This window comes from Mustelus asterias, chromosome 20, assembly GCF_964213995.1.
Source record: "Mustelus asterias chromosome 20, sMusAst1.hap1.1, whole genome shotgun sequence".
NCBI classification, from domain to species: domain Eukaryota; kingdom Metazoa; phylum Chordata; class Chondrichthyes; order Carcharhiniformes; family Triakidae; genus Mustelus; species Mustelus asterias.
Genome location: NC_135820.1, coordinates 574,350 through 697,671, shown reverse-complemented (window position 1 = coordinate 697,671; position 123,322 = coordinate 574,350). Strand labels below are relative to the sequence as shown.

Genomic DNA, 123,322 nt, shown 5'->3' with positions numbered 1-123,322 from the left:
CTCACTGCTCCAGGGACCCGGGTTCAATTCCCGGCTTGGATCACTGTCTGTGTGGAGTCTACATGTTCTCCCCGTATCTGCGTGGGTTTACTCTGGGTGCTCCGGTTTCCTCCCACAGTTCAAAGGACATGCTGGTTAGATGAATTGGCCGTGCTAAGTTCTCCCTCAGTGTGCCCGAACAGGCGCCGGAGTGTGGCGACTAGGGGATTTTCACAGTAACTTCATTACAGTGTTAATGTCAGCCTACTTGCGACTAATAAATAAACTTTAAGTCAGTAACGGGCAATAAGAAAAGAACTGAAGTACTGAAAATTGGAAATTAGGAATTGTTAATTAGATATACTGAAATTGCAGAGTGATCATTCCAAGTGAATATCCAGACACTCTGATTTTAAAATGCTGGTCAATGATACTAAACATGATATACTGGTTGCAAGACAGGGAAAGGAACAGTTTGCCAAAGACCATTCAAAATCTACTGCAAACTGGACTGGGATAGTTCAGAACTTGTGCAGAAATGTTGAAGGATTAGGACGCAGTGGGGCACGGTGGCACAGTGGTTAGCACAGCTGCCTCACAGCTCCACGGACCTGGGATTGATTCTCAGCTCGGGTCACTGTCTGTGTGGAGTTTGCACTTTCTCCCCATGTCTGCGTGGGTTTCCTCCGGGTGCTCTGGTTTCCTCCCACAGTCGAAAGATGTGCGAGTTAGGTGAATTGGTCGTGCTACATTGCCCCTTAGTGTCAGGGGGACTAGCGAGGGTAATAGATGGAGTTATGAGGATAGGGTCTGGGTGGAATAATCAAGGACCCCACGCATCCCGGGCATTCTCTCTTCCATCTTCCTCCGTCGGGAAAAAGATACAAAAGTCTGAGATCACGTACCAACCGACTCAAGAACAGCTTCTTCCCTGCTGCCGTCAGACTTTTGAATGGACCTATCTTGCATTAAGTTGATCTTTGTCTGCACCCTAGCTATGACTGTAACACTACATTCTGCACTCTCACCTTTCCTTCTCTATGAACGGTATGCTTTGTCTGTATAGTGTGCAAGAAACAATACTTTTCACTGTATGCTAATACATGTAACAATAATAAATCAAACCAAATCAAAAATAGATGCAGTTAATTAATTCTGGGAGAGAGCAGTTCTAAGGAGACTGGGTGAGATGGTGAGAGATCGTAGGGACGGAGCATATTCAAGGAGATACTGAACACCAATGCAGTTTTAGGTCCCAGGCAACAGCAGGAATCGCTCCCAACAAGCAGTGTGGATGAAACAATATCTGAATATCCAACTGGCTGGGAAAGATCAGACTGCATCCCAGGAAAAAACTGAAGGCACTGTGTGTTAACAGTTACTGGACTTATATCGACTTTAAAATCTACCAGTTGTTTCTGAACAAATTGGGAGAGGTAGTTAAATTAATATTGTTTGGAACTGTTTTAAAGTTTTGGTACTCTGTGAAGCCATTGTTTTATTTAAGCGTAATTCTATTTTGTTATAGATTCAGGGAAGGTTGATTTGATTTGATTTATTATTGTCACATGTATTAACGTACAGTGAAAAGTATTGTTTCCTGCACGCTATACAGACAAAACATACTGTTCATAGAGAAGGAAAGGAGAGTGTGCAGAATGTAGTGTTACAGTCATAGCTAGGGTGTAGAGAAAGATCAACTTAATGCGAGGTAGGGCCATTCAAAAATCTGATGGCAGCAGGGAAGAAGCTGTTTTTGAGTTGGTTGGTACGTGACCTCAGACTTTTGTATCTTTTTCCCGACGGAAGAAGGTGGAAGAGAGAATGTCCAGAGTGCGTGGGGTCCTTAATTATGTTGGCTGTTTTGCCGAGGCAGCGGGAAGTGCAGACAGAGTCAATGGATGGGAGGCTGGTTTCCGTGATGGATTGGGCTACATTTACGACCTTTTGTAGTTTCTTGCAGTCTTGGGCAGAGCAGGAGCCATAGCAAGCTGTGATACAGCCAGGAAGAATGCTTTCTATGGTGCATTTGTAAAAGTTGGTGAGAATCGTAGCTGACATGCCAAATTTCCTTCTGAGAAAGTAGAGGCTTTCTTAGACTTATCTAGATAGCCACATGAACGGAGTGGGAATGGAGGGATACAAAAGAATGGTCTAGTTTGGACCAGGGAGCAGCACGGGCTTGGCGGGCCAAAGGGCCTGTTCCTGTGCTGTATTATTCTTTGTTTAACTATAGTGTCGGCATGGGGGTTCTGTTAGATAGCAATTTATCAATCTAACCCTTTTATTCAGAGAGGAAAGGAGACAGAAAACAGGAAACTACAGGCCAGTTAGTCTAACATCTGTCACAGGGAAAATGTTCGAACCCATTATTGAAGATAGCAGGGCACTTAGAAAATTTCAAGGCAATCAGACAGAGTCAACATGTTTAACCAATTCAAGTTATCTGAAGGAGTCACATGTGCTGTGGATGAAGGGGAAATAGTGGATTTATCATAGAATCATAGAAACCCTACAGTGCGGAAGGAGGCCATTCGGCCCATCGAGTCTGCACCGACCACAATCCCACCCAGGCCCTACCCTCACATATTTACCCACTAATCCCACTAACCTACGCATCTCAGGGCTCTAAGGGGCAATTTTTAACCTGGCCAATCAACCTAACCCGCACATCTTTGGACTGTGGGAGGAAACCGGAGCACCCGGAGGAAACCTACGCAGACACGAGGAGAGTGTGCAAACTCCACACAGACAGCGACCCGAGCCGGGAATCGAACCCGGGACCCTGGAGCTGTGAAGCAGCAGTGCTAACCACTGTGCTACCGTGCCGCCCTATTGTACATGGATTTCCAGCAAGCATGTGATAAGATGGACAGCCTAGGACTTTTTTCTTTGGAGCATAGGAGACAGAGGAGTGATCTTATGGAGGTGTATAAGATCATGAGAGGCATGGAAAGTGTGAATGCACTCAGTCTTTTTCCTGGGGTTGGGGAATCGAGACCTAGAGGGCATAGGTTTAAGTTAAGAGGGGAAAGAATTAATGGGAACCTGAGGAGCAACTTTTTTACACAGAGGATGGTACATATGTGTAATGAGCTGCCAGAGGGAGCGGTTGAGGCAGGGACATTGACAACATTTAAAAGGCATTTGGTCAGATACATAGATAGGAAAGATTTAGAGGGATACGGGCCAAATGCAGGAAAATGGGGCGAGCTTAGATAGGCTTTTTAGTCGGCTTGGACCAGTTTGGACCAAAGGGCCTGTCTCCGTGCCATGGATTCTATGATTCTATGAACATCAAGGGTTATTGTGGAAGACAAAAGCTCATGGTGTGGTGGATAACATATTGGCATGGTTTAAAGATTAACTCGCTCTCGGGGAATTTGGCACAAATGATACTCTCTCTGAAAACAGGATGTGATGGATGGTTTGCCATAAGGATCAGTGCTGAAGCCTCAAACATTTACAATTCATATCACTGAATTGCATGATGGAACAAAAGACATGGCTGCTAAGTTTGCTGATGACACAAAGATAGGTCGGAAAGGAAGGTTGTGAAGAGGGCATAAGGAGCCTTCAAAGGGTTAAGTGAATGGAATGAAAAGATGTAGCAAATGGAGTATGATGTGGGAAATGTGAGGTTGTCCATTTTGGCAGGGAAAATAAAACAAAAGCATATTTTCTAAATGGCGAGAGACTGCAGAGCTGTGAGATTCTTTGGGATCTGGGTGTCCTAATGCATGAATCACAGAGATTAGAATCCAGGTACCACAAGGAATTAGGAAAGCTAATAGAATGTGATTGTTTAAAGTTTATTTATTAGTGTCACAAGTAGGCTAACATTCACATTGCAATTAAGTTACTGTGAAAACCCCCTAGTCGCCACACTGCGGCACCAGTTCAGGTAACACTGAGGGAGAATTTAGCACAGGCAATGCACCCGAACCAGCACGTCTTTCAGACTGTGGGAGGAAACCGGAGCACCCAGAGGAAAGCCACGCAGACACTGGGGAGAATGTGCAGACTCCGCACAGACAGTGACCTAAGCCAGGAATCGGTCCCTGGCACTGTGAGGCAGCAGCGCTAGCCACTGTGCTACCATGCCACAAGGGGAACTGGATATAAAAGGAAGTTATGCTTCAGTTGTACAGGGCACTGGTGAGGCTGATGTACTATACACAGTGTTGGTCTCCTTATTTAAGGAAAGATGTAAAGCATTAGAAGCAGTTCAGAGAATTTTCACATGAGTAATAAAAGGATTGGGCTAAGTTGTTTTATGATGAAAGGTTACTCAGGCTGGGATTGGGTCTGCTGGAGTTCAGAAGACTGAGAGGCAATTTAGAATCATAGAATCCCTGTAGTGCAGAAAGAGGACATTCGGCCCATCGAGTCTGTCCGGCCTATACCCGTGACCCATGTATTTACCATGGCAAAGCCACCTAGCTTTGTTCTTGATTAAACCCTTTAAGATTCAGAGGGGTATTGACAGGGTGGATGTGAAGAGGATGCTTCCTCTTGTGGGAGAACAGGAGGAGGCACATTCACCACCTCCATACTGTGACTGTGGAACAGGATTTCCAGAACATTTTTTGAACACGATTTCAGCACACAATGGGTTAACAGTTTGTTCACGTGTCGGGGAAAATGTTGTTCACTCATTTTGTCCACACTTCCCATTTTAACTCCGAATGTCACAACAGACCATCCAAATTGAAAACACTGGAGCTTAAAAACCTGTCACCAACCCACCATCCCTGGAAGCCAGTCTGTAAAAAAAAACTCCCTGTGTCTGGAACATCCTCCAGCTCCTACACCCCTCCCTATCTCTGGAACCTCTTCCAACCCCTACTCCCCTCCATATCTGTAACCTCCTCCAGCCCCTACTAACCCCCTCCCTGTCTCTGTAACCTCCTCCAGCCCCCACTCCTCTCCCCATCTCTGTAACCTCCTCCAGCCCCCTACAACCCTCCCTATCTCTGTAACCTCCTGAAGCCCCTACACCCCCTCCCTATCTATGTAACCTCCTCCAGTCCCTACACCTCTCCCTATCTCTGCAACCTACTCCAACCCCTACACCCCTCCCTATCTCTGTAACCACCTCGAGCCCCCTACAACCCTCCCTATCCCTGTAACCTCCTCCAGCCCCCTACAACCCTCCCTATCCCTGTAGCCTCCAGCCCCTACATCACTCCCTATCTCTGTAACCTCCTCCAGCCCCTACACCCCTCTGCCTCTGTAACTTCCTCCAGCCCCTACTAAGCCATTCCCTGTCTCTGTAACCTCCTCCAGACTCTACACCCCTCCCTATTTCTGTAATCTCCTCCAGCCTCTACAACCCTCCCTATCTCTGTAACCTCCTCCAGCCTCTACAACCCTCCCTATCTCTGTAACCTCCTCCAGCCCCGACAACCCTCGCTATTCCCATCGCTCCATCATTGGCGGCTATGCATTCAGCTCTGGAATTCCCTCCCTGAACAATGAGGTTGGAGGAGCTCAGAGAATCTCATTCTATTCAGAAGTCACTATGATCAAAACAGAAGCAGTCAGAACAGACAGAGCGTGCAGTCCCCACACGTCCTGCCCAATTATACCACCAGAGTCACCACAATAAGGAAATGAATAGTCTCGCTGCTCAATGATGGTTATCTCAATCCGAGAGGAGATGGGGAGAATTCTCATCATGCATTGGGATTTAGACTGGAAGGGGAAACATTTGCAGGGTTATGGGGGAGGAGTGGGGGATCGAGACCAATAGTCTGGTTCCTTTATCGGGCAGACAGAGCCACAATGGGCTGAATGGCCTCCTGCAGTTCTATATTGTCCAATGACACGATAAACAAGGTTCCTTTTCAACCATACATTACTCTTAATCATTAGTAGAAGAGGAACTGGTGTTTTTCATCAGCATTTAGTGTGGGCACCAGCTCAGTTTCAGCTAAACACAATGCGACCATCTGTGAAGGTCATGAACCCAACACAGAGACACCTCCGCCACACGCAGAGCTCAGGCCGGAGGTACTTTGCCTGTGTGTTTCACAGTGTTTCACAGGGTCAGCGCTGAGCTTGGGGACAAGTCAGTCTACAATGCTGCATCAGAGTCAACAATATGGGGATTGGATCACTGAGAATCCCTTCGACAATGAGGATCCACAGAGATTCCTGAGACAATGACATCACAATTAGATTGATTCAGACCAGCCAATCAGCCGTATTCAAGATCTTATAGGAAGGTGAGGCTAATCAGTGATTCGTGATGGTTATGATGATGGGAGTTCTGACGGCTCCTAATCCATTCTCCTGCCTTGGAAATCAGCACTGAATGTATCTCCATTGGTGCGTCTTGTAGACGTTGTGTTGGGTGGAAGATTGGCTTCATTGAACAGGGTCCTGAGGACCATGAGCCAATGTAGAATGAACTCCTGTGTCCAGGATTCCCTTCCATCCAGTGTGAAATCTTGGATCATCCCTTATATATCCTGTAGATGGTCCATATTACAGGCTGTGATGGAGGGGGTGGATATCGAGTCTAGCGGATCTACAAACCATACAGTGCTAAATATTGATGTTTCTCTCCCCAGTTGGGCTGTCACAGGAGTGGAAAGTTGACACTCCACAAGAGGTGACAACACAGGAAGGATCGTGTGTACAGATTCCAGGTCATTACAGTTATCCATCACATTTGGCAAACAGCTCAAATTGCAATCGAGTTTAATCGGCAGGATAGGAAAATATGAAAACATCATCAAATAGCCTTTCACTCCAAGGACCACAATCGCGAGTTGCCACAGCTCCGCCATCGGACCCGGTTGTCTGGAGACCTGAAAGATGGCAACTATTCCCTGATTATAAACAACATCACACGGGGAGATGCAGGACTTTAGTTTCAGAATAAGACACCAAGACAGGAATAGAGACAACTCTGACTTTGTAACCCAGCTTTGGATGGTAAATGCTGTGCTACAAGTATTATAAGTGCGATAAGTATCTCAACAATCAAAGGTAAAAACAACACACTGGGATGGTTAGACATTTAAAAATAATACAGCTTCCGCTCAGCATTACTATTCTGACTCTGTTGTATCACTCCCTCAGTACTGACCCTCTGACAGTGCGGCACTCCCTCAGTACTGACCCTCTGACAGTGCGGCACTCCCTCAGTACTGACCCTCTGACAGTGCGGCACTCCCACAGTACTGACCCTCTGACAGTGCGGCACTCCCTCAGTACTGACCCTCTGACAGTGCGGCACTCCCTCAGCACTGACCCTCTGACAGTGCAGCACTCCCTCAGTACTGATCCACTGACAGTGCGGCACTCCCTCAGCGCTGACCCTCTGATAGTGCGGCACTCCCTCAGCACTGACCCTCTGACAGTGCGGCACTCCCTCAGTACTGACCCTCTGACAGTGCGGCACTCCCTCAGTACTGACCCACTGACAGTGCGGCACTCCCTCAGTACTAACCCTCTGACAGTGCGGCACTCCCTCAGCACTGACCCTCTGACAGTGCTGCACTCCCTCAGGTCTGACCCTCTGACAGTGCGGCACTCCCTCAGTACTGACTGAGAGGAGATGGGGAGAATTCTCTTCATGCATTGGGATTTAGACTGGAAGAGGAAACATTTGCAGGGTTATGGGGGAGGAGTGGGGGATTGAGACCAATAGTCCGGTACCTTTATGGGGCAGGCAGAGCTCCAATGGGCTGAATGGCCTCCTACAGTTCTGTGTGATCCAATCATACGATGAACAAGGTTCCTTTTCAACAACACGCTGCCCCTTAATCATTAATAGAAGAGGAACTGGTGTTTTTCATCAGCATTTAGTGTGGGCACCAGCTCAGTTTCAGTTAAACACAATGAGACCATCTGTGAAGGTCATGAACCCAACACAGCAACACCTCCGACACACGCAGAGCTCAGGCCGGTGGTACTTTGCCTGTGTGTTTCACAGTGTTTCACAGGGTCAGTGCTGAGCTTGGGGACAAGTCAGTCTCCAATGCTGCACCAGAATCAACAATACAACAATATGGGGATTTTGGATATAGGAATACTAAGAAGCCCTTAGACAGTGAGGATCCACAGAGATTCCTTAGACAATCTGGATTTAAGGAGATACTTCAGACAATGAGGATTCAAAGAGATTCCTCAGACAATTAAGATCCAAAGAGATTCCTTGGACAATGAGGATCCAAAGAGATTCCCGATACAGTGAGAATCCAAAGAGATTCCCGATACAGTGAGAATCCAAAGAGATTCCTCAGACAATGAGGATCCACAGAGATTCCATAGACAATGGGGATCCAAAGAGATTCCTCAGACAATGAGAATCCAAAGAGATTCCTCAGACAATGAGGATCCACAGAGATTCCATAGATAATGAGGATCCAAAGAGATTTCTTGGACAGTGATGCCAGAATTAGATAGATTCAGACCAGCCAATCAGCTGTATTCAAGATCTTATAGGGAGGTGAGGCTAATCAGTGATTCGTGATGGTTATGATGATGGGAGTTCTGACGGCTCCTAATCCATTCTCCTGCCTTGTAAATCAGCACTGAATGTATCTCCATTGGTGCGTCTTGTAGACATTGTGTTGGCCGGAGACTGGCTTCATTAAACAGGGTCCTGAGGACCATGAGCTAATGTGGAATGAACTTGTCCACTCCTGTCTCCAGGATTCTCTTCTATCTATTGTGTAACCTTGGGGAGTTCATTGTGTGTCCTGTAAATGGTCCACACTGCAGCCACTGTGATGGAGGGGGTGGATATCGAGTCTAGCGGATCTACAAACCATACAGTGTTAAATATTGATATTTCTCTCCCCAGTTGGGCTGTCACAGGAGTGGAAAGTTGACACTCCACAAGAGGTGACAACACAGGAAGGATCGTGTGTACAGATTCCAGGTCATTACAGTTATCCATCACATTTGGCAAACATCTCAAATTGCAATCGAGTTTAGTCGGCAGGATAGGAAAATATGCGAACATCGTGAAATAGTATTTCACTCCAAGGACCACAATCGCAAGTTGCCACAGCTCCGCCATCGGACCCGGCTGTCTGGAGACCTGAAAGATGGCAACTGTTCCCTGATCATAAACAACATCACACGGGGAGATGCAGGACTTTAGTTTCAGAATAAGACACCAGGAGAGGAATAGTGACAACTCTTACTTTGTAACCCAGCTTTGGATGGTAAATGCTGTGCTACAAGTATTATAAGTGCGATAAGTATCTCAACAATCAAAGGTAAAAACAACACACTGGGATGGTTAGACATTTAAAAATAATACAGCTTTCACTCAGTATTGACCCTCTGACATTGCAGCACTCCCTCAGTACTGACCCTCTGACAGTGCGGCACTCCCTCAGTACTGACCCTCTGACAGTGCGGCACTCCCTCAGTACTGACCCTCTGACAGTGCGGCACTCTCTCAGTACTGACCCTCTGACAGTGCGGCACTCCCTCAGTACTGACCCTCTGACAGTGCGGCACTCCCTCAGTCCTGATCCTCTGGCAGTGCGGCACTCCCTCAGTACTGACCCTCTGACAGTGCGGCACTCCCTCAGTACTGACCCTCTGGCAGTGCAGCACTCCCTCAGCACTGACCCTCTGACAGTGCGGCACTCCCTCAGTATTGACCCTCTGACAGTGCAGCACTCCCTCAGTACTGACCCTCTGACAGTGCGGCACTCCCTCAGTACCGACCCTCTGACAGTACAGCACTCCTTCAGTACTGACTGAGAGGAGATGGGGAGAATTCTCATCATGCACTGGGATTTAGACTGGTCGAGGAAACATTTGCAGGGTTATGGGGGAGGAGTGGGGGATTGAGACCAATAGTCCGGTTCCTATTTTGGGGCAGACAGAGCCACAATGGGCTGAATGGCCTCCTGCAGTTTTATATTGTCCTGTGGCACGATGAACAAGGTTCCTTTTCAACAACACGCTGCCCCTTAATCATTAATAGAAGAGGAACTGGTGTTTACCATCAGCATTTAGTGTGGGCACCAGCTCAGTTTCAGCTAAACACAATGAGACCATCTGTGAAGGTCATGAACCCAACACAGCGACACCTCCGACACACGCAGAGCTCAGGCCGGTGGTACTTTGCCTGTGTGTTTCACAGGGTCAGCACTGAGCTTTGGGGCAAGTCAGTCTACAATGCTGCATCAGAATCAACAATACAACAGGGGGTTGGAACACTAAGAATCCCTTTGACAATGAGAATGCAAAGAGATTCCTTCGACAATCCAGATCCAATGAGATTCCTCAGACAATTGGGATCCAGAGATTCCTGAGACAGTCCCAATCCAAGGAGATTCTTTGGACAATGAGGATCCAAACAGATTCCTCAGAAAATGACGCCACAATTAAATTGATTCATACCAGCCAATCAGCTATGTTCAAGAGCAAACAGGGAGGCTAATCAGTGATTCGTGATGGTTATGATGATGGGAGTTCTGACGGCTCCTAATCCATTCTCCTGCCTTGTAAGTCAGCACTGAATGTATCTCCATTGGTGCGTCTTGTAGACGTTGTGTTGGCCGGAGACTGGCTTCATTGAACAGGGTCCTGAGGACCATGAGCCAATGTAGAATGAACTTGTCCATTCCTGTGTCCAGGATTCTCTTCCATCCATTGTGTAACCTTGGGGAGTTCCTTGTGTGTCCTGTAGATGGTCCACACTGATGGCACCCCCTCAATACTGACCCTCTGACAGTGCGGCAGACCATCAGTACTGATTCTCCGACACTGCGGCACTCCCTCAGAACTGACCATCTGACAGTGCGGCACTCCCTCAGTACTGACGCTCTGACAGTGCGGCACTCCCTCAGTGCTGACCCTCTGACACTGTGGCACTCCCTCAGTACTGACCCACTGACAGTGCGGCACTCCGTCAGTGCTGACCCTCTGACAGTGCAGCACTCTCTCAGTGCTGACCCTCTGACAGTGCAGCACTCTTTCAGTACTGACCCTCTGACAGTGCGGCACTCCCTCAGTACTGACCCTCTGACAGTGCTGCACTCCCTCAGCACTGACCCTCTGACAGTGCGGCACTCCCTCAGCACTGACCCTCTGACAGTGCGGCACTCCCTCAGCACTGACCCTCTGACAGTCCAGCACTCTCTCAGTACTGACCCTCTGACAGTGCGGCACTCCCTCTGTACTGACCCTCTGAGAGTGCGACACTCCCTCAGTACTGACCCTCTCACAGTGCGGCACTCCCTCAGTACTGACCCTCTGACAGTGCGGCACTCCCTCAGTACTGACCCTCTGACAGTGCGGCACTCCCTCAGGACTGACCCTCTGACAGTGTGGCACTCCCTCAGTCCTGAGCCTCTGACAGTGCAGCACTCTCTCAGTACTGACCCTCTGACAGTGCAGCACTCCCTCAGTACTGACCCTCTGACAGTGCGGCACTCTCTCAGTACTGACCCTCTGACAGTGCAGCACTCTCTCAGTACTGACCCTCTGACAGTGCGACACTCCCTCAGTACTGACCCTCTGACAGTGCGGCACTCCCTCAGTCCTGAGCCTCCCTCTGAACTGAAATTGGGGATTGTTTACCTGGATTTTGGTTCCTGGATTCTCTGCGCTGTGATCTAGACAACCTAATTGATAGACTCATCTGCGAAGGAGAGGGTTTTGTCCATATGGAGCCATGGCTGAAACTCAATGTTCACAAATGAATGCCGCACTGTCGGAGATAACAACAGCAGATGGAACATCACAGATTCAAGATGAAAAGGTCAACAATTTCCTTATGATAATAAACATTGTTCCTGACTGGTTACTCAGTTCCTCATACCCACTTTTCCCAACTTCCTCCTTTTTCACTCATTCCCCACTTCTTCATTTCAACTCACAGTGACACATCAACCCTTTCTAATTAAACACACAGAGGGAGCAGCACAGGAAGAGGACATTCAGCCCAAGCAGAGCGGGTCAGCAGTTACTCCCCAGGTGGGCAGTCGGACAGGTCCTGGGTAAGTAACGGAACGATTGGAATTCACTTCCACGATCAACATTGTCCTTTGTTGATGTTGTGACTTTATAAAGACAGATTCCAATGATTGATGCCTTTGAAAGATTTCTACTGATTATTGAGATCTGGATGTGAGGCTCAAGTCTGTCGTACAGAACATCTTCCTAGTTCAAGGGATAAGGGAAGCACAGAGACATGAGCTTTGGGATGTCCTGAGGTGGTGAAAGGTGCTGTAGAAATGCAGATCCATCATTGTTTTTCTTTCTTAAAGCCTTGTATCCCTCTGCAGAGCACCTATCATCCCACACAGAATCCAATTCGTCTGATTTGATTTGATTTGATTTATTATTGTCACATGTATTAGTACACAGTGAAAAGTATTGTTTCCTGCGCGCTATACAGACAAAGCATACCGTTCATAGAGAAGGAAACGAGAGAGTGCAGAATGTAGTGTTACAGTCATAGCTAGGATGTAGAGAAAGATCAACTTAATGCAAGGCAAGTCCATTCAAAAGTCTGACAGCAGCAGGGAAGAAGCTGTTCTTGAGTCGGTCGGTACGTGACATCAGACTTTTGTATTTTTTCCCGAAGGAAGAAGGTGGAAGAGAGAATGTCCTGGGTGCGTGGGGTCCTTAATTATGCTGACTGCTTTGCTGAGGCAGCGGGAAGTGTAGACAGAGTCAATGGATGGGAGGCTGGTTTGAGTGATGGATTGGGCTATATTCACGACTTTTTGTAGTTCCTTGCGGTCTTGGGCAGAGCAGGAGCCTCACCAAGCTGTGATACAACCAGAAAGAATGCTTTCTATGGTGCATCTGTAAAAGTTGGTGAGCGTCGTAGCTGACATGCCAAATTTCCTTTGTCTTCTGAGAAAGTAGAGGCGTTGGTGGGCTTTCTTAACTATAGTGTCGGTGTGGGGGAACCAGGATAGGTTGTTGGTGATCTGGACACTTAGAAACATGAAGCTCTCGACCCTTTCTACTTCGTCCCCATTGATGTAGACAGGGGCATGTTCTCCTTTACGCTTCCTGAAGTCGATGACAATCTCCTTCGTTTTGTTGACATTGAGGGAGAGATTATTGTTGCCGCACCAGTTCACCAGATTCTCTATCTCATTCCTGTACTCTGTCTCGTCATTGTTTGAGCTCCAACCCACTACGGTGGTGTTGTCAGCAAAGTTGAAAATCGAATTGGAGAGGAATTTGGCCGCACAGTCATTGGTGTATAAGGAGTATAGTCGGGGGCTGAGAACACATCTTTGTGGGGCATCGGTGCTGAGGATGATCGTGGAGGAGGTGTTGTTGCCGATCCTTACTGATTGCGGTTTGTGAGTTCGGAAGTCCAGGATCCAGTCACAGAAGGAGGTGCCGAGGCCCAGGTCACGGAGTTTGGAGATGAGTTTTGTGGGAATAATAGTGTTGAAAGCTGAGCTGTCGTCAAAAAATAGGAGTCTGACATAGGTGTCCTTGTTATTTAGGTGTTCCAGGGTTGAGTGCAGGGCCAGGGAGATGGCGCCTGCTTGTGGACCTGTTGCGGCGGTAGGCAAACTGTAGTGGATCCAGCTAGTCCGGGAGGCTGGAATTGATTCGTGCCATGACTAACCTTTCGAAGCACTTCATAATGATGGATGTCAGAGCCACCGGCCAATAGTCATTAAGGCATGCTGCTTGGCTTTTCTTAGGTACTGGGATGATGGTCGTCTTCTTGAAGCAGATAGGGACCTCAGATTGTTGTAAAGAGAGGTTGAAGATGTCTGTGAATACCCCCGCCAGCTGATCCGCGCAGGATCTGAGTGCACGTCCGGGTACCCCATCCGGGCCAGTCGCTTTCCGTGAGTTGACCTTCGAGAGAGCTGCTCTGACATCTGCAGTGGTGACTCTAGATACAGGTTCATGCAGTGCTTCCAAGGTGGAGGGTATACTCCCACTGACCTCTTGCTCAAAATGGGCGTCGAATGCATTGAGTTCATCAGGGAGGGGTGCATTGGAGTTGACGATTTTACATGCCTTCATCTTGTAGCCTGTTATGTCTTGCAGACCTTGCCATAGTCGGCGGGGGTCTGTGTGGCTAGCCTGGGACTCTAGCTTGGTCCAGTATTGTCTTTTGGCATCTTTGATGGATCTCCTTAGATCGTATCTGGCTTTCTTGTATAGTCATGATGTGGAGATGCCGGCGTTGGACTGGGGTAAGCACAGTAAGAAGTCTCACAACACCAGGTTAAAGTCCAACAGGTTTATTTGGTAGCAAATACCATAAGCTTTCGGAGCGCTGCCCCTTCGTCAGATGGAGTGAAAATCTGTCGATTTTCACTCCATCTGACGAAGGGGCAGCGCTCCGAAAGCTTATGGTATTTGCTACCAAATAAACCTGTTGGACTTTAACCTGGTGTTGTGAGACTTCTTACTTTCTTGTGTCGGTCAGTGTTGCCTGACTTGAATGTCTCAGACCTGGACTTCAGCAAGCAGTGGGTATCCCTGGTCATCCATGGTTTCGGGTTGGGAAACACGTGGATTTGCTTCTTTGACACACAGTCTTCTGCACACTTACTAATGAAGTCAGTTACTGTAGTGGCGTACTCGTTCAGGCTGGTCGCAGAGTTTTTAAACACTGACCAGTCCACTGACTCCAAGCAGCCCCGTAGGAGATCATCCGATTCCTCAGCCCAACATTGCACGACTCTCTTTGATGGATTCTCCCGCTTCAATTTTTGTTTGTAAGCCGGGAGCAGGAGCACAGCCTTGTGGTCTGATTTGTCAAAGTGTGGCAAATCAGACCACAAGGCTGTGAAGACATTGTCTAAAAGCAGTTCTGATCACTTGACAGCTGTCGGACAAGGGTGAGGTCTCATTAACTCCTTTCTCTTTCAGAGCTTGAGAGGGAGAAGCTGGTGAAATATTTGGGAGTGGACAATGATCGGGAAATCTTACTTCTTCCTGTCTCTTCTCCAAGGTAATATCATCGCCAGCTTGGACAGATTTATGGTTAATAGTCTTTGTAAAAGATCATTCTTATTGAGCTCTGATTGGGAGCCAATTCAGCAGTGACCCAGTGTACAAACTCTCACCAAGTCCCATTCACCCATCACCCCTGTGCTCACTGATATACACTGACTCCCCGTCTGATGGGAGGTTACAGAGATAGGAGGGATGTGTGGGCTGGAGGAGGTTACAGAGATAGGGAGAGGTGTAGGAGCTGGAGGAGGTTACAGAGATAGGGAGTGTTATGGGGGCTGGAGGAGGTTACAGAGATAGGGAGGATTGTCGGCACTGGAGGAGGTTACACAGATAGGGAGTGTTGTTCGGACTGGAGGAGGTACTGAGATAGGAAGGGTTGTAGGGGTGGGAGGAGGTCACAGAGACAGCGAGCGTTGTCGGGGCTGGAGGAGGTTACAGAGATAGGAAATCGAGTGGGGATTGATGTAGGGTTTGGAAATTGAGGATGAGAATTTTAAATACGAGGCATTTCTGAGCCTGCAACCAATGGAGATGAGCAAGTAACAGTGGAGTAGAGAGACTGGGATAAAAACTGGGGATGAAATCTGATGCTGCGCCTCTGATAGCCTTGGCTCAGACTATCTGCCTTTTGCTAATTTTGGTCAGAATGTTCCACGAAAACAACATAGAAGCTCCGAGAATAGACAGGCTGTTCAGCATCCCACTTCCTGTCCATTCACACCGTGCTAGAAAATTTGAAAAGGGTGTTGATATTCAGCTCCCTGTGTTAAATGTCGATATTTCTCTCGCCAGTTGGATTGTCACAAGAGTGGAAAGACAACACTCCACGAGAGGTGCCAGCACAGGAAGGTTCGTGTGTGCAGATTCCATGTCATTACACTTATCCATCACATTTGGCAAACCATTCGCGAGTTGGAATCTGGTACAATAACGAGATACGGAATGTATCATCTATCGCCTTTCACTCCAAGGATCACAATCGTGAGTTGTCACAGTTCCGCCATCGGACCCGGCTGTCTGGAGACCTGAGAGATGGCGACTGTTCCCTGATTATAAACAACGTCACACGGGGAGATGCAGGACCTTATTATTTCAGAATAGAATTTGAGAACAGAAATAATTACAGCTTCCACCCTGTAACCCAGCTTCAGGTTTCTGGTAAGTTCTGTGTTATAATTACTCAATAATTCACATTCATCACTCAATGGAAATAACACAAACTGTGATGTTTACATATTGACACAAAACACAACTTATTATAACCCAGTGTCTGGTTATCAATAACCTGGTGATAGCTTCCAGTTCAGTCCTAAAGCAACCTCTAATACTCACTTTAATATCAATGATTAAATGTACTGACTGCGTCCATCAATGTTATCGGGTTATCCAATCCCATAGATCTCTCTAATGCTGTTTAAAAGTCTAACATATCGAGAAAAGAAAGACTCACATTTCTATAGCGCCTGTCACCGCCTCAGATCACAGGCAATGAATTAATTCCTGAATTTCTCCATTCTCACCATTCTCTGGACAAATAAGAATCTTCTGAATTGCGGATTGGATTTATTAGTGACTATCTTATATTTTTAGCCTCTGGGTCTATCTTCCTCACAAGTGGAAACTTTCTCCCTGTGTCTCCTCTACACCAAAGCCTTTCCGAATGTTACTGTTCTCTATATGGTCAAGCCTGAACCTTCTCTTTTCAGGAGAATCGAGACCCAGTTCATTCATCTGCACCTGACAGATAAACCCTCACATTTCCAATATCATCCTTGTAAATCTTTTTATCACCCTCTCCAGTGTCTCTCCAACCTTTTGTATAATATAGAACATAGAACATAGAACATTACAGCGCAGAACAGGCCCTTCGGCCCACGATGTTGCACCGACCAGTTAAAAAAAAAAACTGTGACCCTCCAACCTAAACCAATTTCTTTTCGTCCATGAACCTATCTACGGATCTCTTAAACGCCCCCAAACTAGGCGCATTTACTACTGATGCTGGCAGGGCATTCCAATCCCTCACCACCCTCTGGGTAAAGAACCTACCCCTGACATCGGTTCTATAACTACCCCCCCTCAATTTAAAGCCATGCCCCCTCGTGCTGGATTTCTCCATCAGAGGAAAAAGGCTATCACTATCCACCCTATCTAAACCTCTAATCATCTTATATGTTTCAATAAGATCCCCTCTTAGCCGCCGCCTTTCCAGCGAAAACAATCCCAAATCCCTCAGCCTCTCCTCATAGGATCTCCCCTCCATACCAGGCAACATCCTGGTAAACCTCCTCTGCACCCTCTCCAAAGCCTCCACATCCTTCCTGTAATGTGGGGACCAGAACTGCACACAGTACTCCAAGTGCGGCCGCACCAGAGTTGTGTACAGTTGCAACATAACGCTACGACTCCTAAATTCAATCCCCCTACCAATAAACGCCAAGACACCATATGCCTTCTTAACAACCTTATCTACTTGATTCCCAACTTTCAGGGATCTATGCACACATACACCTAGATCCCTCTGCTCCTCCACACTATTCAAAGTCCTCCCGTTAGCCCTATACTCAACACATCTGTTATTCCTACCAAAGTGAATTACCTCACACTTCTCCGCATTAAACTCCATCCGCCACCTCTCGGCCCAACTTTGCAACCTGTCTAAGTCTTCCTGCAAACTACGACACCCTTCCTCACTGTCTACCACACCACCGACTTTGGTGTCATCAGCAAATTTGCTAATCCACCCAACTATACCCTCATCCAGATCATTAATAAATATTACAAACAGCAGTGGCCCCAAAACAGATCCCTGAGGTACACCACTTGTAACCGCACTCCATGATGAATATTTACTATCAACCACCACCCTCTGTTTCCTATCCGCTAGCCAATTCCTGATCCAATTTCCTAGATCACCCCCAATCCCATACATCTGCATTTTCTGCAGAAGCCTACCATGGTGAACCTTATCAAACGCCTTACTAAAATCCATATATACCACGTCCACTGCCTTGCCCCCATCCACCTCCTTGGTCACTTTCTCAAAAAACTCAATAAGGTGACCAGAACTGTACTCGTTACTCCAGCTGTGGTCTGGCCAAGGTTCAAGACAGGTTGAAGATAACTTCTCGACTTTCCGAATTCCATCCCTCTAGAAATAATCTCTCATGTTTGGATTGTTTGTTTCATCACTTTGTTCACCTGTATCTCTACCTTTACTGATTTGTGTATTTGTTTCTCAGATCAAACTGTTCCTCTAATCCATTTCGATTTACGTTTTCGAGGTCAGATGCAAACTCCTCATCTTTCGAACCAAGATATAATACTTCACATTTATTAATGTTGAAATTCAGTTGTCAATTATCTGTCCATCCAGTATATTTATTAATATCTTCCTGTAATTCACTGCAGTCCTCCTCGGTATTGATCATGGCCCCAATTCACTCCCATCTGTACATTTTGAGGATTGACAATCCATCCAGTGTTAAATGTTGATATTTCTCACCCCAGCTGAACCGTCACAGGAATGGAAAGGTGACACTCCACAAAAGGTGACAGCGCAGGAAGGTTCGTGTGTACAGATTCCATGTCAGTATAGTTATCCATCGTGTCTGAGACACCGACCACGAGATGGAGTCTGGTATAATGGCAAGGGACAATCATCATCGTCTGTAGCCTTTTACTCCAAGGATCACAATAGTATATCATCACGGTTCCGCAATCGGACCCGGCTGTCTGGAGACCTGAAAGATGGCAACTGTTCCCTGATTATAAACAACGTCAGACGGGGAGATGCTGGACCTTATTTTTTCAGAATAGAATTTGACGGCAAGAATAGATGCAACTACTACCCTGTAACCCAGCTTCACGTTTCTGGTAAGTTCTGTGTTATAATTACTCAATAATTCACATTCATCACTCAATGGGAAATAACACAAACTGTGATGTTTACATATTCACACAAAACACAGCTTATTATTACAGTGTCTGCTTATCAATTACCTGGTGATAGCTTCCAGTTCAGTCCTAAAGCAACCTCTAATACTCACTTTAATATCAATGATTAAATATACTGACTGCGTCCATCAATGTTATCGGGTTATCCAATCCCATCGATCTCTCTCATCCTGTTTAATAGTCTGACATATCGGCACAAGAAAGACTCACATTTCTATAGCACCTGTCACCACCTCAGGACATCACAAATTGATTCACAGACAATTAAATAATTCCTGAATTTCACATTCTGAACACTGTGGTAAATGAGTCCCTGCTGAATTCCAGATTGGATTTATTAGTGAATAATTTGTGCACAGCAAGCTCCCACAGACAGCAATCTGATCAATAACCTGATTAATAACCTGAGCAAGAGGGATACAAACAGTTTACAAAGAGATGTTGATAGGTTAACTACCTGGGCAGAAAGTTGGCAAATGGAATATAGAGCATAGGACATAGAAAAAATACAGCACAAACAGGCCCTTCGGCCCACAAGTTGCGCCGGTCATGTCCCTACCTACCTAGGCTTATATATAGGCTTACCTATAACCCTCAATCCTATTAAGTTCCATGTACTCATCCAGAAGTCTCTTAAAAGACCCTATCGAGTTTGCCTCCACCACCACTGATGGCAGCCGATTCCACTCACCCACCACCCTCTGAGTGAAAAACGTACCCCTGACATCTCCTCTGCACCTACCCCCCAACACCTTAAACCTGTGTCCTCTTGTAGCAGCCACTTCAGCCCTGGGAAAAAGCCTCCGAGAATCCACCCAATCTCTACATCTTGTACACCTCTATCAGGTCACCTCTCATGCTTCGTGGTAATAATGTGGGAAAATGCGAAGTTGTTCATTTTGGAAGGGAGAACAAAAGAACAGAGTATTATTTAAATGGAGAAAAACTGCAGAAAGCTGCAACACAAAGGGGCTTGGGGGAAACTTGTGCATGAAACACAGAAAGCTAGCACACAGGTACAGAGGTAATCAGGAAGGGTAATGGAATGTTAGCCTTTATTTCAAGGGGGTTAGAAAGATTTTATTTAATTGGAGGCAGTTCAGAGAGGGTTCACGAGGATGATCCCCGATATGGAGGAAAGGTTAACCAGGTTGGGACTTTAGAAGAATGAGGGGTGATCGAATTGAATCAACTTGATTCTTAAGTGGCTTGACATGGTAAATACTGAGAGGATGTTTCCCTTCATGACAGAGTCCAGGACCAGAGAAAATATTCTCAGAATAAAGGGGCACCAACTTAAGATTGAGATGAGCATGAGGTTCTTCTCTCAGTGGGTAGTGAGTCTTTGAACCCTTGCCACAGGGAGCTGTGGGGGCAGAGCCCTTGTGTTTCTTTAAGGCTGGGAGAGTAAAGGAATCAAGGGTTACGGGGAAAGGACTGGAAAGTGGATGTGAGGAATGTTGGATCATCCCTGATCCTTTGGAATGGTGGAGCAGGCTCGAGGGGCAGAATGGCCAACATCTGTTCCTATATTTTATGGTCTTTTCTGATTCCAGGAAAAACAAAATTACTGCAGATTCCGGATACCTAAAATAAAATCAGAAAATGCTGGAAAAGCTCAGCTGGGCCGCCAGTGTCTGCCGAGAGAGAAACAGGGATAATGGCCAGAACTCCACCACCTCGCCCGCCACGGAATTGGCGAGGGTGAGGGTCCGACAATGGAAATCTCCATTGACCTGAGGCGGGAATTTCCGGTCTCGCCCAAGCGAGGCTGTAAAAACCCGCTCAATGTTTCCACTCCAATAGAATTCTTATTCTGTTTTAGCTGTTGGTTCAGAGATAGTTTCAAACTGTTTCTGTCCTATCGCAAACAGGATTTAATTTAAATTTGGCAGGCTTTGGACAAAGTGATGAACCTGTTCTCCCCGAGCTGTGAGCTGTCCCTCCACCCTCACCCAGTCTGGTCAAATCAAGGGTCACTGAGTGAAAGTGTATTAAGCTGCTGACAGAGTTTCAGCAAGTCTGAAAATAGGAAATTCTTTCCTGATCATTGTAATCTCTCAATTCTGATTTCATCCTTGTAACAGTGCTTTCTCTTGTGGGGCTGTGATTTCTATTTGAACTGATGCTTCATGTTATATTTATCTAAAAGGATCCATTCTCTGTGTGTTAGATTTCACAGATAAACCCACGATATTCCCTGCTGAAATTATTGCAGGAAAGCGTGTGAACATAAGCTGCACCTTCAACACAACGTGCAATGGAACAGCACCTGTCGTAACCTGGGACACTCCCACTGACGTACCTGGGTCAGTCTCAAACACTGTAACTCAGCATGGTGTTACTCTGACCTATACTTCTGTTCTGACCCTGATCCCATCACTCAAACACCATGGACACAATCTCACCTGTAGAGTGAGATACCCATCTGTTTCTTCGGAGCGGATCCTCGTACTAACTGTGCAATGTAAGTACAGATATAATTCATTCTACATGAGGTGTAATAGTTTCCATTCTGCACAGTAATATCCCACTAGCAGCACTGTGGTTTGGGCTGGTGTGTCTGCCTTTAAATAGCGGCACTGCCTCGTGAGAACACTCCATCACATCATGTCTTGGGATCATTTATATCCCATGATATGATATCATATATCATATGAAAGATGGAACCTCTGACAGTTCAGCACTACCTCTGTACTGACCCTCTAAAATTGCAATATTCCCTCAGCCCTGACCCTCCAACAACGCAGCACTCCCTCAGTACTAATCCTCTAAGGGTGGCACGGTGGTACAGAGGTTAGCACTGATGCATCACAGCGCCAGGGACCTGGATTCGATTCCCACCTTGGGTCACTGTTTGTGTAGAATTTGCACGTTTTCCCCTTATCTGCATGGGTGCTCCGATTTCCTCCCACAGTCCAAAGATGTGCAGGTTAAGTGGATTGGCGATGCTAAATAGCCCGTAAGTATCAGGGGTAATAGCTAGGGTAAATGCATGGGATTATGGAATACGGGCTGGGTGGGATTGTGGTCGGTGCAGACTAGATGGGCTGAATGGTCTCCTTCTGCACTGCAGGATTTTATGATTCTAAGATTCTAACCCTGCGACAGTGTGGCACTCCCTCAGTACTGACCCTCTGACAGTGCGGCACTCCCTCAGTACCGATCCTCTGACAGTGCAGTGCTCCCTCAGTACTGACCCTGTGACAGTGTGGCACTCCTTCAGTACTGACCCTCTGACAGTGCGGCACTCCCTCAGTACTGACCCTCTGACAGTGTGGCACTCCCTCAGTACTGACCCTCTGACAGTGCGGCACTCCCTCAGTACTGACCCTCTGATAGTGCAGCTCTCCCTCAGTACTGACCCTCTGACAGTGCAGCTCTCCCTCAGTACTGACCCTCTGACAGTGCGGCACTCCCTCAGTACTGACCCTGTGACAGTGCGGCACTCCCTCAGTACTGACCCTCTGACAGTGTGGCACTCCCTCAGTATTGACCTTCTGACAGTGCGCCACTCCCTCAGTACTGACCCTCTGACAGTGCGGCACTCCCTCACTACTGACCCTCTGACAGTGCATCACTCCCTTAGCACTGACCCTCTGACAGTGCGGCACTCTCACGGCACTGACCCTCTGACAGTGCGGCACTCCCTTAGCACTGACCCTCTGACAGTGCGGCACTCTCACAGTACTGACCCTCTGACAGTGCAGCACTACCTCAGTACTGACCCTCTGACAGTGCGGCACTCCCTCAGCACTGACCCTCTGACAGTGCGGCACTCCCTCAGCACTGACCCTCTGACAGTGCGCACTCTCACAGGACTGAACTAAAGTTTGTCTCTGGTTTACCCGGTTTGTGGTGAAGGAACCTATGTTGATATCACACCTTCACATTCTCAGAGTCTCTCAAAGTAATTCACAGTCCATGTAAGTTAACTGATCTTCATTTGTTTTTAGATGCACCGCAGAATCTTTCAATAACTTTGTTTGATATGTTTGATGCTTCCTGGATCAATATAACTGAGGGGAATTCGACAGTGATAATCTGCTCTGTCGAGAGCTTCCCAGCTTCTAACCTGACCTGGAGACATCTTAATGTCACAATGAACAGAACAAGATCCAACAATGAGCTGTGGTTGGTGATTCGTCACGTTACATCCTGGGACACTGGAGACTATCAGTGTGTGGCAGAGAATGAACATGGAGCAGTGGAGGGGTCCATCACCATCACTGTGGAACGTGAGTGTACACAGACTGCAACATCTCTCTCACACACACAAACACTCAAACACACACACACACTCTCAATATTTTATGTGTAAATGTTAATTTGGAAAGGAAAAGTTGCATTCATATGGTGATGAGATCATCCTGAAACACTTTATAGCCAATGAAATACATTTGAATCGTCATCATGTTATAATATGGAAGCATGGCCATCAATTTGTGCACAGCAAGATCCCAAACAACAATGTAATAGTGTTCTGAAAATACATTGTATCATTGAATTTGGTTGATCCATATATAGAGATTACACATGTAAGGGACTGAGGAAAATTTGTGCGGAAGACATTTACCAGTGTTCTTTGTCCCTTGTGGGTTTCAGTGTCCTGTTTGCCGGGTGGGTGCTGTGAACAGGATGCTGTTGGTTGAGTGATGTGGGCTGGGCCAATGGGATTGCTCTGGGGGCGGGAGGAAAAAAAGGTGCCAGGAAGTGAAGCAGTGCAGAGCTGAAGAGGCAGAGCTGGAGAGGCAGAGAGCTGGAGAGGGAGAGAGCTGGAGAGGAAGTGAAGCAGCTGCAGAGAGAGAGCTTTTTCCAGGCAGTGAGAATTCGGTTTGGAGGGAGAGGCAGCCAGGCGTTCCCCTGCCTGTTCTTTTCATTACCGACGAGGAGGACAGCCTTCAGCGCACTCGACCTACGTTGCTGCATGGATAGCTCGCGGCACCTCTGCCTCCTGCGGCATCATCTTCCACACGTGTGTCTCTCCTGGACTGTGTGTGGGTGTCGTGAGTAACTGGTGGGGACTATACAGTCCAACTGGAACAGTATCTACAAATGTGTTACTGAGGATGAGTTTCCCCATATGTGCACCAACGGAGGGCCCCCAACGGTTATAGATCAGAGCTCACTGTTTTATGTCTGTTAATGATATGTGTTATTAAATTTATTTTTGATATTCCGATTACAGTACTGACATAAGAACATAAGAACATAAGAAATAGGAGCAGGAGTAGGCCATCTAGCCCCTCGAGCCTGCCCCGCCATTCAATAAGATCATGGCTGATCTGACGTGGATCAGTACCACTTACCCGCCTGATCCCCTTAACCCTTAATTCCCTTACCGATCAGGAATCCATCCATCCGCGCTTTAAACATATTCAGCGAGGTAGCCTCCACCACCTCAGTGGGCAGAGAATTCCAGAGATTCACCACCCTCTGGGAGAAGAAGTTCCTCCTCAACTCTGTCTTAAACCGACCCCCCTTTATTTTGAGGCTGTGTCCTCTAGTTTTAACTTCCTTACTAAGTGGAAAAAATCTCTCCGCCTCCACCCTATCCAGCCCCCGCATTATCTTATAAGTCTCCATAAGATCCCCCCTCATCCTTCTAAACTCCAACGAGTACAAACCCAATCTCCTCAGCCTCTCCTCATAATCCAAACCCCTCATCTCCGGTATCAACCTGGTGAACCTTCTCTGCACTCCCTCCAATGCCAATATATCCTTCCTCATATAAGGGGACCAATACTGCACACAGTATTCCAGCTGCGGCCTCACCAATGCCCTGTACAGGTGCATCAAGACATCCCTGCTTTTATATTCTATCCCCCTCGCGATATAGGCAAATTTATGGGTAAACAGGGAATTAGCCAAATCAACATCAACCGCTAGGAATTCGGGATCCTGTTGATTGAATATTTAAATAGTAGCCCCATATAGTGGTCAGCAGGGGGTTACACACATACAAGGTAGGTCACTGATAACTCTTTTTGGGAAGGAAACCTGCCAATTTTAACAGGACTGAGTGAATAGTTGACTCCAGCCTCAAACACCAATGTGGTTAACTCTGAACTGCCCTCTGAACTGGTCTTCCAGTTCATGTCAAACCAGTGGTTCAGAAGGAAAACCTGCCTCCACTTTCTCAAGGTGAAACTAGGGATGGACAATAAATGTTGACATTGCCAGAGAATGAGTATTTAAACATTGCGTGAGTGTCTCGCTTCTCGAGATACATCAGAGCATCTCTCTAAAAGCGTAGTGCAGTAATTAATGTCCGTTTTTACAGAGAGAGACACCAGTAACTGGATAGCAGGATTGCTCACAACTGGGATCATGTTGGGCATTTTCCTGGCTGGAATCTTCATCTTCATGTTTGTGAGAAAGTAAGTGAGAAGATTTAACTTGATGTTTTTCTAAATATTTACTGCAATCTTCCCTTAAGTCAGTGATTTTTTCCCTTCTTTAATCACATGCAGTGATCTGTGGGATCCTCACTCTTGGATATTAGTCTTAATCAATGAGCCCACAACATGTCGACACAGTCTTCAATGAATGATTGTTGTCTTTATAGCAGCACAACATTCATCACTACATCCTGTCGCACGTGGATATTGTTCCTGGGTGCATTTGGGATCTCACCCTGGATGTAATAGGATTCTACAGTGGTTGAGGAGCAGGAATGGATCTGATTGGTCCTCAGTGACATCTCACCATTGTGCTTTTGTTTGTAATGATTTCTGAGGATCTTGGATCTGAACAAATCCTTGACACCTTGACTGGTTGCCATAAACCTTCTGTGCGATCCTGGATGTGAACTTACTGTCCCAACTGTAGGCCTAGCAATTCTGTACGTGCATTTTCCTCAGGCAGTCCTTTAACAAGCTGTACCTTTCCTCTCAGCTCTGATGGAGGGTCATCCAGACTCGAAACGTTGGCTCTACTTGCTCTCCACAGATGCTGTCAGACCTGCTGAGATTTTCCAGCAGTTTTTTGTTGATTATAATATGTAGATGTTGATTTCTCTACATTTGAGAATTCGATATCACCATGCAAATTACTAATTCAGCTAGGCCATTATGTGAAGGGTAAGGAGGAGAAGTAGCAGTTTGATCGATAGTCCACTTCTCACACATCCTGAAATACCGTCCCAATAAATTGTGGACTCTTTTCTGAAATGATCTCTCCAGATACACCAAATGAACTGAAAATACCACCCAGAGAATCCACGACACTTGTTCTTGATGTATTGTGCAATTGTTGAATAATGGGGTTCTTGGTAAAGTAGGAAACAATCAAAATGAAGTCAGTGCCATGGACTTGAAAGAGGTCAGATGGGATTTTGGACCAATGATTGGTAGGAACCTCCTGCGCACTCAGTGGTTCTTTGTGCTGATTTGACATATGCGCTTGACATGCCCCGTACTTCTTGATGACCTCGTTGTCATTGACCATGCCCGGCCGGCCAATAGACTGTCTCTCTTGTGAGTATGTCTGCTCTATGTCCATGTATGAGTGATCATGTTGAAGAATATCCAGCCACAGATATTCTGGTATGGTGACCTGGCTGCCTTTAACAATAATTATCTGGCAGATGCCTCGTGAGGTATTGGTAGTCTTCGTGTCACAGGAATGGCACTTCATTTCTCAACAATTACCTGAGCAAGGATGATATTAAAAGTAAAAGTTTATTTATTAGCTAAAGTCGGCTCACATGAACACTGTGAAGTTACTGTGAAAATCCCCCTTCAGCAAAATTGGGACTGTCTTGAGCATGTCTTTAATATCCTCTCTTTTGCTTGGATTGGGATATATGTCAACACTGGAATGAATAGAACTGAAGAAATTGTCCTGCTGTACATTGATGTTACATTTCAGACCGCTGATCACCAATTCTTCATTGATGCATCCTGACGCAGATAAATACAGATTGTGGTCATGTTCTTGCTTCGATCTTCCCACACCAGCTATGTCATGGACACACAGATGTATTCTGATACAGTGCAGTTAATGTGGTTCATCTGAGCTTGAAATATATCCTGGTGAAAAGACAGCCTCAAAATAAATCCTTGAAAACAGTATGTTCCAAATGTGGTGTGAAATGTAGTCAGCTCTTGGGACTTTTCTCCGCGATGGACTGACCAGTAACCATGCTTGGCATCAAGATTCGAGAAGAATTTTGAACGTACAAATCTTTGAGTTAACTCTTTAAATGTGGAGATTTTGTCAGGGCAATGTTACAAAGCTGCATTTAAAGGCTGTGAATCAATGACCTGTCCTCCTTTATGACAAGACCTTGAGCTGCACCACTCTGTCTTGTCTTGGAGACTTTGATTGATCCCATATTTCTCTCATTTGTCTCACTCAATGTCCATTCCTATCCGTGTGTAGATGCAGCAATTACATGCTTTCTGAGGCTGATCTACCTTGTGCTGTCTGGCTGATTCTATGAATTGTCACGAGAGTGAGTTCACAACGTACCGGCAGACCTGCGATTGCCGAGCCTTTAGTTTCCGTGGTGCACAACACCTGTGGCATTGATTGCACTTGCACCTCCAGCACAATGGACCATGTACTAATGAACAGTTGTACACTGGAAGTTTCACAGCAGTAGGTTTTGTCATGGCGTACCATGTCTGTGCGTACATGCATTTTAACATTTGCAGCTTTGCAGGCTGAAGCGGGGCGGTGGGCAGAGGAGGAGGGAGAGTTGGTTTGTTAACATTTGTCCCTGTGTCAATCTTGGTCAATAACGAGTAATTACTAACCTTCTCAGTGGAAATACTTGCAATCTTGTGAAACAGTGGACAGTGTGATGGTTTCTGTGTTTTCCACATTGAGATTGATGATGTGAAATGTGTTTGCCGCCTTTCGTCACATTGTGCACCTCATTGTCATTTTCTGGTTTGTCAATCACCCCATGTATATGTTTCTGATTGGACAGCGGAAGGTTATTCTTATTGATTGAAGGTCCCCGTTCTGTACACACTGTTTGGATCAGTGCATGGCTCTTTTTAACTGTGTCAGTCTTTGCTCTGGTGCACTGTCGCTGATAATGGTCTTTTCTGCCTTGCAGAATTGATGGAAAGCTGGGCACTTTCTTGTTGCATCGCAAAGACCACATCTTCCACATGTCTTGCTAGGTTTGGTGTTTGAGGGAGTGCTCTGTCCAAGACCGCAAGAAACTACAAAGGGTTGTGAATGAAGCCCAGTCCGTCACGCAAACCAGCCTCCCATCCATTGACACGGTCTACACTTCCCGCTGCCTCGGAAAAGCAGCCAGCATAATTAAGGACCCCACATACCCCGGACATTCTCTCTTCCACCTTCTTCCATCGGGAAAAAGATACAAAAGTCTGAGGTCACGCACCAACCGAATCATGAACAGCTTCTTCCCTGCTGCTGTCAGACTTTTGAATGGACCTCCCTTGCATTAAGTTGATCTTTCTCTGCACCCTAGCTATGACTGTAACACTACATTCTGCACTCTCTCCTTTCCCTCTCCCCTATGTACTCTAGTAACGGTATGTTTTGTCTGTATAGCTTACAAGAAACAACACTTTTCACTATATCCCATTACACGTGACAATAATCAATAAAATCAAACCAAATCAAATCAACAATTGGGGTTGTACTCCAGATCTGTAAGCTTTCCTGATCTGCATGTATCTCTTCACACATACATCTATCCTTGAGTAGCTCTTCGATGTTGTACGTTTTAGGCTTGTCTAGCGGATCTTTCTGGAACACTTCCATGGGAGTGCATACGATTAGCAACTCAACAATTCTGTCTGTCAGCTCTGCCTTTGGAAAGACACTGGATGGACCCTTTTCTCTGCATCTGCTGATAAAGTGGTTTATGGGTTCTATAGGCTGTTGTTGAAGTGACATGGAATCTAGCCAATAGAATTTGAATTTTAACCTGAATCTGAACGGGTCTTACAATGTAGTCCATTTCTTTTAGGGATCTTTTAGCTCCTGGTGTTTTCAGCCTGTATAAACTTTCATTCCTAATTTTGTGGTTTGCTTTTCTGGTTCAGATAAAACAGAATTAAGAAACCACAGCTCTGTACAGTTTAAACATTCTGAATTCAGAGAGTAGGTCAGATACAATTCATTTTAAATGGTGGACGTTATTGGACATTTTAACTATCTCCCTTTGACCTTCCTTCTCCTGTAGTGCCTGGAATGAGAGTTGCTGCAGCTGCTCTCACGCACATATCCATGGACACACCAACAGACCCGACAACCTTCTCTACGCCAACATCAACTTCTTGGTGCTGCCCAGCGGTGATGGGACTGTGCACAGGAGCGAGGTCACGGAATACGCACAGCTCAGATTCCAGCGAAACTGAGTGTGAAGCGGGGAGAGGGGCTGTGGGGTGTGTGAAGCAAATAGGGTAGAATAGTAATGAACAAAAATATAATGTTGTTGAAATTTTGAAAAGAGTTCTGAATGTGCTTTCTGAGTGCTGCAACTTTTTCATGCTTTCAAAATTGCAAGAAGCTGCTGAGTTCTGTATAATTTTTCATCTATTACTACAAGCAATTTAAATGCTCAGATGGTTCCATACATTTTTTTCAAATTAAATATCATACTCTCGTGAATGATTCCTATCTCCAAAGCACAATTTCCTGTTGCCACAAGCCAATTTTATTATTTAAATTCCTGTGTTTTCATTTGCAATGGAAAATTCCCATGTAAACATGTCACATTGTAATTACATCCTCCTGCCATGGTGGTGTCCGAGCATCAACATTTTGCCTCTCAGACATTTCCCCTTTATTTACAATATTGGTAACACACAGGTATGACCAAAGGTCGTGTTTTATCCATGTTTATGATGTTGGTAATCAGAGTGGTTTTATTGGCTGTATTTGCCTTATTGCTCAGACAGAATTCTGGTGAAAGGTGTTTTCCAACCGTCCATCTCTGTCTTGCCAAGAGGAAAACATAATTTTAAGACAGAGCCTGGGAGTACACAGGGTCAGTCCTTGTGTGATGCTCTTTAGGTGAGTCGGTGCGGAATTGATGGGCCGGATGGCCTCTTAATGCCCTGTAGGGATGCTGTGGTTCTATCTGGGCCAGTGTCTCACGGCTGTTTGTGGGATCTTGCTGTGCACAAATTGCCTGCCACATTTCTAACATTACAACATTGATGCTGCCACAAGGTCACATTGGACTCAAAATGTAAACTCTGTCTCTCTCTCTCTCCACACATGTTGCCAGACCTGCTGGGTTTTTCCAGCACTTTCTGTTTCTATTCATATTTCCTTTCGTTCAGATTCTCCCTCAGCCGCCTGAATGACTCCAAGGATTCTCAAGTGAAGAATGATCATAACATAAAGAACAAAGAACAAACAGTACAGCACAGGAAGCAGGCCCTTCGGCCCTCCAAGCCTGCGCCGCTCCTTGGTCCAACTAGACCAATCGTTTGTATCCCTCCATTCCCAGGCTGCTCATGTGACTATCCAGGTAAGTCTTAAACGATGTCAGGGTGTCTGCCTCCACCACCCTACTTGGCAGTGCATTCCAGGCCCCCACCAACCTCTGTGTAAAAAACATCCCTCTAATATCTGAGTTATACTTCGCCCCTCTCACCTTGAGCCTGTGACCCCTCATGATCATCACTTCTGATCTGGGAAAAAGCTTCCCACCGTTCACCCTATCTATCCCCTTCATAATCTTGTACACCTCTGTTAGATCTCCCCTCATTCTCCATCTTTCCAGGGAGAACAACCCCAGTTTACCCAATCTCTCCTCATAGCTAAGACCCTCCATATCAGGCAACATCTTGGTAAACCTTCTCTGCACTCTCTCTAACGCCTCCACGTCCTTCTGGTAGTGCGGCGACCAGAACTGGACGCAGTACTCCAAATGTGGCCTAACCAGCGTTCTATACAGCTGCATCATTAGACTCCAGCTTTTATACTCTATACCCCGTCCTATAAAGGCAAGCATCTCATATGCCTTCTTCACCACCTTCTCCACCTGTGTTGCCACTTTCAAGGATTTGTGGACTTGCACACCTAGGTCGCTCTGTGTTTCTATACTCTTGATGACTCTGCCATTTATTGTATAACTCCTCCCTACATTATTTCTTCCAAAATGCATCACTTCGCATTTATCCGGATTAAATTCCATCTGCCACCTCTCCGCCCAATTTTCCAGCCTATCTATATCCTGCTGTATTGCCCGACAATGCTCATCGCTATCCGCAAGTCCAGCCACCTTCGTGTCATCCGCAAACTTGCTGATAACACCAGTTACACCTTCTTCCAAATCATTTATATATATCACAAATAGCAGAGGTCCCAGTACAGAGCCCTGCGGAACACCACTGGTCACAGACCTCCAGCCAGAAAAAGACCCTTCGACCGCTACCCTCTGTCTCCTGTGGCCAAGTCAGTTCTCCACCCATCTAGCCACTTCTCCTTGTATCCCATGAGCCTTAACCTTTTTAACCAACCTGCCATGTGGGACTTTGTCAAATGCCTTACTGAAATCCATATAGACGACATCCATGGCCCTTCCTTCGTCAACCGTTTTTGTCACTTCCTCAAAACACTCCACCAAATTTGTAAGGCACGACCTCCCTCTTACAAAACCATGCTGTCTGTCACTAATGAGATTGTTCCGTTCTAAACGCACATACATCCTGTCTCTAAGAATCCTCTCCAACAACTTCCCTACCACGGACGTCATGTTAGAATTTCACATTTAGTTTGAGGGTGATAAATTTGGGTCTGAAGCAAATTACTCAAACTTAACTAAAGATAATTACAGAAGACAGAGTTGAGTAAAGCAGAGTGACACAATAGGGTGAAGGTAAGACAGTGATTGACCAATGGAAGACATTTAAAGAGATAGTTCATAATTCCCAGGACAGATATATTCCATTGAGAAAGGAACAATCCATAAGAAGGATGAATCATCTCTGGTCAACTAAAGAAGCTAAGGATGGGATCAAATTGCACGTAAAAGCAGCAATGGGTGACAAAAAAATAAAGAGGGAGAAATTAGAATATGAGACTAAACTAGCAAGAAATATCAAAGCAAAAAGGTGTTCTCAAAGCACATTAAAAGTAAGAGAGTCGCGAAAGCAAAAATTGGACACAGAAAGGATGTGTCTGTGGAATTAGTAACGGTAAACAAGAAATGACTGAACCCTGAACATATCTTTTATATCTGTCTCCAAAGTGAAAATCTCTCAAACCATCCCAATTTCAGCAGAAAATCAAGGGACAAAAGGAGGGAGGAACAAAAAACAATCACAATCACCAAAGAAAAAGCACCAGGAAAACTAATGGAACTAAATGATGACAAGCCCCATGGACCAGATGACCAGGACACAAGGGGTCTGCAGAGATGGTGGATGCGTTGTTTAAAATCTTCCTAAATTATCGAGATTGTGGAAGTGTCCCAGTGGATTGGAAAATCACCAATGAAACATCACCATTCATGAATGGAGGGAGACAGAAAATAGGGAACTACAGCTCAGTTAGGCTCACATCTGTCATTGGAAAATACTGAAATTCATTGTTACAGTAAATGGCAGAACCCTTCAGAGTATTGATAGACAAAGGGATCTGGGTGTACAGGTACACAGGTCACTGAAAGTGGCAATGCAGGTGGAGAAGGTAGTCAAGAAGGCATACGGCATCAGCCGGGGTATTGAGTTAAAAAATTGGCAAGTCATGTTGTAGCTTTATAGAACCTGAGTTAGGCTGCACTTGGAATATAGTGTTCAATTCTGGCCGCCGCACTACCAGAAGGATGTGGAGGTTTTGGAGAGGGTACAGAAAAGATTTACCAGATTGTTGCCTGGCATGGAGGGCATTAGTTATGAGGAGAGGTTGGAGAAACTTGGTTTATTCTCACTGGAACGATGGAGGTTGAGGGGCGCCCTGAATAGAAGTCTACAAGATTATGAGGGGCATGGACAGAATGGATAGTCAAAAGCTTTTTCCCTGGGTGGAAGAGTCAATTACTAGGTGGCATAGGTTTAAGGTGTGAGGGGCAAGGTTTAGAGATGTACAGAGGCAAGTTTTTTTACACAGAGGGTGGTGGGTGCCTGGAACTCGCTGCTGGGGGAGGTAGTGGAAGCAGATATGACAGCGACTTTTAAGGGGAATTTTGACAAATACATGATAGGATGGGAATAGAGGAGTCTGGTCCTTGGAAGGGTAGGGGGTTTTAGTTCAGTCAGGCAGCATGGTTGGTGCAGGCTTGGAGGGCCGAAGGGCCTGTTCCTGTGCTGTAATTTTCTTTGTTCTTTGATTTTGAGGCAGTAGGAGGACATGTAGAAAATCATAATACAATCAGGCAGAGTCAACATGGTTTTGTGAAAAGGATATCAAGGATGCAAAATATATTAGAGTTCCATGAGGTTGTAACAAGCAGGGTGGATAATGGGGAACCAGTAGATGTAGTCTATTTGGATTTCCAAAAGTCATTCAATATGGTGCCATATAAAAGGTTACTGTAACAGATAAAATTGATAGTGTTGGGGTGAAATATTAGAATGGATGTAGGACTGGGTAACCAGCAGGAAACAGACTCGGGATAAATAGATCATATTCAGGTTGGCAAACCATAACACGGGAAGTGTCAGAGGGATCAGTGATATGACCTCAACTATTTACAATCCACATGAATGACTTGGATGAAGGAACCAACCATGCTGGAGCCAGATTTTCTGACTGTGCTATCAGGTAGGTGGGAAAAATTTAAGCAAGGTAGGAAAGAAAGTTGTGAGGAGGACACAAAGAGGCTGCAAAGGGATATTAATAGATTCAGTGAGTGGACAAAATATTTGTCTGATGGAATATTATGAGGGACAATGTGAGGTAATCCAGTTCAGCAGGAAGATTAGAAAAGCAGAATATTATTTAAATGCAGAGAGGCTGCAGAATGCTGCAGTACAGAGGGATCTGGGTGCCCTTGTACATGAATCATAAAATATTACCACTCTGGTATAGCAAAGAATCAGGAAGTGTTCTCCTTTTCTGAAAAGGGGTATATGAGTGAGGGAATCTTGCAATAAATGTACATGGCTTTGGTGAGACCACACCTGGAGTACTGTTTACATTGTTCTCTCTTTAAGAAGGGATATACTCACAGTGGGTCCATTTCAGAGAAGGTTCACTGGGCTGGGCTGATTCCTGGGATGACGGGGGTTGTCTGATGAGGAACGGTTGAGCAGATTTGGGCCTTTACCCCTTGGAGTTTAGAAGAACAAAAGGCGATTATATCGAAACATGTAAGCACGAGTTTGCCACTACAGTAACAGACCTCATCAGCAAATGTGTCGAAGACTGTGTGCCAAAGAAGCAAATCCATGTGTTTCCCAACCGGAAACCATGGATGAACAGGGATATCTACTGCTTACTGAAGTCCAAGTCTGAGGAGTTCAAATTGGGTGACTCTGACCTACACAAGAAATCCAGATACGATCTATGGAGAACCATTAAAGATGCCAAGAGACAGTACCAGACCAAGCAAGAGTCCCAGGCTAGCCGCACGGACTCTCACTGAGTAAGGCAAGGTCTGCAAGATCTAACAGAGTACAAGATGACGGTGTGTAGAATCGCCAATGCACCCCTCCCCAATGAGCTCAATGCATTCGATGCCTGTTTTGAGCAAGAGGTCAGCACGAGGACTCGCTGAAGCCTCAACTGAACCGGTATCCGAGGTCACCATTGCAAACATCAGATCAGCCTTCTTAAAAGTTAACCCATGGAAAGCGACAGGTTCGGACGGGGTACCCAGACGAGCACTCAGATCCTGCATGGACCAGCTGGCAGGGGTATTCACAGACATCTTTAACCTCTCCTTACACCGATCTGAAGTTTCTATCTGCTTCACAAGACCACTATCATCACTGTACCAAGGAAAAGACAAGCAGCGTGCCTTAATGTCTATCGCCCAGTGGCTCTGACATCCATCATTATGAAGTGCTTTGAAAGGTTAGTCTGGCACGCATCAACTCCGGTCTCCCAGATTGCCTGGATCCACTACAGTTCACCTACCGCCGCAACAGGTCCACAGCAGACGCCATCTCCCTGGCCCTGCACTCAACCCTGGAACACCTGGATAACAAGGACACCTATGTCAGACTCCTATTTATTGAATACAGCTCAGCCTTCAATACCATTATTCCCACAAAACTCATCTCCAAACTCTGTGACCTGGGAATCGGATCCTCCCTCTGTGGCTGGATCCTGAACTTCCTAACCCACAGACCACAATCTGTAAGAATAGGCAACAGCACTTCTTCCATGATCATCCTCAACACCGGTACTCCACAAGGCTGTGTCCTCAGCCCCTTACTGTACTTCTCAGACACTATGACTGTGTGGCCAAATTCCTCTTCAACTCCATTTGCAAGTTTGCTGATGATCTGAAACAATAATGAGTTCGAGTACAGGAAAGAGACGCTAGAATTTTACCTTCCTGCCCAGCACGGGAATCGGAGCTGGCGATGGACAGCCAATAAGAAGGTCCATTGACTTTGGGTGGGATTTTGCGGTGAATCTGGTGAGCTGGTGTGATGCCAATAATCTTTCCCTCACTGTCAGTATAATGAAGGAGGTCGTCATCGACCTCAGGAAACGTAGTGAAGTACATGCCCCCATCTATATCAACGGGGATGAAGTGGAAATGGTCGAGGGCTTCAAGTTTCTCGGTGTCCAAATCATCAACAACCTGTCCTGGTCCCTCCATGCTGATGCCATTGTAAAGAAAGCCCACCAACGCCTCTACTTTCCCAGGAGGCTAAGGAAATTTGGCATGTCCACTACAACTCTCACCAATCTTTACAGGTGCACCATAGAAAGCATTCTTTCTGGATGTTTCACAGCTTGGTATAACTCCTGCGCCGACCAAGACCGCAAGAAACTACAACGGGTTGTGAACAAAGCTCAGTCCATCCCACAAACCAGCCTCCCATCCATTGACTGTGTCTACACTTCCCGCTGCCTCGGGAAAAGCAGCCAGCATAATCAAAGATCCCACGCACCCCGGACATTCTCTCTTCCACCTTCTTCCGTCGGGAAAATGATACAGAAGTCAAGTCACGTACCAACTGACTCAAGAACAACTTCTTCTCTGCTGCCATCAGACTTTTGAATGGACCTACCTTATATTAAGTTGATCTTTCTCGACACCCAGCTATGACTGTAACACTACATTCTGTAGCCTCTCCTTTCCTTCCCTATGAAGAGTATGCTTTGTCTGTTTAATGTGCAAAAAACAATACTTTTCACTATGTCCCATTACATGTGATCATAATAAATCAAATCAAAAAATACTAAGAGGGACCTGACAGGGTTGAATTGAGAGGGCGTTTCCACTGATGGTAAAATTTAAAATGAGGGGGGGACATAGTTTCAGAATGAGTGGTCTCCCATCGCAGACAGAGAGGAGGAGGAATTCCTTCTCTCGGACAGTCATTAGTCTGCAGAATTCATCCCCCAGAGTGGAGTGGAGGCCGGGCCATTGAACATTTTCAAGGTTGAGATTAGAGACTTCAGGAAATCAAAATTATTGAGGCGTGGAGGTGGACAAGAGGTGGGGCAAAAATGTGGTGTTAAAGACACAAGTATTGAATGGTGGAGAAGGCTTGAGGGGCTGAATGGTCATCTCCTGTTCCTGTTTTGTTCTTACATTCTTAAATAGGCAGAGGGTTTGCTGGTAGGACGAGGGGACATGCTTTTTGCCCACTTGGATCCAACTTCCTCATTTTGACTCACAGTGACACATCAACCCTTTCTAATTAAACACACAGAGGGAGCAGCACAGGAAGAGGACATTCAGCCCAAGCAGAGCGGGTCAGCAGTTACTCCCCAGGTGAGCAGACAGACAGGTCCTGGGTAAGTAACGGAACGATTGGAATTCGCTTCCACAACCAACATTGTCCTTTGTTGATGTTGTGACTTTATAAAGACAGATTCCAATGATTGATACTTTTGAAGGATTTCTGCTGATTATTGAGATCTGGCTGTGAGGCTCAAGTCAGTCGTACAGAACATCTTTCTAGTTCAAGGAATGAAGGAAGCGCAGAGACATGAGCTTTGGGATGTCCTGAGGTGGTGAAAGGTGCTATAGGAATGCAGACCCTTCATTGTTTTTCTTTCTTAAAGCCTTGTGTCTCTCTGCAGAGCACCTATCATCCCACACAGAATCCAACTCGTCTGTGAAGACATTGTCTAAAAGCAGTTTCTGGTCTCTCGAGAGCTGCCGGACGAGAGCTGAGGTCTCATTCACTCCTTTCTCTTTCAGAGCTTGAGAGTGAGAAGCTGATGAAATATCTGGGAGTGGACAATGATCGGGAAATCTTACTTCCTCCTGTCACTTCTCCAAGGTAATATCATCGCCAGCTCGGACAGATTTATGGTTAATAGTCTTTATAAAAGATCATTCTTGTTGAGCTCTCATTGGGAACCAATTCAGCAGTGACCCAGTGTACAAACTCAGATCAATTCCCATTCACCCATCACCCCTGTGCTCACTAATATAGTAAGAAGTTTAACAACACCAGGTTAAAGTCCAACAGGTTTATTTGGTAGCAAAAGCCACACAAGCTTTCGGAGCTCTTAGCCCCTTCTTCAGGTGAGTGGGAATTCTGTTCACAAACAGAGCTTATAAAGACACAGACTCAATTTACATGAATAATGGTTGGAATGCGAATACTTACAACTAATCAAGTCTTTAAGAAACGAAACAATGGGAGTGGAGAGAGCATCAAGACAGGCTAAAAAGATGTGTATTGTCTCCAGACAAGACAGCCAGTGAAACTCTGCAGGTCCAGGCAACTGTGGGAGTTACAAATAGTGTGACATGAACCCAATATCCCGGTTGAGGCCGTCCTCGTGTGTGCGGAACTTGGCTATCAGTTTCTGCTCAGCGACTCTGCGCTGTCGTGTGTCGCGAAGGCCGCCTTGGAGAACGCTTACTCGAATATCAGAGGCCGAATGCCCGTGACCGCTGAAGTGCTCCCCAACAGGAAGAGAACAGTCTTGCCTGGTGATTGTCGAGCGGTGTTCATTCATCCGTTGTTGCAGCGTCTGCATAGTTTCCCCAATGTACCATGCCTCGGGACATCCTTTCTTGCAGCGTATCAGGTAGACAACGTTGGCCGAATTGCAAGAGTATGTACCGTGTACCTGGTGGATGGTGTTCTCACGTGAGATGATGGCATCTGTGTCGATGATCCGGCACGTCTTGCAGAGGTTGCTGTGGCAGGGTTGTGTGGTGTCATGGTCACTGTTCTCCTGAAGGCTGGGTAGTTTGCTGCGGACAATGGTCTGTTTGAAGTTGTGCGGTTGTTTGAAGGCAAGAAGTGGGGGTGTGGGGATGGCCTTGGCGAGATGTTCGTCTTCATCAACGACATGTTGAAGGCTCATGATCAACAGTTCCAACGCACCACAGCGAAAAACCGCACCGACCTCCTCAGAAGACAAACACGGGACACAGTGGACAGAGTACCCTTCGTTGTCCAGTACTTCCCCGGAGCGGAGAAGCTACGGCATCTCCTCCGGAGCCTTCAACATGTCATTGATGAAGACGAACATCTCGCCAAGGCCATCCCCACACCCCCACTTCTTGCCTTCAAACAACCGCACAACCTCAAACAGACCATTGTCCGCAGCAAACTACCCAGCCTTCAGGAGAACAGTGACCATGACACCACACAACCCTGCCACAGCAACCTCTGCAAGACGTGCCAGATCATCGACACAGATGCCATCATCTCACGTGAGAACACCATCCACCAGGTACACGGTACATACTCTTGCAATTCGGCCAACGTTGTCTACCTGATATGCTGCAAGAAAGGATGTCCCGAGGCATGGTACATTGGGGAAACTATGCAGACGCTGCGACAACGGATGAATGAACACCGCTCGACAATCACCAGGCAAGACTGTTCTCTTCCTGTTGGGGAGCACTTCAGCGGTCACGGGCATTCGGCCTCTGATATTCGAGTAAGCGTTCTCCAAGGCGGCCTTCGCGACACACGACAGCGCAGAGTCGCTAAGCAGAAACTGATAGCCAAGTTCCGCACACACGAGGACGGCCTCAACCGGGATATTGGGTTCATGTCACACTATTTGTAACTCCCACAGTTGCGTGGACCTGCAGAGTTTCACTGGCTGTCTTGTCTGGAGACAATACACATCTTTTTAGCCTGTCTTGATGCTCTCTCCACTCACATTGTTTCGTTTCTTAAAGACTTGATTAGTTGTAAGTATTCGCATTCCAACCATTATTCATGTAAATTGAGTCTGTGTCTTTATAAGCTCTGTTTGTGAACAGAATTCCCACTCACCTGAAGAAGGGGCTAAGAGCTCCGAAAGCTTGTGTGGCTTCTGCTACCAAATAAACCTGTTGGACTTTAACTTGGTGTTGTTAAACTTCTTACTGTGTTTACCCCAGTCCAACGCCGGCATCTCCACATCCTCACTAATATACACTGACTCCTTGTCTGACAGCAGAGTTAGAGGAGAGCAGAGATCTCGGAGGTTTGTACAGCCTGGGGAATGTTACAGTGATGGGGAGGGTTGCAGGGGATGGAAGAGGTTGCAGGGATAGGGAGGGCTGTGGAGGCTGGATGAGGTTACAGAAATAGGGGAGATTGTAGGGGCTGGAGGAAGTTACAGAGATAGGGAGGGTTGAAGGTGCTGGAGGAGGTTACAGAGATAAGGAGGGTTGAAGGTGCTGGAGGAGAACCTCGGTTAGTGAGTGAAAGGGAGGCAATGTGTTGAGTAAAGAAGCAGGGATAAAACTGGGGATGAATTATATCCTGATGCAAGGACTCAGATACCTTCTCCACCTGCATTGCCACTTTCAGTGGTGTACCTATACACCCAGTTCCCTTTGCCTATCAATACTCTTGAGGGTTCTGCCATTTACTGTATATTTCCTATCTGTATTAGACGTTCCAAAATGCATTACCTCACATTTGTCCAGATTAAACTCCATCTGCATCTCTCCGCCCAAGTCTCCAACTGATCTATATCCTGCTGTATCCTTTGATGGTCCTCATCACTGTCCGCAAATCCACCAACCTTTATGTCGTCCGCAAACTTACGAATCAAACCAGTTACATTTTCCTCCAAATCATTTATATATATTACAAACAGCAAAGGTCCCAGCACTGATCCCTGAAGAACGCCACTTGTCACAGTTTATTTATTAGTGTCACAAGTAAGGCTTACATTAACACTGCAATGCAGTTACCGTGAAATTTCCCTAGTCGCCACAGTCTGGCATCTGTTTGGGTCAATGCACCTAACCAGCACGTCTTTCAGAATGTGGGAGGAAACTGGAGCACCCGGAGGAAACCCACGCAGATACAGGGAGAACACGCAGACTCGGCACAGACAGTAACCCAAGTGGGAATCGAACCTGGGTCCCTGGTGCTGTGAGGCAGCAGTGGTAACCACTGTGCCACCGTGTGGACTGGGTAACTAACGGAAACAGAGAGACAGCATAAAGGGGTTATTTTCAGGTTGGCAAACTGTATCTCATGGAGTGCCACAAGGATCAGTGCTGTGGCCTCAAATACTTACAATCCTCATGAATGACAGATGGTGGATCTGATTGTACTGCAGACAGATGTTCTGACTAGAGCATCAAGATAAGCAGGAAAGATGTAAGCGAGGTAGGAAAGAAAGCTGTGAGGAGGATACAAAGAGGCAGCAGAGCGATCAAAATAGTTTCAGTGAGTGGGCAAACTATTTGTGACATAGAATATAAAGAGGGAAAATGCAAGGTTGTCCACATTGGCAGGAAATGTTGAAAAGCGTAATATTAGTAGAGAGACTGCAGAATGCAGTTAGAGAGAAGAAGGTTAAGAGGTGACTTAATAGAGGCATACAAGATGATCAGAGGATTAGACAGGGTGGATAGTGAGAGCCTTTTTCCTCGGATGGTGACAGCTAGCACGAGGGGACATAGCTTTAAATTGAGGGGTGATAGATATAGGACAGATGTCAGAGGTAGGTTCTTCACTCAGAGAGTAGTAAGGGTGTGGAATGCCCTGCCTGCAGCAGTAGTGGACTCACCAACATTAAGGGCATTTAAATGGTCATTGGATAAACATATGGATGATATTGGAATAGTGTAGATTAGAGGGGCTTTAGATTGGTTTTACTGGTCGGTGCAACATCGAGGGCCGAAGGGCCTGTACTGCACTGTAATGTTCTATGTTCTACAGAGGGAACCTGTACATGAATCTAAAAATGTTCCCATGTTGGAACAGCAAAGAATTAAGAAGGTAAATGAAATATTGGCCTTTATTGAAAGGAGGATAGAGTGTAAAAGTAGGGAAGTCTTGCTACAACTGTACAGGCCATTGGTGAGGCCACACCTGGAGTACAGTGTATAGTTTTCATCTCCTTGCTGAGGGAGGGACGTTCTGGTATTGGAGGCGGTTCAGAGAATGTTCACTAGACTGATACCTGTGTTGAAGGGGTTTGTCTCATGAAGACATTTTGAACATTTTGTGTCGATACTGGAGTTTAGAAGAATGAGAGGTGTTCAAATTGAAACATAATTGTGAGGGGTTTTGACGGAGTGGATGCTGAGGCTGAGATAACTCCTCAGAGGCTGGTGTCAGAATGAGGGGTGTCCCACTGAAGAGGGAGAAGAGGAGGAATTTCTCCTCTCAGAGGCTCATCAGTCTGTGGAATTCTCTCCCCCAGAGGGCAGTGCAGGTCACTTGTTAAAAGTTCATCAGCTGACTCCTGTGACTCTGCTCAGTAGCCTCCTTCCCCGTATCTGACAAAAGATAAAAGTTAGGATCTATCAGCCCAGTTTCCAATTTGGTATCTGAGTTAAAAGCAAAATACTGTGAATGCTGGAATCTGAAACAAAAACAGAAAATGCTGGAAAATCTCAGCAGGTCTGACAGCCTCTGTGAGGAGAGAATACAGCCAACGTTTCGAGTCTTTCAAGCTCTGACTCAAAATGTTGGTTCTATTCTCTCCCCACAGAGGCTGTCAGACCTGTGGAGATTTTCCAGCATTTTCTGTTTCTGCTATTTGAGTTGTCCAGTGGTAACATCAGTTTGGACGATAACATCACCGAGCACAACTGTTACACACACTCTGAATATTTTAATTTCAGAGATCTTTATGGATTACGGTCTGCAATTCATTGTTGGGCCATTTCAGGATATGTGTATAAAGTGAAATATCGATCAACGCTCTTCCTCTCATTGTGCACATCACTGTCATCTTTTGGTTTGTCAATCACTTCATGTCTGTGTTTCTGTTTTCAAAGATTTCCTGTACAGTCAGCAGCTGTGAAATCAACATTCTCCGACACTGCAACTGTTGTGTCTGATCAAAGTGTCCAGGGTGGTCTCATGTTATGTAGCGTGACTGAAGGCTGTTCACCGTGTCGTACCTGTACTGAATCTTGCTGCCAGAATGTTTGACCACCGCTGAACATCATGTTGTGTTTTCATGATGATATAAAAGCACCAATCACCCACTAGGGATTATATAAATATGTTGTGGATTCAATTATTTAGACTAGGCACATGAAAACATGTACATGGGTAGAAAGCTTGAAGACACCAGCAGCAGAGCCGTGTGTGCTGTGTTCTGCTCACAGGTCAAAGTGAAACTAAGACTAGATCACATACTTCCCCACGAGTGATGTGATACTTTTTATCCCTTAAAAGCAAATTACAATCAGAACCACTGTCTGAGACACTGAGGATCCAGGAAGGTGAGGCTAATGAGTGATTCGTGACGGTGAAAATGGTGGGAGCTATGGGGACACCTAATCCATTGTCCTGCCTTGTCGATCAGCACTGAATGCACCTCCATTGGTGTGTCTTGTAAACATTGTGTTGGGTGGAGACTGGCTTCATTAAACAGCGTCCTGAGGACCATGAGCCATTTAGGAGAATGTTTTCCTTGTGGACATCAGGTGGAGAGTGATCTCAGAGGAGAGAGAGCAGGATGTATTAAGATGGAGATTGAGATCTCTGAGAATAAGAATTCATTTAGTGCAGTGACTGAGTGAGGAAAGCAGTGAAGATATTCTGGTGAGAACATTTTTATCATATCTGGGAGGGCGATGGAGAACGGGGATTTCCATCCATCCATTGTGAAACATTGGAGAGTTCCTTGTGTGTCCTGTAGATGGTCCATATTGCAGCCACTGTGCACCAGTGACGGACGGGGTGGATATCGAGTCTGGTGGATCTGCAATCCATCCAGTGTTAAATGTTGATATTTCTCTCCCTAGTTGGACTATCACAGAAGTGGAAAAGCAACATTCCACGAGAGATGACAGCGCAGAACGGTTCGTGTGTACAGATTCCACGTCATTACAGTTATCCATCACATTTGGCAAACCAGCCGCGAGATGGAATCTGGTACAATAACGAGAAACAGGGAACATCCTCTATAGCCATTCACTCCAAGGATCACAATAGTATATCATCATGGTTCCACCAGCAGACCCGGCTGTCTGGAGACCTGAAAGATGGCAACTGTTCCCTCATTATAAACAACATCAGATGGGCAGATGCAGGACCATATTATTTCAAAATAGAATTTACTGACAAGAATAGTTACAGCTACTATCCTGTGACCCGGCTTCATGTTTCTGTGTTATAATTACTGAACTCACACCCCACACTCAATAGGAAATAACACATCCCAATGTTTGATTTGCTTGTTTTGTGGCTGTGTTAACCAGTGTCACTATTTTTAATGATCCATGAACTTGTATCTGATTGAATCGACATATTGAACAAAGATCTTCACCTTAATGTAAACATAGCTGAGGAGTGATGACACCTTCCCCTTCAACGAAGCCCCCCCCCCCCCCCCCCCGCCATTCCTGTCTACACCTCCAATACTCTGTCAAAATCGGTGGCGGTGGAGAGGATCTAATTACCAAATCACTTTTTTAACCTGATCCCCCCTCCCCCCGCCCCCCCCACTCCTGGCTACAGCCTCCACCAGTCACTCTGTCAAATCAGGTGTGATGGTAGTGTGGAGCTTATCACCAAATCTCACCTTGACCTGACCACGCCCCCCCCGCCCCACTGTTTCCCGACTCCCCGACTCCTCTGTCACTTTCTCCTCTTTTGAACATCTCACCGTGTTCTATCCCTCTCACCTCTCTTTCAAAATCCCCGTTCTCCATCGCCCTCCCAGATATGATAAAAATGTTCTCACCAGAACATCTTCACTGCTTTCCTCACTCAGTCACTGCACTAAATGAATTCTTATTCTCAGAGATCTCAATCTCCATCTTAATACATCCTGCTCTCTCTCCTCTGAGATCACTCTCCACCTGATGCCCACAAGGAAAACATTCTCCTAAAGGAAGACCAGCTGCTGATAACTCATGGATCCTCGGTCACTAAGATTGAGACAAGCCAATCAGCTACTTGTGCCGTGTCCCTCCCTTCCAATAACCACTGGGACAAAATTCCTCTGATGCACCTGCATCCCGACCCTCTCCCTGAACTCACATCTTTCCCCAGTTTCCCTCCTTTCTTCCTTCATTCCCATTCTGAACACAGCTTGTCCATGAAAGCCACCTCCTGTTCCCTTGACCCTTTTCCCAGCAAACTGCTGACTGGACAATGTCCCCTCCTGGTCTCCATGCCAGCTGACATTGTTAATAGTTCACTTTTGTTGTTTGTCACTCCTCTCTCCTTCAGATCAACCATCTCCTCAAAAGACAAATCTTGACCACTCCATCCTTATAAACTCCTGTCCTGTCTCCAACCTCTCTCCCACCTCCAAAGTTCTTGAACGTGTTTTCATCTCCTGAATCCGTTCCCATCTTTCCCGGAACTCCATGGTTGAATTCCTCCAATCAGGTTGCTGCCCCGGCCACAGTACTGAAACATTTCTTATCAAAGTCACTGATGACACCCTGTGTGTCTGTGACAAAGGGAAACTTTCTCTCCTCGTCCTTCTCCACCTGTCTGCAGCCTTTGACACGGTGACCGCACCATCCTCCTCCAATGAAAACCATTGTTTACAGTCCCTATTCCAAACTCCGTTCCCGAGCGACCGACTCCATCCCTCTCCCTGGAAGCTCTCTGACATTAATCCAATCTGGTCGTAATTTTGGTGTCACATTTGATCCTGAGATGAATTTCTGACCTCATATCCGTGCCATCACTAAGACCACCTAATTCCATCTCTGGAACATCACGCAACTTTACCCCATCTCAGCACATCAATTGCTGAAACTCTCATCCATACATTTGTTACCAGGGTAAGGTGCTCTCTCGGAGGGTTGGATCGCCTCATTCTGCACTGTAAGGATTTTATGGGACTATGGCTCTATCATTTCTTGTAGCGGAATGTGTGATGACTCCTTGCCTTTAAGAAATGTATTTCTTACATGTTTGTTATAAAGGGTATGTTTAGAATTCCACTCTGTTTACATGGTGCCGATTGCTCCGTTCAGGGCAGTTCGCATGCTGAGAATGCAGATTAATAATTGATCCTGGATAATGGGGTGTTTGTTTTAATCTGAGTTAATGCATTTTTATTTACTTTTGGTTTTCTCTCTGGGGTTCCAGAGCAGGGTTTTGATTCGACTGATTGACTAGAGAGTCATATGCTAATGGGAGGACCTAAGCGAACAGGAGAAGCAAGCAGTTCTGAAAGAAGCATGGTCTTGAAAAAAGCAAGGGGTGTCTCTCTCTCTCTCACAAGGTGCCTCACGGGAGACTGCTGAGTAAAATAAGGGCCCATGGTATTCGAGGCAAGGTACTAACATGGATTGACGATTGGCTGTCAGACAGAAGGCAGAGAGTTGGGATAAAAGGTTCTTTCTCAGAATGGCAACCGGTGACAAGTGGTGTCCCGCAGGGTTCAGTGTTGGGGCCACAGCTGTTCTCTTTATATATTAACGATCTAGATGACGGGACTGGGAGCATTCTGGCCAAGTTTGCCGATGATACAAAGATAGGTGGAGGGGCAGGTAGTATAGAGGAGGTGGGGAGGCTGCAGAAAGATTTAGACAGTTTAGGAGAGTGGTCCAAGAAGTGGCTGATGAAATTCAATGTGGGCAAGTGCGAGGTCTTGCACTTTGGAAAAAAGAATAGAGGCATGGACTATTTTCTAAACGGTGACAAAATTCATAATGCTAAAGTGCAAAGGGACTTGGGAGTCCTAGTCCAGGATTCTCTAAAGGTAAACTTGCAGATTGAGTCCGTAATTAAGAAAGCAAATGTAATGTTGTCATTTATCTCAAGAGGCTTGGAATACAAAAGCAGGGATGTACTTCTGAGGCTTTATAAAGCACTGGTTAGGCCCCATTTGGAGTACTGTGAGCAATTTTGGGCCCCACACCTCAGGAAGGACATACTGGCACTGGAGCGGGTCCAGCGGAGATTCACACGGATGATCCCAGGAATGGTAGGCCTGACATACGATGAACGTCTGAGGATCGTGGGATTATATTCATTGGAGTTTAGGAGGTTGAGGGGAGATCTAATAGAAACTTACAAGATAATGAACGGCTTAGATAGGATGGACGTAGGGAAGTTGTTTCCATTAGCAGGGGAGACTAGGACGCGGGGGCACAGCCTTAGAATAAAAGGGAGTCACTTTAGAACAGAGATGAGGAGAAATTTCTTCAGCCAGAGAGTGGTAGGTCTGTGGAATTCATTGCCACAGAGGGCTGTGGAGGCCGAGACGTTGAGCGTCTTCAAGACAGAAATTGATAAATTCTTGATTTCTCGAGGAATTAAGGGCTATGGGGAGAGAGCGGGTAAATGGAGTTGAAATCAACCATGATTGAATGGTGGAGTGGACTCGATGGGCCGAATGGCCTTACTTCCGCTCCTATGTCTTATGGTCTTATGGTCTCTCTCGCTGGAGGCTGCTGTTTGGGGCTGCCAGAAAACAGGTGTCTCTGTCTATCTCTCCAGAAGTATTCAAAGGCTCTATGACTGTTAACAAGTAAAGAAACATGTTAGCCTGTGTTGTTTGCAAACTGCTTTTGACGAGGTGTTTAAGTCTATGTGGAATATTGCTTAAATTGGAACTAATAGAGGTAGACTGGCAGTTAATTGTATCATCTCATGTCTAAGTATTTCAATTGGTAAAAATTAAGCTAATTCATTTGTTATAGTTAAATTGCATTGTCAAATAAAGATTGTTTTGATGAAAACTTCCTAGTGTGTCAATAGAATCATACCTATAGTGAAACTTACACTAATGCCAAAATAAAGAAAAGTAGTTGTGGTCTAGTCTAACTTCATAATATACCTTAGGATTTATGATCTGGTCCCTAACAAATGCAAACATTTTGTGATTCATGGACAAGGACGCTCAGATCCCTCTGTACTCCAGTCTGTAATCCCTTTCATTTTAAATAATATTCTGTTTTTGTATCCATCCTGCCAAACAGATTGATTGTAGACTCCTCAGTATTGCCTATCCCCCAATCACTCTCATCTGTACATTTTGCGTCCAGTGGATCTATAACCCATCTCGTGTTAAATGTTGATATTTCTGTCCGCAACTGAACTGTCACAAGAGTAGAAAGGTGACACTCCACGAGAGGTGACAGCGCAGGAAGGTTCAGGTGTACAGATTCCATGCCATTACAGTTACCCATCATGTCTGGAGAATCAACCACGAGATGGAGGCTGGTTTGATAATGAGGAACATATTCCCAATGTCCTCCTCGCTTTCTACTCCAAGGATCACAATCACAAGTTGCCACGGTTCCACAATCGAACCCGGCTGTCTAGAGACCTGAAAGATGGCAACTGTTCCCTAATTATAAGCAACGTCAGATGGGAAGATGCTGGACCTTATTATTTCAGAATAGAATTTGGCAGCAGGAATAGCTACAGCTATTTGCCTGTAACACGGCTTCATGTTTCTGGTAAGTGATGTGTTATGATTATTCAACAATTCACGTAAGATAATAAGATGTAGTTAGGGCATTATAATGGTAACCCCCAGGATGTTGATAGTGGGGGATTCAGCAATGGTAATGCCATTGGATGTCAAGGGGCGGTGGTTATATGCTTTCTTGTTGGATATGGTCATTGCCTGGCACTTGTGTGGCGTGGATGTTACTTGCGACATGTGTGCCCAATCCTGGATATTGCCCAGGTCTTGCTCCATTTTTACATGGACTGCTTCAGAATCTAAGGAGTCACGAATGGCACTTAATATTGTGCAGTCGTCAGTGAACATCCCCACTTCTGTCCTTATGTTGGAAGGAAGGTTATCGATGGACGCAGTCAGTACATTTAATCATTGACATTAAAATGAGTATCAGAGGTTGCTTTCGGACTGAACTGAAGCTATCACCAGGTTATTGATAATCACTGTGTTATAATAAGCTGTGTTTTGGGTTAATATTATGGAACAAGTGAACAGTTCAGAATTGAACTGAGGGCAAAGCATTTGGCTTTATTCCCCGTCAGAGCCTCGTCAAATATATACAAAGGAAGCAAGAGGCCAAAGTGAACATAGCGCATTTAGAGAGTGAGACTGGGGAGGTAATAATGCGGAACCAGGAAATGGCAGAGGAGTTAAATAAATACTTTGTTCAGTGTTCATATAGGAAGACACTAATAACATCCAAAAATGCAAAATAATCGAGGGGCAGCAAAATGGGTGGGGGGGAGACGGTGGTGGTGGGGGGGGGGAGGAAATAGATACAATAATTATCACGAGAAAAAGTATTTGGGAAACTGATGGAACTATAGACCGTTAAGTCCCCAGCACCTGATATGTTGCATCCCAGGATATTAACAGAAGTAGCTGCAAAGATTGAGGATGCAGTGGGAGTAATCTTGCAATGATCCTGAAATTCAAGTAAAGTCCCTTGCTCATCATGAAACCGGAAAATTCCGCCCGAGGTCAACGGACTTTACCATTGTCTGCCCCTCACCTGCTCTGATTCCTGTGGTGGACGGGGCAGTAGAATCCCGGCCCTTGACTGGGGGAGAGATCATGGAATCATAGAATACAGCACAGGAGGCCATTCAGCTCATCGAGCCTATTTGAATTACTCCCCACTGTTCCTCCCTGCTTTTCCCCTCATATCCCTGTAAATTTTCCTCCTTCCAGTATTTCTCCAATTGCCCCTTTTGAAAGTTTTAATTGAATCTGCTTCCACCGCCCTTTCAGGCAGCGCCTTCCAGATCACAACAACTCGCTGTGTGTCCAAAATAAAATTCTCCTCATCTCCCCCACCTCTGGTTCTTTTACCAATTCTCTCCAATCTGTTTTCTAATTACCAGGGGCTGGGGTGCAGTGGTACTGTCAGTGGACGAGTAATCCAGAGACCCAGGTTAATGCTCTTGGGACCTGGGTTCGAATTCCACCACAGCGGATAGTAAATTTGAATTCAATAACAAATCTGCAGTTAAATGATGACCATGAAGCTCTTGCCCATTGTTGTAAAAACCCACCTGGTTCACTGATGTCCCCTTCAGGGAAGGAAATCCGCCGTACTTACCTGGTCTGGCCTGCACGTGACTCCAGACCCATAGCAAAGTGGTTGACTCTCAACTGCCCTCTGACATAGAATAGCAAACTACTCAGTTCAAGGACAAATTAGGGATGGGCAATAAATATTGGACCACCCAGCGATGCCCACATCCCCTGAGAGAAAAAAAAAGCCTCCAGCCATGTTCTCCTTATTGATTCTATTCAAACACCTTAATTCAATCTCCCTCTTAACCTTCTCTGCTCTAAGGGGAACAATCCAAGCTTGTCCCAGTCTCTCCGGTGAACTGAAGGCCCCTCATCTCTGGAACCATTCCAGTAAATCTCTCCTGGGTCACATTATAGAAATGTGAAGTGGATTAACAGGTAATTACATGGACTGTGTGGTTTCCTGCAGTGGTTTCTGATTGCCTCAGGGTGTTGCAGAGGTGATTTCTCGAACATTTCCTCCCTCTTCTTGGTTCTCGTATTTTAATTCTGAATTACGCAGTATCCCCAGCGATTCAGCCCATTTGTTTTCTGCCAATTTTTCAGCTCCACACAAATCTCCTTCCACCTCCCTCTTTTCATCTGACCCCATCACTGTTTCCTTCTATTCTTTTCTCCCTCAAGTGTTTATACAACTTCCCCCTAAAAGGCATCGATACGATTCATCTCAACCAGTCCCTCCAGGAGCAAGACACACATCCTCCCCTCTCCCTTTGGGGGCAAGAGAATGAGCGAGTCCCACATTCTCCCCACTCCCCGTGGGAACGAGTCCCACATTCTTCCCACTCCCCGTGGGAACGAGTCCCACATTCTCCGCACTCTCTGGGCAGAGACAGGAACTAGACAGTGGAGGAGAGATTCTGAACGTGATCCTGATCCTGGGAATACGAGCTATGATATTCACTGTGGGTGTCGTTATCACTGGGTTTGTGTCTGGCAGCGACAAACAGTGAAAGGAAGCGGACAGATTGTTTAAAGCTTCATACAGTAACGATCTCGTCTGTCAGTGAAGACAAATAACGTGCGCTGTTGGGTTAAGTTGCAATGAAACCACTCAGTGGTCCTGGTTAGAATCACTTTAGTGTCAAAGAGTCATTCTGGCAGTGGAGGAGGCCATTTAGCCTGTCCAGTCCATACTATCTCTCTATAGGTCAATCCAGTCATTCCCATTCCCCTCGCTCTCTCCCCGTATCGCTGCAAGTTTATTACCCTCAAGTCTCCATCCAATTTCCTTTTGAAATCATTCATCGTCTCTGCTTTCACCCCCTTCGTATACAGTGGGTTCCAGGTTGTTACCACTCACTGGACAAAAAGATCTTCCTCAAATCAGCTTCACTACCAAAAACATTAATTCTGTGCCCCCCTCCCTCAGTCCTTGAACCATCAAATACCAGCAACACCTTTTCATTGTTTGCCTCATCTAAATCTGTCACCATCTTGTAACACACACCCCTACTACCTTCCGCAGGAGTTCACCTCCGTTATCCTGATGGCAGTTTACATCCCACCCCATGCGGATGTGAAGTTCGCGGTGGACGAAATATACACCACTACAAATAGCCTTGAGATGAAACATCCTGAGGTCTTGTTTATCATGGCCGGGGACTTCAATCAGGCTAAGCTCAAGAGCGTACTACCAAGTTACCACCAACACATCTCCTGTTCCACCAGAGGCCCAAACATCCTAGACCATTACTACACAAATATCAAACATGCCTATCGCTCTATCGCCCACCCACACTTTGGCAAATCAGACCACAAGGCTGTGCTCCTGCTCCCGGCTTACAAGCAAAAACTGAAGCGGGAGAATCCATCAAAGAGAGTCGTGCAATGTTGGGCTGAGGAATCGGATGACCTCCTGCGGGGCTGCTTGGAGTCAGTGGACTGGTCAGTATTTAAAAACTCTGTGACCAGCCTGAACGAGTAGCCACTACAGTAACTGACTTCATTAGCAAGTGTGCAGAAGACTGTGTGTCAAAGAAGCAAATCCGTGTGTTTTCCAACCCGAAACCATGGATGACCAGAGATACCCACTGCTTGCTGAAGTCCAGGTCTGAGGTGTTCAAGTCAGGCGACACTGACCTGTACAAGAAAGCCAGATACGATCTAAGGAGATCCATCAAAGATGCCAAAAGACAGTACCAGACCAAGCTAGAGTCCCAGGCTAGCCAAACCGACTCCCGCCGACCATGGCAAGGTCTGCAAGACATAACAGGCTACAAGATGAAGGCATGTAAAATCGCCGGCTCCAACGCACCTCTCCCTGATGAGCTCAATGCATCCTACGCCCGTTTTAAGCAAGAGGTCAGCGAGACCATGCCCTCCACCCTGGAAACCCTGGATGAACCTGTATCTGGGGTCACCATTGCAGATGTCACAGCAGCTTTCTCAAAGGTCAACCCACGGAAAGCGACTGGCCCATATTGGGTAACCGGATGAGCACTCAGATCAGCTGCGCGGATGCGCGGATCAGCTGGTGGAGGCATTCACAGACATCTTCAACCTCTTTTTACAACAGTCTGAGGTCCCTATCTGCTTCAAGAAGACGACCATCATCCCGGTACCTAAGAAAAGCCAAGCAGCGTGCCTTAATGACTATCAGCCAGTGGCTCTGACATCCATCATTATGAAGTGCTTCGAAAGGTTAGTTATGGCACGAATCAATTCCAGCCTCCCGGACTGTCCGGATGCACTATAGTTTGCCTGTCGCCGCAACAGGTCCACAGCAGACACCATTTCCCTGGCCCTGCACTCAACCCTGGAACACCTAGATAACAAGGACACCTATGTCAGACGCCTATTTATTGACTACAGCTCAGCCTTCAACACTTATTCCTGAAACTCATCTCCAAACTCCGTGGCCTGGGCCTCGGCTCCTCCCTCTGCGACTGGATCCTGAACTTCCTAACTCACAGACCACAATCAGTAAGGATCGGCAACAACACCTCTTCCACGATCATCCTCAACACCAGTGCCCAACAAGGCTGTGTTCTCAGCCTCCTACTATACTCCTTATACACGTATGACTGTGTGGCAAAATTCCCCTCCAATTCGATTTTCAAGTTTGCTGACGACACCACCGTAGTGGGTCGGATCTCAAACAATGACGAGACAGAGCACAGGAATGAGATAGAGAATCTGGTGAACTGGTGCAGCAACAATAATCTCTCCCTCAATGTGTACAAAACAAAGTAGATTGTCATTGACTTCAGGAAGCGTAAAGGAGAACATGCCCCTGTCTGCATCAACGAGAACGAAGTAGAAAGGATTGAGAGCTTCAAGTTTTTAGGTGTCCAGATCACCAACAACCTGTCCTGGTCCCCCCATGCCGACACTATAGTTAACAAAGCCAACTAACGCCTCTACTTTCTCAGAACACTAAGGAAATTTGGCATGTCAGCTACGACTCTCACCAACTTTCACAGATGCACCATAGAAAGCATTCTTTCTGGTTGTATCACAGCTTGGTATGGCTCCTGCTCTGCCCAAGACCGCAAGAAACTACAAAAGGTCGTGAATGTAGCCCAATCTTAAACGCAAGCCAGCCTCCCATCCATTGACTCTGTCTACACTTCCCGCTGCCTCGGCAAAGCAGCCAGCATAATTAAGGATCCCACGCACCCAAGGCATTCTCTCTTCCACCTTCTTCTGTTGAGAAAAAGATACAAAAGTCTGAGGTCACGTACCAACCGACTCAAGAACAGCTTCTTCCCTGCTGCCATCAGACTTTTGAATGGACCTACCTCGTATTAAGTTGATCTTTCTCTCCACCCTAGCTATGACTGTAACACTACATTCTGCACTCTCTCGTTTCCTTTTCTATAAACGGTATGCTTTGTCTGTATAGCGCGCAAGAAACAATACTTTTCACTGTATGCTAATACATGTGACAATAATAAATCAAATCAAATCAAAACCTCACTCAAATCCCCCCTCAATCTTCTACGTCCCAAGGGGAACAACCCTGGCTTCTCCAACCCGGACCTCCAAGCTAAAATCCCCTCATCCCTGGACCCATTCTGGTAAATCCCCCTCCGTACCCTCTCAAGGACCCTCCCATCCTTCCCAAAGTGAGGGACCAGAACTGGACACAGTATTCTAGTTGTGACCTAACCAGAACTTGAGAAATGCTCAGCAGAACCTCCCTATTTTCTCCTCAATCCCTCTATTTCTGAAAAGCTTGTTCTTCCCATCAGCATAAACTGCAATTTCCAAGCAGAGTGCTATCAGCAGACAGAGAGCAATGGAACATCAGCATGCGTGCTTCTTAATGTATGGAGAGAAACCTGGAACCAGAGATTTTCCTTCTTCTCCTCAGCAAGCTGAAACTTTTCCTTATTCCTGCTGCTCCCCAGTCCTGCTGTGTGGACACATCATAACCAAGGCATTGTCTCACTGTGTGCAGCCAACATGGTCGAATAGTAATGAACAGAAATGTGATGTTGCTCAGCTTAGTAATTAGATCAGAATGTGCTTTCTGAAAGCTGCACCTTTTCCATGCTAGGTTCGACTGTAAGAAGCATTTGGATCGCTTCTCGGCCTTTTGGCTAAGATCAAGTGTAGTATGGATTGGATGCTGCACTTGGTTGAGGTCATTAGGTTACACTGAAGCTTCATATGTTTCATATGAAGCAATTTTTAAAAGCGGCATCTCGGCCTTTTGGCTAAGATGCAAATGAGCTCAAGTCTTGGAGGAGGTATTGCTTTCCCTCCTCCAATCAGCTTGGCTCATGTAGATCAGGCCCAGGACAGGGTGATTTGGTCGCTCGCCCTGTCTTGTCAGCCTGGATCTGAAATGTCTCAACTTGTTGAGACTCTGAATTGGATTTGATTTGATTGAATATGAACAATATTACATTTATTAACACAAGTGATTAAATTGCTCAGACTGTTCTGTGGATATTTACAAATTAAACTTCTTTTGAAGCAAAGTTCTGGCTCAGATTTGTTCCTTCCTGTTGTCACATTTTCCCCATCAATATGAATTCCTGCGTCCACTGTTAAAATAGAAATTTCCCATGTAAACATGTCACATTGTAGTTACACCCTCCCGACAATGGTGGTGCTGTATCATCACAGCCTTGCCACAGCTACAGGAGGAGATATTCTACTTGAACATGTTGTTGCTGATACACTGGCATCTGCTGCATCACAGATTATCATAACAGACCCTTTGACAGTACAGCACTCCCTCAGTACTGACCTTCTCACAGTGTGGCGCTCCCTCAGTACTGACCCTCTGACAGTGCAGCACTCCCTCAGTACTGACCCTCTGACAGTGCGGCACTCCCTCAGTACTGACCCTCTGACAGTGTGGCACTCCCTCAGTACTGACCCTCTGACAGTGCTGCACTCCCTCAGTACTGACCCTCCAACAGTGCTGCGCTCCTTCAGTAATGACACTGAGGAGTGTTGATCTGCATTATGGGATTCCATTCTCAGGAATGGTGTCTCAAACCCATGACCTCCTGCCTCAGGTAAGAGAAGTGGTGTGAAACACCCTGACCAACTCATTTTCAATGATTATCGATCTTTGAGCAGAAATATCATGGGACAGGACACAAAGGGTTAACAGCTGCTCAACACCTCAAAACATGAGTTGTATTCTCATATTGTCCCCACCCCCATTTTGAGTCACAGTGACACATCAACCCTGTTGAATTAAACACACAGAGGGAACAGCACAGGAAGAGGACATTCAGCCCAAGCAGAGCGGGACCGCAGTTACTCCCCAGGCGAGCAGACGGACAGGTCCTGGGTAAGTAACGGAACGATTGGAATTCACTTCCACGACCAACATTGTCCTTTGTTGATGTTGTGACTTTATAAAGACAGATTCCAATGATTGATACTTTTGAAAGATTTCTGCTGATTATTGAGATCTGGCTGTGAGGCTCAAGTCTGTCGAACAGAACATCTTTCTAGTTCATGGGATGAGGGAAGCACAGAGACATGAGCTTTGGGATGTCCTGAGGTGGTGAAAGGCGCTAAAGAAATGCAAGTCCTTCATTGTTTCTCTTTCTTAAAGCCTTGTAACTCTGCAGAGCACCTATCATCCCACACAGAATCCAACTTGTCTGTGAAGACATTGTCTAAATGCAGTTCTGATCTCTCAAGAGCTGTCGGACAAGAGGTGAGGTCTCATTAACTCCTTTCTCTTTCAGAGCTTGAGAGTGAGAAGCTGGTGAAATATCTGGGAGTGGACAATGATCGGGAAATCTTACTTCCTCCTGTCACTTCTCCAAGGTAATATCATCGTCAGCTCGGACAGATTCATGGTTAATTGTAAAAGATCATTCTTATTGAGCTCTGATTGGGAACCAATTCAGCAGTGACCCAGTGTACAAACTCACACCCAGTCCCATTCACCCATCACCCGTGCTCACTGATACACACTGACTCCCTGTCTGACAGCAGCGTTGACTCCGACAACACCAGAAATAATGGTAGATGCTGATTTAATTGGAACGTTCCAGAGGGAATTTGGGTAAATATGTGATGGGAAACGTTTGTTGGGTTTTGGGGGAAGGAGCGGTGTTGGGGGGAATTGGAATATTTAGATTGATCGATCAAACAGCCAGCATAGATACGGTGGGCTGAATAGCCTCTCTTTATAAGATCCCATGATTCGATTATTTAAGTTCCTTCTCAGCAACTCTTTCAGGTTCCTGCTGAAGTCATGGATGTTTGAGAAGAACAGGGAACCAGAGGGTTTTGGTGTCAGCGTTTCGTGTGGGGCCCAGTTCATTTTTGACGAAAATAGTGAGACCATCTGTGAAGGTTGTGAACTCAACAGCGACACCTCCGACACACGCAGAGCTCAGGCTGGAGGTACTTTGTCTGTGTGTTTCACAGTGTTTCACAGGGTCAGCACTGAATTTGGGGACAAGTCAGTCTCCAATGCTGCATCAGAATCAACAATACAACAATATGGGGATTGGATCACTGATAATCCCTTAGACAATGAGGATCCAAAGTGATTCTTCAGACAATGAGGAGCCAAAGAGATTCCTTGCACAATGAGGATCCAAAGAGCTTCCTTAGACAATGAGGATCAAATGATATTTCTTATTCCATTGATTCTTGAAATGGGGCCAATGACTTTCCAACTGATCCTTGGAAGAATCATAAAAAATACTGGAGATAGCGTGGAAGGTGCGATAAATTGAAAACCATTTGCATTGTACAAACTATCGGGATTAGTGTTAACCCCACATCAGTAGGTGACAAGATGTCATCTCCCTGAGCTACCCAACACTTGCCCCTGTCAAGCTAACGGGCCCCTCAGCCTCATGGTTTCAGCAGCCTGTTTCAGATTGAATTTCAGTGGGAGGGGAGCAGAGATGGGCAGCTGGTTGCTGCTCTCATACTCGGAGGTGGGGGGGGGGATATTCAGTTTGGACATAGTGGGCAATCGGCACTCTCACCACTGCCTGTCCTGCTGAGCAGGAGCAACATCTTCCATTGATATTAATCTCTCACTGGCTTGATCACAGAACACTGGTCACTTTGTAATATATACGAGGCGGCTTTTTCTTTATTCAATCGTGGCATTGCTGGCTGGTCAGCATTTATTGCCCATCCTTAGTTGCTCTAAAGAAGGTGGGGGTGAGCTGCCTTTGTAAATCGCTGTAGTCCATATGCTGTGGGTTGACCACACTACCATGAGGGGGGGAATCCCAGGATTTTGACCTAGCGACAGTGAAGAAATGGCGATATATTTTCAAGTCGGGCTGGTGAGTGACTTGGTGGGACCTTGTAGGTGGCGGTTTCCCATGTATCTGCTGTTCTTGTCCTTCTAGATGGAAGTGGTTTTGGGTTTGGAAGCTGCTGCCTGAGGAGCTTTGGTGAATTTCTGCAGTGCATCTTGTAGATAGTACCCACTGCTGCTACTGAGGGTGGTGGAGGGATTGAATGTTTATGGATGTGGTGCCAATCAAGCAGAACTGCTTTGTCCTGGATGGTATCAAGCTTCTTGAGTGTTGTTGGAGCTGCACCCATCCAGGCAAGTGGACAGTATTCCATCACACTCCTGACTTGTGCCTTGTAGATGGTGGACAGGCTTTGGGGTGTTAGGAGGTGAGCTACTCGCCGCAGTATTCCTAGCCTCTGACCTGCTCTGGTAACCACTGTGTTTATGTGGTGAGTCCAGTTGATCTTCTGGTCAATGGTAACCCAAAGGATGCTGACAGCGGGGATTTAGTGATGGTAACACCATTGAATGTCAAGGGGTGATGGTCATTGCCTGGCATGTGTAACTCAAATGTTACTTACCACTTGTCAGCCCAAGCCTGGACATTGTCCAGATCTTGTTGTATTTGAACATGGACTGCTTCAGCACCTGAGCAGTCACAAATAGTGCTGAACATTTTGCAATCATCGGTGAACATCCCCACTTTTGACCTTATGATGGAAGGAAGGATTGATGAAGCAGTTGAAGATTGTTGGATCTCGGACACTATCCTGAGGAACTCCTGCAGAGATGTCCTGGAGCTGAGATGACTGACCCCCACCACCACAACCATCTTCCTATGTACCAGGTATGACTCCAACCAGTGGAGAGTTTTTCCCCGATATCCATTGATTCCAGTTTTGCTGGGGCTCCAAGATGCAATACTCGGTCGAATGTGGCCTTGATGTCTCTCACCTCTGGAATTCAGCTCTTTTCCCCATGTTTGAACCAAGACTGTAATGAGTCTTTCCTCATTTGGTTTGTTTAGTGTCAGGCTCTCAGGAAGGTCCAGGTCATCTCTCGGTACAGCTTATTTGAACTTACTCTCCGTTCTGTCTCTGGCTATTGGTTTGTGTCACCAAATGTTGATGTGCATGCCTCCTCCATGTTACATTGCCTCATGTTTGTACGGTGTAGGAGATCAGTCCTGTCAGTGCTCAGATGGTGGCAAGTATTCACTTTGGTATAGGTCCTTACCAGAACTCCTTCACCCTGGCGAAAATACAACATTTTGTCTTGTTGTCCCACCGTGTAACTTGATCCTGCTGCTTTTTCTTGACAATTTCCTTTGTCTTGGGTGGTTTAAGCAAATTGAATGCTGTGCGTAGCTGAGTTCTAGCCATGAGCAATGCAAGAGAAAATTGGGTTGAGTGTGCAGTATTCCTGTACATGAGCAGGAATTGATTCAAACATTTGGACAATGAACCTTATTCTCTAGTTACCTTCAACAAATGTTTCATTAACTGTTCAAAACTTTCTGCCAGTCCATTTGTGGCAGGATGATAAGGAGCAGATCGGACATCTTAAATTCTGTTCCCCTTCAAGTAGTGTATGAACTCTTGCAAAATGAATCGTGGCCCATTATTGCTCACCAATTGTTCAGGGAAATCAAAGCTGCTGTAGGTTTCCCCCAATATCTGAGTTGTTTTCTCCAATGACATTGTCTTCATGATGGCAACTTCAGGCCATTTCGAGTGAGCATCTACCAGAATGAGAAACATACGCCCTTCAAATGGTCTGGCGTAATCTCGATGTACTCTTGTCCAAGTGTCGGCCATTCTCATGGGTTTAATGGAGCTAATGGTGGCAAGTCTGCACTTTTGCGCATGACGAACATATTCCTGCTTCTCCTCAATTTCAGCATCGAGGCCTGGCCACCAAAAATAGCTCCTAGCTATCTCCTTCATCCTTAGAATACCACAGTGGCCTTCACGTAATTGATTTAATACACGCTTTCTAGTAGTGGTGGGATGATGTCTCTCATTCCCAGAGGACGCGACCTTCCTGTACGGATAATTATAATTTTCAAGTACAAAATGTCATTAACTCAGGATTTGCTCCTGAGGTCTTGCCTAGAAGCGTCATGTCCATAACCTCTGACAGTACTGGATCATTTCTGCTAAGTTTCTTAACTTGTCCTGAGGTTACAGGAGCGTGATCTCCAATCATAGAATCCGACAGTGCAGAAGGAGGCCATTCGGCCCATCAGTCTGCACCAACCACAATCCCACCCAGGCCCTATCCTCACAACTCCATGCATTTACCCGAGCTGGCCTCCCTGACACTAAGGGGCAATTTAGCATGGCCAATGCACCTAACCCGCACAGCTTTGGACTGTGGGAGGAAACCCACGCAGACATGGGGAGAATGTGTAAAACCCGCACAGACAGTGACTCAAGCCGGAATCGAACCCAGGTCCCTGGCGCTGTGAGGCAGCAGTGCTAACCATCTACTTGCTTGAACTAGAAAATGTTTCAACACAAATTGCTTATCGACAAACTATCGGGTAAGGGTAGTCAGGAGAATCCATCTGTGTTCCCGTGAAGGTTTGACTGATGTGTATGTGTGTGCTGACAACAGCAATGCCCACCTCTGCATCCTGCTCGCTGCCTGTGATGGAGTCCCAGGGTGAGGTCCATGAGTTGCTGTCAGTGGACGATGATCTGTCAATGAAGTGAATTTCCTCCCATACAGGAGTTGGTAGAACTATTTTATCCTAAAAATGATTCCGAGGTTTTCTTTCTCTATCTGCGCAGAATTACTTTTGGCCTTGTTCAAGGACCTCGGCGTGAGGGCTACTGTCTTTCCTTCACCTGTGGGCATTATGTGGGAAAACCACCACCCCAACTCCATAAGGTGATGTGTCACATGCCAGTTGCAGGGGTAAAATTGGTTCAAATGTGCCAGGACTTCTGACTTGAGTTGCACCTCTTTGGATGGCATGAATGCTCTCACACATTGATCCACCCATTTTCAGTTTATATTTGGTGCTGCAGGGTTTTAGAACACTAGCCAGATTAAGGACAAACCCTCCAAAACAATTTAGTAAGCCTAAGAAAGATCAAAGTTGGTTGACATTTTGAGATGCAGGTGCCTCAGATTTGACTTCCAAAGGCAATGTATGCAATCCCTTGGCGTCAATGACATGACTCAGATAGTCAATTGAGGATTGGAAAAATTCACATTTGTCTTTTTGGACTCTTAATCCATAATATTCTAATCTCTGGAGTGTGGCATTTAGGTTGTGCAGATGTTCTTCCTAATTCTTTCCAGCAACCAAGATGTCATCGAAGCAGCACTGGACTCTGTCCAATCAGCTTAAAATTTGGGTAGGCCTGGTTGGGAATCTGTCATGAGATTTACCTCGGCCCAATTGAATCCAATCTTTTCCAATGAGGTTCTTTCCATTAGTGCTGGATAATTTTCTTTGATGATGCGCATGGACAAATCTGCCATCTGTCCATTTAATTGTACTGTTATATCAACAAGGTCCTTCAGCGGAACCACTTCTCTAGTGTAGGTTTTAAAACTGAGTAATAGAGTCAGACAGCACAGAAAGAGGCCATTTGGACCCACTATGTCTATGCCAACCATCAAATACCAATCTATACTAATCCCATTTACCAGCACTTGGATCATAGCCTACTATGCCTTGGCGATTTAAGTGCTTGTCCAGATGCTTCTCAAATATTGCGAGAGTTCCTGCCTTCACCACCCTCCCAGGCAGCGAGTTCCATATTTCCACCACCCTCTGGGTGAAAACATTTTTCCTCTGATTCTCTCTAAACCATTTATTCCTCACCTTGAACCAATGCCCTCCAATCTTAGACATCTTTGCCTTGGGGAAAAGACTATTATGATATACCCTATTCATGCATCTCATAATTTTGTATGCCGCTGTCAGGTCCCATGAGCCTCCTTTGTTCCAGTGAAAACAAATCCAGCCTATCCAGTCTCTGGGAATAGAGGGATATGGTCCCTGGAAGGATAAGGACTGTTAGTTCAGACGGACAGCATGGTCGGTACAAGTTTGGAGGGCCGAAGGGGCTGTTCCTGTGCTGTAATTTTCTTTGTTCTTTGTTTTCCTCATAACTGAAACTTTCCAGCCTTGCAACATCCTGGTAAATCCCCTCTGCACCCTGTCCAGTACAATCATGTCTTTCCGATAGTGTGGCGACCAGAACTGCACACTATATCCCATCTGTGGCCTCACCAATGTTCTATAAAGTTGCACCAAGACCTCTCTGCTCCTATATTCTATGCCCCAGCAAATGAAGGCAAGCATTCCATATACCTTCTTCACCACCCTATCCTCCTTGAAAGTGGAGTCACAAGTGGACAAAGTGGTGAAGAAGGCATTCGGCATGCTTGGTTTCATCGGTCAGAACATTGAATACAGGAGTTGGGACGTCTTGTTGAAGTTGTACAAGACATTGGTAAGGCCACACTTGGAATACTGTGTGAAATTCTGGTCACTGGTACATTTTTCTCTAGAGCGTAGAAGGCTGAGGGATGACCTTATAGAGGTCTATAAAATAATGAGGGACACAGATAAGGTAGATAGTCAAAAACTTTTCCCAATGGTAGCGGGGGGTCTAAAACTAGAGAGCATAGGTTTAAGGTGAGAGGGGAGAGATACAAAAGTGTCCAGAGGGGCAATTTTTTCACAGAGGATGGTGAGTGTCAGGAACAAGCTGCTGGAGGTAGCAGTAGAGACGAGTACAATTTTGTCTTTTAAAAAGCATTTAGATAGTTACATGGATAAGATAGGTGGAGAGGGATATGGGCCAAATGCGGGCAATTGGGATTAGCTTAGGGTTTTAAAAAAAAGGGCGGCATAGACAAGCTGGGCCGAAGGGCCTGTTTCCATGCTGCAAACCTTTATGACTCTATGAATCTGTCTACCTGTGCTGTCTCCCTCAAGGATCTATGGACTAGTACGTCAAGGTCTCTTTGTTCCTCAATACTCCCTCGGGACCTACCATTCATTGTGTATATCCTACACTTATTAGACCTGAGGGTTAAATTCCATCTGCTATTGCTCTGACCAATTTAACAGCTAGGTTTGCGGGCTTCGGGGAAATATGCCAGAGCTTTTCTTGATAAACAGTTACTGGTACCTACGAGACCGCTGCCTCAGTGTCCACCTCCCTCTTCACTTGCTGACCGTCCAATAGTGGAGTGAACCAGAAACAGTTTGTTTCACCAGCAATAGCCAGTACATTTAGTAACAGTTTGTCTTTGGACTGTGAATTGAGTTTCTTTTTTGATTTGATTTGATTTATTATTGTCACATGTATTAGCATACAGTGAAAAGTATCGTTTCTTGCGCGCTATACAGAGAGTATACTGTTCATAGAGAAGGAAACAAAAGAGTGCAGAATGTAGCGTTACAGTCATAGCTAGGGTGTAGAGAAAGATCAACTTAATGCAAGGTAGGTCCATTCAAAAGTCTGACGGCAGCAGGGAAGAAGCTGTTCTTGAGTCGGTTGGTACGTGACTTCAGACTTTTGTATCTTTTTCCCGATGGAAGAAGGTGGAAGAGAGAATGTCCGGGGAGTGTGGGGTCCTTCATTATGCTGGCTGCTTTGCCGGGGCAGCGGGAAGTGTAGACAGAGTCAATGGATGGGAGGCTGGTTTGCGTGATGGATTGGGCTACATTCACGACCTTTTGCAGTTTCTTGCGGTCTTGGGCAGAGCAGGAGCCAGACCAAGCTGTGATACAACCAGGAAGAATGCTTTCTATGCTGCGTCTGTAAAAGTTGGTGAGAGTCGTTGCTCACATCCCAAATTTCCTTTGTCTACTGAGAAAGTTGGTGGGCTTTCTTAACTATAGTGTCGGCATGGGGGGGACCAGGACAGGTCGTTGGTGATCTGGACACCTAAAAACTTGAAGCTCTCAACCCTTTCTACTTTGTCCCCATTGATGTAGATAGAGGCATGTTCTCCTTTACGCTTCCTTAAGTCGATGACAATCTTCTTCATTCTCACGTCCTTTTTGTACCATGTGGACACATTTTCCTTGGTTCAGCTTGCCGTTTGATTTATTCAGCTTTTGCTTTCTGCAAATTTCACCTGAAACTTCTGTCTTTTTCCAACAAAAGTATTCAGCATAGACCTTTTGTCCACAATTTCTGCACATAGCATTTTTGCACCAACAATCTGTTCCCGAGTACCCGTTTTTTTGGCACAACCATGGCAAATGCAAATCTGTGTTTGTGTTTGAGTTTTGGCCAATATTTTGTGAATTCTTGTACTTGAATTCAATTGTTGAGCATTTTTCATGGATACAACGACTTCTAAAGTTTTCTTTCAGGTCAGCTTACTTTCAGTTAACCTGGAATTTGAATAGCCTTGCTCCTTAAACCACGGACTAATCGATCTCTGATGGTATCGTTTAACACATCCCCGAATTTGCAGTGTTCAGCCAGTCTTTTCAGGGTAGCTCGAAACTGTGCAACCGATAAACTATCTTCTTGGTTGCACTTATGAAACCTAAACTTTCCTATGATAATTAAAGTAGTTTTGGTGAATAGTTGTCCTGCAATATTTCCATTTTTGCATCGTAACTTTTCATGCCTGACTTTTCCAGCTGTACCAGACTCCTCAGGAGGCTAAATGTTCCCTCTGTCCCCACCATTATGCTCAGGAATGTAGTGACTATTATATCTGCTGCTATCTTGTTTGTTCGGACAAAATAGTCAAATCTCTCTGTATATGAGTTCCACTTCCTGCTGCCTCGGAAAAGTAGCCAGCATTAGGGTGGCACCGTGGCACAGTGATTAGTGCTGCTGCCTCACAGTGCCAGGGACCCGGTTTGATTCCCAGCTTTGGTCACTATCTGTGTGAGTTTGCACATTGTCCCCGTGTCTGCGTGGGTTTCCTCTGGGTGCTCCGGTTTCCGCCCACAATCTGGAGATGTGTGGGTTCGGTGGACTGGCCATGCTAAATTGCCACGTAGTGTCAGGAGGATTAGCTAGGGTAAATGCATGAGGTTGTGGGGATAGGGCCTGGGTGGGAATGTGGTCAGTGCAGGCCCGATGGGCCAAATGGCCTCCTTCTGCACTGTAGGATCTATAGTAAGTTCTATAATTAAGGACCCCACCCACCCCGGACCTTCTCTCTCCACCTTCTTCTATCAGGAAAAAGATACAAAAGTCTGAGGTCACGTACCAACCAACTGAAGAACAGCTTCTTTCCTGCTGCTGTCAGACGTTTGAATGGACCGACCTTGCATTTAGTTGATCTTTCTCTCCACCCTAGCTATGACTGTAACACTACATTCTGCACTCCTTTCCTTCTCTATGAATGGTATGCTTTTGGGGTCTGTATAGCGCGCAAGGAACAATACTTTTCACTGTATACTAATACATGTGACAATGATAAATCAAATCAAATCAAATCAAAAGGTACCAATGGAGCCAAAAACTCTTGCTACTTTTCACGATGAAATGACTTGCGTGAGCACGATGTGCCATGTAATTTTTTAGCATAATCTTCCTTCCGTTCTCGCCAAAACAAGGTAAACCTGAGCTCAGTCTGTTTTCCTTTGTGCTTGACAACATCCCCCGGCTTTACATTTGTTGTTGCAGGCTACTTGCGACTCCCAGAGCTCCCGGTACTGTTATACATCATTTTGGGCAGAACATGTGGCGAGCTTCTTTCCAATGTTGTTTTCTTCGGATTCCTCGCTGATTTTTCAGTTCCTGCAATGCTTACAACTGTTTTGGTCCCTGCATTTGAGGAAAGATGTAGTGGCATTGGAGGAAGTTCAGAGGAGGCTCACTAGATTGATTCCAGAGATGAAGGGTTTGTCATGTGAAGAGAGATTGAACAGTTTAGGGCGATACTCTCTGGAATTTAGAAGAATGAAGGGAGATCAAATTGAGGTATTCAAGGTGATGAAAGGCTATGGATAAAGTAGATGTGGAGCGGATGCTTCCTCTTGTGGGGCATTCTAGGACGAGAGGTCATAGTCTTAGGATAAGGGGTAGCAAATTTAAAACAGAGTTGAGGAGAAACTACTTCTCCCAAAGGGTTGTGAATCTGTGGAATTCGCTACCCCAGAGTGCGGTGGATGCTGGGAGTGTGAGTAAATTTAGGGAGGAGTTAGATTTTTAATTGGTAATGGGTTGAAGGGTTATGGGCAGAAGGCAGGGAAATGGGGATGAGAATCATATCAGCCATGATCGAATTGCGGAGCGGACTCAATGGACTGAATAGCCTAATTCTGATCCTCATCTATGAGAGCATTACGGGGGAACATATTTTGCAAATTTATGAATAAGTTGATTTACAGCCTAGTCATAGATTAGACATGATCCTGGATGCAGGAACATATGTCTATTCAGCTTGGCAGTGAGCCAGTGGGAACCCCCACTTTGACCTTTACAGTAACATCTACTGTATCCAGGCAACAAGGAAGTAGCTTTAGCCAAGATGGGAGTAACGTCCCATATGTAATAGACAAATGAGAAAACATTATGCTGGAAAGTACTAAGCAATTGGCTGAAGTATCTGACAAAGATTTATGTTGATGCATGGACATTAAATGAAATTACTTATAAACTAATCTAAGGCGGAGAATCAGATTAAGAAAATGTATAAGTGTCCTGTATTTTAATGATAACATTAGAACTTATTCGAATGGTCCAGGTATTCTGAACCTGAGACCATCGATATAATTTATCCCATTGATCACTGGTTTTTAATAAAGTTTTACCTTTATACTGTGAGCTTGGTTTTCAGAGTATAATTGCCACCACGTCGGAAAACCCCACTAACAATTAATAACAGGGGATTGAGAGGAGTCTTGTGAGGAGCAGCAGCAGCGGCATGCAGCAGATAGGCCGAATGGTCTGTGTATTTGTTTGATATCTGATGCAATCCTATGGAGTCGCACTTATCCTTTATCGCTGGTTTCTCTGGTCTGTTTCATCATGGTCTCTAAATCAGTCACATTGATGTTAAACTATAACTTGAACAAATTACCAGTTTTCTTAAACATATGATTAAAACTTAGTGGCCTTGAGTGAGGAATGTTCATCAGCATTAGAAATTAGATTGGGGGTCCATGATTAATAATCCACTGAAAAGGGCTCTTTAAACCAAAAAGGTTTAAGAACTCTTGCCTGAGACAATGAGGATCCAGGAAAGTGAGGCTAATCAGTGATTCATGATGGTGAAAATGGTGGGAGTTCTGACGGCTCCTAATCCATTGTCCTGCCTTGTAAATCAGCACTGAATGTATCTCATTCTTGTAGACATTGTGTTGGGTGGAGACTGACACCATTAAACAGGGTCCTGAGGACCATGAGTCAATGTAGAATGAACTGGTCCACTCCTATTTCCAGGATTCTCTTTCATCGATTGTGAAATCTTGGGGAGTTTCTTGTGCGTCCTGTAGATGGTCCACACTGCAGCCACTGTGCACCAGTGACGGAGGGGGTGGATATTGGTCTCGTGGATCTACAAACCATCCAGTGTTAAATATTGATATTTCTCTCCCCAGTTGGACTGTCACAGGAGTGGAAAGGCAACACTCCACAAGAGGTGACAACACAGGAAGGTGTGTGTGTACAGATTCCATGTCAGTACAGTTATCCATCACATTTGGCAAACCAGCCGCGAGTCGGAATCTGGTTTAATAATGAGGAATATTCATCATCATCTATCGCCTTTCACTCCGGGGATCACAATCAGGAGGCACCACAATTCCACCATCAGACCCGGCTGTCTGGAGACCTGAAAGATGGCAACTGTTCCCTGATTATAAACAACATCACACGGGGAGATGCTGGACCTTATTATTTCAGAATAGAATTTGACAAAAAGAATAGTTACAGCTACTACCCTGTAACCCGGCTTCGCGTTTCTGGTAAGTTCTGTGTTATAATAACTCAACAATTCACAATGTGAATTCATCCTGTGAATGAACAAAAAGAAACACATATGCAGTTTTCACTGCAAATGACGCAGGAACTTAGACTGGGGGAAAATGCCATGAAATATAACTACAGATTGAACAGGCTGAGAAAGAAAAGAGTAAATAATGGTATGAAAACCACAAAATTACTTTGTTTCTCTATTCCCAGTGAGTAAATACTTCAAGAAGGGTGAGATATGTAAGAGGAAGCTTATTCATGCAATCACTGAAGTGGGCTGTTCAACATGTCTTTAAGCATTTACAGCATGACACACTTCCCTCCAGGTGACGTCAATCAGTCTTCCAATGTAGTTCATTTTATTTTGGGAATGTTTAGCTCTTCCTCTGTTGATAGTGACAAGTTCAGCCTGTGTAGACCTTCACTGCAAGGAGAATTTTTCAGGCTTGTTTGTCTGGTTCAGTGACAACTGAATCAAGAAACCAGAGGCGGGTTTTTCTGGCCCCACTCACCCCAAAACCGGAAAATTCCACCCAAAGCCAACAAACCCTTTGCATGGTCCGCCCCTGCCCGCTACGATTCCCGTGGCAGAAGGGATGGGAAAAATCCCTAGCCTCACTCTGTATGCTGTTTAAACATTTTGCATTTGGACAGTAAGTCAGCTGTATCCCACAACAAACTGGGGAATTCTGTGGACCTTTTGACAATATCCCTTTTTCCTTCCTTCCTGATATTTCCTGCAATGAGTGTTGCTGCAGCTCCTTTGGTGCATTTTTCCAAATCTCTGCCCGTTACAATCGTAATGTTCCTTGGCCTGATTTTTAGGATTGTTTTCTTTTGTTTGTTTTTCCTTCTGCTTGACTCTCCCTCACTCACTGTCGACCCGGCCCACACCCTGGTCACTCTCCTTTCCTGACTGAGCGAACATAGTGCTGGTCCTCTCGACGTGCTGTCCCACTCAGTGAAATGAGAGGCAACGTGCTGTAATCTCACCACAGGGGGCGGGGGGGGTGGGGGGGGGGGGGTGCAGTCTGCTCACTCAGATCTTTATTTGAGCATATCTGTGCAATCAAAGCTTTCTGACAATGCCTCAGCAGCGATTGTCAATTCAATTTCAAACCTTAGTTAGGCCGCACTTGGAATATGGTGTTCAATTCTGGTCGCCACACTACCAGAAGGATGTGGAGGCTTTGGAGAGGGTACAGAAAAGATTTACCAGGACGTTGTCCGGTATGGAGGGCACTAGCTATGAGGAGAGGTTGGAGAAACTTGGTTTGTTCTCACTGGAACGACGGAGGTTGAGGGGAGACCTGATAGAAGTCTACAAGATTATGAGGGGGATGGACAGAGTGGATAGTCAGAAGCTTTTTCTCAGGGTGGAAGAGTCAATTACTAGGGGGCACAGGTTTAAGGTTTAAAGGAGATGTACGAGGCAGATTCTTTACACAGAGGGTGGAGGGTGCCTGGAACTCATTGCCGGGGAAGGTAGTGGAAGGGGATACGGTAGTGACTTTTAAGGGGCGTCTTGGCAAATACATGAATAGGATGGGAATAGAGGGACATGGTCCCCGGAAGGGTAGAGGGTGTTAGTTCAGTCGGGCACCATGGTTGGTGCAGGCATGGACAGCCGAAGGGCCTGTTCCTGTGCTGTAATTTTCTTTGTTCTTTCTTCAATAGTCTCGGATTGAGTTCAGATTTCATCCTTATAACAGTGCTTTCTCTTGTGGGGCTGTGATTTCTATTTGAACTGATGCTTCATGTTATATTTATCTAAAAGGATCCATTCTCTGTGTGTTAGATTTCACAGATAAACCCACGATATTCCCTGCTGAAATTATTGCAGGAAAGCGTGTGGACATAAGCTGCACCTTCAACACAACGTGCAATGGAACAGCACCTGTCTTAACCTGGGACACTCCCACTGACGTACCTGGGTCAGTCTCAAACTCTGTAACTCAGCATGGTGTGACTCTGACCTATACTTCTGTTCTGACCCTGATCCCATCACTCAAACACCACGGACACAATCTCACCTGTAGAGTGAGATATCCATCAGTTTCATCGGAGCGGATCCTCGGACTGACTGTGCAATGTAAGTACAGGCATAATCTATTCTACATTAGCCCGACTGGTCCAGATTGTGCACAGGAAAATACCATAAAGAGCACAATACATTGCAAAGGGACATTTGTCTTTATCTGATTAAAAATTCACCACAGATGTTGCAGCACTCCATCGGTTCAAACCATCTGACAGTGCGGCACTCCCTCAGCACTGATCCTCTGACAGTGCGGCACTCCCTCAGCACTGATCCTCTGACAGTGCAGCACTCCCTCAGTACTGACACTCTGACAGTGCAGTACTCCCTCAGTACTGACCCTCTGACAGTGCAGCACTCCCTCCGTAGTGACCCTCTGACAGTGCGGCATTCCCTCAGTACTGACCCTCTGACAGTGCGGCACTCCCTCAGTGCTGACCCTCTGACAGTGCGGCACTCCCTCAGTACTGACCTTCTGACAGTGCGGCACTCCCTCAGTACTGGCCCTCTGACAGTGCGGCACTCCTCAGTACTGACTTTCTGACAGTGCAGCACTCCCTCAGTATTGACCCTCTGACAGTGCAGAACTCCCTCAGTGCTGACCCTCTGACAGTGCGGCACTCCCTCAGCACTGACCCCCTGACAGTGCGGCACTCCCTCAGTACTGACACTCTGACAGTGCAGCACTCCCTCAGTACTGACCCTCTGACAGTGCAGCACTCCCTCAGCACTGACCCCCTGACAGTGCGGCACTCCCTCAGTACTGACACTCTGACAGTGCAGCACTCCCTCAGTACTGACCCTCTGACAGTGCAGCATTCTCAGTACTGAACTGAAGCGTCTGGTTTCCGTGCTTTGAGGTGAAGGACCCTACATTGATATCACACCTTTCACATTCTCAGGGTCACAAAGTTCCCCACAAACAATGCACGTTAATTGATCCAAATTTGTTTGGAGATGCATCATGGAATCTCTGTTTAACCTAAAGTACAGCCGTCAACATCATACACTGCTGCACACAGGTATACAGTCTGGGATCGGGAAGGGGGACTTTCAATGATAAGTATAGTTAACAGGACGGAGAACCACAGAAATGGACAGCAGTTCACTTGATTGCTCGAGTCCAGAAAGTCAAAATCCAAGGGGCCTCTCTTGAAGAATATCGTCTGCTCGTCCTCTGGTTCCCTGGTATATAAAGTGTTCTTCCAATAAGGTGTGAGATTCCACAAGGATGAAGTTGGAACTCCAGAACTCCCTCTAACTGCTGTACGAAATTTCCAGCAACTGTGCCCAATCCAGCCATCTATTGGTTTAGCAAAGCCCATTTTAAAGTAAGCACAAAAAATAAAGTATGATTTCCACAGTTTTATGATCACTTGCATGGCTTTGAGAACATAGCATTCTGCAATCGCACACACATACACACTCAGACAACACACACATGCAAACGGCACACTCACACCACACCCATGCACACAGCACACATGCACACATACACACCTACTGCACACAAAGACACGCACACACTCATAGGCCACACAAGCACACATCACACTCACATGCACACCATACACGTACATACCACACACATGCCTACTGGACACACACACACAAACACACACACAACATTCAACAAATTCACACACATGCACACCATACACACGATACACACATGCACAGCACACACACACACGCACACACATTCACAGGCACACACGCATACACATGCACAGACACACACACATGATACACACATGCATATTACACACACACATTCCAAGCGTATGTGAACAGGCCACACAAACACACACACATGAACACAACACGCACACATGCCTACCTCACACCCACCCACATTGTAAATGTGACATAGGAACTTATATTGAGGGAAGATGCCTGGAAATGCAGATCGACATCAGATGCAGAGAGATGAAGCATGGCGTCCTGCATTGTGTTTGCTCACAGTAAAATCCTTATTTGTTTTTAGATGCACCACGGAATGTCACAATGACTTCTCCTGATATGATTAACTCTTCATGGATCAGTATAACTGAGGGGAATTCAACGGTGATAATCTGCTCTGTCGAGAGCTTCCCAGCTTCTAACCTGACCTGGAGACATCTTAATGTCCCAATAAACAGAACAAGATCCAGCAATGAGCTGCGATTGGTTATTCCTCACGTTACATCCAGGGACACTGGAGACTATCAGTGTGTGGCAGAGAATGAACATGGAGCAGTGGAGGGGTCCATCACCATCACTGTGGAACGTGAGTGTACACAGGCTTCAACATCACACGCACTCAAACACACTCTCGTGCACACTCAAAAACACACAGAAACATCTCGACACTGACATGCACGTCATATGCAGACGTTCCAGAAATATACACAGAGATACACAGACACGCAGACACACGAAACACAAACTGCTTGTTTGTCACTACATGCACCATCATCAATGTTCAGCCCCTCCACCACTAATGCACAATGGCAGCAGATTGAACCATCTACACAGTGCACTACAGCAACTTGTCAATGTTCCTTCAACAGCAGGGCAAGCGCAGCAGATGCATGGGTACACCACTGCCAACAGGCTCCCCACCAAGCTACTTACCATCTTGATTTGGAAATTTATTGGCCGTTCCCTCATGGTCATTGGATCAGAATCCTTGAACTCTGTCCCCAACAGCACTCTGGGTGTATCTGTGCCACATGGACTACAGCAGATCAGGAAGCCAACTCAGCTTCTAACGGGGCAACTAAGGATGGGCAATGAACGCTGGCCTTACCAGCAATGTGCATATCTTGTGAAAGAATAGTGAGAAACACACATACTCAGTGGTCATTGTAAATGTGACTTCGCAACTTATAAAGAGGAAAGATATCCTGAAATGCAAATAGACATCAGATAGAGAGAGAGTCTTACTGTGCACTGTGTTTTCTCACAATAAAATCTTCCTTTGTTTTTAGACGTACCACGGAATCTCTCAATGAGTTCTCCTGATATGATTGACTCTTCATGGATCAATATTTCTGAGGGGAATTCGACAGTGATAATCTGCTCTGTCGAGAGCTTCCCAGCTTCTAACCTGACCTGGAGACATCTTAATGTCCCAATGAACAGAACAAGATCCAGCAATGAGCTGTGGTTGGTGATTCCTCACGTTACATCCAGGGACACTGGAGACTATCAGTGTGTGGCAGAGAATGAACATGGAGCAGTGGAGGGGTCCATCACTATCACTGTGGAATGTGAGTGTACACAGGCTTCAACATCACACACGCACACACACACACACCAGGACAAAGTAGCCCACTGGGCTGGCAGCCCCTCTACCACCTTCAACATTCACTCCTTCCACCACCGACGCACAGTGACAGCCATGTGTAGCATCTACAAGATGCACTGCAGCAACTCACCAAGGCTCCTTCGGCAGCACCTTCCAAACCCACCACCTCGCTCACTGGGGTAGCGTGCCCCATTAGGGGGCATGTTCTTGGAGGGTCATGTGATCCAATCAGCCAATTGGAGTGGAGGGCACGAATCATGGGACTGAGCGTGGGTTTTCCCTGCAGTTAGGAATCTGGAGTCGTGGAATACAGTTGCCTTTATGTCACCCTACTAAATAGTCATTTTCCTCTAATAAATTGTTCATCCATTGACCTACCTGGTGGTCGCCCATCTTTGACGATACTTCATTTGGCGACAAGGATCAATGGAAGTGCCTTCCTATTGCTGCAGAAATCAGGAGAGCAGACCTCGTGTGGTAGACAAGCAGCAAACATGTTCAGCAACATGTTTAAGTGTTAAAATGCCCCTTTTTGGAAAACTTGACCCATTCAACCTAACACGGAGCAGTGGGTGCAATATGTCAAAAGCATGCATTTTGTTTAAGGCCAATTAAACCTGGGGGGAGGGAAGCAGCAAGTAATCCTATTAACAGCCTGATAAGGAATCTAACTTCTCCAGATGCACCCGACACCAAAACCTTTGAGGAGCTTGTTGAATTGATTAAGGGTCATTACTGCCAGAATCCCTCAGTGATCATGCAGTGATACAAATTTAATTTGACAGCAAGAACCCAGGGGAGTGGATAGCGGCATTCATGGCATGCCTAAGGCAAATGGCTTAACAAAGTTTGGGTCATTACTCAACGGCATGCTGAGAGACAGACTAGTCTGCGGCGTAAGCAGTCAACCATTCAGAATGGAGGTGGATACTGGTGCCTCCCCTACAGTTATAGAGGAACAACCGTTTTGTTATTTACAAGGAGGGGTTGAGCCCCCTACAGTTGAGAAGCATGATGGCCATGCTAGCAACCTATAGTGCGGATGCTTTAAGGATCCTAGAAACAGCAACAATGCCCCTAATTCACTCACAGAAGTCAGCTCAACTGCCTCTAATAGTAGTAGAGGGCCAGGGGCTCGGTTTGATGGGCTGAGCTTGGCTTCATCAAGTTCAATTAAATTGGATGGAAATCTTCAAGATCTATAATGAAAACTTCCAGAATGTCTTCAAAAAGGATCAGGAGGTGTTCCAAGATGAATTAGGCAAGTTTCAGGGCCTAAATGCAAATATGTATGTGGGTCCTGAGACCACGGCCAAATTTAACAGAGCCTGACCTATACCTATGTCTTGCACGATAAGGTTGAGTCTGAACTTGAATCTGGATGAATTAGGCATTATTAAGCCTGTACAGATTTCGGAGTGGGCAACTCACATCATGTGTACTTGTGTGTGTCAATCACATCAGCACATGTGAAGAAATCTCCACATCATAACTCACATCATGCCAGTGTTAAGCCAGATAGAACCATAGGGATTTGTGAGGACTACAAATTGACATTCAATTAAGCAGCAAAATTTGATCGATACTCAATACCAAGAATTGAAGATTTGCACACTAAATTTCCAGGAGGTTTAATTATACTAAACTTGATATGAGCCATGTATATCAACAATTTGAATTAGACAAGACGTCAAGAGAATTTGTTACAATCAACACCCACAAACACTCATACCAGTATACTTGGCTACTCTTCGGGGTATCATCGACGTGTGAAATTTTCCAGCTCATGATGGGAAGCTTACTACAGAACCTACTAAAGTTGGTTGTCTATCTAGACGGTGTACTGATTACAGAAGCATCCGAAGAGGAACATCCAGCAAATTTCAAAGAAGCTTCAAAAAGATTTAAACAGGCCAGAGTGAGGCTAAAAAGGGAGAAATGTACATTCTAGGCTCAAGAAATGACATGTTTAGGGTTCAGAGTAGATGCAAATGAGCTGTAACTTATGGAAGAGAAGTTCAAAGCAATTAAGGAAGTACCGGCCCCCAGAAATGTATCAGAATTGAAATCTTTTTTCAATTGTCACTCTTACCTATACTTCTGTTCTGACCCTGATCCCATCATTCAAACACCACGAACACAATCTCACCTGTAGAGTGAGATATTCATCTGTTTCATCAGAGCGGATCCTCGTACTAACGGTGTTGCGTAATACAGGCATCATCAATTCTACATTAGCCCGAATGGTCTAGATTATGCACAGGAAAATACCATAAAGAGCACAATACATCGCAAATGGACATTTATCTTTATCTGGTTAAAAGTTCACCACTGATGTTGCAGCACTCCATCGGTTCAAACCCTCCGGGATTGCGGCACTCCCTCAGTACTGACCATCTGACAGTGCGGCACTCCTACAGTTCTGACCCTCTGACAGTGCAGCACTCCCTCAGTACTGACCCTCTGACAGTGCAGCACTCCCTCAGTACTGACCATCTGACAGTGCAGCACTCCTACAGTTCTGACCCTCTGACAGTGCGGCACTCCCTCAGTTCTGACCCTCTGACAGTGCGGCACTCCCTCAGTACTGACCCTCTGACAGTGTGGCACTCTCTCAGTACTGACCCTCTGACAGTGCGGCACTCCCTCAGTACTGACCCTCTGACAGTGCAGCACTCCCTCAGTACGGACCATCTGACAGTGCGGCACTCCTACAGTTCTGACCCTCTGACAGTGCGGCACTCCCTCAGTGGGGTTATGCTGCAACTGTACAGGACCTTGGTGAGACCGCATTTGGAATATTGCGTGCAGTTCTGGTCACCTCACTATAAGAAGGATGTGGAAGCGCTGGAAAGAGTGCAGAGGAGATTTACCAGGATGCTGCCTGGTTTGCAGTGTCAGTCTTATGAGGAAAGGTTGAGGGAGCTGGGGCTGTTCTCTCTGGAGCGGAGGAGATTGAGGGGAGACTTAATAGAGGTTTATAAAATGATGAAGGGGATAGATCGAGTGAACGTTCAAAGACTATTTCCTCGGGTGGATGGAGCTATTACGAGGGGGCATAACTATAGGGTTCATGGTGGGAGATATAGGAAGGATATCAGAGGTAGGTTCTTCACGCAGAGAGTGGTTGGGGTGTGGAATGGACTGCCTGCAGTGATAGTGGAGTCAGACACTTTAGGAACATTGAAGCGGTTATTGGATAGGCACATGGAGCACACCAGGATGGTAGGGAGTGGGATAGCTTGATCTTGGTTTCAGATGAAGGTCGGCACAACATCGTGGGCCGAAGGGCCTGTTCTGTGCTGTACTGTTCTATGTTCTATGTTCTAAGTTCTGACCCTCTGACAGTGCGGCACTCCCTCAGTACTGACCCTCTGACAGTGTGGCACTCTCTCAGTACTGACCCTCTGACAGTGCAGCACCCCCTCGGTACTGACCCTCTGACAGTGCAGCACTCCCTCAGTACTGACCATCTGACAGTGCGGCACTCGTACAGTTCTGACCCTCTGACAGTGCGGCACTCCCTCAGTTCTGACCCTCTGACAGTGCGGCACTCCCTCAGTACTGACCCTCTGACAGTGTGGCACTCTCTCAGTACTGACCCTCTGACAGTGCGGCACTCTCTCAGTACTGACCCTCTGACAGTGCGGCACTCCCTCAGCACTGACCCTCTGACAATGCGGCACTCCCTCAGTACTGACACTCTCACAGTGCGGCACTCCCTCAGTACTGACCCTCTGACAGTGCGGCACTCCCTCAGTACTGACCCTCTGACAGTGTGGCACTCCCTCAGTACTGACCCTCTGACAGTGCGGCGCTCACTGAATTCTGACCCTCTGACAGTGCGGCACTCCCTCAGTCCAGACCCCCTGACAGTGCAGCACTACCTCAGTACTGACCCTCTGACAGTGCAGCACTCCCTCAGTACTGACACTCTGACAGTGCAGCACTCCCTCAGTACTGACCCTCTGACAGTGCAGCACTCCCTCAGTACTGACACTCTGACAGTGCAGCATTCTCAGTACTGAACTGAAGTGTCTGGTTTCCGTGTTTTGTGGTGAAGGAACCTACATTGATATCACACCTTTCACATTCTCAGGGTCACAAAGTTCTTCACAAACAATGCACGTTAATTGATCCAAATTTGTTTGGAGATGCATCATGGAATCTCTGTTTAACCTAAAGTACAGCCGTCAACATCATACACTGCTGCACACAGGTATACAGTATGGGATCGGGATGTGGGACTTTCAATAATAAGTATGGTTAACAGGACGGAGAACCACAGAAATGGACAGCAGTTCACTTGATTGCTCGAGTCCAGAAAGTCAAAATCCAAGGGGCCTCTCTTGAAGAATATCGTCTGCTCGTCCTCTGGTTCCCTGGTATATAAAGTGTTCTTCCAATAAGGTGTGAGATTCCACAAGGATGAAGTTGGAACTCCAGAACTCCCTCTAACTGCTGTACGAAATTTCCAGCAACTGTGCCCAATCCAGCCATCTATTGGTTTAGCAAAGCCCATTTTAAAGTAAGCACAAAAAATAAAGTATGATTTCCACAGTTTTATGATCACTTGCATGGCTTTGAGAACATAGCATTCTGCAATCGCACACACATACACACTCAGACAACACACACATGCAAACGGCACACTCACATCACACCCATGCACACAACACACATGCACACATACACACCTACTGCACACAAAGACACGCACACACTCATAGGCCACACAAGCACACATCACACTCACATGCACACCATACACGTACATACCACACACATGCCTACTGGACACACACACACAAACACACACACACCATTCAACAAATTCACACACATGCACACCATACACACGATACACACATGCACAGCACACACACACACGCACACACATTCACAGGCACACACGCATACACATGCACAGACACACACACATGATACACACATGCATATTACACACACACATTCCAAGCATATGTGAACAGGCCACACAAACACACACACATGAACACAACACGCACACATGCCTACCTCACACCCACCCACATTGTAAATGTGACATAGGAACTTATATTGAGGGAAGATGCCTGGAAATGCAGATCGACATCAGATGCAGAGAGATGAAGCATGGCGTCCTGCATTGTGTTTGCTCACAGTAAAATCCTTATTTGTTTTTAGATGCACCACGGAATGTCACAATGACTTCTCCTGATATGATTAACTCTTCATGGATCAGTATAACTGAGGGGAATTCAACAGTGATAATCTGCTCTGTCGAGAGCTTCCCAGCTTCTAACCTGACCTGGAGACATCTTAATGTCCCAATAAACAGAACAAGATCCAACAATGAGCTGCGATTGGTGATTCCTCACGTTACATCCAGGGACACTGGAGACTATCAGTGTGTGGCAGAGAATGAACATGGAGCAGTGGAGGGGTCCATCACCATCACTGTGGAACGTGAGTGTACACAGACTTCAACATCACACGCACTCAAACACACTCTCGTGCACACTCAAAAACACACAGAAACATCTCGACACTGACATGCACGTCATATGCAGACGTTCCAGAAATATACAGAGATACACAGACACGCAGACACACGAAACACACACTGCTTGTTTGTCACTACATGCACCATCATCAATGTTCAGCCCCTCCACCACTAATGCACAATGGCAGCAGATTGAACCATCTACACAGTGCACTACAGCAACTTGTCAATGTTCCTTCAACAGCAGGGCATGCGCAGCAGATGCATGGGTACACCACTGCCAACAGGCTCCCCACCAAGCTACTTACCATCTTGATTTGGAAATTTATTGGCCGTTCCCTCATAGTCATTGGATCAGAATCCTTGAACTCTGTCCCCAACAGCACTCTGGGTGTATCTGTGCCACATGGACTACAGCAGATCAGGAAGCCAACTCAGCTTCTAACGGGGCAACTAAGGATGGGCAATGAACGCTGGCCTTACCAGCAATGTGCATATCTTGTGAAAGAATAGTGAGAAACACACATACTCAGTGGTCATTGTAAATGTGACTTCGCAACTTATAAAGAGGAAAGATATCCTGAAATGCAAATAGACATCAGATAGAGAGAGAGTCTTACTGTGCACTGTGTTTTCTCACAATAAAATCTTCCTTTGTTTTTAGACGTACCACGGAATCTCTCAATGAGTTCTCCTGATATGATTGACTCTTCATGGATCAATATTTCTGAGGGGAATTCGACAGTGATAATCTGCTCTGTCGAGAGCTTCCCAGCTTCTAACCTGACCTGGAGACATCTTAATGTCACAATGAACAGAACAAGATCCAGCAATGAGCTGTGGTTGGTGATTCCTCACGTTACATCCAGGGACACTGGAGACTATCAGTGTGTGGCAGAGAATGAACATGGAGCAGTGGAGGGGTCCATCACCATCACTGTGGAATGTGAGTGTACACAGGCTTCAACATCACACACGCACACACACACACACCAGGACAAAGTAGCCCACTGGGCTGGCAGCCCCTCTACCACCTTCAACATTCACTCCTTCCACCACCGACGCACAGTGACAGCCATGTGTAGCATCTACAAGATGCACTGCAGCAACTCACCAAGGCTCCTTCGGCAGCACCTTCCAAACCCACCACCTCTCTCACTGGGGTAGCGTGAGGGGGCATGTTCTTGGAGGGTCATGTGATCCAATCAGCCAATTGGAGTGGAGGGCACGAATCATGGGACTGAGCGTGAGTTTTCCCTGCAGTTAGGAATCTGGAGTCGTGGAATACAGTTGCCTTTATGTCACCCTATTAAATAGTCATTTTCCTCTAATAAATTGTTCATCCATTGACCTACCTGGTGGTCGCCCATCTTTGAAGATACTTCATTTGGCGACAAGGATCAATGGAAGTGCCTTCCTATTGCTGCAGAAATCAGGAGAGCAGACCTTGTGTGGTAGACAAGCAGCAAACATGTTCAGCAACATGTTTAAGTGTTAAAATGCCCCTTTTTGGAAAACTTGACCCATTCAACCTAACACGGAGCAGTGGGTGCAATATGTCAAAAGCATGCATTTTGTTTAAGGCCAATTAAACCTGGGGGGAGGGAAGCAGCAAGTAATCCTATTAACAGCCTGATAAGGAATCTAACTTCTCCAGATGCACCCGACACCAAAACCTTTGAGGAGCTTGTTGAATTGATTAAGGGTCATTACTGCCAGAATCCCTCAGTGATCATGCAGTGATACAAATTTAACTTGACAGCAAGAACCCAGGGGAGTGGATAGCGGCATTCATGGCATGCCTAAGGCAAATGGCTTAACAAAGTTTGGGTCATTACTCAACGGCATGCTGAGAGACAGACTAGTCTGCGGCGTAAGCAGTCAACCATTCAGAATGGAGGTGGATACTGGTGCCTCCCCTACAGTTATAGAGGAACAACCGTTTTGTTATTTACAAGGAGGGGTTGAGCCCCCTACAGTTGAGAAGCATGATGGCCATGCTAGCAACATATAGTGCGGATGCTTTAAGGATCCTAGAAACAGCAACAATGCCCCTAATTCACTCACAGAAGTCAGCTCAACTGCCTCTAATAGTAGTAGAGGGCCAGGGGCTCGGTTTGATGGGCTGAGCTTGGCTTCATCAAGTTCAATTAAATTGGATGGAAATCTTCAAGATCTATAATGAAAACTTCCAGAATGTCTTCAAAAAGGATCAGGAGGTGTTCCAAGATGAATTAGGCAAGTTTCAGGGCCTAAATGCAAATATGTATGTGGGTCCTGAGACCACGGCCAAATTTAACAGAGCCTGACCTATACCTATGTCTTGCACGATAAGGTTGAGTCTGAACTTGAATCTGGATGAATTAGGCATTATTAAGCCTGTACAGATTTCGGAGTGGGCAACTCACATCATGTGTACTTGTGTGTGTCAATCACATCAGCACATGTGAAGAAATCTCCACATCATAACTCACATCATGCCAGTGTTAAGCCAGATAGAACCATAGGGATTTGTGAGGACTACAAATTGACATTCAATTAAGCAGCAAAATTTGATCGATACTCAATACCAAGAATTGAAGATTTGCACACTAAATTTCCAGGAGGTTTAATTATACTAAACTTGATATGAGCCATGTATATCAACAATTTGAATTAGACAAGACGTCAAGAGAATTTGTTACAATCAACACCCACAAACACTCATACCAGTATACTTGGCTACTCTTCGGGGTATCATCGACGTGTGAAATTTTCCAGCTCATGATGGGAAGCTTACTACAGAACCTACTAAAGTTGGTTGTCTATCTAGACGGTGTACTGATTACAGAAGCATCCGAAGAGGAACATCCAGCAAATTTCAAAGAAGCTTCAAAAAGATTTAAACAGGCCAGAGTGAGGCTAAAAAGGGAGAAATGTACATTCTAGGCTCAAGAAATGACATGTTTAGGGTTCAGAGTAGATGCAAATGAGCTGTAACTTATGGAAGAGAAGTTCAAAGCAATTAAGGAAGTACCGGCCCCCAGAAATGTATCAGAATTGAAATCTTTTTTCAATTGTCACTCTTACCTATACTTCTGTTCTGACCCTGATCCCATCATTCAAACACCACGAACACAATCTCACCTGTAGAGTGAGATATTCATCTGTTTCATCAGAGCGGATCCTCGTACTAACGGTGTTGCGTAATACAGGCATCATCAATTCTACATTAGCCCGAATGGTCTAGATTATGCACAGGAAAATACCATAAAGAGCACAATACATCGCAAATGGACATTTATCTTTATCTGGTTAAAAGTTCACCACTGATGTTGCAGCACTCCATCGGTTCAAACCCTCCGGGATTGCGGCACTCCCTCAGTACTGACCATCTGACAGTGCGGCACTCCTACAGTTCTGACCCTCTGACAGTGCAGCACTCCCTCAGTACTGACCATCTGACAGTGCGGCACTCCTACAGTTCTGACCCTCTGACAGTGCAGCACTCCCTCAGTACTGACCCTCTGACAGTGCAGCACTCCCTCAGTACTGACCATCTGACAGTGCGGCACTCCCTCAGTACTGACCATCTGACAGTGCAGCACTCCTACAGTTCTGACCCTCTGACAGTGCGGCACTCCCTCAGTTCTGACCCTCTGACAGTGCGGCACTCCCTCAGTACTGACCCTCTGACAGTGTGGCACTCTCTCAGTACTGACCCTCTGACAGTGCGGCACTCCCTCAGTACTGACCCTCTGACAGTGCAGCACTCCCTCAGTACGGACCATCTGACAGTGCGGCACTCCTACAGTTCTGACCCTCTGACAGTGCGGCACTCCCTCAGTACTGACCCTCTGACAGTGCAGCACTCCCTCAGTACGGACCATCTGACAGTGCGGCACTCCTACAGTTCTGACCCTCTGACAGTGTGGCACTCCCTCAGTTCTGACCCTCTGACAGTGCGGCACTCCCTCAGTACTGACCCTCTGACAGTGTGGCACTCTCTCAGTACTGACCCTCTGACAGTGCAGCACCCCCTCGGTACTGACCCTCTGACAGTGCAGCACTCCCTCAGTACTGACCATCTGACAGTGCGGCACTCGTACAGTTCTGACCCTCTGACAGTGCGGCACTCCCTCAGTTCTGACCCTCTGACAGTGCGGCACTCCCTCAGTACTGACCCTCTGACAGTGTGGCACTCTCTCAGTACTGACCCTCTGACAGTGCGGCACTCCCTCAGTACTGACCCTCTGACAGTGCGGCACTCCCTCAGCACTGACCCTCTGACAATGCGGCACTCCCTCAGTACTGACACTCTCACAGTGCGGCACTCCCTCAGTACTGACCCTCTGACAGTGCGGCACTCCCTCAGTACTGACCCTCTGACAGTGTGGCACTCCCTCAGTACTGACCCTCTGACAGTGCGGCGCTCACTGAATTCTGACCCTCTGACAGTGCGGCACTCCCTCAGTCCAGACCCCCTGACAGTGCAGCACTACCTCAGTACTGACCCTCTGACAGTGCAGCACTCCCTCAGTACTGACACTCTGACAGTGCAGCACTCCCTCAGTACTGACCCTCTGACAGTGCAGCACTCCCTCAGTACTGACACTCTGACAGTGCAGCATTCTCAGTACTGAACTGAACTGTCTGGTTTCCGTGCTTTGTGGTGAAGGAACCTACATTGATATCACACCTTTCACATTCTCAGGGTCACAAAGTTCTTCACAAACAATGCACGTTAATTGATCCAAATTTGTTTGGAGATGCATCATGGAATCTCTGTTTAACCTAAAGTACAGCCGTCAACATCATACACTGCTGCACACAGGTATACAGTATGGGATCGGGATGTGGGACTTTCAATAATAAGTATGGTTAACAGGACGGAGAACCACAGAAATGGACAGCAGTTCACTTGATTGCTCGAGTCCAGAAAGTCAAAATCCAAGGGGCCTCTCTTGAAGAATATCGTCTGCTCGTCCTCTGGTTCCCTGGTATATAAAGTGTTCTTCCAATAAGGTGTGAGATTCCACAAGGATGAAGTTGGAACTCCAGAACTCCCTCTAACTGCTGTACGAAATTTCCAGCAACTGTGCCCAATCCAGCCATCTATTGGTTTAGCAAAGCCCATTTTAAAGTAAGCACAAAAAATAAAGTATGATTTCCACAGTTTTATGATCACTTGCATGGCTTTGAGAACATAGCATTCTGCAATCGCACACACATACACACTCAGACAACACACACATGCAAACGGCACACTCACATCACACCCATGCACACAACACACATGCACACATACACACCTACTGCACACAAAGACACGCACACACTCATAGGCCACACAAGCACACATCACACTCACATGCACACCATACACGTACATACCACACACATGCCTACTGGACACACACACACCATTCAACAAATTCACACACATGCACACCATACACACGATACACACATGCACAGCACACACACACATGATACACACATGCATATTACACACACACATTCCAAGCGTATGTGAACAGGCCACACAAACACACACACATGAACACAACACGCACACGTGCCTACCTCACACCCACCCACATTGTAAATGTGACATAGGAACTTATATTGAGGGAAGATGCCTGGAAATGCAGATCGACATCAGATGCAGAGAGATGAAGCATGGCGTCCTGCATTGTGTTTGCTCACAGTAAAATCCTTATTTGTTTTTAGATGCACCACGGAATGTCACAATGACTTCTCCTGATATGATTGACTCTTCATGGATCAATATTTCTGAGGGGAATTCGACAGTGATAATCTGCTCTGTCGAGAGCTTCCCAGCTTCTAACCTGACCTGGAGACATCTTAATGTCCCAATAAACAGAACAAGATCCAACAATGAGCTGCGATTGGTGATTCCTCACGTTACATCCAGGGACACTGGAGACTATCAGTGTGTGGCAGAGAATGAACATGGAGCAGTGGAGGGGTCCATCACCATCACTGTGGAACGTGAGTGTACACAGACTTCAACATCACACGCACTCAAACACACTCTCGTGCACACTCAAAAACACACAGAAACATCTCGACACTGACATGCACGTCATATGCAGACGTTCCAGAAATATACACAGAGATAAACAGACACGCAGACACACGAAACACAAACTGCTTGTTTGTCACTACATGCACCATCATCAATGTTCAGCCCCTCCACCACTAATGCACAATGGCAGCAGATTGAACCATCTACACAGTGCACTACAGCAACTTGTCAATGTTCCTTCAACAGCAGGGCAAGCGCAGCAGATGCATGGGTACACCACTGCCAACAGGCTCCCCACCAAGCTACTTACCATCTTGATTTGGAAATTTATTGGCCGTTCCCTCATGGTCATTGGATCAGAATCCTTGAACTCTGTCCCCAACAGCACTCTGGGTGTATCTGTGCCACATGGACTACAGCAGATCAGGAAGCCAACTCAGCTTCTAACGGGGCAACTAAGGATGGGCAATGAACGCTGGCCTTACCAGCAATGTGCATATCTTGTGAAAGAATAGTGAGAAACACACATACTCAGTGGTCATTGTAAATGTGACTTCGCAACTTATAAAGAGGAAAGATATCCTGAAATGCAAATAGACATCAGATAGAGAGAGAGTCTTACTGTGCACTGTGTTTTCTCACAATAAAATCTTCCTTTGTTTTTAGACGTACCACGGAATCTCTCAATGAGTTCTCCTGATATGATTGACTCTTCATGGATCAATATTTCTGAGGGGAATTCGACAGTGATAATCTGCTCTGTCGAGAGCTTCCCAGCTTCTAACCTGACCTGGAGACATCTTAATGTCGTAATGAACAGAACAAGATCCAGCAATGAGCTGTGGTTGGTGATTCCTCACGTTACATCCAGGGACACTGGAGACTATCAGTGTGTGGCAGAGAATGAACATGGAGCAGTGGAGGGGTCCATCACCATCACTGTGGAATGTGAGTGTACACAGGCTTCAACATCACACACGCACACACACACACCAGGACAAAGTAGCCCACTGGACTGGCAGCCCCTCCACCACCTTCAACATTCACTCCTTCCACCACCGACGCACAGTGACAGCCATGTGTAGCATCTACAAGATGCACTGCAGCAACTCACCAAGGCTCCTTAGGCAGCACCTTCCAAACCCACCACCTCGCTCACTGGGGTAGCGTGCCCCATTAGGGGGCATGTTCTTGGAGGGTCATGTGATCCATTCAGCCAATTGGAGTGGAGGGCACGAATCATGGGACTGAGCGTGAGTTTTCCCTGCAGTTAGGAATCTGGAGTCGTGGAATACAGTTGCCTTTATGTCACCCTATTAAATAGTCATTTTCCTCTAATAAATTGTTCATCCATTGACCTACCTGGTGGTCGCCCATCTTTGAAGATACTTCATTTGGCGACAAGGATCAATGGAAGTGCCTTCCTATTGCTGCAGAAATCAGGAGAGCAGACCTCGTGTGGTAGACAAGCAGCAAACATGTTCAGCAACATGTTTAAGTGTTAAAATGCCCCTTTTTGGAAAACTTGACCCATTCAACCTAACACGGAGCAGTGGGTGCAATATGTCAAAAGCATGCATTTTGTTTAAGGCCAATTAAACCTGGGGGGAGGGAAGCAGCAAGTAATCCTATTAACAGCCTGATAAGGAATCTAACTTCTCCAGATGCACCCGACACCAAAACCTTTGAGGAGCTTGTTGAATTGATTAAGAGTCATTACTGCCAGAATCCCTCAGTGATCATGCAGTGATACAAATTTAATTTGACAGCAAGAACCCCAGGGGAGTGGATAGCGGCATTCATGGCATGCCTAAGGCAAATGGCTTAACAAAGTTTGGGTCATTACTCAACGGCATGCTGAGAGACAGACTAGTCTGCGGCGTAAGCAGTCAACCATTCAGAATGGAGGTGGATACTGGTGCCTCCCCTACAGTTATAGAGGAACAACCGTTTTGTTATTTACAAGGAGGGGTTGAGCCCCCTACAGTTGAAAAGCATGATGGCCATGCTAGCAACATATAGTGCGGATGCTTTAAGGATCCTAGAAACAGCAACAATGCCCCTAATTCACTCGCAGAAGTCAGCTCAACTGCCTCTAATAGTAGTAGAGGGCCAGGGGCTCGGTTTGATGGGCTGAGCTTGGCTTCATCAAGTTCAATTAAATTGGATGGAAATCTTCAAGATCTATAATGAAAACTTCCAGAATGTCTTCAAAAAGGATCAGGAGGTGTTCCAAGATGAATTAGGCAAGTTTCAGGGCCTAAATGCAAATATGTATGTGGGTATCTCTTCGGGGTATCATCGGCGTGTGAAAGTTTCCAGCTCACGATGGGAAGCTTACTACAGGACCTACTAAAGTTGGTTGTCTATCTAGACAATGTACTGATTACAGAAGCGTCCAAAGAGGAGCATCCAGCAAATTTCAAAGAAGCTTCAAAAAGATTTAAACAGGCCAGAGTGAGGCTAAAAAGGGAGAAATGTACATTCTAGGCTCAAGAAATGACATGTTTAGGGTTCAGAGTAGACGTAAATAAGCTGTAACTTATGGAAGAGAAGTTCAAAGCAATTAAGGAAGTATCGGCCCCCAGAAATGTATCAGAATTGAAATCTTTTTTAGGCATGGCGAGTTATTATGGGTACTTTATTCCCAATCTTTGGCACCCCAACACACACTGCTCAAGAAGCACTAGCGGAGGTATGGAAAGAGTATCAGAAAGAGGCCTCTGAATGAGGTTAACTGGCATTGCAGTCATCCACTCTCTTAGTTTATCTTGACTCCTCAAAAGAGATAATTATTACTTGTGACATAGCTCTGTATGAAATCAAATAGGTTTTATCAAGTGTTGGAGGATGACAGCCTTTATATTACTCTCTGTAAATAGATGTTTCCCTCTAAATATATTGTTAATTCATTCATCTACTAGGTAGTCACCCGTCTTTGAAGGTACTAAAGTCACCTACCAGGACAAGGGCAACAGCTATCTGGGAACACCACTGCCAACAGGTTCCCCACCAAGCTACTTACCATCTTGATTTGGAAATTTATTGGCCGTTCCCTCACGGTCATTGGATCAGAATCCTTGAACTCTGTCCCCAACAGCACTCTAGGTGTATCTGTGCCACATGGACTACAGCAGATCAAGAAGCCAACTCAGCTTCTAACGGGGCAACTAAGGATGGGCAATGAACGCTGGCCTTACCAGCAATGTGCATATCTTGTGAAAGAATAGTGAGAAACACACATACTCAGTGGTCATTGTAAATGTGACTTCGCAACTTATAAAGAGGAAAGATATCCTGAAATGCAAATAGACATCAGATAGAGAGAGAGTCTTACTGAGCACTGTGTTTTCTCACAATAGAATCTTCCTTTGTTTTTAGACGTACCACGGAATCTCTCAATGAGTTCTCCTGATATGATTAACGATTCATGGATCAATACAATTGAGGGGAATTCTGCAGTGATAATCTGCTCTGTCGAGAGCTTCCCAGCTTCTAACCTAACGTGGAGACATCTTAATGTCCCAATGAACAGAACAAGATCCAACAATGAGCTGTGGTTGGTGATTCCTCACGTTACATCCTGGGACACTGGAGACTATCAGTGTGTGGCAGAGAATGAACATGGAGCAGTGGAGGGGTCCATCACCATCACTGTGGAACGTGAGTGTACACAGACTTCAACATCACACACACAAAATGGGTATAGATAATTAGGCATGCGTACACAATCCCAGATATGCAGCAAAACCTGAACAGGAGTCAGCTTGGGATGAGAAGTGACAAATAATGTTTGTGCTACCCAAGTGCCAGGCAACTCCTGTCTCCAAGGAGAAATTTTAACAATCTCCCCTTGACATTCAATGGTATTTACCATCGCTGACTTCCCCACCATCAACATCCTCGGGGGTACCACTGACCAGAAACCTAACTGTACCCAGCTACAAGACCAGGTTAGAGACTGGGAGCTCTGCAGTGAATAACTCACCATCTTTCCAAGGGTGATTAGGGATGGGTAATAAATGCTGTTCTAGCTAGCGACACTCACATCCTGTGAATAAATAAAGACAAACACATGGGGGGCGGGACTGTTCTAAATGTTGATATTGGAACTTACAATGGGGAAAGATGCTTTAAAATGTAGATAGATGTCAGATAGAGAGTGGTGAAGCATGGACTCTTGCTATGTACTGTGTTTGCTCACAATTAAATCTTTGTTTTTAGATTCATCACGGAATCTCTCAATGACTTCTCCTGATATGATTAACTCTTCATGGATCAATATAATTGAGGGGAATTCGACAGTGATAATCTGCTCTGTCGAGAGCTTCCCAGCTTCTAACCTGACCTGGAGACATCTTAATGTCCCAATGAACAGAACAAGATCCAATAATGAGCTGTGGTTGGTGATTCCTCACGTTACATCCAGGAACACTGGAGACTATCAGTGTGTGGCAGAGAATGAGCATGGAGCAGTGGAGGGGTCCATCACCATCACTGTGGAACGTGAGTGGACAGATACATTCTTTTGTTCTTTACCATCGCGGTTTCAGTGAAGCCAATAGCATTGTTTTAATTCTTCACCAGTTTTCTTTCATCCTCCCTCAGTCCACGTCTCAATGGTATCCACCCATCCAATTGTTCATCTTCCTCGAATCTTCACTCTCAGTTTCTCCTCCATCTGTTGTCAGGAAAAGGCTGTTTGTTTCCAGTCCCTGTACTTGACCATTCGCAGCCTGGGAAAGTTCTACCCACAGTCTCCAACTCTCTCACAATCTTTAAGACGCTTGTTAAAACCTGCCTCTTTGACTGAGCTTTTGCTCACCTGTTCCAACCTGTCCTGATGTGACTCAGGGTCAGATTCTGTTCCAAGGAGATGAGAAATGAGGGAGGAAATTCCAGAGCTGAGGATCTAGGCAGCTGAAGGCATGGCTGCTAATGGTGGAGTGATGGGAATGGGAGGATGTCCAAGAGTCCGGAATATGGAGGGGTGCAGAGATCTCGGAGGGTTGTGGGGCGTGGGGATGAGCTGCTGATTTTCCTGTGTTCCTGTTCCAGATCCCCCACGGAAGACGATGGTGTCCATCAGTGGATCCTCAGGTGGGATCAGAGAGGGAAGCAATATCACAATAACCTGCTCCGGTGAAAGTGTCCCGCCGGTATCTCATTACACCTGGTTCAGGGTCGAGGGGAACACCAGCACCCAGTTAAAGACAAGTATCCGCACTCTCTCCTTCACTCCTGTAACACGGGAGAATGATGCAAGTTTCTACTGCACAGTGAGGAACCCATTGGGTAACAGCACCTCCAACGTTACCCACCTGAATGTACAATGTAAGCATTTAACTCGATCCATCTCTTCTTAAAACCCCAACACTTCCTGTCTGAGGACAGCCTGTCTGCTGGAGTTGAGCATAACCAGCTAAAGGCACAGCTGCCAATGAAGGAGTGATGAGAATTGGGGGATGTTCGAGGGGTTGGAATAGGAGGAGCGCAGAGATCGCAGAGGGTTGTAGAGTTGAAGAAGATCACAGAGATATGGAATTCTGCAGGGAGTAGATTGGGAGGTTTGTAGAGGCTGGAGGAGATTACAGAGATAGGGAGTGTTGTCGGGTCTGGAGGAGGTTACAGAGATAGGGAGGGTTGTAGAGGCTGGAGGAAGGTACAGAGATAGGGAGGGGTTGTAGGGGCTGGAGCAGGTTACAGAGATAGGGAGGGGTGTAGGCGGCTGGAGGAGTTTACAGAGATAGGGAGGGGTTGTAGGGGCTGGAGGAGGTTTCAGTGATAGAGAGGGTTGTAGGGGCTGGAGGAAATTACAGAGATAGGGAGGGTTGTAGGGTCTGGAGGAGGTTACAGAGTTAAGGAGGGTTGTAGAAGCTCAAGGCAGTTACAGAGATAGGGAGGGTGGTAGGAGATAATAGAGATAGGGAGGGTTGTCGGGACTGAAGGAGGTTACAGAGATAGGGAGTGTTGTAGGTGGCTGAAGGAGGTTACAGAGATAGGGAGGGGTTGTAGGGGCTAGAGGAGGTTACAGTGATAGAGAGGGTTGTAGGGGCTGGAGGCAGTTACAGAGATAGGGAGTGTTGTAGGGCTGGAGGAGGTTACAGAGATAGGGAGGGTTGTAGGGCTGGAGGAGGTTACAGAGATAGAGAGGGTTGTCGGGACTGGAGGAGGTTACAGAGATACGGAGTGTTGTAGGGCTGGAGGAAGTTACAGAGACAGGGAGGGTTGTAGGGCTGGAGGAGGTTACAGAGATAGGGAGGGTTGTCGGGACTGGAGGATGTTACAGAGATAGGGAGTGTTGTAGGGGGCTGGAGGAGATTACAGAGATAGGGAGGATTGTCGGGACTGCAGGAGGTTACAGAGATAGGCACGTGGAGGTTATAGAGAGAGAGAGGAGTGTCATGGGGTGACAAGGGTTTATAGAGATTGGGAAGGTTGTAGTGGTTAGAGGAGGTTACAGTGATAGGGAGGTTTGTAGAGGCTAGATGAGCATACAGAGATAGAGAGGATTGTTGGGGCTGGAGAAGGTTACAGAGATAGAAAGGATGTAGGTGCTGGAGGAAGTTTCTGAGATAAGCGAAGATTGGAAGAGCTGGAGGGGTTATAGAAATAGGGAGAGTTGGAGGAGCTGAAGGAGATTATAGAGATGTCATTGTAGCTCAGTGAACAACAAAGAGTGATGAGTGAATGGGACTCAGTGCGAGTTTGGACACCGGGTAGCAGAGTTTGGGATGAGTTGAAATTCCTGGAGGTTTGAAGATGGGAGTCTGGACAGGAGAGTGTTGGGATAGTCGAGTCTGGAGATACCGGAGTCATGGATGATTGTTTCAGTGTTCAGAATCTATCTTACACTCTAACCCTGCTCCGAGGTTGTCTCAGTGTTCTCCTTCCCTCCTCAGATAAGCCTGAGATTTCCCAGGAGTCAGCCTGCACCAGCAGTTCAGAGGGGATCACCTGTGTCTGTGTGGCCAACTCCAACCCACCTGGAGACCTTACCTGGCACCTGCCCCATGCCAACACCAGTGGTAACCAAACACAAGGACGGTTGGTGTCGCGGCGGGTCAGAGATGGGCATCAAGTAACTGGCTCCCTGATCCTGCTGGGACCCCAGGATGAGGAAGAAGTGGCGGCAACCTGCTTGGTTCGAAACCCGCACGGGGAAGCCATGTTCAAGGTGTATCTGTGGGTCAAAGGTGAGAGAATAGCTCGGGATCGATCTCCACACAGCTCCCTTGATCCCTGAACTCTCAAATCCCCTCCCTCGCCCTCTCCAGCTCTCTCTCTCTCTCTCCCTCTCCTTTAAGTTGCTCTTTACAACTAACATCTTTGACCAAGCTTTTACTCACCTGAGCTTATGAAACAATGGCAGCATTTGGTCACATTGGAGCCAGGCTGTTCGGGGATAGAACCATAGAACCATAGAAAATTACAGCTCAGAAACAGGCCTTTTGGCCCTTCTTGTCTGTGCCGAACCATTTTATGCCTAGTCCCACTGACCTGCACTTGGACCATATTCCTCCACACCCCTCTCATCCATGAACCCGTCCAAGTTTTTCTTAAATGTTAAAAGTGATCCCGCATTTACCACTTTATCCGGCAGCTCATTCCACACTCCCACCACTCTCTGCGTGAAGAAGCCCCCCCTAATATTCCCTTTAAACTTTTCTCCTTTCACCCTTAACCCATGCCCTCTGGTTTTTTTCTCCCCTAGTCTCAGCGGAAAAAGCCTGCTCGCATTCACTCTATCTGTACCCATCAAAATCTTATACACCTCTATCAAATCTCCCCTCAATCTTCTACGCTCCAGGGAATAAAGTCCCAACCTATTCAATCTCTCTCTGTAACTCAGCTTCTCAAGTCCCGGCAACATCCTTGTGAACCTTCTCTGCACTCTTTCAATCTTATTTACATCCTTCCTGTAACTAGGTGACCAAAACTGTACACAATACTCCAAATTCAGCCTCACCAATGCCTTATATAACCTTACCATAACACTCCAACTTTTATACTCGATACTCCGATTTATAAAGGCCAATGTACCAAAGGCACACTTTACGACCCTATCCACCTGTGACGTCACTTTTAGGGAATTCTGTACCTGTATTCCCAGATCCCTCTGTTCAACTGCACTCTTCAGAGTCCTACCATTTACCCTGTACGTTCTACTTTGATTTGTCCTTCCAAAGTGCAATATCTCACACTTGTCTGCGTTAAATTCCATTTGCCATTTTTCAGCCCATTTTTCTAGTTGGTCCAAATCCCTCTGCAAGCTTTGAAAACCTTCCTCACTGTCCACTGCACCTCCAATCTTTGTATCATCAGCAAACTTGCTGATCCAATTTACCACATTATCATCCAGATCATTGATATAGATGACAAACAACAATGGACCCAACACCGATCCCTGCGGCACACCACGAGTCACAGGCCTCCACTCAGAGAAGCAATCCTCCACAACCACTCTCTGGCTTCTTCCATTGAGCCAGTGTCTTATCCAATTTACTACCTCCCCATGTATACCTAGCGACTGAACCTTCCTAACTAACCTCCCATGAGGGACCTTGTCAAAGGCCTTGCTGAAATCCAGGTAGACAACATCCACCGCCTTCCCTTCATCCACTTTCCTGGTAACCTCCTTGAAAAACTCTAATAGATTGGTCAAACATGACCTACCACGCACAAAGCCATGTTGACTCTCCCTAATAAGTCCCTGTCTATCCAAATATTTGTAGATCCTATCCCGTATCACACCTTCCAATAACTTGCCCACCACCGACGTCAGATTTACTGGCCGATAATTTCCTGGATTTCTTTTGGAACCTTTTTTAGACAACGGAACAACATGAGCCACCCTCCAATCATCCGGCACCCCGTGAATACTGACATTTTAAATATGTCTGCCAGGGCCCCTGCAAGTTCAACACTAGCTTCCCTCAAGGTCCGTGGGAATACCCTGTCCGGTCCTGGGGATTTATCCACTCTGATTTTCCTCAAGACAGCGAGCACCTCCTCCCCTTTAATCTGTAACGGTTCTATGGCCTCCCTACCAGTTTGCCCTATTTCCGTAGACTCCATGCCCGTTTCCTCAGTAAATACGGATGCAAAAAAACCATTTAGTATCTCCCCCATCTCTTTTGGTTCCATACACAATCTACCACTCTGGTCTTCAAGAGGACCAATTTTATCCCTCACTATCCTTTTGCTCCTAACATACCGATAGAAGCTCTTTGGATTTTCCTTCACTCTGTCTGCCAAAGCAACCTCATGTCTTCTTTTAGCCCTCCTGATAGTGTCTGGTCACATTTCTTCACACGAAAGCGAATGGAAATCGAGACCTCGCTCCCCTGAAACAAAGCCGTTGCATTGAAAATGATACAGATGACACAAACTGATGTTAAAGTGGGGAGGACACGTGTCAGGACCTGTCCTTTCATCCTCACTCCTTGATTGATCTTAGAAGGAATTCTTTTTGTAATTTATAAGGATGAAGATACGAATTCAATGTCTGTGCTGATGACAGGCTTTCTTGCGTTTAAACGGATTATTTTTTATTGATCAAGCACACGCACAATAACAAGTTATTGAACAGTACAGGGTTACAGTCTGGCAAACCTGCCAATCACAATAATCCTGGTAAACTTTCTACCTGGATAGTTTACCTTCATAGGAATACAAATAGTGAGGGCCAATAAAGTTTCAGTTCATCTTTGCAGCAATTGTGGACATCAGAAAATTCAGGAGTTGTCTTTGCATGTCCTAATTGTAATCCACATTGAGCATTTTCAAAAACTGCAAACTGGTAATACCAAACTTCAGGACACCCATGGCAGTCATCTTAATGCAGTCTCTTTGCTTGATTTTAACAGTCTTTTTAAAGTAGTTCAATATATACTCGAGCAGTTGATAAAATAAAAGATGAGGCTTCAATTCCTCAAACTTTAGAAGGTTAACAAGTTACTTCTATTGTTAGGGACCAGATCAGAAACTCCAAGGCATATTATGAAGTTAGCCTCGACCCTAACCCTTTTTGATTTTGGCACTGTGGCGAGCATCAGGTTGTTTGCGCCAGGTATAATTCTATGAACCCGTTGGGAAGCTTTTATTAAAAGAAACTTTATTTAACAACAGTTAGAATATAACAGAAAGAATTAGCATAACTTACCAATTTAAGTACTTAAACATGACAAGTTATAATTCTTAACAGCGAGCTATCTCTGTTGTTCCAATTTAAGCAATATCCTCATAGACATACATTATTCTTCAGAAGCAGTTAGCACCACAGATATGCTCACATGGATGCTAGACTTCCAGCCTTTCACCCCTTTCGACGGATACAGAATGACACCTGACTCCCATACAGCAGCTTCCAGAGACTGAGCCACCTTCAAGCAGCAGAACTTCAGATAAAGAAACCAACATTCTAACAGATGCCAGTCTCCAAATCCAGAGAGAGAAAGAGACAGACAGAGAGCTATTTCTTCTCTCTACAGATTCCAAACAGCAACTGAGCTGGGTTTCTCTCTGTGAGCCTAGCCCTGCCTAGTCACGTGACTTTTCCTGTCAAAACGCTGATCAAACCCCAGGGGAAAACATGAACATAACAACCCTGCATTAGTCCAGATTAAAACAAGCATTTCAGCAAATGAGATCAATTATGCTGCTGCTGTAACAACAGGGGATGTCAGTTATAGACAAAATGTCACCGATAAATAGAAGGGACTACTAAAAACATCCTGCACCAGAAACATGACACAAATACATTTCTTGAAGGCACAGTATTGTCACAATGTAAAGATATTAATGAGAAATGAAATGCTGATTTTAATATGATAATCAGCTCCGCGTCGACAAAACAGCCTGGCAGACAAGCGGAGGTAGTGGTGCCCAACATGAAACCCGTGAAACGGCTGCCGCTGATGTCTCCCAGCCCGTTGCACTACTTGAGCAACGTAGCGAGCTGGGAGAATCGTCCCCAAAATGTTGACATTGCCCGAGAATGGATATTTAAAAATTGAGTGTAATGCTTCTCGAGATACATTGGAGCATCTTTCTAAAAGTGTAGTACAGTAATTAATGTCTGTTTTTACAGAGAGAGACTCCAATAAATGGGCAGTAGTATTGCTCACGGCTGGAATCATGTTGGGTATTTTCCTGGCTGGAATCTTCATCATCGTGTGTGTGAGAAAGTAAGTGTGATGGTTAAATTAATTCTATTTTGAAATATTTAATGTTTTTTCTGAAGTCGGTGTTTGTTTCCCATGAGTAAGAAGCTAAATGCCTCAGCTGTAAGTGTTCTCTGTGTCCCTATTGATCCAGAGTGCATCTTTCATTGTCCTGCTTCCAGCTAAATAAGAATGGGTTTTTCTGCTCTGGACGGCGCTGCCTGAAATGGCAGTGGAAGCAGATTCAATAGGAACATTCAAAAGAGGGAATTGGAGAAATATTTGGAAGGGGACAAATTTTCAGAACAATGGAGGAAAGAGCAAGGTGGGAGAGTTGGATTACGGGACAGTCAATAGTTGGGGTTCGGTTACAGTGGGCTCTGTGTCTGGGCTGCACTGATTCTCCGATATATGATAACCACAGTGTGATATTGTGTTATTGCAGGAGAAAGACAGCAACTGAGGAGGGCGTTTCAGAGACCAGTGACATTGCTTTGATCTCCATTCCACGCTCTGTGAAGTACCAGGTACGGGAGCAGTTTACACTCACTTCAAAGAATCAATCTCAGTGCGTAGACAACATGTGTCCTGGATTAGAATTCCTACAGCGCAGAAGGAGGCCATTTGGCCCATCGAGCCAAAACTGACAACAATCTCACCCAGGCCCTATCCCCATATTTACCCTGCTAATCCCCCTGACACTAAGGGGAAATTTAGCCTGGACAATCCACCTAACCTACACATCTTTGGAGTGTGGAAGAAAACCGGAGCACCTGGAGGAAACCCACACAGACATGGGGAGAACGTGCAAACTCCAAAAAAACAGTCACCCAAGGCTGGAATCGAACCCGGGTCTCTGGAGCTGGGAAGCAGCAGTGCCAATAAATGTGTCATTGTGCCGCCCATAATCTACTCTCCCACTATCACTACTGAGGGAGTGCGGCACTGTCAGAGGGTCAGTGCTGAGGGAGTGCTGCTCTGTCAGAGGGTCAATACATAGGGAGCGCCGCTCTGTCAAATGGTTAGTACTGAGATAGTGCTGCAATGTTGGAGGGTCAGTACTGAGGGAGTGCCGCACTGTCAAACGGTCAGTACTGAGGGAATGCCGCACTGTCAGAGGGTCGGTACTGAGGGAGTGTCGCACTGTCAGAGGGTCAGTACTGAGGGAGTGCTGCACTGTCAGAGGGTCAGTACTGAGGGAGTGCTGCATTGCCACTGTTGCACTAACAAAGCTACACTATAAGTTAATGCTTTCAGTGATAGTGAATGATGTGAGAAAGTATTCTGTTTCCATTTCTCTGTAGGATAAACAGAACATGCTGCTTACTGACTCCCAGAACACAACTGGCGACACAACTGGAGAGGGGGAGACACCCACTCCCTGGGATCTCTCCGAAGGTCCATTGGGAGGCGATACTGGACCTGGGAACCCTGACAATCTTGACCAGCTTCTCTACGGGAATCCCCAAGTCTTGAGGATGACCGGTGGTGATGGGATCGTCCACGGAGACAAGGAGACAGAATACGCACAGATCAGATTCCGGTCGAACTGAGCGTGAAACAGGGAGAGAGGGTGAGGGAGTGGGGATAGGGTTTGAGATTCTGGGGAAGACGAGCCAATCCATTGGGACCGTGAGGGAGGAAGGGACTGAATGGGTCAATTGGCAGGATTTGGAATGAATTGCTTTTCCAGTGAAGACTTGATGCTGAGCCACAGGGGCAAAGATTCAATCGTCCCTCTTTTTCTGTCACTCTGGCTCTCTCCCTCTCTCTCTCCTTCTCTGTGTCTGTCTGTTTTCTGCATTCTCTCTGTTTCATTACCTCTCTCTGTCTCCCTTCATTTCTCCATCTCTCTCCCCCTCTCTCCACTCAAACACACAATTATCAAACCTGATGGGTGGAGAGAGTGATACAAGCTCACTCTGTGGACACAGAGAATTTTGTAGCACAGGGGGAGGCCATTTGGTTCTTCATGCTTGTCTGTCCTATCCCTTTAACCCGAATCTTTCCTCAATTCGGCCCAGCTCCTCTTGCTTTCTCACAGAACTCCTCCATGAGTCCCAATCTTCTGTTCCAAACCTTCTAAAAAATTCCAATCTCAGAGTTTTTCCCATTTCCCTATTTAAATCAATCCTGGGTTCTCCTTGTTCTAAGCCCATATTCCCAATCTCAATGACCCTTAGTGTAAAGACGAACATGCATCAGCTCTTTCTTCATTTCACATAGGGAAGGATAAATGGGAGAGGCCATTTAACCCATCCAGCTAACCCTGGCCCATAAACCCTGGAATCCTCCATCACACCATCTCTCAGTCTCCTGAATGACTCCAATGTTTCTGCTCTCCCCTCCCTAAATATCTCCGCCTCTCTCTCCCTTCTCCTTTAATACTTTTCTTAAAAACAAACCTCTTTGACCTAACTTTTAGCTACCTGTCCCTAATATCTCCTTGTGTGCCTCAGTGATGGATTTCTATCCGATTAACAATCTGCTGAAGATCCTCTGGACCTTTATTACATTAATGCCCGTTGTTGTAACTTTGATCTGCGTCGATTCAGACTGGGACCATGGAGGTTCCTTTGACAGGGTTTGTGTGCAGCAGGCGCGCAGTAAATGATTTGCAGGACAACAAATGAGCATGTCCTTTGTGCCAGGTGCCCCCAATCCTGCTGTGTGAACACATCATAGCCGAGGGACTGCCTCACTGCGTGCAACCAACGTGGTCGAATAGTAATGAACAGAAACATGGTGTCACTGAGCTTTGTTATTAGATCTGAATGAGCTTTCTGAAAGCTGCACCTTGTTCATCCTGTGATAGATTGCAAGAAGCTTTTGCATTTTGTGTAATATTACATTTATTAACAGAGGCAATTAAAATGCTCAGATCTAACCATCAATGGCAATAGCATCACTGAATCCGCCGCGATCAACATCCAAATGTTACCATTGACCAGAAACGCAACTGGACCCAGCTATATAAATACTGTGGCTCCCAGAGCAGGTCAGAGGCTGGGAATCCTGCGGAGAGTAACTCACCTCCTGACTCCCCAAAGCCTGTCCACCATCCACAAGGCACAAGTCAGGAGTGTGATGGAATACTCCCCACTCGCCTGGATGGGTGCGGCTCCAACAACACTCAAGAAGCTCAACACCATCCAGGGCAAAGCAGCCCCGCTCGATCGACACGCTAACCACAAACATTCACTCCCTCCACCACTGATGCACAGTGACAGCCATGTATACCATCTACAAGATGCCCTGCAGCAACTCACCAAGTCTCCTTAGGCAGCAGTTTCCAAACCCACCACCTCTACCATTTAGAAGGACAAGGGCAGCAGGTACTTGGGAACACCGCCACCTAGAAGTTCCCCTCCAAGCCACTAGTATCCTGACTTGGAAATATATCGGCTGTTCCTTCATTGTCGCTGGATCAAAATCCTCCCTAACAGCACTGTGGGTGTATCTACACCACACGGGATTGCACTGGCTCAAGATGGTGGCTCACCCACCACATTCTCAAGGGGCAATTAGGAATGGGCAATAAATGATGATTTAGCCAGCTACGCCCACATGCCATAAATGAATTTTAAAAAGTCACTCTCCTGCCAGACATGGAGCTGTAACCTCACAATTGTCCTTCTCAGAGACTGCAGGATATCTCCAAATGATGTTTATCGCATTATTAAGATACAGGGAATGGGGGCAATCTCCACACTGTGGTTACAATTTTGTTCAGACAGTGGATGGGTGAAAGCTCCCCTCCTGCCAAGATTTGAGGGCAGGGTCAGTTCTGACTGTGAAACCCCCACACTCATCACATGCCCCCTGTTTATTTGTTCATCCATGCCCTAACTAATGGTTTTAGACATACAGGGGAGCCTCCAGGTGGGGGCGTTCCCAGGTATCTGCTGCCCTTGTCTTTCTAGATGGTAGAGGTGGCGGGTTTGGAAGGTGCTGCCTAAGGAGCCTTGGTGAGTTGCTGCAGTGCATCTTGTAGATGGTACACACGGCTGTCACTGTGTGTCGGTGTATGTCTGATAGGACATACACTGTGGAAGGCCTGTCCATTGCAGCTGGAATAACAAACCCAGCAGCTTACCCAAGATAGAATGACGGAGTGGGGGACGGTGGGGGGGTGTGGTGAAGGGAAGCAGTGGGGTAAATAAATATCCATCTCCTCTCAACATCCCTCATACCAAGAGGGAACATTTGTTTCAAGACTGAGGCCAGAATGTGACCACCTGAGAATAGCTGACATTGAAACCAGCATCAAACAGTGCACCAGCAAATAAGGTCAGAAGAGGGACAGAATTCACACAAGAGAGAGTCTAACCATCTCCCTTTGATATCGAATGGCTTTACCATCACTGAAACCCCACTTTCAGCATCCGGGGGGGTCGGGGGGGAGGGGGGCGGTGTGGGGGCAGGGGGAGATGGGTCGCTTACCACATACCAAAAGCACAACTTGGAACATAGGAATATAGGAACAGGAGGAGGCCGTTCGGCTCATCGACCCTGTTCCACCATTCAATGAGATCATGGTTGAACTGTGGCCTAACTCCATGTACCAGCCTTTGGCCCATATCCCTTAGTATCTATGCTTAACAAAACTTTATCTAGCTCAGATTTAAAAATAGCAACTGCCATTTGTGGAAGGGAGTTCCAAACCTGTCCACCCTTTGTGTCTGGAGCTTGCTTCCAAACATCTCTCTTTAATGGTCTGGCCCTAATGTTTAAACTTTGTCCTCTAGTTCTAGAATCTCCAATGAGAAGAAGCAGTTTATCTTTATCCACTCTGTCTTTTCCTGTTAGTATCTTGAAGACTGGACTAGCCATTCATACACAGTGGCTGTGAAAGCAGGTCAGTGGCTGCGAACTCTGTGGAGAGTTATCCACTGGCTGACTTGAAAATATATCACCATTCAATCACTCTCACTGGGTCAAAATCCTGGAACACCCTCCCGAACAGCACGGTGGGTGTACCTGCACTACATGGGCTGGAGTGGAGAATACTGCTCACCACCACCTTCTCAAAGAGCAGCTAAGGATTTACAATAAACGCTGGGCCGAGCCAGCAACATCCACACCCAACGAAAGAATTAAAAAATGGATATTTGCAACTAATTTCATGAATTGATAGCGCACAGACAGATAAATGAGCATAAGATAGCTACTAATTGCAAGGTGACCAGAGTGGGAAATTGAATATTAGAGGGTAGTTGACATTTTTGAAGGAAAGGAACAAATGAAAAGAAGATGGTGTACCTCTGTTAATAAAAGATGAGATCTGCACCGTAGTGTGAAATTAATTTGGCTCAGAGGTGAACAGGCACAATCGTTTGGGAGGAGACAAGAAATAGCAAGGGAAATAAGTCACTGGCGGGATTAGTTTATAGGCTTCCTGAGAATAGTTACACTGGAGGGCAGAGTACAGTTTAGTATATGCTGGAGGTTTGAGACAAAGATGCTAATAATCATGGGAGATTTTAATCACCATTTCAATCGGGCAAATCAAATTGGCAAAGATAATTCAAAGGTATTTTACTGATTGTATTCAAGACAGTTGCTTCGAACAATCAATTGTGGAACCAACCAGAGAGCAAGATATTTAAGATTTGGTAATGTTTCACGACACAACATTAATTAATGTCTCAAAATAAAGGATCCTCAAGGGAAGTGTGATCATAACATGTTGGAATTTCATATTCAGACAGTGGGTGAGAAACCTGGATATGAAACTAGTGTCTTAAATGTAAATTAAAGTGATTACAAGGATATGAAGACAGAGTTTCCTAAAGAAGAGAAACACAATTGGTTAAAAGTAAGATGGTAAATTTCCAGTGGCAGATATTTAAAGAGATATTTCAAAAATCCCAAGAAAGATATATTGCATTGAGAAAGAAAGACTTTATCAGAACAATGAACCATTCATGGCTAACTAAGGCAGTTAAGGGTGGTATAGAGAGAGAAATTGGAATATGTTGGGGTGAAATATCAGAACGGATGGAGGACTGGCTAACTCACAGGAAACAGAGAGTTGGGGTAAATGGGTCAATCTCAGGTTGGTAACCTAACTAGGAGCGTGACACAGGGATCAGTGATGTGGTCTCAACTATTTGCAATCCACATGAATGACTTGGATGAAGGAACCAACTGAACTGTAAACAGATTTTCTGACTATATTATTAAAATAGGTGGGAAAGATTTAAGCTTGGTAGGGAAGAAAGTTGTGAGGAGGACACAGAGAGGCTGCAGAGGGATATAAATAGTTTAAGTGAGTGAGCAAAATATTTGTCTGATGGAAGATTATGAGGGACAATGTGAGGTAATCCATTCGGCAGGAAGGTTAGAAAAGCAGAATATTATTTAAATCCAGAGTGATTGCAGAATGTTGCAGTATAGAGGGATCTGGGTGTCCTTGTACATGAATCATAAAATATTAGCGTGGAGATACAGCAAATAGCCATAGGATCCCTACAGTGCAGTAAGAGGCCAACTATCCCATCAAGTCTGAACCAATCTCACTAAAAGACCATCCCACACTGGCCCTCCCCTCTGCCTATCCTGTAATCCACCTAACCTACACATCTTTGTGACTGTGTGTGGTGGGGGGAGAGGGGGTGGAATTTACCATGGCCAATCCACCTAACCTGCATATCTTTGGGCTGTGGGAGAAACCGGAGCACCTGGAAGAAACTCATGCAGACATGGGGAGGACATGAAAACTCCACTCAGATGGTCACCCAAGGTCAGAATCGAACCCAGGTCCATGGCACTGTGAAGCAACAGTGCTAACAATTGTGGCACTCTTAATTAGGAAGACAAACAGAATGTTGGTATTTATTGCCATGGAGATGGAGGATAAAAGTAAAGAAGCCTTGCTACAACTGCACAGGGCATTGGTGAGACCACTTCGAGAGTACTGTGGACAATGTTGGTCCCCATCTTTGAGGAGGGCTATATTTGCTGTGATGTGTTTACAATCTAACTCTCATACCTGAAATCCACAGGATCTGGTGTACCTCTAAACTAACTTCCCTCAACTTCAGCCAGAGGGAGCTAGATTCCAGGACATGTAATTTGGGTCCAATTAGCACCCACCACCCATTGGAAGAAAGTCAATCCAGAGTGTATGGCACGCTGGCACAGTGGTTAACACTGCTGCCTCACAGCACCAAGGACCCAGGTTCGATTCCTGCTTGGGTCACTGTCTGTGCGGAGTCTGCATGTTCTCCCCGTGTCTGCGTGGGTTTCCTCCGGGTGCTCCAGTTTCCTCCCACATTCTGAAATGCGTGTTGGTTAGGTGCATTGACCCAAATAAGCACCGGAGTGTGGTGACTCGGGGAATTTCACAGTAACTTCATTGCTGTGTTAATGTAAGCCTTACTTGTGACACTAATAAATAAATTTTTACTATACTTTAAGTGTAACCTTCCTCCTAATAGTCTAAAATTCAATTGTTTTTAGCTAGGTAACAACTCTCCAGATATTGTAAAGGTCCAGTTAATAACTCCTCAGAAATTATTCCCCCACCAAAGGGAATAGGAATTAGGTTTGCAGAGTGTTTGATACAGAAGGTGAAATATAACAATTTAAGCTTTAAGTAAGCACATAAATTTAATTTTATCAAAAAGCTGGCAAGTTGACGATTATACAAAGCATATAAATCGTGACACTTGCATTATATCCCAAAAAGAAAAGATGAACAATTCTTATTTCTAGGAGGGAATCCCAAATGTAAACTTTTACCAAAACAAATACTAGATTGGTTCCTCGACACCGATGCTGTTGTTAAGAAAGCGCATGAACACCTCTACTTTCACAGGAGGCGAAGGAAATTCGGCATGTCCACCTCGACTCTCACCAATGTTTACAGATGCAACAGAGAAAGCATCCTTTCTGGATGTATCACAGCTTGGTATGGCTCCTGCTCTACCCAAGACTGCAAGAAACTGCAAAGGGTCGTGAACGTAGCCCAGTCGCATCACGCAAACCAGCCTCCCAGCCATTGACTCCATCTACACTTCCCGTTGCCTGGGAAAAACAGCCAGCATAATTAAGGACCACACGCAGCCCGGACATTCTCTCTTCCACCTTCTTCCGTCGGAAAAAAGATACAAAAGTCTGACATTACATCCCAAACCTACTCACAACACCCTAGCTATGACTGTAACACTACATTCTGCACTCTCTCCTTTGCTTCTTTATATGTGTATGTTTTGTCTGTATAGTGTGCAAGAAACAATGCTTTGCACTGTATCCTAAAACATTTTCCAAAAATAAATCAAAATCAAATCAAATACCCATCAATCATCAAAGTAATAATACCTGAATCCCCGAGAGTGTGAGAGTTGTTAGGTATAAAATGAATCCCACATGGAGGTGACCCCTACCAACAGTCTTCCCCTAAAAAAGCCTAATATTTCAAATTATGTTGAGATATTTATCAGGAATCTTTAGTGTTTTATAATTAAAAGGTGGCATGGACGAAGGTCATTTGCTCAACAATAGACCACCCCTCATCATTATCCCATATGCGGGATGAAGGCTCTCCGGGTGTAATTAGGTGGTTCATCCAGTTTATCAGAGTTTAAAATAATTATTTATCAGAAACTAGGGTTGGGTGATGATCATGCTATTTATTGTTTAGCTTTCAGTAAGATTATATTGGGGCCGAGTGTTCCTTTATCAGAGTGTGATTTCACTGATCAGAACTAGCATTGTACTTTCCTGCTGGTTGTCATTGTAAGGACCCTTAGGATACTGGTTTCTAGATGTGTGTAAGCTTGTCACTTTGATCTGAAGGGAGTTAACCATGTTCATGCTTGGTCAACATTGCTCTGAGAAAATGCAGCTTGCTCTAGGTTTGACTGAAAAGTCATTTCTAAATTACTTTCTTGTATGTATCCCATATATCCCATGGGTGGCACGGTGGCACAGTGATTAGCACTGCTGCCTCACAGCGTCAGAGGCCCACGTTCGATTCCCGGCTTGGGTCACTGTCTGTGCGGAGCCTGCACGTCCTCCCCATGTCTGCGTGGGTTTCCTCCAGGTGCTCCGGTTTCCTCACACAGTCCGAAAGATGTGCTGGTTCGGTGGATTGGCCATGCTAAATTCTCCCTCAGTGTACCCGAACAGGCGACGGAGTGTAGTGACAAGAGGAATTTCACAGTAACTTCACTGTAGTGTTAATGTAAGCCTACTTGTGACTAATAAATAAATAAACTTTAAGTTATATTTTACATCCCTTATTCCTACACATTGCATTTCAGGGAATACAGGCAGTTCAGAGAGTGCTGGTTGTGGGTTGAATGTTGAGGTTGATTCCTGGGATGAAGGAGTTTGTCTCATGAGGAAAGGTGGAACAGTTGATGTCCAGACTGATTAGAGTTCAGAAGAATGAGAGGTGATCTTATTGAAACATAGAGGATTCTGAGTGGTCTTGATGGGTTGGATGATGAGAAGATGTTTTGCCCTCGTGTGGGAATCTAGAACAAGGGGGCACAGGTTCAGAATGAGATGTACGATGGAGATGAGGAGGAATTTCTTTCCTCAGAAGGTCGTCAGTCTGCGGGATTCTCTTTCAGGGCCAGCAGTGGAGGCTCAGTCATGGAATATATTCAAGACAAAGTTTTGAGCAATTAGTAAATCAAGGATTGTGTAGAGGGGTCAGGCAGGAATTAAGGTCACAATCAGGTCAGATATGATAATATTGAACGGCGGAGCCGACTTGAGGGGCTGCATGGCCATCTCCTGATCCTTTTATCTTCCTATTTAGCTACAGGGTTCACTGATAGGACAATGGAACATGCTGTTTGCTCACTTTGATCCAACTTGCCCATTTTCACTCGCAGTGACATGTCGACCCTTTGTAATTAAACGCACAGAGGGAGCAGCACAGGAAGAGGACGTCCAGCCCATTCACTCCCCGTCAATGGCTAACCGGCTTTGAGCAGAAATACCATTACAGAGTCAGGAAAGGAAAGGTTAAAACAGCTGAGCAACAGTGCAAAATGCCAGCTCTTTTACCATTTTCTGACCACTTCCCCAGTATGAGTCACAGTGACATACCAACTTTTTAAAATTAAACACACAGAGGTAGCAGCACAGGAAGGGGACATTCAGCCCAAGCTGAGCGGGTCAGCAGTTATTCCCCAGGCGAGCAGACGGACAGGTCCCGGGTAAGTACCGGAACGATTGGAATTCGCTTCCACGACCAACATTGTCCTTTGTTGATGTTGTGACTTTATAAAGACAGATTCCAATGATTGATGCCTTTGAAAGATTTCTACTGATGATTGAGATCTGGCTGTGAGGCTCAAGTCTCTGATTGCTCCCTCCGAAAGGAATCCCAAACCTTTTCTCCCAGCACTTCCCTCCTCCCACAATCCCATAGCTCACTCCATTCAGAGCTTTAACAATGTGCAATGGGCAGCTGTCCGTCCCTCAAACAATTTCAGACACAGAACATTCCAGTTTCCAACCCAGATTCAACATGAACAAACATTTGCTCAATCTCTCCAACACATTCAAAATCCCTTGTTTGGAAATATTAATTAAACCCTGTTCAATTATACTTTATGCCCCCCTGAGAGGGGAGATGGGACCTAGCTTCATTTGAGAAGCTGGAACATCCAACAGTGCAGCACTCCCTCAGTACTGACCCTCTGACAGTGCGGCACTTCCTCAACACTGACCCTCTGACAGTGCAGCACTCCCTCAGGACTGTCATTCTGACAGTGCGGCACTCACTCAATATTGACCCTCTGACAATTCAGCAGTCCATCAGTACTGACCCTCTGACAGTGCGGCACTCCCTCAGTACTGACCCTCTGACAGTGCCGCACTCCCTCAGTAATGACCCTCTGACAGTGCGGCACGACATCAGTACTGATCCTCTGACAATGTTATTAAAATAGGTGGGAAAGATTTAAGCTTGGTAGGAAAGAAAATTGTGAGAAGGACACAAAGAGGGTTACAAATATTTTCAGTGAGTGGGCAAAATATCTGGCTAATGTATTATTATGAGGGATGATGTGAGATAATTCAGTATGGCTGGAAGAATAGAAAAGCAGAATATTTAAATGCAGAGAAACTGCAGAATGATGTAGTACAGAGGGATCTGGGTGTCCTTGTACATGAAATATAAAATGTTGGTATGGAGGTACAGCAAAGAATCGGGAAGACAAATGGAATGTTGCTATTTACTGCCGGGGGGGATGGAGTTTAAAAGCAAAGAAGCCTTGCTATACAACTGCACAGGGCATTGGTGAGACCACACCGAGAGTACTGTGGACAATATTGGTTCCCATCTTTGAGGAGGGCTATATTTGCTGTGGTATGTTTACAATCTAACTCTCATACCTGAAATCCACAGGATCTGGTGTACCTCGAAACTAACTTCCCTCAACTTCAGCCAGAGGGAGCTCGATTCCAGGACATGTAATTTGGGTCCAATCAGCACCCACCACCCATTGGGAGAAAGTCAGTCCAGAGTGTATGGCACATGGGCACAATGGTTAACACTGCTGCCTCACAGCACAATATAAGCCTTACTTGTGACACTAATAAGTAAATTTTGACGTTACTTTAAGTGTAACCTTCCTCCTGATAGTCTAAAATTCAATTGTTTTTAGCTAGGTAACAACTCTCCAGATATTGTAACGGTCCAGTTAATAACTCCTCAGAAATTATTCCCCCACCAAAAGGGAATAGGAGTTCCCTTTTGAAACAGAGTGTTTGATACAGAAGGTGAAATATAACAATTTAAGCTTTAAGTAAGCACATAAATTTAATTTTATCAAAAAGCTTGCAAGTTGACAATTATGCAAAGCGTATAAATCATGACATTATAATCCAAAAAGAAAAGATGAATTCTTATTTCGAGGAGGGAATCCCAAATATAAACCTTTACGAAAACAAATACCAGACTTTAAAAGTGAAATGGATATCCATCGGACATCAATGTAATATTTACCTAGATCCCCGAGAGTGTGAGACTTGTTAGGTATAAAATGAATCTCACGTGGACGTAATCCCTACCAATACTCTTCCCCTAAAAAGGCCTGATATTTCAAATTATGCTGAGGTATTTACAAACAAAAGAACAAAGAACAATACAGCACAGGAACAGGCCCTTCGGCCCTCCAAGCCTGCGCCGATCATGTGCCCACTAGACCATTCTTTTGTATCCCTCTATTCCCAGTCTGTTCATGTGGTTAAGTAAATAAGTCTTAAACGATCCCAGCGTGTCTGCCTCAATCACCTTGCTTGGCAGTGCATTCCAGGCCCCCACCACCCTCTGTGTAAAATACGTCCCCCTGACATCTGTGTTGAACCTTGCCCCCCTCACCTTGAACCTGTGACCCCTTGTGTTCATCACCTCCGACCTGGGGAAAAGCTTCCCACTGTTCACTCTATCTATGCCCGTCATAATTTTATACACCTCTATTAGGTCGCCCCCTCATCCTCCGTCTTTCCAGGGAGAACAACCCCAGTTTACCTAATCTCTCCTCATAGCTAAGACCCTCCATACCAGGCAACATCCTGGTAAACCTTCTCTGTACTCTCTCCAAAGCCTCCACGTCCTTCTGGTAGTGTGGCGACCAGAACTGGACGCAGTATTCCAAATGTGGCCTCACCATCGTTCTATACAGCTGCAACATCATATGCCAACTTTTATATTCTATGCCCCGTCCAATAAAGGCAAGCATGCCATATGCCTTCTTCACCACCCTCTCCACCTGTGCTGCCACCTTTAAGGATCTGTGGACTTGTACATCCAGGTCCCTCTGTGTGTCTATACTCCTGATGGTTCTGCCATTTATTGTATAGCTCCCCCTTACATTAGATCTATCGAAATGCATCACTTCACATTTTATCTGGATTAAATTCCATCTGCCATTTCTCCGCCCAATGTTCCAGCCTATCTATATCCTGCTGTATTCTCTGACAATGTTCATCACTATCCGCAACTCCAGCAATCTTCGTGTCATCCGCAAACTTACTGATCACACCAGCTACATCTTCCTCCGAATTATTTATATATATCACAAACAGCAGAGGTCCCAGTACAGAGCCCTGCGGAACACCACTAGTCACAGACCTCCAACCGGAAAATGACCCCTCCACTGCTACCCTCTGTCTTCTATGGCGAAGCCAGTTCTCCACCCATCTAGCTAGCTCACCTTTTATCCCGTGAAATTTAACCTTTTGCACCAGCCTGCCATGAGGGACCTTGTCAAACGCTTTACTCCATATAGACTAGTTCCACGGCCCTTCCTTCGTCAATCATTTTTGTCACTTCCTCAAAAAACTCAACCAAATTTGTGAGGCATGACCTCCCTCGTACAAAACCTATCGCGAATGAGATTATTCAGTTCTAAATGCGCATATATCCTATCTCTAAGAATCTTCTCCAACAACTTCCCGAACACGGACGTCAAGCTCACCAGCCTATAATTACCCGGGTTATCCTTGCTACCCTTCTTAAATAATGGGACCACATTTGCTATCCTCCAATCCTCTGGGACCTCACCAGTGAAGAGACAAAGATTTCTGTTAGAGGCCCAACAATTGCATCTCTCGCCTCCCTGAGGAGTCTAGGATAGATGCCATCCGGCCCTGGGAATTTGTCTGTCTTAATGTTTCCTAAAAAACCTAACACTTCCTCCCTTGTAATTGAGATTTTTTCTAACGGGTCAACACATCTCTCTGAGACACTACCAGTCAACATGTCCCTCTCCTTTGTGAATACTGATGCAAAGTATTCGTTTAGGATCTCACCTACTTCCTTTAGTTCTAAGCATAATTCCCCTCCTTTGTCCCTGAGAGGTCCGATTCTTTCCCTAACAACCCTCTTGTTCCTAACGTATGTATAAAATGCCTTAGGATTCTCCTTAATCCTGTCTGCCAAGGACATTTTGTGACCACTTTTTGCCCTTCTAAGTCCCTTTTTGAGTTCTTTTCTACTTTCTCTGTATTCCTCCAGTGCTCCATCTGTTTTTAGCTGCCTGGACCTCATGTATGCCTCTTTTTTCTTTTTGATTAGACCCACAATTTCACTGGTTATCCACGGCTCCCGAATCCTCCCTTTCTTATCCTTCCTCTTTACAGGCACATGCCTGTCCTGCAGTCCTATCAACTGCTCCTTAAAAGACTCCCACATGCCAGATGTGGATTTACCCTCGAACAGCCTCTCTCAATCAACAGCCATCAAATCCTACCTAATCCGGCTGTAGTTAGCCTTCCCCCAATTCAGTACCTTACCCATAGGACAATACTCATCTTTTTCCATTACTATCCTAAAGTTTACAGAATTGTGGTCACTATTTGCCACATGTTCCCCTACTGCAACTTTGATGACCTGACCGGGCTCATTCCCCAGTACTAGGTCCAGTATAGCCCCCTCTCTAGTTGGACTGTCAACATATTGTTCCAAAGAGCCTTCCTGTGTGCATTTTATAAATTCTTCCCCGTCCAGGCCCCCAGCCCTAAGCGATTTCCAGTCTATGTGAGGGAAATTAAAGTCTCCCACTACAACAACCCTATTTTTTCTGCACCGGTTCCGGAATCTCCTTACATATCCGTTCCTCAACTTCCCGTGGGCTTTTGGGAGGCCTGTAGTATACCCCCAGCATAGGGACTGCACCCTTCCTGTTTCTGAGCTCCACCCACAGTGACTCGTTACCTGACCCTTCCATATTGTCCACCCTCTGTACCGCTGTAATATGCTCCCTGACCAGCATTGCTACTCCCCCATCTCTCCTCGCCCCTCCTCTGTCTCACCTAAAACACTAGTACCTGTAAGGGAAATTGTACTGGATATTGTATGAGTTTAGTATGAAATTCAGATTCACTTGTAAGGGAAATTGTACTGGATATTGTATGAGTTTAGTATGGAATTCAGATTCATAGGTTTTAGTGAAATAATAAAGCAGATTTAGATAAGTAGTGAAAATGGGTATATAACCTAAAGTAACTTCGTGTGACCTAATATAATCAAGTGTAGTCGATATGATCAAAGTGGAGGAACTAGAGAAGTAATATAGCAATCACTAATTAAGGAAAGCAGACAATAGTCACTTAAGAAAACAAGGAAGACTGCTCGGTGGTTCAACTTAATAGTGGACCATAAACCAGCAGAGAGAATGTCTTTTCTGCTAAACACATTAGTGGACCATAAATCAGCAGGGGGATGTCTTTTCTTCTAAACACATTCGCCTTAGCTTACAAAACCACGATTATTGTACAAACAGAAAAGTTCAGATAAGAGCAAGAGTTATAACCACCATGGTTTAAGAAACGAAGAGATATAACAGGGAACGACCAAATGCAAAGAAAACAGATAAAGGGTCAACTAAAATTAATGGTGGCCAAAGAAAGATAGGACTGTAGGGTAAGATAACAACCAAGGACAGGCTGTAAAAGGGAGAGGAGGATCTTGAAATATGAGGCTGAAATGTACATAAAAGACTGTAAGCCCAAGGGCTCTTTGGAGTGTTCCGGACGTTCCCGACTTTATCTCTTGTGCTGAGAAATAAAGTCTATTGCTTGGAAGATCGCTGCTCAGACTCTCTGTTTTAATTGATGTGAATAAATTGTCGTCCTGGGGAACCACGACAAAATTGGCGCTGCGAGCAGGGTTGGTGAGAGATCGCCCAGAAAAGCATCTGGAAGGAGTAGCGGAGACGGTGGTCCGACCGGAACCGAGAGGTCCCCAGCCGGCCTTCTGTCAACAAGGTAAGCAGACTTGCATGCATGTAAATCCTTGTTGTCAGAAAGGGGTTTTCTCGAGGCCCGGCGCACCCGGCTCTCTGCTGGTCCTGGATCTCCCCAACCCAAAAAGATATCCTGCACAGGTAAAACCAAATTGTGTAAAAATTTTTGAGAGACTGAGTCTGATCTGAAGAGCAGAATTTTTGCATGCAAAAGCGCGCTGCGAATACTGTATTGTCTGTGAATGGGTAAAAAGTGAGACGGGAAAAAGGCCGAAAGCTAAAGTAATGCAATTAGGTTAAGTCAAGCGGTTTGGAGCGGGTTTTTCAGGTCACGACTTGCCCAGAAGAGAGTAAGTGTGGGAAAACCTGCCAGTCCAAACCTACCCAGGACCTCGGGTAAGGGACGTCAACCGAGAGGGAGAGAGATCAGTGAGAGATCGCTCTCTGACCTAATACAGTAGTCAAAAGCACAGGAGTGGATTTTAACCACAGGAAAGGGGAGTAGCAGCTAGAATAGAGGAAGTAAAAGACCAATTTGAACAAACTGGTCTGAGAAAACAGCGTGAAGGACAGAAATAAGAGAGAGAGTCGGAATATAGGTAGGGTAATAACTAACAACTTGAAAAATTACCCTGACAAAACTGCCTGGTGACAAGATTGAAAATAACTAATCTTTGAATAATAACAAAAACGGAAGCAACACTGGATTGGAAAAAGATTACACACATAATTAACTTAGAGGAGATAAAGAATGAGTGGCCGTATGTAAAATGGGAAAGAGTAGTCGATAGGAATTGGATAGACGAAATAAAATTGGAAACCCTAGAGAAATTAATAAAGGGATCTGACCGATACAGGATTCTTATACACATTGACGAGCAAGTGAAAACCTACTACCCTCTGGCCCGGGAGAGGAAAATAGTGCCGGGACAGGGGACTACGGGGAAGTGGATATCAGGACCCCGGTTAGAATTACAGATATTGGCAAAAGAAATCCAAAGGAAAGGTAAACAGGGGACTGAGCACGGAAAAACAATACAGCAAGTAATAATCACTGTAATACCTAACTCTGACAGACTAAGTGACAAAAATTGCGACAGTGATCCAAAAAGATGAGTAATGGCGCACCAAGTTAAGACACCAGTGGAGATGTTAGGGGATAAGTTCCCAGCCCTTAGGGGAGATATAGAACACGTCTCTAAAAAATGGGCCAGAAGAACAAATAAGACCAATACACAGTGGCCGGAGGAAGGCACATGGTCCATAGAGAGGTGTGAGGACCAGAAGGGAATGATAAAGAACTATAAGATTAAGGATAAAACGAGCAAAAGAAGGGAAAAGCGAGAAAAGGAGTTAGAGATATTAGCCCTATTCCAACAAGAAGGGAAAGAGAGAAGAGGGGTATGGAGGGGAGGTAGGATGCAGATGCCAGTACAACTTGAGGAAAAAGCAAAATTGGAAGATCCAAACGTAGCCCCACCCCCATACTTAGAGAAACAGAGCTCCACGGGACTGTACCCAGTTATATCAGGCAAAATGAATTTTGAGGGAGAATATGACATAGAACAGATGACGAAGGAGGAATGGGCACGAAAGGAGCGGAGAGGGGATGCGCTGGGAAGTGTGCAGAGAGCCAGACAGACAACAATGGAGGAAAGCATGGAGGTGGAAGCACCCAGAGGAAAGTAGAATGGCGAGAGAGATGGAAGGAGAAACAGAAGAAAGTAGTGAAGACGAAGAGAGCCAATCGGTGTTAGGGGAGCAAAGAAAATCAATGCGGGAAAGGCACCCACCTGTAAAATTTCCAGTTATAAATAGGAAAGGGAAAAGGGTATTCCCGGTGATTCTGAAGGGTGGCAGACCGCAGTATATCCCTTGGTCAGGTCAGGATTTGCCTAATTTAATTAATGAATTACCCAATATTTTGGATGGGGCTGGAAGGTGGATTGGACAGTTGGAGGCAGGGATGGTGGGAAAAAGGATGGCACTGGGCGACATCAAAGCTCTCCTGACAAAGGTGCTAGGAATGGACCAAATGGCGGAAGTAATGAGACGTGCTGGCATCCCGACCGCAGCTTATGGCCCAGCGGTGGATGGGATACTAATGGACCAGTACCGCCAAGACATCTGGCAGGCACTGCGGGATATGTACCCCAATCGAATGGATGTAAAAACCCTAAAGGGAGAGCCACTGGGTGAGGAGGAGAATGCAGCTGTGTATGTGGAGAATCAATTAAAAAGGTGGAGAAGGGACACGGAGAGGGACATTTTAATAGACCCACTGACCAACTCCATGTTCCGGGCTGCAATCCTAGAGGGCTTGCCAGCCCCAGCTAAGACAAGGCTGGAGGAAGTGGTGGGCTTGGACTCAAAAAATTACCGAGAGTTTGTGGATTATGTTGCCCATGCAGTAGAAAGACATCGCAAAGATGAAAAGAATGCAGACAAACAGCTGAAGGAGGTACAACGTAAACTCCTTCAGGCACAGTTGGAGGAGATCAAAAGCAAGGATAAACTGAAGGCAAAAGAGGATCTCGCACCCAGAAAAATAGCACCAATGATGGTGGAGCAAAAGCCAGAGGAAATACCTGCACTAATCAAAGGGGGGAGCGGAGATGGAGGCCAGCCCGTCATAACCTATAACATTTCTGCCTTCCCACTGTCCATGAACCCAGGAGCCTATGGCCTAAATTATCAAAACCCATACGCCCTGCAAAGTCAGACTGACTGGAATAGAAATGGGAAAGGACAGGGAGGTGGTAGGCCATCCTATCAGAATCAGAGAGGACAGGGACAGGTTAATCATCAGACTCCGAGACAGGGACCACTGCCTGGCCCTTCAGGTGTGTGTTGGGGGTGCGGGGAGGCAGGGCACATAAAAAGGAATTGCCCGCGGAATTTCCCCAGACAGGGAGAAAACCAGCAGCAGACAGGCCAACAACTGATCCAAGGATCGCCAAACAGCATCCCGATGTTTCAAGGGCCGGTAAACCATCAGAATTCCCCATAGGGAGGCCCAGAGAACCCCGAAATGGTAGGACAGCACGTACAGATAACAGAAACTGCAGAGCAGGAACCTATAGTTAACGTTAGAGTAGGAGGGATCGAGGTCCCCATGATGATAGACACCGGCGCCACATGTACGTGCATGCAAACGAAATATGCGGATCACTTACCATTGTCAAACCAGTTTGTAAAAACTGTGGGGTTCTCGGGGAAAGTAACATTAGCTCGAATGACGACGCCGGTGCCTGTTACCATTGGAAATAAGACAACCCATGTACCTATTTTAGTATGTGATAAAACTCCTTTAAATCTATTGGGAAGGGATGCAATCCTAGGTCTAGGACTAAAATTAGAATGCACCGAACAAGGAATTGATTTGATGGGAATGTATCCACTTGAAATACCAGGAAAGGAAGGGGTTAATGTATATTGGTTGGGAGATATAGAGGAACAAGTTAAAAAACAGATATGGGAAGTTTGGGGAAAGCTTATAAACACTTGGGTTCCACAAGCCAAATGGTCAAGAACAGAATTACACAGTACAATGATATTTGATGAAGGGCAGGAACCTGAGATACAGGAGAAATGGGAAAGGGAGGCAGGACGAGAACAGGAAATAAAGTCAGGAAGTATTTTAATCGGACTAGAGGGAGTAGCCCTCACCATTGTTAGGAATGAATGGGTTAACAAATGGTTCTCTGTATCTGGGGCGGAGCCACATGTCACATTGAAAGTGAATCCGGGATACAGATCAAAAGACCTAGGACCAATGGTGTTGAGAGCACAAGATTTAGAATTTGTCCAGACAGACAATGTAGATATTTGGACGTCCAGCAATGGACAAATGACGAAAATAATTTTGGATGTTAAAATGCTTGGGAAACCGAAGCAGATAACAATAGGAGTGCAAATTGAGAAACAGGAACTGGAGTGGAGAGAGAGGTTAGAGCAGGATTTGAACTCCCTCCCGCAGGAGTTGTGGTCCAGACAGGACACGGATGTAGGGAGGGTCAAAAACGCTAATCCAGTTGAAGTCAGATTAAAGATAGGATGCCAGGGGCCGTATAGGCCGCAGTACCCAATTAAGACAGAAGCAATTGAAGGAATTAGAGGGACGATTAAGGGATTGATAGAAGCAGGGGTATTAAAAGAAACCCGGAGCAGGTGTAATACACCGCTACTACCAGTGAAAAAGGCGGACGGAGAAAAATGGAGATTGGTGCATGACCTAAGGGCAATTAATGAGGTAGTGGAAGATATGCCAGCAGAGGTTCCAAACCCTTATACCTTGATGACAAATATACCACCTGAAAGTAGATGGTTTACTGTAATAGACCTATGTTCGGCATTTTTTAGTGTGCCACTAGCTCAAGAAAGTCAGTATCTCTTTGCATTTACGTACGAGGGGAAACAATACACATACAATAGGATGCCCCAAGGATTTAAACATTCCCCACATGTATTCAATCAGGTGTTGAGAGCAGATTTAGAAGGAATACAGTTGGAAGGAACACTGATACAATATGTGGATGATTTATTATTATGCACAGGAACACAAGAACAATGCAGGAAGGATAGTTTAAAACTATTGAAAAGACTAGCAGAAGGGGGCCATAAAGTTTCCAGGAAAAAGCTGCAGCTGTGCCAGAAAAAGGTAGAATATTTGGGAAGAGAAATATCAGCAGGACAGAAGGAGATAGCTTCACAGCAAATAGAAGCAGTACTGCAAGTTCCGAAACCACAGACGGTGGGACAAATGATGACATTTTTGGGAATGACAGGATTCAGTTCAGAATGGGTGGAGAGCTATGCCGAAAAAACGCAGGCACTACGAAAGATAATGAAGGAGGCAGGGTGCGAAGAACTAAAAGCCAAACTAAAATGGGATAAAGATGCGTCAGACGCATTTGAGAATATAAAGAGAGAAATGGCACAGGCACCAGCCTTGGCCTTACCGACCTATGACAAACCATTTGACTTATTTGTGAGTAACAGAGAAGCCGGATTTGCTACAGCAGTGTTAACGCAGGAAAGTTGCAAGGGTAGACGAAGGCAGGCTGTAGCATATTACAGTACCAAGCTAGACGACGTAGCAATGGGATACCCTCCGTGCTATCAAGGCCTGGCAGCAGCTTGGTGGGCGTACGAAAAGGCAGCCACGGTCACAATGGGATATCCGATAAACATACATGTATACCATAAGGTAGCTGAATTGATTGAGCAAGGAAAATTTGTGCTGACACCTGCTAGGATCCATCATTATCGAATGCTAACCACATTTCCAGATATCACGATAATAAAGTGCAACAGAGTAAATCCAGCTGATTACATGCCATTACCTCATGAAGGAGAAGAACATGAATGCTTAAGAGAAGCAAAAACATTTATGAAACTGAGAAAAGATTTAAGAGCAGAGGGACTAGTGACAGAAGGGAAAAGGATACTGTATGTAGATGGCTCATGTTACAGGGATCACTTAGGAAACCACGCAGGCTATGCCATAGTTGAACAGAAAGGGGAAACACTTGAAGTCATAGAAGCAGAGAAATGTGAACAGCCCTGTTCAGCCCAACTGGCAGAGCTTAAAGCATTGACCAGAGCATGTGAGTTAGCAAACGGGGAAGCAGTGGAAATTTATACTGATTCGGCCTATGCCCACGGGGTCTGCCATCTGTTCGGGGCAATATGGAAGCAAAGGGGATTTATGAAAAGCGGAGGAGGACCAATACAACACGAAGGTCAAATCAGGGCTTTAATAAGGGCCATGATGGGTCCAAGGGAATTAGCCATAATTAAGTGTCAGGCGCATAAAAAGGGAGCAGACAGCATCACACAGGGAAACACCAAAGCCGACAAGGCAGCTAAAGAAGCGTCAGGATGCATTGAGGCTACGATAGCCCCAGTAGAAATAGCAAGGCCGCACCCAGGGCCAGGTACGGGGGATATCGAACCTCACATCACATTAGAGGATGTAGCACAGTTACAGGAGGAAACCTCTGTAGCTGAAAAGGCAATGTGGAAAGATAGAGGAGCACTACAGGGACAACAGGACAGGATATGGAGAAATGGGGAGGGATTAGTCATAGCACCCACATCATTACTAACCGTACTAATTAGCGAAGCGCATGGAGTGGACCACTGTGCAAGAGGAGAAGTGGCTAGAAAGATCAAGAAGGAAGGATTCTGGTCACCATACCTGCAAAACTCGATTGACTACATACTAAGTCAGTGTGAGGTGTGTGCTCAGAATAACATCAGGAAGGGCATTACTGCCCCAATAGGGCATATACCCATTCCTGAAGGACCATTTAAACATCTATGCATGGACTATGTGGATATGGGAAAGGTGGTAAGAGGGAAAAGATACATGTTAGTGATTATTGATAGATTCAGCAGATGGATAGAAGCAACGCCATCCAAAGATCAAGGATCTGGAACGGTGATTAACTTCCTGTCAAAAGAAATTATCCCAAGATTTGGCATACCCACGCAATTAAGTTCAGACAATGGATCTGCTTTTATAGGAAGGGCACTGAGAGAGACACTCTCGGCACTCCGAATAAAGCAGAAGTTTGGATGTGTATATCATCCTCAATCCCAAGGAATGGTGGAGAGAGCAAACGGGACCCTTAAGGCTAAAATAAGCAAAATTTGCAGTGAAACAGGGAAAAACTGGATAGATGCTCTGCCATTGGCTCTAATGCAATACAGGAGTCAGGAAAACAGAATCACACATTTGAGCCCTCATGAAATGATGACAGGAAGAGTAATGCCGGTACCTAAGATCAGGGGATCAGGAGGTCCTACGCTAGAATGTTTAGATCAAAGCACAAAAGAATATATACAACAATTAACTGTTATACATAGAACTATATTTGAACAGGAAAAAGCCAAGGAGGAGGAGAATCCGGTAACAGAACATCAGATCAAGCCTGGAGATCGAGTATACATCAGAAAGTTCCGGAGACGTTGGAACGAACCGAGACGAGAAGGACCGTTTGAAGTCACCAAAGTGTCTCCCACGGCGTTGCAAGTAGAAGGCAGTACACTGTGGTATCACTTGAACCATTGTACCAGAACGGTACCAGGGGTGGGGGAGAGAAGGGAAATTGAAGAAGTACACAGAGTGGATAGAGGTGATAGCGAGGAAGAAATAGAAATACACGGGGAGAATCGTGGGGAGGAGGAACAGAGCCAAGGAAGAACAAAAAGAATAGAGGATGATGAAAGTAGTTCTGTACATGAGCTGGCTGATGATACAAATGCCCAGCCTGAGCCTATTAGTCAAGGTGCCGAGGGAGGTGAGGACAGGGAAGGGGCCCCATTCCCCACCTGGGACTTGGAAACTATTTCCCTTAGGGACTTCCGTGACCCATAGAAAAGGAGAATGGGATACAGAAGACATAAGGGTGCAGAATCAGGAAGATAGAGTATTAAGACGAATAAAACGTGAACGATTAGTGAGCACAAATACTATTTGGGGAAAAGCGCAGAAAAACAAATGGTGGAAATGGGCTGAGTATACAGGTCAGAAAAACAGTGATGGGAAAGAGTGTGTAGTATGCGCATCAGAGAAACCTAACACCCAAGTAACTGATATACCATGGGGATCAGGAGACTGTAGAACCAGGCAACAAAGCTGGAGAAAGGAAAATTGCCGTCCATATACCACATATATACGGAATTATACGATAGGGAATCGGAACTACTCGTATGAGAAGATAAACTGTTCCGGATCCGCATGTGCTAACCTTTGTAAAGGTGAGCCGCCGTTGTGTCAATACCACTGCATCCTGTTTGCTGGGGTAAAAAAGGGCATCTACAACTTGACCCACAGATGTCCGAAGTGGCCAAAAACGGCAGTAGACGCGGTCCCAAAGGAATGGAGTGTAGAGCCCAACTTACAAATCCAAGATTGCTATTGGAGGGAAAGTAGCACAGGAAGTAGTGTGGGAAATTACACAGGAGAGTGTGAAAGGATTTGGAATATAACCGATGTTCTTAGTCTGATCATCTCAGAAGGGGGATGGACACCCCCTCCTTATCTGTTAGACTATCAAGAAAATCAACTGGCCGATCTCTGGTGGCTTTGTGGCCCGGAGAAAGGACTATTGGCAAAATTACCACAGAATTGGAAGGGACTATGTGCCCGAGTTATGCTTGCCCAGAGCACTGTGATACTACCGGTGGAAAAAGAAATTAAATCACAAAAAGTTAAGAGGGCATATACCCCTGACCCTACGGTAAAATTGGACGCAATCGGACAGCCCCGCGGCATCCCGAATGAGTTCAAAGCTAGGAACGAAATAGCTGCAGGGTTTGAATCCCTCTTTGTTTGGATCACACCCAGCAAGAATACTGAGTGGATCAATTACATCTATTATAATCAGCAGAGGTTTATTAATTATACGAATGATGCCCTGGAGGCCTTAGGAGAGCAGTTGGATGCGACCAGCAAAATGGCGTGGCAAAATCGACAGGCGTTAGATTGGCTCCTGGCAGAGAAAGGAGGGGTGTGTGTTATGTTTGGGGATCAGTGCTGCACATTTATCCCTAATAACACTAATCCAGAAGGGTCATTTACACAAGCCATGAATAAGTTAAAAAATCTTAAGAAAGAAGTGAAAGAAAATGCTGGGTTTGGGCATGAGGTATGGAGTTGGCTGGACAGAATATTAGGAAGATGGGGGGCATGGTTTGCCAAAGCTGGAGCTGTAGCAATCGCAACAATAATCATTCTGGGATTGATATTTTGTTGTTTTTTACCCGCCCTGAGATCCTTCCTTACCAGAGTGGCAGCGCGGCAGATGGTGACGCGGGTGCTAAGCAGCTCACGCTCGAGAGAAAAAACAGAGGAATGGGAAAATCTTGAGCCGCCCCCGCTGAGTGGATTCACAATGACCTTGGTTGAAGTTGAAACTCGTCACTCTGTAAAATAACTACAATAGTGAAAGATCACCTTGTGGAAACAACAGCACCTTGCTGAAGTCCGCACGAAACCAGGAGAACTTAGTCTGTACACAGGAATCAGTCTTTTTCCCTTCCCTAGACAAGAGTGGGAAGGTTTTTGGCTGATGACTCGTCAGGGGCAGGCAATCTGGAGGAGCAACCCAAAAATCAGAACCGGGATAGACAAATTATGATAAAGTTAGAATAGGGACACTGATCCCTGACCAAAATATTCGGCTCCTCCACATCGCCTGCAAAGAGTGATTAAAATAAAATACAAATGGGATTGAGCAAGGGGATTATTTGAGCTTGATAATTGGGATGAGGCTAGGGAATAGCCTCAAAGGGGGGACTTGTAAGGGAAATTGTACTGGATATTGTATGAGTTTAGTATGAAATTCAGATTCACTTGTAAGGGAAATTGTACTGGATATTGTATGAGTTTAGTATGGAATTCAGATTCATAGGTTTTAGTGAAATAATAAAGCAGATTTAGATAAGTAGTGAAAATGGGTATATAACCTAAAGTAACTTCGTGTGACCTAATATAATCAAGTGTAGTCGATATGATCAAAGTGGAGGAACTAGAGAAGTAATATAGCAATCACTAATTAAGGAAAGCAGACAATAGTCACTTAAGAAAACAAGGAAGACTGCTCGGTGGTTCAACTTAATAGTGGACCATAAACCAGCAGAGAGAATGTCTTTTCTGCTAAACACATTAGTGGACCATAAATCAGCAGGGGGATGTCTTTTCTTCTAAACACATTCGCCTTAGCTTACAAAACCACGATTATTGTACAAACAGAAAAGTTCAGATAAGAGCAAGAGTTATAACCACCATGGTTTAAGAAACGAAGAGATATAACAGGGAACGACCAAATGCAAAGAAAACAGATAAAGGGTCAACTAAAATTAATGGTGGCCAAAGAAAGATAGGACTGTAGGGTAAGATAACAACCAAGGACAGGCTGTAAAAGGGAGAGGAGGATCTTGAAATATGAGGCTGAAATGTACATAAAAGACTGTAAGCCCAAGGGCTCTTTGGAGTGTTCCGGACGTTCCCGACTTTATCTCTTGTGCTGAGAAATAAAGTCTATTGCTTGGAAGATCGCTGCTCAGACTCTCTGTTTTAATTGATGTGAATAAATTGTCGTCCTGGGGAACCACGACATACCCCGGAATATTCAGCTGCCAGTCCTGTCCTTCTTTTAACCAAGTCTCCGTCACTGCAACCACATCCAAGTTCCGCGCAAGCATTAAGGCTCTAAGCTCATCTGTCTTGCCCGTAACGCTTCTTGCATTGAAGCAGGTGCACTCCAGGCCTCCAGGCCCACTGAGGTCAGCCTCCCCCAGAATGCTCTTCCTCTTCGATAGCCTTGTCTTGGCCCCTACCTTGTCCCCACTCTCTATGCTTATTGACCTATTGTTCTGATCCCCACCCCCCGCCACATCAGTTTAAACCCACCCGAACCACTCTATAGTGTTTTATAATTAAAAGGTGGCTTGGAAAAGATCATTTGCTCAACAATAGACCACCCCTTATCATTATCCCATATGCGGGGGGAAGACTCTCCGGTTGTAATTAGGTGGTTCATTCAGTTTATCAGAGTTTAAAATAATTTTTTATCAGAAGCTAGGGTTGGGTGATGATCATGCTAGTTAATCTGCTTGGTCAATGTTTAGCTTCCAGTAAGATTATATTGGTGAGATGTTAAGCGGTTAACATCCCATGAATTTGCTATGATCTTGGTTTTTTAACTAAAAAAAATGTGTGCAGGCTAAGCAAACTTTTGAACTTGCAAATGCAGATAAGCTTAAAACTGTCTGGAACAATTTGCGCTGGTAACATATTCCCTATATCAACTCCTAATGTGTCCTTGTTTCTGAAAGATAAAATTCGTTCTATGTGCAAAATAGAGTCCCAAGATATATGGGAAACATTTATTATCTCACATTGGAGCAATGGTGAACGTGTGGTTTCTATGGCAACCGGGGGGTGGGGTGGGGTTTCGACATATTTATGATTTTTCAACTGTCTTTGTATTTTGCTGTGGCTAAACACATGATTTGGCTGAAGTAATACTGAAGTAATACCGTGTACGTGATGAATTACTGTAAAAAGATAAAGGGAAAGGCATCCCCCCTGTTCGAGGTAGAATCGTTTGGCGAGACTCAGAGCACTGTACTGAGTCAGAAAAGCGATCCTCCAAAAAAGCTTGTACTTGCTTGAAAATAAAGGACTACGTTATCTCTAAAGATCAGTGTTTTGCTTTTACATCAAGTACGTAAGTGCCTCTGAAAAACGGACTTTAACATTGGGGCCGAGTGTTCCTTTATCAGAGTGTGATTTCACTGATCAGAACTAGCATTGTACTTTCATGCTGGTTGTCATTGTAAGGACCCTTAGGATACTGGTTTCTAGATGTGTGTAAGCTTGTCACTTTGATCTGAAGGGAGTTAACCATGTTCATGCTTGGTCAACATTGCTCTTAGAAAATGCAGCTTGCTCTAGGTTTGACTGAAAAGTCATTTCTAAATTACTTTCTTGTATATATCCCATATTTTACAGTCGTTTTTCCTATACCTTGAATTTCAGAGAATACAGGCAGTTCAGAGAATGTCGGTTGTTGGTTGAATGTTGAAGCTGATTCCTGGGATGAAGGGGTTTGTCTTGTGAGGAAAGGTGGAACAGTTGGTGCCTAGACTGATTGATGTTTAGAAGAATGAGAAGTGATCGTATTGTGTGGAGGAGGTAGGCAAGAGAGTGGAATAACAGTCACAATCAGATCAGTCATGATAGTATGGATGAAAAAGCTTTGATAATGGAGTGAATTACAGTGAGAATAAACAACCTTTCATTGGTTGGATGTTCAATTCCCATTTGCCCTGATAGAACATAGAACATGAACATTACAGCGCAGTACAGGCCCTTCGGCCCTCGATGTTGCGCCAACCAGTGAAACCAATCTAAAGCCCCTCTAATCTACACTATTCCAATATCATCCATATGTTTATCCAATAACCATTTGAATGCTCTTAATGTTGACGAGTCCACTACTGCTGCAGGCAGGGCATTCCATGCCCTTACTACTCTCCGAGTAAAGAACCTACCTCTAACATCTGTCCTATATCTCTCACCCTCAATTTAAAGTTATGTCCCTTGTGTTAGCCATCACCATCCGAGGAAAAAGGCTCTCACTATCCACCCTACCTAATCCTCTGATCATCTTGTATGCCTCTATTAAGTCACCTCTTAACCTTCTTCTCTCTAACGAAAACAACCTCAAGCCCCTCAGCCTTTCCTCATACGATCTTCCCACCATACCAGGCAACATCCTGGCAAATCTCCTCTGCACCCTCTCCAACGCTTCCACATCTTTCCTATAATGTGGCGACCAGAACTGTACGCAATACTCCAAGTGCGGCCGCACCAGAGTTTTGTACAGTTGCAGCATGACCTCATGGGTCCGAACCTCAATCCCTCTGGCAATAAAAGCTAACACACTGTATGCCTTCTTAACAACCCTATCAACCTGGGTGCCAACTTTCAGAGATCCATGGACATGGACACCCAGATCCCTCTGTTCATCCACACTACCAAGTATCTTACCATTAGCCCAGTACTCTGTATTCCTGTTACTCCTTCCAAAGTGAATCACTTCACACTTTTC

The 123,322-nt window shown here is 45.6% G+C and overlaps 1 protein-coding gene and 2 pseudogenes across 1 annotated transcript; all 3 read left to right on the top strand.

Moving 5' to 3' along the window:
* Positions 1-14,871: 14,871 nt before the first annotated feature.
* On the top strand, positions 14,872-29,222 carry LOC144508709 (sialic acid-binding Ig-like lectin 13). Its single transcript, XM_078237018.1, has 8 exons — positions 14,872-14,911; positions 15,709-16,074; positions 18,427-18,792; positions 21,047-21,340; positions 22,830-23,111; positions 24,967-25,017; positions 27,378-27,477; positions 29,048-29,222. The coding sequence occupies exons 1-8, from the start codon at positions 14,872-14,874 to the stop codon at positions 29,220-29,222; spliced, it is 1,674 nt and encodes a 557-aa protein (XP_078093144.1).
* A 4,302-nt stretch (positions 29,223-33,524) lies between these two features.
* On the top strand, positions 33,525-96,530 carry LOC144508708 (myelin-associated glycoprotein-like; annotated as a pseudogene).
* Positions 53,860-54,063, top strand: LOC144508795 (U2 spliceosomal RNA; annotated as a pseudogene).
* Positions 96,531-123,322: the final 26,792 nt, after the last annotated feature.

Bases quoted from the DNA above. Each gene is read 5' to 3' on its own strand.
- LOC144508709 (XM_078237018.1), top strand. From the start codon at position 14,872: ATGATCGGGAAATCTTACTTCTTCCTGTCTCTTCTCCAAG. The intron at 21,341-22,829 runs GTAAGTACAGAT...ATTTGTTTTTAG, and splicing joins CCTCGTACTAACTGTGCAAT to ATGCACCGCAGAATCTTTCA. The intron at 23,112-24,966 runs GTGAGTGTACAC...CTGGTCTTCCAG, and splicing joins CATCACCATCACTGTGGAAC to TTCATGTCAAACCAGTGGTT.